We start from the raw sequence: 130,059 nt of genomic DNA, 5'->3' as shown, positions 1-130,059 counted from the left end.
AAGAGTGGTTCGATACAGTTGGGCAACACCCTTGTGGAAAGAATTTTTCACCTGTCAGCCTTTGCTTTATGATTATATATAGTTGTTTTCGAGTATAGAGTTCTAGACGTATGTTTTTTAATTTGATTCAATATATAATATAATCCAAGATATTTTTTTATTCTAGTACCAAGTAAAGACACTCTAGCAGCTCTTCGGACACATTTGCTGCTTATTGTCATTGAATTACATGTTTCTTAAAGTGCCTTTGACATGATTATTTTATTCACTCTAACATCGGACATGACTTTGTATGTGCGTTGGTCGGTTTCATTTCGTAAAATCTTTGAAATTTCGTAATATTGAACTTTATCAAGAAGAAGTTTGTGCTCTATTTCGTCAAACACTTTCTTTAGATCAACGAAGATTGACACAGTATATTTTACCCGGATTTATATCAGAGTGCTATCCCTAATGCTGAAGTCCGTTCTGAACAAAGAAAAGTGTTTGCTAGAGGTGAGATTACGTAGAAATTTCATAATGTTGTATTGAATTGACAAAAAGAAGTTTTAAGTGACCTTTGAAATGAATTAGTTAAACAAAATTTTGCTGAAAGAGATGTAGCAGATCAGACATAAACGCTGATTTCCAATTTTCCTGATCACAAGCAAATTTTCTAAATTATTCTTTTTGTAATCAAGAAGGGTAATTGTATTTCACTGCAGGTAGAAAACCTATCGATTGTAAAAAATGTATTCGAGATTAATTAAAAAAGTTTGTAAAAAAAGATTAAGTTGCTGTGATTAAAAACGTTGTGATCTCTTCAAAGTAGTTAAAGAAGCATTTGAAAGAAGAAGGAAAATGTTGGAAGAAAAATAAAAAATAAAAGGTGATTTCTATTGAATATCAAACATTTCGCTTCGGACTGTCAAGGAAACACTTACTTTATTTACACAAATCAACTATTCTAAAGACACTAGGCTTGATTAAAACACCTTGTCTAACGAAAATCGCAGCAAAAACTCGGTTGTGTTACAAAAACGCAAAATTGATACGTAGCTGTATTTTCATCTCATTGTTTCTTTTTACTTTCTGTTTTGAGCATTATATAAAACTCACTGCTGATCTACGGCTTACATAAATCAAAACAGTTTAAAAATGTTACTAACAAACTGATACTGTCAATAAGCATTTCTGATTTATGCTTTGAGACTCTTGCTCTGCCCGCCAAAGCTTTAGATACGCTACAAGAAATTACATTTAGTGTTTGGATCAAGGGAACAGCATTTTTGTTGACCCACTTTGCAAGTTTTAATTCAGGTCTATTACTGATCTGTATTACTGTCGATCGTTATAATCACACCTCTAAACAAAGACTATATCAACCCGATGTAAACGGGCGTCGTTTGGTTATCCTGCTCACGGCATGCATTGTAATTTCCTCCAGGTTGTCAACAGCGTACATTTTTATCAACAATCCTTTCGGCAGCAATTTGAAATTGCTATTTAGAATATGTCTGGATTAGCATCGGTAAAGGCGATTATGTATCGAGATCCGCAAAAGCAACGTCTTAATGCACAATTTCGATTGCATCCAATCACCAATACCCGTACCAAAAGCAAAAACAACACTCACAACAACATTTACAGCTACAACAACAACAACAATAACAGCAACAATAACAGCAACAACAACGGAAAATGCAAAATGGTGATTCCCGAACCGTGCAATTTTCTTACTTGCGATGAATTCGCTTGGTTTTGGTGGATAATTTTTAATTGTTATTTTCTGTATAATTAAAACTTGTAATTAGAATAAAAATTTTGAAAATATCAAATGAAATCACTCACCACCAGGTAAAAAAAGTGAATCCAGTTTATTCCGTGGTTCTTCATCTTTTTCTGTTATTTTTCCATTAAACGAACAGAAATATGAACCTTCTTCAATATGCAAATACATAGCACAAGTGCAAGCATATCTTTCTTGCAACTAGGCAGTGCTATTATCAGGCCAGCGTAGCATTCTAATGTTTGTTCCTTTTGGGTGGCAGCTCAAGTCCATGCAATCAATGCCTAAAACCCTCATGGGGATCATGCATTGCCTCATTTAGGAGTTTTCCTGTACGAGGAAATTTCTTTTATTATAATCATACCAGAGAATAAACAGGCCGCATTGAACTTATGCAACGCTCGATAAACATAAGCTCTTTCCTATCTATGTACTATGTAAAACCTAATTAACTTGTTTTGACAAAGAAGTAAAGCTGAGCTAATTAAAAGGTTTCAGGGGCGCTTCAAAATGAATTGACCAAACTGAGATTTTTAAATCTTTCTAAAACAGCGGTAGCAGGGTAAACAATAAATGCTGATTTTAAACAAATTACAAATTGTTGGTGACAAACAAATTAGAAGTTTAATATAAAATTTAAAATAAGTTTACCTCAACAAGAACGTTATTTTCACTCAAAGCGTAGCAGGGAAGGGAAGTTTTGTCATTTCCGACTGTCAAAAAGAAAATTATTGTTCTTAATAATTTTAAAATTGTGAACTTATAGACATATCCAGCAAGAAAATTTCATTCGATTAAAGAAATTCGAAAGAGCTTGATCAAAGAGAATTGCAGTATCAACTCAGCACTGGTACAAAAATGCAAAATTGGTACGTAGCTATATTTATCTCCGCTGCTTTTATAATCCTCTCTCTTCTGAACATCACATCAAACTCTTTGCTGATCTATGGACTACATAAATCTAACCAGCTCAAAAATGTTTCCAACAAACTTATAATGTCAATGAGCATCTCTGATTTATGCATTGGAGTTCTTGTTCTACCTGTCCAGGCTTTACATTCGCTGCCAGAAATTACACTGGATGCATGGATTATGAGAACAATTTACTTACTCACACATTTGTTGACCGTAAATTCAGGTCTGTTACTGATGTGTATAGCTGTCGATCGTTATATTCATATCACTAAACCAAGGCTATACCAATCAGATTTAAACGGACGTCGACTCGTTGTCCTGGTCATGGGCTGCTTCGTGATTTCTTCTGGATTGACAATAACGCATATACTTCTAGAATCCTTCTGGCAGTATGTAGCAGTTGCTAGTTTGAACATTTCCCTGATGCTCGGGCTGACCATTCTATACATAAAAATGTATAGAAATCTCCAACAGCACCAAATCAACGCCCGGACGCGATTGCAACAAATTAACCACAACGGCCTTAACAACAACAACAACAACAACAACAACAGCAACAGCAACAACAACAACAACAACAGCAACAGCAACAACAACAACAGAAGAGTGGTTAATGATAATTCTCAGACAGGACAACTTAATGCCGTGAGAACAATCCGTTTAGTGTTGGTGGCAATTTTTATTTGTTATTTGCCCTATAATATAATTGCAACTTTTGGCAAATTCTATACGTTCGAATTAAAATCACAATCAGGGGAAACTTTTCGAATTCTCTATGCTATATGTACCTTTTTAATAGAAGGATCAACTGTTGTCAATTCTGTTATAATAATTTACGGGAATACAAGATGCAAGCAAGCCATTTTGTCGCTGTTTCGTAGTACAGTGGTGCCCCGTGATTGAAAAAGAATTTTTATCACCAAACAATAGCATAGTATAATGCCTCAAGTTTTCAAACAATGGAAAGTATTGAACTAAATGAACATTGCTAGCCAAAGACATCAACAGAATGCAGTCATGGCTCAAAAATTTTGGAAGCTAATTGTAGGCATTTCAAATGAAAGAGAAAGATGCGGATCTCAATAGGCATGTTCCGGGTAGTAATGCAGAAGCATTGAGCAACAGAACTTCCTCCAATTGATTTTTCAAACAGAGAATCTTGAAATCTTTATGTAATAGAGGTAGCTCTTGATTCATTGAAAGAAGAATACAGTCTAATAATTTATCTTGTTTTTGCATTCAATTGTAAAATTCTCACTTCTACTGATTCTGGTGCAAGCAAAGAAAAGGAGAAGGCCATTTTCAGATTATTGCTCTGTGCAATGAGGAAAAAGTAATTATGTTTATTAGTTACAAGTAAATAGGTTCAAGAAACTTCTAATGCAATGTTTGACAACTTCCAGCCCATTCTAGAAATAATAATTGAGCTGTGACGCAACAAGTAAACAAGTTATGTGAAAGAAAGCAAAACATCAAAGTGCTTTCTATTGAATGCTATCAAGTCACAGTTTTACGTAGTTATTAACAATTTCATATCTTACATATCTAAAAAAGAGACGAAACTGGAAGAGGCTCCAAAAGCAGTGTCAAATGGAGTCAAATGCTTTAATTGGTAACAAAATGCAAGACTCTTACGAAGCTATATCTTTATCCGCTGCTTATTTTCTGATTTCCATTCTGAATGTCGTATCAAATTCACTGTTAATATACGGTTTACATCGATCAAAGCAGCTCAACAATTTTCAAACCAGCTGATACTGGCAATGAGTGGCTCTGATTCATGCTTGGGAGTTATTGTGTTGCCAGCCTTTGCTGTGGACTCGATACAAAGAATAGAATCTCAAGCCTTGAAAGCAGCACAATTCATGGCCAATGTCTCCACCTGCACATAAGGTGCGTTACTGATTTGTATAGCAGCAGATCGTTATATGCATATCACTAAACCAAGGCTATACCGATCGGATGTAAGCGGATCTCGTTTGGCTTTATTGGTCGTGTGCTGTGTTTTATTTGCCGCAGCTATAGCAGCATCGTACATGCTTCTAGCATCCTTTTGGCAGCATCTAGCTGTTGCCATTTGCAATACAATCGCTATTAGCGAGTCTACAATAGTATACTTTGTTTATATAAAGAAGTCTAAAAAAGCACCAACAAAACGTAGGTATGCGACAGCAGCAACTCAACAACAATAACAACAGCAACAACAGTGGAGAGTGTCATGGTGATTCCCCTGCTGGGCAGCTTTCTGCTGTAAGGACAATTCGTTTGGTATTTGTGGCAATTTTCTTGTGCTATGTTCCTCCAATAGTATTTTAACTGATTGGTCATTTTACTAGCTACAGTTAAAATACAAACCAGGATAAATTTACAAGTGCTGATAACTTTAAGTTCTTTCCTGGCATTCACTGCAAGTTCCATAAATTCTGTGATGATAATATTCGGCAATTTAAGATGTCGGCGAGCAATTACGTCATTGTTCCGTAACGTGTTACGTTGGAAGTGACCTTAGACTCGATCACGATTTAATCATTTCATTTTCATGTATTCGCTTGATGCTTGCTTTGCTGCTTGTTTGGTAATTTTTAACAGTTCCGTTGATCTTTGATCCTTGTCTTAATGTTCATTGGCTAATTTTATGTGTATCATCATTTTAGGACACTAGTTGGACATTAGCTTAATCCGTTCTGTATCTAGCGTGTCAGCTTTAGGGTGGTGTCAGTCTTGAGGGGCCAGCCGCTACGAGAGCAACTTTGATGGTGAAAGAGATTTGACGTTTTCGTCGAAGTAGAAGTCCAGAAACACTTGCCGTGCACAAGATTTAGACTTACGTCCAAGATTCTTCAAGCATCTGCTCTAAAGCTCGCAAAGATAATCACAAGGCCATGAGTTATGTTACTTGTTACAATTTAGTGATTTAGTGTTTTAATCTCTTCATGTTACTGGTTTTTACCGAAAAACTTGCAATTCTTTAATCTTTTTCTCTAGATTAAGCAAAAAGGTTAACATTTTGCTGTCGATAGCGATTTTGCTGTCACTGTTTGAAAAAAAGGGATTTGACAATATATTCAAAAAACAAAGAACGGACTCAATTTTTTTTAAGTAAACAAACCAACTAATGAACTTTCCTGTTGCTGCATTAAAAAAACCTTTAATTTCTGATCATTATAGAGCAATTGGCATAAACGAAGAAAGTGATGATGTCAGTTTATTTATCCAGAAAATTAGAGAAGACTTAATTTAAATTGGAATTTTTAGCAAATAAGCTGAAAAGATCCTTTGATTAATTATCGAGAGAGCCCGGCAATGTTTGGTGTAAATAGAAGCTTTGATTTTACAAAAAAATCAGGAACGAAAAACAAACATCAAGGTAATTTCTTTTTAATGCTCTCGAGCGACAGTTTTATCCGGATGATAATCACAGAGAGTGGACGCTCAATTCTTCTCGAGGCATTGACCATTGAGGAGTGTTTCTAAGATCTGACAACTTTGGCTTTTACCAAAGCAAGTGACCAGAAGCAGTGACCAAAAGAATTGAAGAAACTAGAAGCAGATTGATCGATATTTTTTACCGTCAAATGGTAAGAAAATGGTTGAAATATACAACAAAACAATTTTCTCCGTTGCTTTTGCTCTAATTTCTCTCTTTATCATCACATCAAACTCTCTGTTAATCTATGGTTTACACAAGTCAAAACAGCTTAACAATGTCTCTAATAGATTGATACTGGCGATGAGCATCTCTGATTTATGCCTTGGAGTATTTGTACTGCCTGTCTTTGCTTTTAATATGGTACAAAAAATAGAATCTCAAGCTTGGATGTTAACAGCAGCAATTTTCATGAGCAACGTTTTTGTCTATACTTCGTTTCAAATAATGATTTGCATAGCAATTGATCGCTATGTTCATATCACTAAGCCAAGTCTATACCAATCTTGCATGAATGGATCTCGTTTAGTTGTCCTGATCATGTCCTGTGTTGCAATTGCCTCTGGACTAGCAACAGCGTATATGCTGATAGCATCCTTCTGGCTGTTTCTAGCTATTGCTATTTGCAACACTTTTGCTGTATCTGGGTCAATTGTTCTATACACGATAATTTATAAAAAGTTGAGAAAACACCAAATCAACACAACCATGCGACTACAGCAAACCAATAATAATCACAATAACAACAGCAACAACAGAGGAGTGCTTAATGGTGATTCCCCCACAGGACAGCTTTCTGCTGTAAGAACAATTCGTTGGGTATTGGTGGCGTTTTTCTTGTGTTACGGGCCCCACAACATCATTTCAACCGTTTGGTCATTTGATGAGTTCCAATTACAACTTCAACAAAGCGAAATTTTGCAAATGCTGTTTACATCAAGTACTTTGCTGGCATTCTCTGCAAGCGGAATAAATTCCGTTATAATAATATTCGGCAATTCAAGATGCCGACTAGCAATTACGTCAATGTTTCGTAAAATGGTGGTGGCAGCTGCATAAAGGAAGATGCCAAACAGCTTTTTGTTGAAAAGTCGATTCACATTTTTGATCAAGCTAAAATAATCTCAACCATTCTCGATCAGTATTAGATTTGTTTTATCCATTCGCCGCAACACTGCGTGAAATATTGTTGAGAATTTTGTTGAGAACCCGAAAGAATTGCACTAGAGGCCGAGTGTTTTGCGTCACTTTATTTTAGCGAGTTTTCTTCGCTAAGTTAAAGTTAGACAAAAATACAAGTTTGCTTACTTTTGGGCTGGTCTATTAATTTTACTTCGTTAAAATTGATGGCATTAAAAGAAAGTTTTCTCCAGATAAGAAAAAAGAATACTATTAACATTAAGTTTTTGCTGAAGTGCTTCCACTGTCAGATTGATAAATAGGCCTTAGAGTTTTTAAAAGACTTAGTTAATTTTCAGACTTAAAGAATTATTATTTATGTTTGTTTAGTATTCAACTTTTTCGATTAGTGTGATTTTCAGAAAGACAAGAATTGAAAAAGATTTCAGGCAGAAATTTCTTAAGCAAACAAAGTGATATTCGTCACAGAAGAGACGCTTTGACACTGTCTATGACTGGTGACTTGCCTGGCTGTTTTCCTTGTTAGTGTTACTTCTGTTTCCCGAAATGGATGGTAACTTTGTTGAATTCACGATATTCCTTGCGAGAGGGCGACATTATAAGACACAGAGACATTTTTAGGGGACCGAGTTACTGCAGTTTTCTGTGCACCTAACTAAAGACTTTGGAGGATTGCTAAAAATGGTGGAAGCAACAGTGGGACTGAGTGAAAGAGTTGCTGAGAAGAAGAAACCGATCGAGAAATAGAGAGCACGATGGAGATAGAAGAATCGAAATCATTTTCGCACTTAAAGCTTTTTACCTAAGATTAAAACGCTTTTAATATCTGTTTTATATTTTTTTTCTGCGAAATAAAACAGGAATTAGCAACATCTTGTATCAACATTTCTTTAATATTATAAATTCTTGACTTTTAGTTTGACATAAGCTTGAATCCTCCTTTCAGCCTTTGCCTATGAATACATTTGAATGGTTGAAATGGCTCTGACAAAGGCTTAAAAACGAAACAGAATTTACGAAAACTATCTTGTTTACGGTGAAATCTCCAGTGCTGGCTTCGGAGATTCCTCGCTCATTTCATTGGGCCGTTGGGCTCAGTGGAATGAGCGTGGGTTTTTGAAGCAGCAAACTGAAGTTGGATTCCAACCAAGAGTGGTTCGATACAATTGGGCAGCACCTTTGTGGAAAGAATTTTTGCCCTGTCAGCCTTTGCTTTATGATTATATATAGTTGTTTTCGAGTATAGAGTTCTAGACGTATGTTCCAAGATATTTTTTAATTCTAGTACCAAGTAAAGACACTCTAGCAGCTCTTCGGACACATTTGCTGCTTATTGTCATTGAATTACATGTTTCTTAAAGTGCCTTTGACATGATTGTTTTATTCACTCTAACATCGGACATGACATTGTATGTGCGTTGGTCGGTTTCATTTCGTAAAATCTTTGAAATTTCGTAATACTGAACTTTATCAAGAAGAAGTTTGTGCTCTATTTCGTCAAACACTTTCTTTAGATCAACGAAGATTGACACAGTATATTTTACCCGGATTTATATCAGAGTGCTATCCCTAATGCTGAAGTCCGTTCTGATCAAAGAAAAGTGTTTGCTAGAGGTGAGATTACGTAGAAATTTCATAATGTTGTATTGAATTGACAAAAAGTTTTAAGTGACCTTTGAAATGAATTAGTTAAACAAAATTTTGCTGAAACAGATGTAGCAGATCAGACATAAACGCTGATTTCCAATTTTCCTGATCACAAGCAAATTTTCTAAATTATTCTTTTTTTAATCAAGAAGGGTAATTGTATTTCACTGCAGGTAGAAAACCTATCGATTGTAAAAAATGAATTCGAGATTAATTAAAAAAGTTTGTAAAAAAAGATTAAGTTGCTGTGATTAAAAACGTTGTGATCTCTTCAAAGTAGTTAAAGAAGCATTTGAAAGAAGAAGGAAAATGTTGGAAGAAAAATAAAAAATAAAAAGTGATTTCTATTGAATGTCAAACATTTCGCTTCGGACTGTCAAGGAAACACTTACTTTATTTACACAAATCAACTATTCTAAAGACACTAGGCATGATTAAAACAGCTTGTCCAACGAAAATCGCAGCAAAAACTCGGATGTGTTACAAAAACGCAAAATTGATACGTAGCTGTATTTTCATCTCATTGTTTCTTTTTACTTTCTGTTTTGAGCATTATATAAAACTCACTGCTGAACTACGGCTTACATAAATCAAAACAGTTTAAAAATGTTACTAACAAACTGATACTGTCAATAAGCATTTCTGATTTATGCTTTGAGACTCTTGCTCTGCCCGCCAAAGCTTTAGATATGCTACAAGAAATTACATTTAGTGTTTGGATCAAGGGAACAGCATTTTTGTTGACCCACTTTGCAAGTTTTAATTCTGGTCGTTTACTGATCTGTATTACTGTCGATCGTTATAATCACACCTCTAAACAAAGACTATATCAACCCGATGTAAACGGGCGTCGTTTGGTTATCCTGCTCACGGCATGCATTGTAATTTCCTCCAGGTTGTCAACAGCGTACATTTTTATCAACAAATCCTTTCGGCAGCAATTTGAAATTGCTATTTAGAATATGTCTGGATTAGCATCGGTATAGGCGATTATGTATCGAGATCCGCAAAAGCACCGTCTTAATGCACAATTTCGATTGCATCCAATCACCAATACCCGTACCAAAAGCAAAAACAACACTCACAACAACATTAACAGCTACAACAACAACAACAATAACAGCAACAATAACAGCAACAACAACGGAAAATGCAAAATGGTGATTCCCGAACCGTGCAATTTTCTTACTTGCGATGAATTCGCTTGGTTTTGGTGGAAATTTTTAATTGTTATTTTCTGTATAATTAAAACTTGTAATTAGAATAAAAATTTGGAAAATATCAAATGAAATCACTCACCACCAGGTGAAAAAAGTGAATCCAGTTTATTCCGTGGTTCTTCATCTTTTCGAGTATTTTTCCATCAAACGAACAGTAATATGTACCTCCTTCAATACGCAAATGCATAGCACAAGTGCAAGCATATCTTTCTTGCAACTAGGCAGTGCTATTATCAGGCCAGCGTAGCATTCTAATGTTTGTTCCTTTTGGGTGGCAGCTCAAGTCCATGCAATCAATGCTTATAACCCTCATGGGGATCCTGCATTGCCTCATTTAGGAGTTTTCCTGTACGAGGAAATTTCTTTTATTATAATCATACCCGAGAATAAATAGGCCGCATTGAACTTATGCAACGCTCGATAAACATAAGCTCTTTCCTATCTATGTACTATGTAAAACCTAATTAACTTGTTTTGACAAAGAAGTAAAGCTGAGCTAATTAAAAGGTTTCAGGGGCGCTTCAAAATGAATTGACCAAACTGAGATTTTTAAATCTTTCTAAAACAGCGGTAGCAGGGTAAACAATAAATGCTGATTTTAAACAAATTACAAATTGTTGGTGACAAACAAATTAGAAGTTTAATATAAAATTTAAAATGAGTTTACCTCAACAAGAACGTTATTTTCACTCAAAGCGTAGCAGGGAAGGGAAGTTTTGTCATTTCCGACTGTCAAAAAGAGAATTATTGTTCTTAATAATTTTAAAATTGTGAACTTATAGACATATCCAGCAAGACAATTTCATTCGATTAAAGAAACACGAAACAGCTTGATCAAAGAGAATTGCTGCATCAACTCAGCACTGGTACAAAAATGCAAAATTGGTACGTAGCTATATTTATCTCCGCTGCTTTTATAATCCTCTCTCTTTTGAATATCACATCAAACTCTTTGCTGATCTATGGACTACATAAATCCAACCAGCTCAAAAATGTTTCTAACAAGCTTATAATGTCAATGAGCATCTCTGATTTATGCATTGGAGTTCTTGTTCTACCTGTCCAGGCTTTACATTCGCTGCCAGAAATTACACTGGATGCATGGATTATGAGAACAATTTACTTACTCACACATTTGTTGACCGTAAATTCAGGTCTGTTACTGATGTGTATAGCTATCGATCGTTATATTCATATCACTAAACCAAGGCTATACCAATCAGATTTAAACGGACGTCGACTCGTTGTCCTGGTCATGGGCTGCTTCGTGATTTCTTCTGGATTGACAATAACGCATATACTTCTAGAATCCTTCTGGCAGTATGTAGCAGTTGCTAGTTTGAACATTTCCCTGATGCTCGGGCTGACCATTCTATACACAAAAATGTATAGAAATCTCCAACAGCACCAAATCAACACCCGGACGCGACTGCAACAAATTAACAACAACAACAACAACAACAACAACAACAACAACAACAACAACAACAACAGCAACAGCAACAACAACAACAACAACAACAACAACAACAACAGAAGAGTGGTTAATGATAATTCTCAGAGAGGACAACTTAATGCCGTGAGAACAATCCGTTTAGTGTTGGTGGCAATTTTTATTTGTTATTTGCCCTATAATATAATTGCAACTTTTGGCAAATTCTATACTTTCGAATTAAAATCACAATCAGGGGAAACTTTTCGAATTCTCTATGCTATATGTACCTTTTTAATAGAAGGATCAACTGTTGTCAATTCTGTTATAATAATTTACGGGAATACAAGATGCAAGCAAGCCATTTTGTCGCTGTTTCGTAATACAGTGGTGCCCGTGATTGAAAAAGAATTTGTATCACCAAACAATAGCATAGTATAATCCCTTAAGTATTCAACCAATGGAATGTCTTGAACTAACTGAACATCAACAAAATCAAAAAATTTGGAAGCTAATTGTAGGCATTTCAATTGAAAGAGAAAGATGCAGATCTCAAAAGGCATGTTCCGGGTAGAAATGCAGAAGCATTGAGCAAAAGAACTTCCTCCAATTGATTTTTCAAACAGAGATTATTGCTCTGTGCAATGAGGAAAAAATAATTATGTTTATTACAAGACAATAAGTTCAAGAAACTCTTAATGCAATGTTTCACAATTTGCAAACAATTTTAGAATATTATTATTGAGCTGTGACAGAACAAGTAAATAATTTGTATGAAAGAAAGCAAAACATAAATGTGCTTTCTATTGAATGCTTTCAAGTGACAGTTTTACGTAGTTATTAACAATTACATAAGGAACACGATCATAACGTCCGCTAGACTGATTCAAGGCATTAGATAAAGCAGTTGCTGTGCTATCGGACATTTCTGGAGAAGAGACGAAACTGGAAGAAGCTCCAAAAGCCGCGTCAAATGGAGTCAATGCTTGAATTGGTAACAAAATGCAAAACTCGTCCGCTGCTTATGCTCAAATTTCCCTTCTGAACATCATATCAAATTTACTGTTACTATATGGTTTACATCGATCAAAACAGCTCAACAGTTTTTCAAACAAGCTGATACTTGCGATGAGTGGCTCTGATTTATGCTTAGGAGCTATTGCGTTGCCAGTCTTTGCTGTGGACTCGATACAAAGAATAGAATCTCATTAGAATAGGATCATGTTTAACGCGGAGTTAAAATGTATTATTACACTGCAGTTCACAATAACGTTTATTTTGTTGATTTAAGTTAATGTGTGGAAATATCAACTTGAACAGTGTGAATAGTATGTCATTGATCAATGAATCAAAAAGGCATCTTTTGTGTACTACTGTGCTTGTTGAGAGCCGGGGGGAGGGGGGGGGGAGAGTAATGAAAATAAGAAAATCATTTCTCTGTGCTTTTATTCTAAAAAAAATCAAAATTCTTTATAAGCTAAATGATGAAATTGCTGTACTAGCCAATAATCAAAAGCCAGTCATTTTGTAAATTCTACTTTTTGTTGAATTTTGACATAACCATATGAAAATGAAATTTTTTTTCGGAGAGTTCTTTGACCATCGCTTACTGCTGGTAGCTCACAAAATGAACTTAATTTGTTGGAAAATTGTTCCAATGCCCTTGCTCCACCATGAATAATCCGTGAAAATTGTTCCACCATGAGTAAATTTTTACAAATTAGAAGTTTGGACGTGGGCAAAAAGGGCCTGACCGTCCAGCCAAACCTGACTTCGCCACTGAATGCAAGTTTGGTATTTTGGGCACCGAAAGTCGTGTAATAATGTTTTGATTATCGAAATCACTAATCAGCTGTTTCTTTTTTAGTTTTTTATTCTTCTGAATGATCCATAATCTATTTCTGAAAATTCCTTCGGCATTTTCAACGTTCAGTTTTAGAATGACTATAGTTGATCGCTTTTTTACATTGGTTCACGACAAATACGAATTTCAGTTTTTGCAAATATACCCACTTATGATTAGAGAAAAGTGTTTTAAGAAACGAAATTGGAAAAATATGAGATTTAGTTAAATACCTTCATTACTCGAAACGAAAATTCCAAACACTTAACTTTTGAAAAAGCTAGAATTCGGATCCCAGATTTGTTTAAATGCTATTGGCGGTTTGGCATGAAAATGTACATGGAACATTGCAAAAAAAATTTTTTTTGTGACGGAAAGGAGGCGCCGTTAGGTTGGATGTGGCCTTAGACTCGATCACATTTTAATCATTTCATTTTTATGTATTCGCTTGATGCTTGCTTTGCTGCTTATTCGGTAATTTTCAACAGCTCTGTTGATATTTGATCCTTGTCTTAATGCTCAATGGCTAATTTTATGTGTATCATAATTATAGGACACTAATTGGACATTAGCTTAATCCGTCCTGTATCTAGCGTGTCAGCTTTAGGGTGGTGTCAGTCTTGAGGGGCCAGCCGCTACGAGAGCAACTTTGATGGTGAAAGAGATTTGACGTTTTTGTCGAAGTAGAAGTCCAGAAACACTTGCCGTGCACAAGGTTCAGACTCAAGCCCAAGATCCTTCAAGCATCCGCCTTAAAGCTCGCAAAGATAATCACAAGGCTTTGAGTTATGTTACTTGTTATAATTTAGTTATTTAGCAATTTAATCTCTTCATGTTGCTGGCTTTTACCGAAAAACTCGCAATTCTTTAATCTTTTTCTCTAGATTAAGCAAAAAGGTTAACATTTTGCTGTCGATAGCGATTTTGCTGTCACTGTTTGAAAAAAAGAGATTTGACAATATATTCAAAAAACAAAAAACGGACTCAATTTTTTAAGTAAACATACCAACTGATGAACTTTCCTGTTGCTGCATTAAAAAAACCTTTAATTTCTGATGATTATAGAGCAATTGGAAAAACGAAGAAAGTGATTGTCAGTTTATTTATTCAGAAAATTAGAGAAGACTGAATTGAAATTGGAATAGTCAGTAAATATGCTGAAAAGATCCTTTGATTAATTATCGAAAGAGCCCGGCAATGTTTGATGTAAATAGAAGCTTTGATTTTACAAAAAAACAGGAACGAAAAACAAACATCAAGGTAATTTCTTTTTAATGCTTTCGAGGGACAGATTTATCCGGATGATAATCACAGAGGGTGGACGTTCAATTCTTCTCCAGGCATTAACCATTCAGGAGTGTTTCTAAGATTTGATAAATTTGGCTTTCACCAGAGCAAGTGACCACGAGCAGTGATCAAAAGAATTGAAGAAACTAGAAGCAGATTGATCGATATTTTTTACCGTTAAATGGTAAGAAAATGGTTGAAATATACAGCAAAACAATTTTCTCCGTTGCTTCTGCTCTAATTTCTCTCTTTATTATCACATCAAACTCTCTGTTAATCTATGGTTTACACAAGTCAAAACAGCTTAACAATGTTTCTAATAGATTGATACTGGCGATGAGCATCTCTGATTTATGCCTCGGAGTATTTGTACTGCCTGTCTTTGCTTTTAATTCTGTACAAAAGATAGAATCTCAAGCTTGGATGTTAACAGCAGCAATTTTCATGAGCAACGTTTTTGTCTATACTTCGTTTCAAATAATGATTTGCATAGCAATTAATCGCTATGTTCATATCACTAAGCCAAGTCTATACCAATCTTGCATGAATGGATCTCGTTTAGTTGTCCTGATCATGCCCTGTGTTGCAATTGCCTCTGGACTAGCGACAGCGTATATGCTGATAGCATCCTTCTGGCTGTTTCTACCTATTGCTATTTGCAACCATTTTGCTGTATCTGGGTCAATTGTCCTATACACGATAATTTATAAAAAGTTGAGAAAACACCAAATCAACACAACCATGCGACTACAGCAAACCAATAACAATCACAATAACAACAGCAACAACGGAGGAGTGCGTGATGGTGATTCCCCTATAGGACAGCTTTCTGCAGTAAGAACAATTCGTTGGGTATTGGTGGCGTTTTTCTTGTGTTACGGGCCCCACAACATCATTTCAACCGTTTGGTCATTTGATGAGTTCTAATTACAACTTCAACAAAGAGAAATTTTGCAAATGCTGTTTACATCAAGTACTTTGCTGGCATTCTCTGCAAGCGGAATAAATTCCGTTATAATAATATTCGGCAATTCAAGATGCCGACTAGCAATTACGTCAATGTTTCGTAAAATGGTGGTGGCAGCTGCATAAAGGAAAATGCCAAACAGCTTTATGTTGAAAAGTCGATTCACATTTTTGATCAAGCTAAAATAATCTTAAACATTCTAGATCAGTATGAGATTTGTTTTATCCATTCGCCGCAACACTGCGTGAAATATTGTTGAGGATTTTGTTGAGAACCCGAAAGAATTGCACTAGAGGCCGAGTGATTTGCGTCACTTTATTTTAGCGAGTTTTCTTCGCTAAGTTAAAGTTAGAAAAAAATACAAGTTTGCTTACTTTTGGGCTGGTCTATTAATTTTACTTCGTTAAAATTGATGGCATTAAAAGAAAGTTTTCTCCAGATAAGAAAAAAAGAATACTATTAACATCAAGTTTTTGCTGAAGTGCTTCCACTGTCAGATTGATAGATAGGCCTTAGAGTTTTTAAAAGACTTAGTTAATTTTCAGACTTAAAGAATTAATATCTATGTTTGCTTAGTATTCAACTTTTTTCGATTAGTGTGATTTTCAGAAAGACAAGAATTGAAAAAGATTTCAGGCAGAAATTTCTTAAGCAAACAAAGTGATATTCGTCACAGAAGAGACGCTTTGACACTGTCTATGACTGGTGACTTGCCTGGCTGTTTTCCTTGTTAGTGTTACTTCTGTTTCCCGAAATGGATGGTAACTTTGTTGAATTCACGATATTCCTTGCGAGAGGGCGACATTATAAGACACAGAGACATTTTTAGAGGACCGAGTTACTGCAGTTTTCTCTGCACCAAACTAAAGACTTTGGAGGATTGCTAAAAATGGTGGAAGCAACAGTGGGACTGAGTGAAAGAGTTGCTGAGAAGAAGAAACCGATCGAGAAATAGAGAGCACGATGGAGATAGAAGAATCGAAATCATTTTCGCACTTAAAGCTTTTTACCTAAGATTAAAACGCTTTTAATATCTGTTTTATATTTTTTTCGGCGAAATAAAACAGGAATTAGCAACATCTTTTATCAACATTTCTTTAATTTTATAAATTCTTGACTTTTAGTTTGACATAAGCTTGAATCCTCCTTTCAGCATTTGCTTATGAATACATTTGAATAGTTGAAATGGCTCTGACAAAGGCTTAAAAACGAAACAGAATTTACGAAAACTACCTTGTTTACGGTGAAATCTCCAGTGCTGGCTTCGGAGATTCCTCGCTCATTTCATTTGGCCGTTGGGCTCAGTGGAATGAGCGTGGGTTTTTGAAGCAGCAAACTGAAGTTGGATTCCAACCAAGAGTGGTTCGATACAATTGGGCAGCACCTTTGTGGAAAGAATTTTTCACCTGTCAGCCTTTGCTTTATGATTATATATAGTTGTTTTCGAGTATAGAGTTCTAGACGTATGTTCCAAGACATTTTTTTATTCTAGTACCAAGTAAAAACACTTTAGCAACTCTTCGGACACATTTGCTGCTTATTGTCATTGAATTACATGTTTCTTAAAGTGCCTTTGACATGATTGTTTTATTCACTCTAACATCGGACATGACATTGTATGTGCGTTGGTCGGTTTCATTTCGTAAAATTTTTGAAATTTCGTAATACTGAACTTTATCAAGAAGAAGTTTGTGCTCTATTTCGTCAAACACTTTCTTTAGATCAACGAAGATTGACACAGTATATTTTACCCGGATTTATATCAGAGTGCTATCCCTAATGCTGAAGTCCGTTCTGATCAAAGAAAAGTGTTTGCTAGAGGTGAGATTATGTAGAAATTTCATAATGTTGTATTGAATTGACAAAAAGTTTTAAGTGACCTTTGAAATGAATTAGTTAAACAAAATTTTGCTGAAAGAGATGTAGCAGATCAGACATAAACGCTGATTTCCAATTTTCCTGATCACAAGCAAATTTTTTAAATTATTCTTTTTGTAATCAAGAAGGGTAATTGTATTTCACTGCAGGTAGAAAACCTATCGATTGTAAAAAATGAATTCGAGATTAAGTAAAAAAGTGTGTAAAAAAGATTAAGTTGCTGTGATTAAAAGCGTTGTGATCTCTTCAAAGTAGTTAAAGAAGCATTTGAAAGAAGAAGGAAAATGTTGGAAGAAAAATAAAAAATAAAAGGTGATTTCTATTGAATGTCAAACATTTCGCTTCGGACTGTCAAGGAAACACGTACTTGATTTACACAAATCAACTCTTCTAAAGACACTAGGCTTGATTAGAACATCTTGTCCAACGAAAATCTTAGCAAAAACTCGGCTGTGATACAAAAACGCAAAATTGATACGTAGCTGTATTTTCATCTCATTGTTTCTTTTTACTTTCTGTTTTGAGCATTATATAAAACTCACTGCTGATCTACGGCTTACATAAATCAAAACAGTTTAAAAATGTTACTAACAAACTGATACTGTCAATAAGCATTTCTGATTTATGCTTTGAGACTCTTGCTCTGCCCGCCAAAGCTTTAGATACGCTACAAGAAATTACATTTAGTGTTTGGGTCAAGGGAACAGCATTTTTGTTGACCCACTTTGCAAGTTTTAATTCAGGTCTATTACTGATCTGTATTACTGTCGATCGTTATAATCACACCTCTAAACAAAGACTATATCAACCCGATGTAAACGGGCGTCGTTTGGTTATCCTGCTCATGGCATGCATTGTAATTTCCTCCAGGTTGTCAACAGCGTACAATTTTATCAACAAATCCTTTCGGCAGCAATTTGAAATTGCTATTTAGAATATGTCTCGATTAGCATCGGTATAGGCGATTATGTATCGAGATCCGCAAAAGCAACGTCTTAATGCACAATTTCGATTGCATCCAATCACCAATACCCGTACCAAAAGCAAAAACAACACTCACAACAACATTAACAGCTACAACAACAACAACAATAACAGCAACAATAACAGCAACAACAACGGAAAATGCAAAATGGTGATTCCCGAACCGTGCAATTTTCTTACTTGCGATGAATTCGCTTGGTTTTGGTGGAAATTTTTAATTGTTATTTTCTGTATAATTAAAACTTGTAATTAGAATAAAAATTTGGAAAATATCAAATGAAATCACTCACCACCAGGTGAAAAAAGTGAATCCAGTTTATTCCGTGGTTCTTCATCTTTTCTGTTATTTTTCCATCAAACGAACAGAAATATGTACCTCCTTCAATACGCAAATGCATAGCACAAGTGCAAGCATATCTTTCTTGAAACTAGGCAGTGCTATTATCAGGCCAGCGTAGCATTCTAATGTTTGTTCCTTTTGGGTGGCAGCTGAAGTCCATGCAATCAATGCTTATAACCCTCATGGGGATCCTGCATTGCCTCATTTAGGAGTTTTCCTGTACGAGGAAATTTCTTTAATTATAATCATACCAGAGAATAAACAGGCCGCATTGAACTTATGCAACGCTCGATAAACATAAGCTCTTTCCTATCTATGTACTATGTAAAACCTAATTAACTTGTTTTGACAAAGAAGTAAAGCTGAGCTAATTAAAAGGTTTCAGGGGCGCTTCAAAATGAATTGACCAAACTGAGATTTTTAAATCTTTCTAAAACAGCGGTAGTAGGGTAAACATTAAATGCTGATTTTAAACAAATCACAAATTGTTGGTGACAAACAAATTAGAAGTTTAATATGAAATTTAAAAGAAGTTTACCTCAACAAGAACGTTATTTTCACTTAAAGCGTAGCAGGGAAGGGAAGTTTTGTCATTTCCGACTGTCAAAAAGAAAATTATTGTTCTTAATAATTTTAAAATTGTGAACTTATAGACATATCCAGCAAGACAATTTCATTCGATTAAAGAAACTCGAAATAGCTTGATCAAAGAGAATTGCAGCATCAACTCAGCACTGGTACAAAAATGCAAAATTGGTACGTAGCTATATTTATCTCTGCTGCTTTTATAATCCTCTCTCTTCTAAACATCACATCAAACTCTTTGCTGATCTATGGACTACATAAATCCAACCAGCTCAAAAATGTTTCTAACAAGCTTATAATGTCAATGAGCATCTCTGATTTATGCATTGGAGTTCTTGTTCTACCTGTCCAGGCTTTACATGCGCTACCAGAAATTACACTGGATGCATGGATTATGAGAACAATTTACTTACTCACACATTTGTTGACCGTAAATTCAGGTCTGTTACTGATGTGTATAGCTGTCGATCGTTATATTCATATCACTAAACCAAGGCTATACCAATCAGATTTAAACGGACGTCGACTCGTTGTCCTGGTCATTGGCTGCTTCGTGATTTCTTCTGGATTGACAATAACGCATATATTTCTGGAATCCTTCTGGCAGTATGTAGCAGTTGCTAGTTTGAACATTTCCCTGATGCTCGGGCTGACCATTCTATACACAAAAATGTATAGAAATCTCCAACAGCACCAAATCAACACCCGGACGCGACTGCAACAAATTAACCACAAAGGCCTTAACAACAACAACAACAACAACAACAACAACAACAACAACAACAACAACAGCAACAACAAAAACAACAAAAACAACAACAACAACAGAAGAGTGGTTAATGATAATTCTCAGAGAGGACAACTTAATGCCGTGAGAACAATCCGTTTAGTGTTGGTGGCAATTTTTATTTGTTATTTGCCCTATAATATAATTGCAACTTTTGGCAAATTCTATACGTTCGAATTAAAATCACAAGCAGGGGAAACTTTTCGAATTCTCTATGCTACATGTACCTTTTTAATAGAAGGATCAACTGTTGTCAATTCTGTTATAATAATTTACGGGAATACAAGATGCAAGCAAGCCATTTTGTCGCTGTTTCGTAGTACAGTGGTGCCCCATGATTGAAAAAGAACTTGTATCACCAAACAATAGCATAGTATAATCCCTTAAGTATTCAACCAATGGAATGTCTTGAACTAACTGAACATCAACAAAATGCTGTCATGGCTCAAAAAATTTGGAAGCTAATTGTAGGCATTTCAAATGAAAGAGAAAGATGCAGATCTCAAAAGGCATGTTCCGGGTAGAAATGCAGAAGCATTGTGCAAAAGAACTTCCTCCAATTGATTTTTCAAACAGAGATTATTGCTCTGTGCAATGAGGAAAAAATAATTATGTTTATTACAAGACAATAAGTTCAAGAAACTCTTAATGCAATGTTTCACAATTTGCAAACAATTTTAGAATATTTTTATTGAGCTGTGACGGAACAAGTAAATAATTTGTATGAAAGAAAGCAAAACATAAATGTGCTTTCTATTGAATGCTTTCAAGTGACAGTTTTACGTAGTTATTAACAATTACATAAGGAACACGATCATAACGTTGGCTTTTAACGTCCGCTAGACTGATTCAAGGCATTAGATAAAGCAGTTGCTGTGCTGTCGGACATTTCTGGAGAAGAGACGAAACTGGAAGAAGCTCCAAAAGCCGCGTCAAATGGAGTCAATGCTTGAATTGGTAACAAAATGCAAAACTCGTCCGCTGCTTATGCTCAAATTTCCCTTCTGAACATCATATCAAATTTACTGTTACTATATGGTTTACATCGATCAAAACAGCTCAACAGTTTTTCAAACAAGCTGATACTTGCGATGAGTGGCTCTGATTTATGCTTAGGAGCTATTGCGTTGCCAGTCTTTGCTGTGGACTCGATACAAAGAATAGAATCTCATTAGAATAGGATCATGTTTAACGCGGAGTTAAAATGTATTATTACACTGCAGTTCACAATAACGTTTATTTTGTTGATTTAAGTTAATGTGTGGAAATATCAACTTGAACAGTGTGAATAGTATGTCATTGATCAATGAATCAAAAAGGCATCTTTTGTGTACTACTGTGCTTGTTGAGAGCCGGGGGGAGGGGTGGGGGAGAGTAATGAAAATAAGAAAATCATTTCTCTGTGAATTTCTTGCTTTTATTCTAAAAAAATTCAAAATTCTTTATAAGCTAAATGATGAAATTGCTGTACTAGCCAATAATCAAAAGCCAGTCATTTTGTAAATTCTACATACTTTTTGTTGACTTTTGACATAACCATATGAAAATGAAATTTTTTTTTCGGAGAGTTCTTTGACCATCGCTTACTGCTGGTAGCTCACAAAATGAACTTAATTTGTTGGAAAATTGTTCCAATGCCCTTGCTCCACCATGAATAATCCGTGAAAATTGTTCCACCATGAGTAAATTTTTACAAATTAGAAGTTTGGACGTGGGCAAAAAGGGCCTGACCGTCCAGCCAAACCTGACTTCGCCACTGAATTACTGAATGCAAGTTTGGTATTTTGGGCACCGAAAGTCGTGTAATAATGTTTTGATTATCGAAATTACTAACCAGCTGTTTCATTTTTATTTCTTCTATTCTTCTCAATTATCCATAATCTATTCTTGAAATATCTTTCGGCATTTTCAACGTTCAGTTTTAGAATGACTATAGTTGATCGCTTTTTTACATTGGTTCACGACAAATACGAATTTCAGTTTTTGCAAATATACCCACTTATGATTAGAGAAAAGTGTTTTAAGAAACGAAATTGGAAAAATATGAGATTTAGTTAAATACCTTCATTACTCGAAACGAAAATTCCAAACACTTAACTTTTGAAAAAGCTAGAATTCGGATCCCAGATTTGTTTAAATGCTATTGGCGGTTGGGCATGAAAATGTACATGGAACATTGCAAAAAAAATTTTTTTTGTGACGGAAAGGAGGCGCCGTTAGGTTGGATGTGTCCTTAGACTCGATCACATTTTAATCATTTCATTTTTATGTATTCGCTTGATGCTTGCTTTGCTGCTTATTCGGTAATTTTCAACAGCTCTCTTGATATTTGATCCTTGTCTTAATGCTCAATGGCTAATTTTATGTGTATCATAATTATAGGACACTAATTGGACATTAGCTTAATCCGTCCTGTATCTAGCGTGTCAGCTTTAGGGTGGTGTCAGTCTTGAGGGGCCAGCCGCTACGAGAGCAACTTTCATGGTGAAAGAGATTTGACGTTTTTGTCGAAGTAGAAGTCCAGAAACACTTGCCGTGCACAAGGTTCAGATTCAAGCCCAAGATCCTTCAAGCATCCGCCTTAAAGCTCGCAAAGATAATCACAAGGCCATGAGTTATGTTACTTGTTATAATTTAGTTATTTAGCAATTTAATCTCTTCATGTTGCTGGCTTTTACCGAAAAACTCGCAATTCTTTAATCTTTTTCTCTAGATTAAGCAAAAAGGTTAACATCTTGCTGTCGATAGCGATTTTGCTGTCACTGTTTGAGAAAAAAGGGATTTGACAATATATTCAAAAAACAAAAAACGGACTCAATTTTTTAAGTAAACATACCAACTAATGAACTTTCCTGTTGCTGCATTCAAATAAAAAACCTTTAATTTCTGATCATTATAGCGCAATTGGAAAAACGAAGAAAATGATTGTCAGTTTATTTATCCAGAAAATTAGAGAAGACTTAATTGAAATTGGAATAGTCAGTAAATATGCTGAAAAGATCCTTCGATTAATTATCGAAAGAGCCCGGCAATGTTTGATGTAAATAGAAGCTTTGATTTTACAAAAAAACAGGAACGAAAAACAAACATCAAGGTAATTTCTTTTTAATGCTTTCGAGGGACAGATTTATCCGGATGATAATCACAGAGGGTGGACGTTCAATTCTTCTCCAGGCATTAACCATTCAGGAGTGTTTCTAAGATTTGATAAATTTGGCTTTCACCAGAGCAAGTGACCACGAGCAGTGATCAAAAGAATTGAAGAAACTAGAAGCAGATTGATCGATATTGTTTACCGTTAAATGGTAAGAAAATGGTTGAAATATACAGCAAAACAATTTTCTCCGTTGCTTCTGCTCTAATTTCTCTCTTTATTATCACATCAAACTCTCTGTTAATCTATGGTTTACACAAGTCAAAACAGCTTAACAATGTTTCTAATAGATTGATACTGGCGATGAGCGTCTCTGATTTATGCCTTGGAGTATTTGTACTGCCTGTCTTTGCTTTTAATATGGTACAAAAAATAGAATCTCAAGCTTGGATGTTAACAGCAGCAATTTTCATGAGCAACGTTTTTGTCTATACTTCGTTTCAAATAATGATTTGCATAGCAATTGATCGCTATGTTCATATCACTAAGCCAAGTCTATACCAATCTTGCATGAATGGATCTCGTTTAGTTGTCCTGATCATGTCCTGTGTTGCAATTGCCTCTGGACTAGCGACAGCGTATATGCTGATAGCATCCTTCTGGCTGTTTCTAGCTATTGCTATTTGCAACACTTTTGCTGTATCTGGGTCAATTGTTCTATACACGATAATTTATAAAAAGTTGAGAAAACACCAAATCAACACAACCGTGCGACAACAGCAAACCAATAATAATCACAATAACAACAGCAACAACGGAGGAGTGCTTAATGGTGATTCCCCCACAGGACAGCTTTCTGCTGTAAGAACAATTCGTTGGGTATTGGTGGCGTTTTTCTTGTGTTACGGGCCCCACAACATCATTTCAACCGTTTGGTCATTTGATAAGTTCCAATTAAAACTTCAACAAAGAGAAATTTTGCAAATGCTGTTTACATCAAGTACTTTGCTGGCATTCTCTGCAAGCGGAATAAATTCCGTTATAATAATATTCGGCAATTCAAGATGCCGACTAGCAATTACGTCAATGTTTCGTAAAATGGTGGTAGCAACTGAATAAAGGAAGATGCCAAACAGCTTTTTGTTGGAAAGTCGATTCACATTTTTGATCAAGCTAAAATAATCTTAAACATTCTAAATCAGTATTAGATTTGTTTTATCCATTCGCCGCCACACTGCGTGAAATATTGTTGAGATACACGTCCTTTGTCTGAATTTAACAAAAACCAGTGGTTTTGAACCCGAAAGAATTGCCCTGGAGGCCGAGTGTTTTACCTCACTTTATTTTAGCAAATTTTCTTTGCTAAGTTTAAGTTAGAAAAAATTCAAATTTGCTTACTTTTGGTAAGGTCTGTTAATTAAACTTAGTTAAAATTGATGGCATTAGCTAAATTAAGAGAAAGTTTGCTCGAGATAAGAAAAAATAATACTATTAACATTGAATTTTTGCTGAAGTGCTTCCATTTTTAGATTGATGGATAGGCCTTAAAGTTGGTAACTTGCCTGGCTGCTTGCCTGGTTAATGCAGTTCTAATGATTGGATCAACTGTCATCAATTCTGTGATAAAAGTTTACGGCAACAAAAGAAAAAATCCTTGGCCCAAAAAGCCAGTGAACGAAAGCGTTTATTTCATCAATGAGTTAATTCCCACTTGTTTCTTGTCAGGACATAACCAAATTATATAACATGTCTCACGAGCGACTCGTAGACCAAAATGCCTGGAGGTTCATCCCTGAAACATCACCAAAACATATCAGAAAGTATCACGAATTCCCAGTTGTTGTTATGGCGTATGTTTGTGTGTAGCCAACAGACACAATCCAAAGTCGCAAATTTACTAAAGAATAAAAATATCAAAAGAATGCACTTACTATCAAGTAAAGCAAAGATCGATTACAGTTCACTCCGTGTTCTTTAATTTTTTTGGTTATTTTGTCGACCAAGCAAGAAGAAAAATGTATCTTTAACAACATGCGAAACAAAACAGTGTTAGAACATCTTTCCTTCGACTAGGCTCTGGCACTATCATGCCAGCATCGTATTCTCATGTACGGGCCTTTTCACGTCCGTACAATCCATCTTTAGTTTTGGGAATTAAGCATGCTCCAATATTCCCTTGTGAGAATTGAGCATGCCCAAATAATCTTGTGGGAATTAAGCATTGCCCAAATATTCAATGACCAAGGAGCATATTTCAGATTGAGGGAACTAAAACGCTTTCTTCGAGAGGGTAAACATTTTAACCCTATCCAGACTAGGGGGGGGGGGGGGGGGCACAAAGTGCCCCCCTAGTTGGTTTTTCTTTCATAACTTCAGGAGTTTGAAAGCAATTCCCCTCAGACCTCCTGACTTTTAGTTTTAACCTATCTGACACATGTTCATATAAAAAGATAATTTTTTATTATTAATCAGGGGGTTGTGTAGGGGCGTTTTCAAAACTAGTCAAGTAAAAAATAGTTCAATCTGCCACGGATTCGCAACAAAAGTAGATATATTGATGAGAATTAGTATCTAGGCATTAATTTGTGCTCTTTTCATGATTCTGACCAGAAAATTCAAATTCAACATCCTTTTCTATGATTTTTCTGCTGCGCATGCGCACACATCTGTTGACAGATTTATAGGTATTACATTAATAAAACTGCAAGTTTAGAATAATTTGTCTGCTAAGGCATTAAAAATGAACTCAAACATGACATTTGGTTGTATCGATCATTTAGTTATATAGAAAAATCTATAGCCAAATACAAAATATGTTGAGTTCTTTTGTTAGGAACGTTAATAATTTTGAGAAGTAACATTAAAATTGTGTCAATCTTCTTGTTTCTATTAGAAAATGCATCAAATTTGCTTATTTTAATATCTTAGCCCGATGCTTTGGAATTAATGAATATTTTAAGATTTTCAAAAATTTTCTAAATTTTTGCTTCACCCGGCCACCATTATGATGACGTCATCGTGAAACCACGTGACTTAAAAATTGAGCAATAATACTAAAATGTGGAAAAAAGATAAGAGTACCATCCAAACAAAGTTCATTGTCCTAGCTAGAGGAACAAAGAAGTTACGGAGGGGGGGCACTTTGTGCCCCCCCCTAGTCTCCCGAAAGTTTCAAAAAGCCTAGTCTGGATAAGGTTAAAAACAAGAGTCGGTTGATTTTGTGTATTGTTTTAAGTGCATTTTAGATACAGCCCCCACCCAGTGAGAGGTTCTTTTAATTACATTGTTTCGATGATAGAACAAAGAAAACACACTCTTTACATTTTCATATCTTGAATTATAATTGAACGAGGTTACAAATATAACTGACTAGGGAATTAGAGAACTGCGGATTATAAAGTGTCTGTCACGTGATTACAACGAGTCATGTGACATGGGGAGCGTCCTACAACACCAAGACCCTCCATCGCCAAACCTAAACCTCCCCGCCTCGGCGGTCTCTGCCAATATTGGAATTTTCTCTTAAAAGGGAATTCAGTCTTTTTAAGAGTGCAAAAGAATATAACAAGAAAAAATTCAAGACTTCACTCTCTCCCAACTATTCACCAACAATCTCGTCGTACGCCTTTGCCGAAGGCAGAGTTCTAATGAAGAGTATGCATAAACAAGATCCTTGGTCCCACTTATGATATTTTACAATAAAAAGGAATGTAGTTTCATTAAAATAAGTCAGGTTGTTAAGAGATACCCATTTCACTATCCAAGAACCGAGTACCTTTTCTTCACCAGATAGATAATAGAGGCTCTTTCCATTCCCTTTCAGGGTTTGTATCGTTGTAAAGCCTGCTACGTTTCAAAGAGATGTAGATAATGTATCATAAACTTATCTTATGGCAATGGCTTGTGGTATCTTGATTATACAGAGAAAACTAATCATTTCTCCAGTGGCATTTATTAGCATCGTGGGCAGTTTAACACTGTTAATTCTAGATTTGTCTCCGGAGATAAAAGTAGAAATTCTCACCTTCTAAAGCTTTTATTTTTAAAAAAGCAAAAATTTTATTGCCTAAAATGTATTGGCTAAAAGGGTTTGCGTCTGACGCTCCTTAGAGCATAAAAGGTCAGAATAAGGGTTCGAAAGAACACGACGGAAACATATACCCAGTTGTGGATCAAAATAGGCCAATCCAAAAACGCAAGTACAAGACCGGTAAAGTTGTCCAATCAGTGCCACGTGCCCAAAGAAAAATTACCACTGGAGTCCAAGATAGAAACCAAACTCCACAAAGAGAACAGCCTCCTCGATCTTGTAGGAACATTGTTAAAACAAGTGATTCTGCCATTGGTCAACATCTTTTAGATAAAACAGATTGTGCAAATCTCTATAATCACGACATGTTTCAGATAATTGGCAGAGCCCGGTCGTCTTTCCATCTAGCAGTATTGGAATCGATCTTCATACAGCCGAAAAGGCCGCTTGCGTTTTTCTGATTGGCATTTCGACCCATTTTTTCCATTGTGTTCTTTCGGATCCTTATTCTGACCTTTTTTGCTCTGCGGAGTGTCAGACAAAAATCTTTTAGCCAAAATGTTACAAAATGTTTGCTTTTAACAAAACCATTTTAAAGCTCTATAGCGCCAGAAAACTGCTCAAAACTCTTATCCTTGGACAAATAGTATCAAAATACACAAAACACACAGTTTAATCCAAAACTACATCTTTTCGAGAAGCAACATCATCGATTCAATCCCATTTAAAAGCATCTCTTCTTTTTCGCAATCATCAGCAAAGAGTATTTAAATGTAGTTAATGTAGTTTTTCATTCATGATCAACTCTGTCCTTTCTGAAGATGGACGACAATGTTCGACGAATCTTCTTATTTCCTTGAAATATTATCAAAGAATTGAGAAATGTCACGCTCAGCATGATTGGCTTTGTCCACTCATATAGAACCGTTAATGTGAATCCTGGCTTGATATGTAGGTTGAACTTAAAATAAGTCCAAGCAATAGTTGCGATGTTGACTGGAAGATAACAGGCTAAGACCGCTGCTAATACCAAGCGAATCGTCCTAACAGCACGGAGTTTCTCATTTGGGACAATTTGCATGCCATTAGCAATTTGGCTCCCATTTTGCAGTCGTAATACAGTTGTTCTTTGGTGACGTTCTAGGATTCTAAGAGTTCTTGTGTTGAAAATGATAAGGCATAAAACCTGAAGTAAGTTGAAAATAACCATCGCAACCACTAGATAGAATGAAGTTAAACTTATGGAGAGCATTGCCATTACAAATCCGACTCCTAAAAATGCTGGTACTATGAGGGAAAATCGGAAACGGTTCATCCAGGCTTGGTATCTGACTTGCTTTGTCACGTGGAAGTATCGATCGACTGAGATGCAAACGATCATCAATATCGACATATATGCAAAAAACATCATCAGAAATTCCATAATCTGGACTTCAAGACAACTTCGTTGCTCTCCAGCGATCTAAAATATTCCTAATCCTGGCATTACAAAGATTCCGGTGCACAGATCGGATATTGTCATTATAAGAAGAAATTTGTTTGAATGTGTCCTGATCTGCTTTGATTTGTACATTGCGAAAATTAACAGAGCATTTGATGCTATGTTTATAAATGCAAAGAGAACCGTGATGGATCCAACGAGAGTTGTGCTCATATTTCCATCACTGTTAGCGAATATCGTCAGGCACAGAGTCATTTCACTATTTTCACTAGGCATCTCACTCTTCAGTTTTTATATGGAATTCTCCAACCGTTTGCTCTACCGTCTCTTATGCCGAGAATGCCTTGTCTTGCAGAATCTCACTGTTTAATTTTATCTTATATAACAATACATTTCATAGGTCAAAGATTAATTACTTAGGCCTTTTTTAATGAATCTTTAGAGTCATGGAAACTTTTAGTTTATTGTTTTTTCTATTTAGTTACGAAGTGACGAAGTTTCGAATATGTTGATATTTAGAATGAACTTTTAAAAGTTTAATGACCTCTTGTATAACAAGTTGCTCTAGTTGAAACATTATTTTCAATATCAAGAAACATGAAATTTCCTTCTAGTACCTTTGTGGGACAATGGCGTCGCTCATATAGTGGACAAAACAAAGGGCGTGGTCGGCAATTTAGTTATGTCGTGATAAATAAACTCTTAAAAAACGTTGTTTATTGAAACTTCCCAAAGCGTTCATAATCTGGAGTAGTCAACGTTCATCTTTGTTTCTTATTAAGAGGGCCAACGAAATTGACTGTAACATCAATCAGTAATAGCTGTTTTTAGCCTTTTTATATATTACTTGAAGAGAATAAGAAGTCTAAAGATGCTTTAAGTTGAGTTTCATTTATTAACAGGAACAGAGACGTTAACCTATGTTTTGTGAAGATAGAGTTTTTAATATTTCTAACATCACAGTCTGGAGTTGAACAATCGCACTGACTTGAATTGAGTAGAAAAGAAAAATTGAAAACGATTGCGTGAATGTATGCTGAAACTATTAATTGGCGGTGTCTGCTTTTTAAACGGCTAGTGTTGTGTTACCAAATCCTGAAAAATGGTTTTATTAAATCAAATAGGGATATTTGGTAATTTTAAAAAAAAAGATAAAATACGGTTTGCAATTTCCAAAGATTTCTAAACAGATTCTTCTTATTGCTCCATGTTGAGAGTAAATAAAGATAATTTTATTTGGCCTTTTGGTCTAAACAACATGATATCTTTGTATTAAGAAAGAACACTGTTTGCAAAGGCTTCTAAAAAGGTAGCGAAATACACAACATTTCACGTGTTGATATAGGACACCTGGAAATGGAAAAATATTAATCTGGCAATTTTAATTGAAATCGGACAAACGTTGAAATGTTTACTTTGTGGATAGGTAAACGTATAAGAGACTGAATGGCCAAAAGAAATGAAAAAAAAACATTGGTTTGTTCAATACGTACAAGGAAAGAGCTTTGACAAACATGGTTGGTGAAAATGGTACGGTCCTGGAAATCTTAGCAGAACTCTTGTTGGTTGCTTTATGATTCTATTCGCAGTTGTCGACATAATGTCAAACGGTCTTTTGATATTCGCACTGTGCAAATCAAAACAGCTTCGAACATTCTCGAACCAACCCGTCTTCCTATTGACCGTATGCGACTTGTGCACGGGAATTTTACGACATTTTCACTAAATGTGTTGCGGTGAAGTAAAATTTTCTTGGCTACTGACTATCAAAGAGAGAATCATTGTTCTTAATAATTTAGAATTGTGAACTTACAGACATATCGAGCAATACATTTTCATTCGATTAAACAAATTCGAAAGAGCTTGATCAAAGAGAATTGCAGCATCAACTCAGCACTGGTACAAAAATGCAAAATTGGTACGTAGCTATATTTATCTCCGCTGCTTTTATAATCCTTTCTCTTCTAAACATGACATCAAACTCTTTGCTGATCTATGGGCTATATAAATCCAACCAGCTCAAAAATGTTTCCAACAAGCTTATAATGTCAATGAGCATCTCTGATTTATGCATTGGAGTTCTTGTTCTACCTGTCCAGGCTTTACATTCGCTGCCAGAAATTACACTGGATGCATGGATTATGAAAGCAATCTACATACTGGCACATTTTGTGACCTTAAATTCAGGTCTGTTATTGATCTGTATAGCTGTCGATCGTTATATTCACATCACTAAACCAAGGCTATACCAATCAGATTTAAACGGACGTCGACTCGTTGTCCTAGTCATGGGCTGTTTTGTGACTTCCTCTGTTTTTACAATAACGCATATACTTCTAGAGTCCTTTTGGCAGTATGTAGTAATTGCTTTTTTGAACATTTCTCTGATGTCCGGACTGACCATTCTATACACAAAAATGTATAGACAACTGCAAAAACACCAAATGAACGCCCAGACGCGATTGCAACAAAATAAACACAACGGTCTTACCAGTAACAGCAGAAGAGTGGTCAATGGTGATTCCCAGACAGGGCAACGTTCTGCCGTGAGAACCATCCGTTTAGTGTTGGTGGCCGTATTCATTTGCTATTTGCCCTATACTGTCATTGCAACTATTGGCAAATTCTATACGTTCGAATTGAAATCAAAACCAGGTGAAATTTTTCAAATTCTTTATGCTACATGTACCTTTTTAATAGAAGGATCAACTGTCATCAATTCTGTGATCATAATTTACGGCAACACAAGATGCAAGCGAGCCATTTTGTCGCTGTTTCGTGGCACAGTGGTGCCCCGTGATTGAGAAAGAATTTTTATCAGCATTAGTGCCAATGGAGGGAACCCTAACCAATCACTTAATTGAACTCTCATCAAAACTGTTTCATATTCTTCAGAACCAAGATGGCTAATGTTTCAATTCCACACTGCACAAATCAAAGAAACTACGAAAATTTTCGAGCAAACTTATTCTTATCACGACAGTGACAGATGTAAATGTATCTATTTCAGAACATCTTAAATCAAGCTTAATCTTCGAGTTTTTTTTCTGACAATCACTTTGAAAATAGCTTTCAAGAAAGCAAACATTTGAGTATACTAAAGCTTTTCGTCTGACACTCTTCAGAGTATAAAACATCCGAACATAAACTGATAACTGTACGCTAGGAAATGTATACATATCTAGTTGCGGATCGAAATAGGCCAGTCAGAAACACGAGCCCATGACTGTTTATGTTGCCCAATTGGCTTCCCAATAGCGGAATCGCATTTTTTACTAGTTTTTTTTATCTGCAAGACCGACGAGGCTGCTCTATTTGGGGAAGAGCTTTGTTACTAATGCTGAAAGAGACATGCTGTTGTATTCTATCCCCCAATCTTTGGGTGGTCCGTCCTAGGTAGCCAAAATCACGCTGGCACGTAAACTCATGGATAGCGGAACACTTTTGGACGGATGGAAGTATTAGAAACAGAATAGGAAACAGTCTATATCTACATAAACATGAAAAATCCACTCTTGTGTTAACAGAAGGAGACCGTGTTCCCTTAGGACTCCATTGGTAACATTTTCAATAGTCAAGCTGCATTGATTGGGCAACCTCAACAGTCATGTGGTCGCGTTTCTGATTTGCCTATTTCGATCCACAACTGGGTCGATATTTTTCCTAGCATAAAGTTCTTGATCTATGTTCTGACGTTTTATACTCTGAAAAGTGTCAGAAGGAAAATTCATATGATCCTTTGCATCTCAGTTGATTGTTGCAAAATCAAGTTTAGTGTAATTATATAGTGTAAATGTAGTATAAATAAACACGATCGATTATTTCATGCCAAAAATATCATACAATTAAGCTGTTATTACTCTGGAAGAAATGAAAAGTGCAAATCGTTGGACTGACAGTTGTTTTAAAATCTTCCTATTGGACCTATGATCAACTGAATGCGTTTGATAAAGCCATTTGATAGTTATTTGGAGGTCAGTGGAATATTGGGAGTTTGTTACAGCAGTGACATCACCACACAATATCATAGCAAAAGGACTACGAGAGTCTTGAAATAAATGAAAATTGGTAGCCAAAGACATCAACATAATGCAGTCATGACTCAAAAACTCTGGAAGCCAAAAGGCACATTCTGGGTAGAAATTTACAGTTATTGAGCAAGAGGGCTCAGGATTTCCTCCAATTGATTTCTCTGACAACGAATTATTGCATCTTCATGTAATAGAGGTAGCTCTTGCTTCCTTAAAACAAGAATACGGTCTAATAAATTATCCAGTTGATGCATTCAATTATAGTTTGCTCACTACCAACGACTCAAATGCAAAAAAAGAAAAAAAGAAGGCCATTTTAGAATATTGCGACGTGCAAGAAGGGACAAGTAATTCTGATTATTAACTATGAGTAAATAAGCTCAAAAAACTCTTAAAGCAATGTTTGAGAAGTTCCAATCCATTTACAAAATAACAAGTAAACAAGTTGTATAAAAAAAACCCGAAAATCAAGGTGCTTTCTACTTAATGTTTTCAAGTGACAGTTTTCGCTGTTGACAATGGTTGAGGTAGGACGTTAAATCTCTCACGAGACCATAACCTCCATTTTCTCCTATTTGAATTCATTAACTTAAGAAACTGAAAGCAACGAATCGATCGATAGCTGATTTATAGACAACCGTCAATTGCTCACACTGGTAGCGAAATTGAAAACATGTACGTAATAATCTTAAAAACTGCTGGATATGTTATGAATTCCCTTCTAAACATCATATCAAATTCACTATTAATATATGGTTTACATCGATCAAAGCAGCTAAACAATTTTTCAAACAAGCTGATACTGGCAATGAGTGGCTCTGATTTATGCTTGGGAGTTATTGTGTTGCCAGCCTTTGCTGTGGACTCAGTACAAAGAATAGAATCTCAAGCCTTGAAAACAGTACTTTTCATGGCCAATGTCTTCACCTACACATCAGGGGCGTTACTGATTTGTATAGCATATCTTTAAACGAAGGCTATACCGATCGGATGTAAGCGGATCTCGTTTGGCTTTATTGGTCGTGTGCTGTGTTTTATTTGCCGCAGCTATAGCAGCATCGTACATGCTTCTAGCATCCTTTTGGCAGCATCTAGCTGTTGCCATTTGCAATACAATCGCTATTTGCGGGTCTACAATTGCATACTTCGTCATTTATAGAAATCTAAAAAAGCACCAACTAAACGTAGGTATGCGACAGCAGCAAGCAAACAACAATAACAACAGCAACAACAATAGAGTTCGTGATGGCGATTCCCCTACAGGACAGCTTTCTGCTGTATATTTGACGAATAAATTCTCTTTGCTGTTTCTAATAAAAATATGCATTCGGTCTCAGTGTCCGTTACAATCAGTTTAGGCAGTTGCAAAAGATTATTATCAATCATTTATTCATCATAGATTATGTCAGTAAAAGTAAACTGAGTTCAATAATTTCGGATTCTTAAATACTGTTTAGATTACATTTGCAATACATTTGCATGATGTTTTGGTAATGCAGGTTTTAGTGTTTTGTGCACCGAATATCATGTAATAATGTTTTGATTACCAAAATTACTAATCAGTTGTTTCTTTTTTTTCTTCTATTCTTCTCAATCATCCATAATCTATTTTTGAAATATCTTTCGGCATTTTCAACGTTCAGTTTTAGAATGTTTATAGTTGATCGCTTTTTTACATTGAATCACGACAAATTCAAATTTCAGTTTTAGCATATGTACCCACTTTAATTAGATAAAGTTGTTTTAGGAAACGAAATTGGAAAAATATGAGAAATAGTTTAATACCTTCATTACTCAAAGCAAAAATTCCAAACATTTAACTTTTGAAAAAGCTACAACTCGGATCTCATTTTTTTAAACTCTATAAGCGGGTTGGCATGAAAATGTACATGCAGCAATACGAATGTGCTTCCCTGATCCTTTTAAAGCATTCAAACGAAAAAAAATCACTTGAAAAAACTATCACGAATATTTGAAGGATTAGATACATGCATAAGTCACTGTTTGCAGCTGCGGAATAACTCCTCAACAAGTCTCTGCTGGGTAACATACCTGCTGGAATTTTTGTATTTGTTTAAATGAAGATTTAATTTTTGTATTAAAAAATCTTTTTTGCTGTCGTTGTTGTAATTGTTGTTGCTGTTGTTGTGGATGATGCATTTATCTTTGTTATGTTCTACGTACATTTTGCTGGTTTTTTCTTTGTTTAAGATTAAAAAAATTGAGAGTCTGACTTGAACAGTCATCTATACATTATTTTAAATGTTTGCGGATAAATTTATTTTCTAGATTACAAGATTGAATACATATGACTCCAAATTTAGAAATAAATGTCAAGAAAGAAGCAAATATTTGATTTTTCAAAGCTTTTAGAATCTTGAATACTCAGTGTCAATCCCTAATTTTTATTATAAAAATAAAAAAAAATGATGAATAACTTTGAATTGAAAACAAAAACGGTTTTAATTCTTGTTGAAAATATAAAAGTGACATCCTCAATAAATTGGTTACAAAGTAAGAGAAAAAGGTAAAATCATTTGGCATCTTTCATTGCTTTTTATTTTCAATGATCATAATTTATTTGAATCATTGGATGAATTCCAACTTGTTGCACAATCAGAACATCAAAATATTTGTTTCTTATACTCAAGCATAGTGCATACGACACGTGGTTTAGCACAAGCTGTCGGCCAGCCAAGATTGCACTTTTCACATTTAGATGAGAAATGGCTTTGAAAAAAGCAAACATTTAGTAAACTAAAGCTTTTCGTCTGACACTCTTCTGACGTCTGACGTCTGAGTTTAAAACGTCAGAACATAGATCCAAAACTCTACGCTAGGAAAAATATATACCCTATAAAGATTGAAGGATAGAATAAAACAACATGTTCCGTCTAATATTAGAAACAAAACCCACCCGCAAAGAGAACAGCCACCTCGGTCTTGCAAATCTAAAATTACAACTAAAACCTGCGATTCTGCTATCGGGCAGCATTTACTAGAAAACCCAGATTGTGCAAAAAACTACAATTGCGACATGTTTCGGATTATTGGTAAAGCCCGATCGTCGTTCCACCTAGCAGTTTTGGGATCTATCTACATAAGCACGAAAAAACCGCTACTGTGTAGACAAAAGGAGTTCGTTTTCACCTTAGGACTCCATTGGTAACATTCTCAATAGGCAAGCGGCACTGATTGGTCAACCAATACAGTCATGTGCTCGTGTTTTCTGATTGGCCTATTTCGATCCACAAGTGGGTATATATTTTTCCTAGCGTAGAGTTTTCGATCTATGTTCTCACGTTTTAAACTCTGAAGAGTGTCAGACGAAAAGTTTTGGTTAACTAAATGTTTGCTTTTTTCAAAGCCATTTACAAGTTTTGTACCACCAAAAGATTGTTTGCATATTTAGATGATACCAGAAAACGAGCAAACAGACTAGTATATGAATCAAATTCCAAAAAATGCATCAACAATATTCACAGAACCTCAGCATATGAAGATAGAAAGGCGCTTTTTTAACATTTATTATTGAATATGCTTGTCTCATTGAAGTCGCAAGTCTCACAAAACTTTGAAAATATCAAATGAACTCACCATCAGGTGAAAAAAGTGAATCCAGTTAATTCCGTGGTTCTTCATCTCATGTGGATCCGGCATTGCCTCATTTTGGAGTTCTCCTGTACGAGGAAATGTCTTTTAATGTAATCATACAAGAGACTAAAACAGGCCGCATGGAATTTATGCAACGCTCTTTCCTAAACATAAGCCCTTTCCTATCTATGTATTCGTAAAAGGCCACGTGCCTTGACTTGATCCCTTTGGTCTTGAACGTGTCATTTTGTATGCCAATAGGACTTAGAGTAAGTTTGTATACTGTAAGTTTTGTCGTAAAACAAATATGAAGTGTTTTCTTTTCCAGTCTTCTTCGGCAGCATAAACGTAAGGACAAGATCTTAAATTAAAATACTACTTCAAAAGATAATATAATATAAGCAGTTAACCCAAAACGACCAGCCAGCAAGTTGTTGGAAAAAAACTCTAACAAACAGCTAAATCATTTTCATTTCACGTCGAGCATTAAAGGTAGGTTACCCTTTCACACGAAGTTGGGTGTTAGCAATGGATGAGAACAAGGATAGAAGGAGATAGGAGATTAATAGAGTTTGCACAACCACGATCCATCCTCGGCATTCAATGCCATGACAATAGAGAAAGAAGAACTCCTTTAAAAATGATGTTGTTTTGTAAGAAAGATTTCAATGCAGTCGTCAATTTTGCTTAAAAGCTAATATTTTATTCGCATATTCCTACCAATTATCACAAAAGCATCAGTATTAGCTAAAACCTTAATAAAATATAAAAATATAAAAAATGTTTAAATGTGCTTACATTGATCCAACGTTAACCGCCAAATGAGTGTCCAGCAGCTAGCAATTCTAAAAGTTAGGCTTTTTTCTCATTTAAAAAGTTTTCTTAGGCAATGTTATGTCAGTATGCATGTTTTGAAGTTATCGTTGGCCCAATTTGAATTTTGAAAGCGTGGAATTCTTTTATCGATAAAAGTTCCTTGTTTCTTGTTGTATCAAAGAGATCTTCACACGAATCTTTTCAGGTAAGAATTTCCAGTCCAGGTCTCCTCATGGAAAGGTGAAAATTTGTACTAGGCTCCATTTAATATCGTAAGTTTACTAGGTACTAAACCATTTGTTAGGTATTTTTACTTTATGTGCCCAAGTCCAAAAATGCTTTAGTAACACAGAGTTAAGTTTTGTCATATGCATATATGTTTATATAAATTAATATGTATGACTGTTTTTTTTATAATTAACTAGAATATTTTGGTGAGGATTTAAAATTAGCTAAGAAATTTGGTGAGTATTAAACTTGTTACTTTGTCCATTCGTCTTTGTTTCGAAAAATATATTTTTATGTTCCTTAGCTTATCTAGAATCGATGGCCATTTTGTTGAATTGGCGATATTTCCTGCCAAAGGACGATAGTTTTATCCGCTCATAGGACATTAGGGATCCCTTGCAGTAATTTACCCATTAGTTCATTGCCGAAGTCCACAGGTTTCTGTGCTGCAACCTTGAACACTGTGGAAGATTGCTGGGGGCAACAGCGCAAAGGTTGTTCTGGGTTACAAACGAGTTAAGTAATTTTCTGGCCGTTTCAAGTCAGTCAAATGGCACCATGACAACTGTGAGCCAATCAAATTGATAAATGGTAGTACTAAGTGGTAACAGGTGCTCAAAACAACAACATTTTAAAAAGAGCCATTTTGTAATATATTTTCCAAACAGTGAAAAAAATCGTTGATGAAAAGGCTGCTTCATTTTTGTTCTTTATTTGGGACTCCATTACAGCTACTGTTGAAAGAAAGTCAATTTAGCATTCGCTTTGATCTGGAAATAACATGAAAGCACGGCTTCAGTTGATTATATTAAAAGGGCTCAGTGCAACATTGTTTTCTTCTTCTTAAAGGCTCTTGCTCAACTGGCACTCTTAGCGGCAGCTGTCTTGAGAAATCGATTGTTGTTTTTGTATTTTCATGCAGTATGATATTAGGTCGGTTTTAAAAATATGTTCGCAAAGCATGCCGGTTGCGGAAGAGCCTTTGAAGCAGACAAGAGCAAGGGCGGATTAAACCCAAGATTATATCTGGGCACAAAATTCATCTCACAGACGAGTTACCTTCACACAGCCTTCAGTAAGCAGGTCAAAATATAACACAAAACCCGGAACAATAATTATGTCTGCCTTAGAACAGCTGAATGAAGTTTCTACACAAGTTTATTATATCATACTTTACAAAAATTGTAAGAATCATCTCAATTCTGAAAATTACAAATCAATTTAGTGGCTATCATTCCATATTTCGAACTGTTATACAGTTGATGCTTTTTCGTTACAGGCATCGTAAAGTAATATTGAAGAAAGTTGGCTCCAATAACATGAATATAGATTAATGTTGCTTACAAATCAAGAAAACATTTTCGGCCTATCGAAGGCTGTTACCAACAAAAATAACTGAGACTGTGAAAAGCAGATGAGTAGTTGAACTTAACTTCTCAAGATTTTAACGTTCAAGTTGATTCTGTTGGTATTAGATGGACGTTAAAATCAACGTGTCTTTTATTGTAAAAAAATGAAAGTGCTCTTGTTGTAAACCTGAATACAGCATTTTTAATATTTAAGTTTCTAGAAAGAGTCTTAACCTTAATTGTGATCATATCAGATTCGAAGATAAATTGTCTGCTATACGAGAATGAAGCATTGACAACACATTTCCGGCAAGGAAAAAAACCTTCAAATTTCTGGTCCTTCGATGCTACCTTGCAGTTAGTGGTAAAGGAAAGCAAGAAAACGCGATGTTTTGGTCTATTGCTAAGCATTTCCAAGAAAAAACTATAATGAATGAGACAAAAATAAATAAAACCTAATTAACTTGCTTGGACAAAGAAGTAGAGCTGAGCTAATTAAAAGGTTTCAGGGGTGCTTCAAAATGAATTGACCAAACTGAGATTTTCAAATCTTTCTAAAACAGCGGTAGCAGGGTAAACATTGAATGCTGGTTTTAAATGAATTACAAATTGATGACAAACAAATTAGAATTTCCGTATTTCTGCTTCTTGTAATTAAGAAAAAGTCGAAAAAATTATTGTTCACGGGAATTAAACATTCAAATGAATTAGTTAAACAAACCCAATGCTATATATAAACATCTAATCTCTTCAAATCTGATCTTTTCAAATCTGATCTTTAGAGGCATGTTGAGGAAATAGGAATCTAAAAGAAGTTTATCTCAACACAAACGATATTTTTACTCAAAGCGTTGCAGGGAAGGAGAGTTTTCTCATTTCCGACTGTCAAAGAGAGAATTATTGTTCTTAATAATTTTGAAGTTGTGAACTCATAGACATATCCAGCAAGACAATTTCATTCGATTACAGAAACTCGAAACAGCTTGATCAAAGAGAATTGCAGCATCAACTCAGCACTGGTACAAAAATGCAAAATTGGTACGTAGCTATATTTATCTCCGCTGCTTTTATAATCCTCTCTCTTCTGAACATCACATCAAACTCTTTGCTGATCTATGGACTACATAAATCCAACCAGCTCAAAAATGTTTCCAACAAACTTATAATGTCAATGAGCATCTCTGATTTATGCATTGGAGTTCTTGTTCTACCTGTCCAGGCTTTACATGCGCTGCCAGCAGAAATCACACTGGATGCATGGATTATGAAAGCAATCTACATACTGGCACATTTTGTGACCTTAAATTCAGGTCTGTTATTGATCTGTATAGCTGTCGATCGTTATATTCACATCACTAAACCAAGGCTATACCAATCGGATTTAAACGGACGTCGACTCGTTTTTCTAGTCATGGGCTGCTTCGTGATTTCCTCTGTTTTTACAATAACGCATATACTTCTAGATTCCTTCTGGCAGTATTTAGCAATTGCTTTTTTGAACATTTCTCTAATGTCCGGACTGACCATTCTGTACACAAAAATGTATAGAAAACTCCAACAGCACCAAATCAACGCACAGACACGATTGCAACAAATTAACAACAACGGTCTTAGCAACAATAACAGAAGAGTGGTGAATGGTGATTCCCAGACAGGGCAACTTTCTGCTGTGAGAACCATCCGTTTAGTGTTGGTGGCCATTTTCATTTGCTATTTGCCCTTTACTGCCATTGGACTTGTTGACAAACTTTATGAATTTGAATTAAGAGCTAAACCTGGTGAAACTTTTCGAATTCTCTATGCTACATGTACCTTTCTAATAGAAGGATCAACTGTTGTCAATTCTGTGATCATTATTTACGGCAACACAAGATGCAAGCAAGCCATTTTGTCACTGTTTCGGAGCACAGTGGTGCCCCATGATTAAAAAAAAATTTGTATCTCCAAACATTAGCATCGTATAATGCCTCAAGTTTTCAAACAATGGAAAGTATTGAAATAAATGAAAATTGGTAGCCAAAGACATCAACAGAATGCAGTCATGGTTCAAAAACTTTGGAAGCTAATCGTAGGCATTTCAGATGAAAGAGAAAGATGCAGATCTCAAAAGGCATGTTCCGGGTAGGAATGCAGAAGCATTGAGCAAGAGAACTTCCTCCAATTGATTTTTCAAACAGAGAATCTTGACATCTTTATGTAATAGAGGTAGCTCTTGATTCATTGAAAGAAGAATACAGTCTAATAATTTATCTTGTTTTTGCATTCAATTATAAAATTCTCACTTCCACTGATTCTGGTGCAAACCAAGAAAAAGAGAAGGCCATTTTCAGAATGTTGCTCTGTGCAATGAGAGAAAAGTAATTATGTTTATTACAAGTCAATAAATTCAAGAAACTCTTAATGCAATGTTTCTCAATTTGCAATCAATTCTAGAATAATATTATTGAGCTGTGACGGAACAAGTAAACAAGTTATGTGAAAGAAAGCAAAACATCAAAGTGCTTTATATTGAATGCTTTCAAGTGACAGTTTTACGTAGTTATTAACAATTACATAAGGAACGCGATCATAACGTTGGCTTTTAACGTCCGCTAGACTGATTCAAGGCATTAGATGAAGCAGTAATGGAAAGAGTAATGAGCGGCGGGGAAAGAGCGGGCGGGGGTGGGGGGGGGGGCTGGAGGGGGCATTTCTGTGTGATTTTCTTGCTTTTTTTCTAAAAAAATTCAAAATTCCTTCTAAGCTAAATGATGAAATTGCTGTACTAGCCAAAAATCAAAAGCCAGTCATTTTGTAGATTCTACATACTTTTGGTTGACATTACCATATGAAAATGAAATTTTTTTCCGGAGAGTTCTTTGACCATCGCTAACGGCTGGTTGCTCACAAATTGAACTGAATTTTTTGGAAAATTGTTCCAATGCCCTTGTTCCACCATGAATAATCCGTGAAAATTGTTCCACCATGAATAAATTTTTACAAATTAGAAGTTTGGACGTAGGCAAAAAGGGCCTGACCGTCCAGCCAAACCTGACTTCGCCACTGAATGCAAGTTTGGTATTTTGGGCACCGAAAGTCGTGTAATAATATTTTGATTATCAAAATCACTAATCAGCTGTTTCTTCTTTAGTTTTTTATTCTTCTGAATGATCCATAATCTATTTCTGAAAATTCCTTCGGCATTTTCAACGTTCAGTTTTAGAATGACTATAGTTGATCGCCTTTTTACATTGGTTCACGACAAATACGAATTTCAGTTTTTGCAAATATACCCACTTATAATTAGAGAAAATTGTTTTAAGAAACAAAATTGGAAAAATATGAGATTTAGTTAAATACCTTCATTACTCGAAACGAGAATTCCAAACACTTAACTTTTGAAAAAGCTAGAATTCGGATCCCTGATTTGTTTAAATTCTATTGGCGGCTTGGCATGAAAATGTACATGGAGCATTGCAAAAAATCTTTATTTGTAACGCAATGGAGGCGCCGTTAGGTTGGAAGTGACCTTTGACTCGATCACGTTCTAATCATTTCATTTTTATGTATTCGCTTGATGCTTGCTTTGCTGCTTATTTGATGATTTTAAACAGTTCTGTTGATCTTTGATCCTTGTCTTAATGTTCATTGGTTAATTTTATGTGTATCATAATTTTAGGACACTAATTGGACATTAGCTTAGGCTATGTTCACATTGCTCCGTATTCATTTTTATCCGTTTTCGTATCGATCCGTTTTAACTGTTCACACTGCTCCGGATACATTTGAAAACGGTATGAAAACGATGAAGCGTTCACATTGATCCGCTCTGGATAAAAAGGAAAACGCCACGAGCTGGTTTACAGCACTTGAACTGCCAATAAACTTTTCAAACAGCTCACTGCCACTTATATTCCTCCGAGTAGTATGCTAACTTCGAGTGAATCAGCCATGTTAAGAAAAGTTGTTCAAATTAGCGCGGTCAAAGTATCTTGCTGTGTTGTTGCTGTTGTTAGCGTTTTCAAATATATCCGTTTTCGGTGTTCACACTGTGTTTTTGCGCTTTCAAAAGCCTCCGTTTTCAAAAGTCTCCATTTTCAAAGTGCGTTTTCAAAAGTCTTCGTTTTCAAGGTGGAGCATTGTGAATGCAAGGCACAAACGGATACTTTTTTATCCGTTTTCATATGAATACGGAGCAGTGTGAACGGGGTCTTAATCCGTCCTGTATCTAGCGTGTCAGCTTCAAGGTGGTGTCAGTCTTGAGGGGCCAGCCGCTACGAGAGCAACTTTGTTGGTGAAAGAGATTTGACGTTTTTGTCGAAGTAGAAGTCCAGAAACACTTGTCTTGCACAAGGTTCAGACTCAAGCCCAAGATCCTTCAAGCATCTGCTCTAAAGCTCGCAAAGATAATCACAAGGCCATGAGTTATGTTACTTGTTACAATTTAGTGATTTAGTGTTTTAATCTCTTCATGTTACTGTTTTTTACCGAAAAACTCGCAATTCTTTAATCTTCTTCACTAGATTAAGCAAAAAGGTTAACATCTTGCTGTCGATAGCGATTTTGCTGTCACTGTTTGAAAAAAAGGGATTTGACAATATATTCAAAAAACAAAGAACGGACTCAATTTTTTTTAAGTAAACAAACCAACTAATAAACTTTCCTGTTGCTGCATTCAAATAAAAAACCTTAAATTTCTGATCATTATAGAGCAATTGGCATAAACGAAGAAAGTGATTGTCAGTTTATTTATCCAGAAAATAAGAGAAGACTTTATTGAATTTGGAATTGTCAGCAAATAAGCTGAAAAGATCCTTTGATTAATTATCGAGAGAGCCCGGCAATGTTTGGTGTAAATAGAAGCTATGATTTTACAAAAAAAACAGGAACGAAAAACAAACATCAAGGTAATTTCTTTTTAATGCTCTCGAGCGACAGTTTTATCCGGATGATAATCACAGAGAGTGGACGCTCAATTCTTCTCGAGGCATTGACCATTGAGGAGTGTTTCTAAGATTTGATAACTTTGGCTTTTATCAGAGCAAGTGACCACAAGCAGTGACCAAAAGAATTGAAGAAACTAGAAGCAATTTGATCGATATTTTTTACCGTCAAATGCACACACTGGTAAGAAAATGGATGAAATGTACAGCAAAACAATTTTCTCCGTTGCTTTTGCTCTAATTTCTCTCTTTATTATCACATCAAACTCTCTGTTAATCTATGGTTTACACAAGTCAAAACAGCTTAACAATGTCTCTAATAGATTGATACTGGCGATGAGCGTCTCTGATTTATGCCTCGGAGTATTTGTACTGCCTGTCTTTGCTTTTAGTTCGGTTCAAAAATTGGAATCTCAAGCTTGGATGTTAACAGCAGCAATTTTCATGAGCAACGTTTTTGTCTATTCTTCGTTTCAAATAATGATTTGCATAGCAATTAATCGCTATGTTCATATCACTAAGCCAAGTCTATACCAATCTTGCATGAATGGATCTCGTTTAGTTGTCCTGATCATGTCCTGTGTTGCAATTGCCTCTGGACTAGCGACAGCGTATATGCTCATAGCATCCTCTTGGCTGTTTCTAGCTATTGCTATTTGCAATATTCTTGCTATATCTGGGTCAATTGTTCTATACACGATAATTTATAAAAAGTTGAAAACACACCAAATCAACACAACCGTGCGACTACAGCAAACCAATAACAATCACAATAACAACAGCAACAACGGAGGAGTGCGTTATGGTGAACAATTCGTTGGGTATTGGTGGCGTTTTTCTTGTGTTACGGGCCCCACAACATCATTTCAACCGTTTGGTCATTTGATAAGTTCCAATTAAAACTTCAACAAAGAGAAATTTTGCAAATGCTGTTTAAAACTACTACTTTGCTGGCCTTCTCTACAGGTGCAATAAATTCTGTTATTATTATATTTGGCAATTTAAGATGCCGACTAGCAATTACATCAATGTTCCGTAAAATTGTGGTGGCAGCTGCATAAAGGAAGATGCCAAACAGCTTTTTATCTTATTGTTAAAAAATTCGATTCACATTTTAAATCAAACTTAAATAATCTAAACCATTCTAGATCAGTATTAGATTGTTTCATCCATTAGCCGCAACACTGCGTGAAATATTGTTGTGATACACGTCCTTCGTATGATTCTAATAAAGAACCAGTGGTTTTGAACACGAAAGAAAAGCCCTGAATTGCCCTGAGTGTATTGTGTCACTACATTTTAGTGAGTTTTTTTCGTTAAGTTAAAGTTACGACAAATTCAAATTTGCTTACTTTTGCTCACAAATTCGCTCTTCTTCAATAATGTATATGGAATTACTTAAATTAAGAGAAAGTTGGCTCGCGATAAGAAAAAAAAACTATTTACATTGAATTTTTGCTGAAGTGCTTCCATTTTTTAGATTGATGGATATGCCTTAAAGTTGGTAACTTGCCTGTCGGCTTTCCTGGTTAATGTAGTTCTAATAATTGGATCAACTGTCATCAGTTCTGTTATAACAATTTACGGCAACAAAAGATAAAATCCTTGACCCAAAAAGCCAGTGACCGAAAACGTTTATCTAATCAATGAGTTAATTCTCACTTGTTTCTTGTCAGGACATAACCAAGTTATATAAAATCTGTCAGGAGCTTATCGTCAAGTGAAAAGCCTAGAGAGTCATCCCTGAAGCATCACCAAAACATACGAGAAAGTTCCACGATTTCCCAATTGTTGTTATGGCGTATGTTTGTGTGTAGCCAACAGACACAATCCAAAGTCGCAAATTTACTAAAGAATAAAAATATCAAAAGAATGCACTCACCATCAAGTAAAGCAAAGATCGATTACATTTCACTCCGTGTTCTTTAATTTTTTTTTGGTTATTTTGTCGACCAAGCAAGAAGAAAAATGTATCTTTATCAACATGCGAAACAAAACAGTGTTAGAACATATTTCCTTCGACTAGACCCTGACACTATCATGCCAGCATCGTATTTTCATGTGTGTGCTTTTTCACGTCCGTACATTCCATCTTTAGTTTTGGGAATTAAGCATGCTCCAATATTCCCTTGTGAGAATTAAGCATGCCCCAATAATCTAGGGGGAATTTAGCGTTGCCCAAATATTCAATGAACGAGAAGCATATTTCAGATTGAGGGAGCTAAAACGCTTTCTTTGAGAGGGTAAACATTTTAAAAACAAGAACCTGTTGATTTTCTGTATGGTTTTAAGTACAGCCCCCCCACCCAGTTGGATACAGACCCCCCACCCAGTGAGAGGTGCTTTTAATTACATTGTTTCGATGGTAGAACAAAGAAAACAATCAGTGCCGCGTGCCTAAAAAAATTTGGTCCACTGGAGTCCAAGAGAGAAAACTGAGTTTACGCGAATCTTACCCAGTAAGGTCTAGCGGTCCCCACCCCTTCTTTGAAAAACTTAACTATTTATTAGGTATTGTTACTTTTTCTTTAAATCATTGGCGAGTCAATTTGGTCAGACGACAATTTCAAAATCATTTTGCTGGAAAAGTTTTCTTTTCATTTAGGAGTTTCGAAATCGGTTTCCACCGAAACAAAGGATGCCACTTGCGTAGATAGAAAAAAATCGCTTCCTTTATTGGGCTCTTCGACAAAGTAAGAGATTGCCGTACTTTTTTAAGTACCAGTTGAGTCTGTTTTTTTCGTAAATTAGATGTAAAAAGTTGACCTTCACTTCTACGCCAGAGACTTTCCTTGAGAAAATTAGCTTTGTATTCTTAAGTTTAGGTTACAAGAAATCAAGGCAAAAAATTATATTTGAACAAAAAGATTTCCGTTCGAATGACGTATGGGAAAGTGTAAACTGCGGTTTTAGAATCAATTTTTTTCTCTCGCCGGTGTCGTGAATTTTTGGTCAAAAATAAAATTTTAAATTGAAGCAGCAAAAGTTGTTTTGATTCGTAAATTTTCTCAGTAAAATATTCAGAGTGCGCAATTATTGAAGGCTAGTTTTGCGGTCAGCTTATACGCCATATCGACTTATACGCAGAGAAATAGGAAAGTGGCTGTACTAGGTCAAAATCATGGGGCCAATCCAATATGTCTGTCTCCCTCTCACGCTACTTTCGATCCACATGAGGTTATAAGCATTCTGCTTTCTTTTAGGCACTATCCGACTTTTATACATGGAGAAATTTTGTAGAAGAAATGCTTTAGCATGCAATGTTTCTGCTATTTCCCGCCATCTTTGCGGAAAGAAAAAAAATTATTTTAATTAATTTGTATATAGAATTTTAACATAAATTTTGCAATGCATGAGCAGTAAGGCTTAACGATTATGATGAAGGACCAGTCTAAATTTGTATCCAATTCGCATCGCATAGATGAAGATAAGAAGTTGAGCTTTTAAAGCCCGAACGAAGTCCAAAACCAGTAGAGATCGTAGTGAAATTAGAAAATCTACGTACGTAACATATGTTTTCATAGTAGATGTCGTTAGACCTAAGGCACTTTTAATGAAGATGGTTTTGCTGACATAAAATCAAAATCCAAAGAAGCAAAAATTTGAGCACAAGCAATATAAAGTGCATGAGAAAATATTTAAATGTTTAAATGAAAGGAATCATATTTGCCTTCAGAACTAGTCTTGTTATTTCATTGTGATTAGTTCTGATCGTTCAAAGTAGTACGTGTAGCCTAAAAAAGAATAGATAATGTAGTTTTTCATTCATGATCAACTCTGTCCTTTCTGAAAATGGACGACAATGTTCGACGAATCTTCTTATTTCCTTGAAATATTATCAAAGAATTGAGAAATGTCACGCTCAACATGATTGGCTTTGTCCATTCATATAGCACCGTTAATGTGAATCCTGGCTTGATATGTAGGTTGAACTTAAAATAAGTCCAAGCAATAGTTGCGATGTTGACTGGAAGATAACAGGCTAAAACTGCTGCTAATACCAAGCGAATCGTTCTAACAGCACGGAGTTTTTCATTTGGGACAATTTGCATGCCATTAGCAATTTGGTTCCCATTTTGCAGTCGTAATACAGTTGTTCTTTGGTGACGTTCTAGGACCCTAAGAGTTCTTGTGTTGAAAATGATAAGGCATAAAACCTGAAGTAAGTTGAAAATAACCATGGCAACCACTAGATAGAATGAAGTTAAACTTATGGAGAGCATCGCCATTACAAATCCGACTCCTAAAAATGCTGCTACTATGAGGGAAAATCGGAAACGGTTCATCCCGGATTGGTATCTGACTTTCTTTGTCACGTGGAAGTATCCATCGACCGAGATGCAAACGATCATCAAAATCGACATATATGCAAAAAACATCATCAGAAATTCCATAATCTGGACTTCAAGACAACTTCGTTGCTTTCCAGCGATCCAAAATATTCCTAATCCTGGCATTACAAAGATTCCGGTGCACAGATCGGATACTGTCATTATAAGAAGAAATTTGCTTGAATGTGTCCTGATCTGCTTTGATTTGTACATTGCGAAAATTAACAGAGCATTTGATGCTATATTTATCAGTGCAAAGAGAACCGTGATTGAACCAACGCTAGTTGTGCTCAGATTTCCATCACTGTTGGCGATTATTGTCAGGCACAAAGAAACTTTACTTTTTTCACTGGGCATCTCTCTCGTCAGTTTTTATATGGAATTCTCCAACCGTTTGATCTAACGTCTCTTATGCCGAGAATGCCTTGTCTTGCAGAATCTCACTGTTTAATTTTATCTTATATAACAATTCATTTAATAGGTCAAAGATTAATTACTTAGGCTTTTTTTAATGAATCTTTAGAGTCATGGAAACTTTTAGTTTATTGTTTTTTCTATTTAGTTACGAAGTAACGAAGTTTCGAATATGTTGATATTTAGAATGAACTTTCAAAAGTTTAATGACCTCTTGTATGACAAGTTGCTCTAGTTGAGACATTATTTTCAATATCAAGAAACATGAATTTTCTTCTAGTACCTTTGTGGGACAATGGCATCGCTCAGAAAGTAGGCAAAACAAAGGGAGTGGTCGGCAAGTTAGTTATGTCGTGATAAATAAACTTTTAAAAAACGTTGTTTATTGAAACTTCCCAAAGCGTTCATAATCTGGAAAAGTCAACGTTGATCTTTGTTTCTTAACAGGAACTGTAAAGTCTCTTAACAGGAACAGAGACTTTAACCTATGTTTTGTGAAGATAGAGTTTTTGATATTTCTAACATCACAGTCTGGAGCTGAAGAATTGCACTGACTTGAATTGAGTAGAAAAATAAATTGAAAAGGAGTGCGTGGATGTATGTTCAAACTATTAATTGGCGGTGTCTGCTTTTTAAACGGCAAGTGTTGTGTTACCAAATCCTGAAAAATGGTTTTATTAAATCAAATGGGGATATTTGGTAATTTTCAAAAAAAAGATAAAATACGGCTTGCAATTTCCAAAGATTTCTAAACAGATTCTTCTTATTGCTCCATGTTGAGAGTAAACAAAGAGAATTTTATTTGGCCTTTTGGTCTAAACAACATGATATCTTTGTATTAAGAAAGGACACTGTTTGCAAAGGCTTCTAGAAAGGTAGCAAAATACACAACATTTCACGTGTTGATATAGGACATCTGGAAATGGAAAAATATTAATCTGGCAATTTTAATTGAAATCGGACAGAGTGTGTTTACCTTGTGCATAGGTAAACGTATAAGAGGCTGATTGGCCCAAAGAAATGAATAAATATAAAATTGCTTTGTTCAATACGTACAAGGAAAGTGCTTTGACAAACATGGTTGGTGAAAATGGTACTGTCGTGGAGATCTTAGCAGAACTCTAGTTGGTTGCTTTATGATTCTATTTGCAGTTGTCGACATAATGTCAAACGGTCTTTTGATATTCGCACTGTGCAACATTCTCGAACCAACCCGTCTTCATATTGACCGTATGCGACTTGTCCACGGGAATTTTACGATATTTTCACTTAATGTGTTGCGGTGAAGTAAAATTTTCTTGGCTTCTGACTATCGAAGAGAGAACTATTGTTCTTAATTTTTTAAAATTGTGAGCTTGATCAAAGAGAATTGCAGCATCAACTCAGCACTGGTACAAAAATGCAAAATTGGTACGTAGCTATATTTATCTCCGCTGCTTTTATAATCCTCTCTCTTCTAAACATCACATCAAACTCTTTGCTGATCTATGGACTACATAAATCAAACCAGCTCAAAAATGTTTCCAACAAGCTTATAATGTCAATGAGCATCTCTGATTTATGCATTGGAGTTCTTGTTCTACCTGTCCAGGCTTTACATTCGCTACCAGAAATTACACTGGATGCATGGATTATAAGAACAATTTACTTACTCACACATTTGTTGACCGTAAATTCAGGTCTGTTACTGATGTGTATAGCTGTCGATCGTTATGTTCACATCACTAAACCAAGGCTATACCAATCAGATTTAAACGGACGTCGACTCGTTGTCCTGGTCATGGGCTGTTTTGTGACTTCCTCTGTGTTTACAATAACTCTAATACTTCTAGAATCCTTCTGGCAGTATGTAGCAGTTGCTAGTTTGAGCATTTCCCTAATGCTCGGACTTACCATTCTATACACTATAATGTATAGAAATCTCCAACAGCACCAAATCAACGCCCAGACGCGACTGCAACAAGTTAACAACAACAGCCTAAGCAACAGCAACAGAAGAGTTGTGAATGGTGATTCCCAGACAGGGCAACTTTCTTCCGTGAAAACCATCCGTTTAGTGTTGGTGGCCATTTTCATTTACTATTTACCCTATACTGTCATTGCAACTATTGGCAAATTCTATACGTTCGAATTAAAATCACAACCAGGTGAAATTTTTCGAATTCTCTTTGCTATATGTACTTTTTTAGTAGAAGGATCAACTGTCATCAATTCTGTGATAATTATTTACGGCAACACAAGATGCAAGCGAGCCATTTTGTCGCTATTTCGTAGCACAGTGGTGCCCCGTGATTGAAAAAGAATTTTTATCAGCATTAGTGCCAATGGAAGAGATTCCTAACCAATCACTTAATTGAATTCTCATCAAAACTGTTTCATATTCTTCAGAACCAAGATGGCTAATTCTTTATTTCCACACTGCACAAATCAAAGAAACTACGAAAATTTTCGAGCAAACTTACTCTTATCACGACAGAGAGAGATGTAAGCGTATCTATTTTAGAACATCTTAAATCAAGCATAATCTTTGAGTTTTATTTCTAACAATTACTTTGAAATTAGCTTTGAAAAAGCAAACATTTGAGGATACTGAAGCTTTTCGTCTGACACTCTTCAGAGTATAAAACATCCGAACATAAACTGATAACTGTACGCTACTAGCATAACGCTAGGAAATATATATATATCTAGTTGCGGATCGAAATAGGCCAGTCAGAAACACGAGCCCATGACTGTTTAGGTTGCCCAATTGGCTTCCCGATAGCGGAATCGCATTTTTTACTAGTTTTTTTTATCTGCAAGACCGAGGAGGCTGCTCTATTTGGGGAAGAGCTTTGTTACTAATGCTGGAAGGGACATGCTGTTTTATTCTATCCCCCAATCTTTGGGTGGTCCGTCCTAGGTAGCCAAGATCACGCTGGCACGTAAACTCATGGATAGCGGAACACTTTTGGACGGATGGAAGTATCAGAAACAGAATAAGAAACAGTCTATTTCTACATAAACATAAAACATCCACTCTTGTGTTAACAGAAGGAGACCGTGTTCCCCTTAGGACTCCATTGGTAACATTTTCAATAGTCAAGCTGCATTGATTGGGCAACCTCAACAGTCATGTGGTCGCGTTTCTGATTGGCCTATTTCGATCCACAACTGGGTCGATATTTTTCCTAGCATAAAGTTCTTGATCTATGTTCTGACGTTCTATACTCTGAAAAGTGTCAGAAGGAAAATTCTTATGATCCTTTGCATCTCAGTTGATTGTTGCAAAATCAAGTTTAGTGTAATTATACAGTGTAAATGTAACATAAATAAACACGATCGATCATTTCATGCCAAAAATATCATAAAATTAAGCTGTTATTACTCTGGAAGAAATGAAAAGTGCAAATCTTTGGACTGACAGTTGTTTTAAAATCTTCCTATTGGACCTATGATCAACTGAATGCGTTTGATAAAGCCATTTGATGGTTATTTGGAGGTCAGTGGAATATTGGGAGTTTGTTACAGCAGTGACATCACCACACAATATCATAGCATAAGGACTACGAGAGTCTTGAAATAAATGAAATTTGGTAGCCAAAGACATCAACATAATGCAGTCATGACTCAAAAACTCTGGAAGCTAATCGTAGGCATTTCAAATGAAAGAGAAGGACGCAGATCTAAAAAGGCACATTCTGGGTAGAAATTTAGAGTTGTTGAGCAAGAGGGCTCAGAAATTCCTCCAATTGATTTCTCAGACAACGAATTATTGCATCTTCATGTAATAGAGGTAGCTCTTGCTTCCTTAAAACAAGAATACGGTCTAATAAATTATCCTGTTGATGCATTCAATTATGATTTGCTCACCATCAACGACTCAAATGCAAACAAAGAAAAAAAGAAGGCCATTTTAGAATATTACGCTGTGCAATGAGGGAAAAGTAATTCTGATTGTTAACTATGAGTAAATGAGCTCAAAAAACTCTTAAAGCAATGTTTGAGAAGTTCCAATCCATTTACAAAATAACAAGTAAACAAGTTATATGAAAGAAACCCGAAAATCAAGGTGCTTTCTACTTAATGTTTTCAAGCGACAGTTTTCGCTGTTGACAATGATTGAGGTAGGACGTTAAATCTCTCACAAGACCATAACCTCTATTTTCTCCTATTTAAATTCATTAACTTAAGAAACTGAAAGCAACGAATCGATCGATAGCTGATTTATAGACAACCGTCAATTGCTCACACTGGTAGCGAAATTGAAAACATGTACGTAATAATCTTAAAAACTGCTGGATATGTTCTGATTTCCCTTCTGAACATCATATCAAATTCACTATTAATATATGGTTTACATCGATCAAAGCAGCTAAACAATTTTTCAAACAAGCTGATACTGGCAATGAGTGGCTCTGATTTATGCTTGGGAGTTGTTGTGTTTCCAGTCTTTGCTGTGGACTCGATACAAAGAATAGAATATCAAGCCTTGAAAGCAGCACAATTCATGGCCAATGTCTTCACCTACACATCAGGTGCGTTAGTGATTTGTATAGCAGCAGATCGTTATATGCATATCACTAAACCAAGGCTATACCGATCGGATGTAAGCGGATCTCGTTTGGCTTTATTGGTCGTGTGCTGTGTTTTATTTGCCGCAGCTATAGCAGCATCGTACATGCTTCTAGCATCCTTTTGGCAGCATCTAGCTGTTGCCATTTGCAATACAATCGCTATTAGCGAGTCTACAATAGTATACTTTGTTTATATAAAGAAGTCTAAAAAAGCACTAACAAAACGTAGGTATGCGACAGCAGCAACTCAACAACAATAACAACAGCAACAACAGTGGAGAGTGTCATGGTGATTCCCCTGCTGGGCAGCTTTCTGCTGTAAGGACAATTCGTTTGGTATTTGTGGCAATTTTCTTGTGCTATGTTCCTCCAATATTATTTTAATTGATTGGTCATTTTACTAGCTCCAGTTAAAATACAAACCAGGATAAATTTACAAGTGCTGATAACTTTAAGTTCTTTCCTGGCATTCACTGCAAGTTCCATAAATTCTGTGATTATAATATTCGGCAATTTAAGATGTCGGCGAGCAATTACGTCATTGTTCCGTAACGTGTTACGTCGGAAGTGACCTTAGACTCGATCACGATTTAATCATTTCATTTTCATGTATTCGCTTGATGCTTGCTTTGCTGCTTGTTTGGTAATTTTTAACAGTTCTGTTGATCTTTGATCCTTGTCTAAATGTTCATTGGTTAATTTTAAGTGTATCATCATTTTAGGACACTAGTTGCACATTAGCTTAATCCGATTTTACTGTCCTGCATCTAGCGTGTCAGCTTTAGGGTGGTGTCAGTCTTGAGGGGCCAGCCGCTACGAGAGCAACTTTGATGGTGAAAGAGATTTGACGTTTTCGTCGAAGTAGACGTCCAGAAACACTTGCCGTGCACAAGATTTAGACTTACGTCCAAGATCCTTCAAGCATCTGCTCTAAAGTTCGCAAAGATAATCACAAGGCTATGAGTTATGTTACTTGTTATAATTTAGTGATTTAGTGTTTTAATCTCTTCATGTTACTGGTTTTTACTTTTTCTCTAGATTAAGCAAAAAGGTTAACATTTTGCTGTCGATAGTGATTTTGCTGTCACTGTTTGAAAAAAAAGGAATTTGACAATATATTCAAAAAACAAAAAAACAAAAAATTTTTTAAGTAAACATACCAACTAATGAACTTTCCTGTTGCTGCATTCAAATAAAAAACCTTTAATTTCTGATCATTATAGAGTAATTGGAAAAACGAATAAAATGATTGTCAGTTTATTTATCCAGAAAATTAGAGAAGACTTAATTGAAATTGGAATAGCCAGTAAATATGCTGAAAAGATCCTTTGATTAATTATCGAAAGAGCCGGGCAATATTCGGTGTAAATAGAAGCTTTGATTTTACAAAAAAACAGGAACGAAAAACAAACATCAAGGTAATTTCTTTTAAATGCTCTCGAGCAACAGTTTTATCCGGGTGATAATCACATAGAGTGGACGTTCAATTCTTCTCCAGGCATTAACCATTGAGGAGTGTTTCTAAGTGTTGATAACATTGGCTTTAACCAGAGCAAGTGACAACTAGCAGTGACCAAAAGAATTGAAGAAACTAGAAGCAGATTGATCGATATTTTTTACCGTCAAATGCTCACACTGGTAAGAAAATGGATGAAATGTACAGCAAAACAATTTTCTCCGTTGCTTTTGCTCTAATTTCTCTCTTTATTATCACATCAAACTCTCTGTTAATCTATGGTTTACACAAGTCAAAACAGCTTAACAATGTCTCTAATAGATTGATACTGGCGATGAGCGTCTCTGATTTATGCCTTGGAGTATTTGTACTGCCTGTCTTTGCTTTTAATATGGTACAAAAAATAGAATCTCAAGCTTGGATGTTAACAGCAGCAATTTTCATGAGCAACGTTTTTGTCTATACTTCGTTTCAAATAATGATTTGCATAGCAATTGATCGATATGTTCATATCACTAAGCCAAGTCTATACCAATCTTGCATGAATGGATCTCGTTTAGTTGTCCTGATCATGTCCTGTGTTGCATTTGCCTCTGGACTAGCAACAGCGTATATGCTGATAGCATCCTTCTGGCTGTTTCTAGCTATTGCTATTTGCAACACTTTTGCTGTATCTGGGTCAATTGTTCTATACACGATAATTTATAAAAAGTTGAGAAAACACCAAATCAACACAACCATGCGACTACAGCAAACCAATAATAATCACAATAACAACAGCAACAACGGAGGAGTGCTTAATGGTGATTCCACCACAGGACAGCTTTCTGCTGTAAGAACAATTCGTTGGGTATTGGTGGCGTTTTTCTTGTGTTACGGGCCCCACAACATCATTTCAACCGTTTGGTCATTTGATAAGTTCCAATTAAAACTTCAACAAAGAGAAATTTTGCAAATGCTGTTTACATCAAGTACTTTGCTGGCATTCTCTGCAAGCGGAATAAATTCCGTTATAATAATATTAGGCAATTCAAGATGCCGACTAGCAATTACGTCAATGGTTCGTAAAATGGTGGTGGCAGCTGCATAAAGGAAGATGCCAAACAGCTTTATGTTGAAAAGTCGATTCACATTTTTGATCAAGCTAAAATAATCTTAAACATTCTAGATCAGTATGAGATTTGTTTTATCCATTCGCCGCAACACTGCGCGAAATATTGTTGAGAATTTTGTTGAGAACCCGAAAGAATTGCACTAGAGGCCGAGTGTTTTGCGTCACTTTATTTTAGCGAGTTTTCTTCGCTAAGTTAAAGTTAGAAAAAAATACAAATTTGCTTACTTTTGGGCTGGTCCATTAATTTTACTTCGTTAAAATTGATGGCATTAAAAGAAAGTTTTCTCCAGATAAGAAAAAAAGAATACTATTAACATCAAGTTTTTGCTGAAGTGCTTCCACTGTCAGATTGATAGATAGGCCTTAGAGTTTTTAAAAGACTTAGTTAATTTTCAGACTTAAAGAATTAATATCTATGTTTGTTCAGTATTCAACTTTTTTCGATTAGTGTGATTTTCAGAAAGACAAGAATTGAAAAAGATTTCAGGCAGAAATTTCTTAAACAAACAAAGTGATATTCGTCACAGAAGAGACGCTTTCACAATGTCTATGACTGGTGACTTGCCTGGCTGTTTTCCTTGTTAGTGTTACTTCTGTTTCCCGAAATGGATGGTAACTTTGTTGAATTCACGATATTCTATGCAAGAGGGCGACATTATAAGACACAGAGACATTTTTAGGGGACCGAGTTACTGCAGTTTTCTGTGCACCTAACTAAAGACTTTGGAGGTTTGCTAAAAATGGTGGAAGCAACAGTGGGACTGAGTGAAAGAGTTGCTGAGAAGAAGAAACCGATCGAGAAATAGAGAGCACGATGGAGATAGAAGAATCGAAATCATTTTCGCACTTAAATCTTTTTACCTAAGATTAAAACGCTTTTAACATCTGTTTTATACTTTTTTTCTGCGAAATAAAACAGGAATTAGCAACATTTTGTATCAACATTTCTTTAATATTATAAATTCTTGACTTTTAGTTTGACATAAGCTTGAATCCTCCTTTCAGCCTTTGCCTATGAATACATTCGAATGGTTGAAATGGTTCTGACGAAAGCTTAAAGAAGAAACAGAATATACGAAAACTACCTTGTTTACGGTGAAATCTCCAGTGCTGGCTTCGGAGATTCCTCGCTCATTTCATTGGGCCGTTGGGCTCAGTGGAATGAGCGTGGGTTTTTGAAGCAGCAAACTGAAGTTTGATTCCAACCAAGAGTGGTTCGATACAATTGGGCAGCACCTTTGTGGAAAGAATTTTTGCCCTGTCAGCCTTTGCTTTATGATTATATATAGTTGTTTTCGAGTATAGAGTTCTAGACGTATGTTCCAAGATATTTTTTAATTCTAGTACCAAGTAAAGACACTTTAGCAACTCTTCGGACACATTTGCTGCTTGTTGTCATTGAATTACATGTTTCTTAAAGTGCCTTTGACATGATTATTTTATTCACTCTAACATCAGACATGACATTGTAGGTGCGTTGGTCGGTTTCATTTCGTAAAATTTTTGAAATTTCGTAATATTGAACTTTATCAAGAAGAAGTTTGTGCTCTATTTCGTCAAACACTTTCTTTAGATCAACGAAGATTGACACAGTATATTTTACCCGGATTTATATCAGAGTGCTATCCCTAATGCTGAAGTCCGTTCTGAACAAAGAAAAGTGTTTGCTAGAGGTGAGATTATGTAGAAATTTCATAATGTTGTATTGAATTGACAAAAAGAAGTTTTAAGTGACCTTTGAAATGAATTAGTTAAACAAAATTTTGCTGAAAGAGATGTAGCAGATCAGACATAAACGCTGATTTCCAATTTTCCTGATCACAAGCAAATTTTCTAAATTATTCTTTTTGTAATCAAGAAGGGTAATTGTATTTCACTGCAGGTAGAAAACCTATCGATTGTAAAAAATGAATTCGAGATTAAGTAAAAAAGTGTGTAAAAAAGATTAAGTTGCTGTGCTTAAAAACGTTGTGATCTCTTCAAAGTAGTTAAAGAAGCATTTGAAAGAAGAAGGAAAATGTTGGAAGAAAAATAAAAAATAAAAGTTGATTTCTATTGAATGTCAAACATTTCGCTTCGGACTGTCAAGGAAACACTTACTTTATTTACACAAATCAACTATTCTAAAGACACTAGGCTTGATTAAAACAGCTTGTCCAACGAAAATTGCAGCAAAAACTCGGTTGTGTTACAAAAACGCAAAATTGATACGTAGCTGTATTTTCATCTCATTGTTTCTTTTTACTTTCTGTTTTGAGCATTATATAAAACTCACTGCTGATTTACGGCTTACATAAATCAAAACAGTTTAAAAATGTTACTAACAAACTGATACTGTCAATAAGCATTTCTGATTTATGCTTTGAGACTCTTGCTCTGCCCGCCAAAGCTTTAGATACGCTACAAGAAATTACATTTAGTGTTTGGGTCAAGGGAACAGCATTTTTGTTGACCCACTTTGCAAGTTTTATTTCAGGTCTATTACTGATCTGTATTACTGTCGATTGTTATAATCACACCTCTAAACAAAGACTATATCAACCCGATGTAAACGGGCGTCGTTTGGTTATCCTGCTCACGGCATGCATTGTAATTTCCTCCAGGTTGACAACAGCGTACATTCTTATCAACAAATCCTTTCGGCAGCAATTTGAAATTGCTATTTGGAATATTTCTGGATTAGCATTGGTATAGGCGATTATGTATCGAGATCCGCAAAAGCACCGTCTTAATGCACAATTTCGATTGCATCCAATCACCAATACCCGTACCAAAAGCAAAAACAACACTCACAACAACATTAACAGCTACAACAACAACAACAAAAATAACAGCAACAATAACAGCAACAACAACGGAAAATGCAAAATGGTGATTCCCGAACCGTGCAATTTTCCTACTTGCGATGAATTCGCTTGGTTTTGGTGGAAATTTTTAATTTTTATTTTCTGTATAATTAAAACTTGCAATTAAAATAAAAATTTGGAAAATATCAAATGAAATCACTCACCACCAGGTGAAAAAAGTGAATCCAGTTTATTCCGTGGTTCTTCATCTTTTTCTGTTATTTTTCCATTAAACGAACAGAAATATGAACCTTCTTCAATATGCAAAAACAAAGCACAAGTGCAAGCATATCTTTCTTGCAGCTAGGCAGTGCTATTATCAGGCCAGCGTAGCATTCTAATGTTTGTTCCTTTTGGGTGGCAGCTCAAGTCCATGCAATCAATGCTTATAACCCTCATGGGGATCCTGCATTGCCTCATTTAGAAGTTTTCCTGTACGAGGAAATTTCTTTTATTATAATCATACCAGAGAATAAACAGGCCGCATTGAACTTATGCAACGCTCGATAAATATAAGCTCTTTCCTATCTATGCACTATGTAAAACCTAATTAACTTGTTTTGAAAAAGAAGTAAAGCTGAGCTAATTAAAAGGTTTCAGGGGCGCTTCAAAATGAATTGACCAAACTGAGATTTTTAAATCTTTCTAAAACAGCGGTAGCAGGGTAAACAATAAATGCTGATTTTAAACAAATTACAAATTGTTGGTGACAAACAAACTAGAAGTTTAATATAAAATTTAAAATAAGTTTACCTCGACAAGAACGTTATTTTCACTCAAAGCGTAGCAGGGAAGGGAAGTTTTGTCATTTCCGACTGTCAAAAAGAGAATTATTGTTCTTAATAATTTTGAAATTGTGAACTTATAGACATATCCAGCAAGACAATTTCATTCGATTAAAGAAACTCGAAAGAGCTTGATCAAAGAGAATTGCAGCATCAACTCAGCACTGGTACAAAAATGCAAAATTGGTACGTAGCTATATTTATCTCCGCTGCTTTTATAATCCTCTCTCTTCTAAACATGACATCAAACTCTTTGCTGATCTATGGACTACATAAATCCAACCAGCTCAAAAATGTTTCTAACAAGCTTATAATGTCAATGAGCATCTCTGATTTATGCATTGGAGTTCTTGTTCTACCTGTCCAGGCTTTACATTCGCTGCCAGAAATTACACTGGATGCATGGATTATGAGAACAATTTACTTACTCACACATTTGTTGACCGTAAATTCAGGTCTGTTACTGATGTGTATAGCTGTCGATCGTTATATTCATATCACTAAACCAAGGCTATACCAATCAGATTTAAACGGACGTCGACTCGTTGTCCTGGTTATTGGCTGCTTCGTGATTTCCTATGGATTGACAATAACGCATATACTTCTAGAATACTTCTGGCAGTATGTAGCAATTGCTAGTTTGAACATTTCCCTGATGCTCGGGCTGACCATTCTATACACAAAAATGTATAGAAATCTCCAACAGCACCAAATCAACGCCCGGACGCGATTGCAACAAATTAACCACAACGGCCTTAACAACAACAACAACAACAACAACAACAACAACAACAGAAGAGTGGTTAATGATAATTCTCAGACAGGACAACTTAATGCCGTGAGAACAATCCGTTTAGTGTTGGTGGCAATTTTTATTTGTTATTTGCCCTATAATATAATTGCAACTTTTGGCAAATTCTATACGTTCGAATTAAAATCACAATCAGGGGAAACTTTTCGAATTCTCTATGCTACATGTACTTTTTTAATAGAAGGATCAACTGTTGCCAATTCTGTTATAATAATTTACGGGAATACAAGATGCAAGCAAGCCATTTTGTCGCTGTTTCGTAGTACAGTGGTGCCCCGTGATTGAAAAAGAATTTTTATCACCAAACAATAGCATAGTATAATGCCTCAAGTTTTCAAACAATGGAAAGAATTGAAATAAATGAACATTGCTAGCCAAAGACATCAACAGAATGCAGTCATGGTTCAAAAACTTTGGAAGCTAATCGTAGGCATTTCAAATGAAAGAGAAAGATGCAGATCTCAAAAGGCATGTTCCGGGTAGGAATGCAGAAGCATTGAGCAACAGAACTTCCTCCAATTGATTTTTAAAACAGAGAATCTTGACATCTTTATGTAATAGAGGTAGCTCTTGATTCATTGAAAGAAAAATACAGTCTAATAATTTATCTTGTTTTTGCATTCAATTATAAAATTCTCACTTCCACTGATTCTGGTGCAAACAAAGAAAAAGAGAAGGCCATATTCAGATTATTGCTCTGTGCAATGAGGAAAAAGTAATTATGTTTATTAGTTACAAGTCAATAAGTTCAAGAAACTCTTAATGCAATGTTTGACGACTTCCAATCCATTCTAGAAATAATAATTGAGTTGTGACGCAACAAGTAAACAAGTTATGTGGAAGAAAGCAAAACATCAAAGTGCTTTCTATTGAATGCTATCAAGTGACAGTTTTACGTAGTTATTATCAATTTCATATCTTACGTATCTAAAGAAGAGACGAAACTGGAAGAGGCTCCAAAAGCAGTGTCAAATGGAGTCAAATGCTTTAATTGGTAACAAAATGCAAAACTCTTACGAAGCTATATCTTTATCCGCTGCTTATTTTCTGATTTCCATTCTGAATGTCATATCAAATTCACTGTTAATATACGGTTTCATCGATCAAAGCAGCTCAACAATTTTCAAACCGGCTGATACTGGCAATGAGTGGCTCTGATTTATGCTTGGGAGTTATTGTGTTTCCAGTCTTTGCTGTGGACTCAGTACAAAGAATAGAATCTCAAGCCTTGAAAGCAGCACAATTCATGGCCAATGTCTTCACCTGCACATCAGGTGCGTTACTGATTTGTATAGCAGCAGATCGTTATATGCATATCACTAAACCAAGGCTATACCGATCGGATGTAAGCGGATCTCGTTTGGCTTTATTGTTCGTGTGCTGTGTTTTATTTGCCGCAGCTATAGCAGCATCGTACATGCTTCTAGCATCCTTTTGGCAGCATCTAGCTGTTGCCATTTGCAATGCAATCGCTATTAGCGAGTCTACAATAGTATACTTTGTTTATATAAAGAAGTTTAAAAAAGCACCAACAAAACGTAGGTATGCGACAGCAGCAACTCAACAACAATAACAACAGCAACAACAGTGGAGTGTGTCATGGTGATTCCCCTGCTGGGCAGCTTTCTGCTGTAAGGAAAATTCGTTTGGTATTTGTGGCAATTTTCTTGTGCTATGTTCCTCCAATAGTATTTTAACTGATTGGTCATTTTACTAGCTCCAGTTAAAATACAAACCAGGATAAATTTACAAGTGCTGATAACTTTAAGTTCTTTCCTGGCATTCACTGCAAGTTCCATAAATTCTGTGATTATAATATTCGGCAATTTAAGATGTCGGCGAGCAATTACGTCATTGTTCCGTAACGTGTTACGTTGGAAGTCACCTTAGACTCGATCACGATTTAATCATTTCATTTTCATGTATTCGCTTGATGCTTGCTTTGCTGCTTGTTTGGTAATTTTTAACAGTTCTGTTGATCTTTGATCCTTGTCTTGCTGTTCATTGGTTAATTTTAAGTGTATCATCATTTTAGGACACTAGTTGGACATTAGCTTAATGCGATTTTACTGTCCTGCATCTAGCGTGTCAGCTTTAGGGTGGTGTCAGTCTTGAGGGGCCAGCCGCTACGAGAGCAACTTTGATGGTGAAAGAGATTTGACGTTTTCGTCGAAGTAGAAGTCCAGAAACACTTGCCGTGCACAAGATTTAGACTTACGTCCAAGATCCTTCAAGCATCTGCTCTAAAGCTCGCAAAGATAATCACAAGGCCATGAGTTATGTTACTTGTTATAATTTAGTGATTTAGTGTTTTAATCTCTTCATGTTACTGGTTTTTACTTTTTCTCTAGATTAAGCAAAAAGGTTAACATTTTGCTGTCGATAGCGATTTTGCTGTCACTGTTTGAAAAAAAAGGAATTTGACAATATATTCAAAAAACAAAAAAACAAAAAATTTTTTTAAGTAAACAAACCAACTAATGAACTTTCCTGTTGCTGCATTCAAATAAAAAACCTTCAATTTCTGATCATTATAGAGCAATTGGCATAAACGAAGAAAGTGATTGTCAGTTTATTTATCCAGAAAATTAGAGAAGACTTAATTGAAATTGGAATAGCCAGTAAATATGCTGAAAAGATCCTTTGATTAATTATCGAAAGAGCCTGGCAATATTCGGTGTAAATAGAAGCTTTGATTTTACAAAAAAACAGGAACGAAAAACAAACATCAAGGTAATTTCTTTTAAATGCTCTCGAGCGACAGTTTTATCCGGGTGATAATCACAAAGAGTGGACGTTCAATTCTTCTCCAGGCATTAACCATTTAGGAGTGTTTCTAAGTGTTGATAACATTGGCTTTAACCAGAGCAAGTGACTACGAGCAGTGACCAAAAGAATTGAAGAAACTAGAAGCAGATTGATCGATATTTTTTATCGTCAATTGCTCATACTGGTAAGAAAATGGATGAAATATACAGCAAAACAATTTTCTCCGTTGCTTTTGCTCTAATTTCTCTCTTTATTATCACATCAAACTCTCTGTTAATCTATGGTTTACACAAGTCAAAACAGCTTAACAATGTCTCTAATAGATTGATACTGGCGATGAGCATCTCTGATTTATGCCTTGGAGTATTTGTACTGCCTGTCTATGCTTATAATTCTGTGCATAAAATAGAATCTCAAACTTGGATGTTAACAGCAGCAATTTTCATGAGTAACGTTTTTGTCTATACTTCGTTTCAAATAATGATTTACATAGCAATTGATCGCTATGTTCATATCACTAAGCCAAGTCTATACCAATCTTGCATGAATAGATCTCGTTTAGTTGTCCTGATCATGTGCTGTGTTGCAATTTCCTCTGGAGTAGCGACAGCAAATATGCTCATAGCATCCTTTTGGCTGTTTCTAGCTCTTGCTATTTGCAACACTTTTGCTGTATCTGGGTCAATTGTTATATACACGATAATTTATAAAAAGTTGAAAACACACCAAATCAACACAACCGTGCGACTACAGCAAACCAATAACAATCACAATAACAACAGCAACAACGGAGGAGTGCGTGATGGTGATTGCCCCACAGGACAGCTTTCTGCTGTAAGAACAATTCGTTGGGTATTGGTGGCGTTTTTCTTGTGTTACGAGCCCCACATCATCATTTCAACCGTTTGGTCATTTTATAAGTTCCAATTAAAACTTCAACAAAGGGCAATTTTGCAAATGCTGCTTAAAACTACTACTTTGCTGGCCTTCTCTACAGGTGCAATAAATTCTGTTATTATTATATTTGGCAATTTAAGATGCCGACGAGCAATTACGTCAATGTTCCGTAAAATTGTGGTGGCAGCTGCAGAAAGGAAGATGCTAAACAGCTTTTTATCTTATTGTTGAAAAATTTGATTTACATTTTAAATCAAACTTAAAGAATCTCAACCATTCTAGATTAGTAATGAATATGTTTTATCCATTCGCCGCAACACTGCGTGAAATATTGTTGTGATACACGTCCTTCGTATGATACTAATAAAGAACCAGTGGTTTTGAACACGAAAGAATTGCCCTGAGTGTTTTGCGTCACTATATTTTAGTGAGTTTTTTTCGTTAAGTAAAAGTTACGACAAATCCAAATTTGCTTACTTTTGCTCACAAATTCGCTCTTCTTCAATAATGTAGATGGCATTAGCTAAATTAAGAGAAAGTTGGCTCAAGATAAGAAAAAAGAATACTATTTACATTGAATTTTTGCTGAAGTACTTCCACAGTCAGATTGATGGATAGGCCTTAAAGTTGGTAACTTGCCTGGCTGCTTGCCTGGTTAATGCGCTTCTTATAATTGGATCAACTGTCATCAATTCTGTGATAAAAGTTTACGGCAACAAAAGAAAGAATCCTTGGCCCAAAAAGCCAGTGAACGAAAGCGTTTATTTCATCAATGAGTTAATTCCCATTTGTTTCTTGTCAGGACATAACCAAATTATATAACATGTCTCACGAGCGATTCGTAAAGCGAAAGGCCTGGAGAGTCATCCCTGAAGCATCACCAAAACATACGAGAAAGTACCACGATTTTCCAATTGTTGTTATGGCGTATGTTTGTGTGTAGCCAACAGGCACAATCCAAAGTCGCAAATTTACTAAAGAATAAAAATATCAAAAGAATGCACTCACCATCAAGTAAAGCAAAGATCGATTACAGTTCACTGCGTGTTCTTTAATTTTTTGGTTATTTTGTCGACCAAGCAAGAAGAAAAATGTATCTTCATCAACATGCGAAACAAAACAGTGTTAGAACATCTTTCCTTCAACTAGGCCCTGGCACTATCATGCCAGCATCGTATTCTCATGTACGCGCCTTTTCACGCCCGTACAATCCATCTTTAGTTTTGGGAATTAAGAATGCTCCAATATTCCCTTGTGAGAATTAAGCATGCCCAAATAATCAAGGACCGAGGTGCATATTTCAGATTATTTCAGAGGGAACTAAAACGCTTTCTTTGAGAGGGTAAACATTCTAAAAACAAGAGCCTGTTGATTTTGTGTATTGTTTTAAGTACATTTTAGATACAGCCCCCACCCAGTGAGAGTTTCTTTTAATTACATTGTTTCTATGATAGAACAAAGAAAACACACTCTTTACTTTTTCATATCTTGAATTATAATTGAACGAGGTTACAAAGATAACTGACTAGGGAATTAGAGAACTGCGGATTATAAAGTGTCTGTCACGTGATTACAACGAGTCATGTGACATGGGGAGCATCCTACAACACCAAGACCCTCCATCGCCAAACCTCCACCTCCCCGCCTCGGCGGTCTCTGCCAATATTGGAATTTTTTCTTAAAAGGGAATTCAGTCTTTTTAAGAGTGCAAAAGAATAAAGCAAGAAAAAAATTCAAGACTTCACTCTCTCCCAACTATTCACCAACAATCTCGTCGTACGCCTTTGCCCACAGACATGTGAAGGCAAAGTTCTAATGAAGACTATGCATAAACAAGATCCTTGGTCCCACTTATGATATTTTACAATAAAAAGGAATGTAGTTTCATTAAAATAAGTCACGTCGTTTCAAAGAGATGTAGATATTGTATCATAAACGCTATCTTATGGCAATGGCTTGTGGTATCTTGATTATACAGAGAAAATTAATCATTTCTCCAGTGGCATTTATTAGCATCGTGGGCAGTTTAACACTGTTAATTCTAGATTAATCTCCGGAGATAAAAGTAGAAATTCTCACCTTCTAAAGCTTTTGTTTTTAAAAAAGCAAAAATTTTATTGCCTAAAACATATTGGCTAAAAGGGTTTGCGTCTGACGCTCCTTAGAGCATAAAAGGTCAGAATAAGGGTTCGAAAGAACATGATGGAAAATATAAACCCAGTTGTGGATCGAAATATGCCAATCTAAAAACGCAAGTACAAGGCCGGTAAAGTTGTCCAATCAGTGCCACATGCCTAAAGAAAAATTACCACTGGAGTCCAAGAGAGAAACCGAGCTCCTTCGGTCTACACAATAGCGGATAGGACAGGTTCTTCCAACATAAGAAACCAAACTGCCCTACAAAGCGAACAGCCTCCTCGATCTTGTAGGAACGCCGTTAAAACAAGTGATTCTGCCATCGGTCAACATCTTTTGGATAGCCCAGATTGTGCCAATCTTTATAATGAAGACATGTTTCAGATACTTGGCCGAGCCCGGTCATCTTTCCATCTTGCAGTTTTGGAATCGATCTTCATACAGCCGAAAAAGCCGCTTTCGTTTTTCTGATTGGCCTTTCGATCCACAACTAGGTATACATTTTCCATCGTGCTCTTTCGGACCCTTATTCTGACCTTTTTTGCTCTGCGGAGTGTCAGACAAAAAAGCTTTTAGCCAAACACAACAATAGATATTGTTATGTTTCCTCTAAATCTTTGTTGAGTCAATCAGAACAAAGGATTCCGACTTGCGTAGACGGAAAAAGTGGCAGCTTTCTTTTTTAGGCTCTTCAACCCTTTGAGAGATTACCGATTTTCTTCAGTTTTTTAAAAAACTGACATCGTATTCATAAGTGAATATTACAAGAACGTAATGCAGAAAAATATTTTTATATGTACACAAATATCTTCATTGGAAAGCCTTGTCTCGTGAGAGTCGTGATTTTTGTTCCAAAACGCAAAATGAGAAGAATAATCTTTGAACTTTGAAAAAGAAAAATTGCTTAATTTCTTAATATTGTGTCTCAAATTGATGAAAGCCAGTTTTGTGTTTGGCTTTCTGCCAGGTTATTGCTAAAATTCAAGTATTGTCACTAATAAGAGTCAACTTATACACCCGATACGCTGTGAAATACGGTAGCGGATGTGATTGGCCAAAACAAGAGGCCAATCCAACATGTCTGTCTCCCTCTCACGTTACCATCGATTCACACTAGGGTATGTTTTTTCTGCATACTTTCAGTCACTATCCGATTTTTATACATAGAGGAATTTTGTAGAAGAAATGCTTTAGCATGCAATGTTTCTGCTATTTCCCGCCATCTTTGCGGAAAGAAAAAAAATTATTATAATTATTTTGTATATAGAATTTTAACATAAATTTTGCAATGCGTGAGCATTCAGGCTTAAAGATCATGATGAAGGACCAGTCTAAATTTGTATTCAATTCGCATCGCATAGATGAAGATAAGAAGTTGAGCTTTTAAAGCCCGAACGAAAACCAAAACCAGAAGAGATCGTTTTGTAATTAGAAAATCTACGTACGTTACATATGTTTTCATAGTAGATATCGTTAGACTTAAGGCACTTTTAATGAAGATGGTTTTGCTGACATAAAATCAAAATCCAAAGAAGCCAAAATTTAAGCACGAACAATAAAATGAAGGGAATCATATTCGCCTTCAGAACTAGTCTTGTTAATTGATTGTGATTTGTTCTGATCGTTAGTAGTGGTGCGTGTAGCCTAAAAAAAGAATAGATAATGTAGTTTTTCATTCATGATCAACTCTGTCCTTTCTGAAAATGGACGACAATGTTCGACGAATCTTCTTATTTCCTTGAAATATTATCAAAGAATTGAGAAATGTCACGCTCAACATGATTGGCTTTGTCCACTCATATAGCACCGTTAATGTGAAACCTGGCTTGATATGTAGGTTGAACTTAAAATAAGTCCAAGCAATAGTTGCGATGTTGACTGGAAGATAACAGGCCAAAACTGCTGCTAATACCAAGCGAATCGTCCTAATAGCCAGTGGCGAAGCTGACCAAGAACAGGTGGTCCTGCTCAAAGGGGGTCTGGGGGCTACGCCCCCAGAAAAATCGCGTGAAGCCACGCCCTAGAGACCCTCGGAAAGGGGGGAAACGCCCTTCTGGATATGTTGAAATCAAGATTGCAGTGAAACATTCTTCACTGCCACATTTTGGAAAAAAGGGGATGAAGGTTCGGATCCTTGTCAAAAGAGCATCACAAAAGTTCTTTCTAAAATAAGTAACATTAGAAAATGTTTTCATTGATTGAAAATTTTGAAATCATTGACTAAAAAGAAATTGCTTGTACAGATAGGCATATACAGTTTTAATACAAACTGGAAACATAATTGATTCAAATTATTTAAAAAAAGTAAAAATATTTTGTCACAACATGGATATGTCTGATGCACGGTAAATAGGGTCTTGAATCAATTTGTTTTGAATATCAAAGGAGACCCCTGACATTTTGCCAGTACAATACAATCTGAGTCACCGAGTACAAAAGCTCCCAGTAATTACCATGGTTTTCCTTTTCATCCTTTTCAAAGCGTCCTTTTCATCGGGACCTCTGAATTGTATGGTAGTTCCTGTTTAAGGCAGGAGGACGAACTGCTGAAATTAAATTTAAGCAAGCCTTTTTTCTGTCATGCACACTTCATCTCCCCTCGATCTCGACTTTCCTGGTATAAAAAAACGAAGATTCTCTCTCGGCAGCGGCTGCTAACTTTTTCTACTGTTTATAATAGGCCTTCGAATATGACTTCCTTTGCTCTCTGCAGTCTGAGAGAAAACTATTAAATGTCAGGTTTCTCGCGATGTCTGTGATATTCTTGACCTATAACAGTAAATAGGACCAACAGAACGACTCTAAACAATTTTATTTCCATAAGTACCACTCGTCTTGAAACGATTGATTCTTGTATAAATCAAGTGACGACGGCCGAAGCTTCTAGCAGCAAAACTTCTTCAACAGCAGAATCATGACGGTTACAGTTAGTTTTATCCATGATTTCAAAATAGTTAAGCCTGACTATGGCCTGAGTGAAAATTCTTTGTGACCTGTGACCACGGTGCAGAAAATCAACAAATTATACCGAAACATAGGGCTCCAAAGTCTAGGTCCTGCCTTCGTGAAAGAGCAGGACCTGAGGTCCTGCCATTTCTGAAGGGCAGGAGTGCCATTATTTTCTTCTATTGTGAGGCAGGACCAAAAACAGGGCTACAAGGCGTTTGCCCATTGTTGGGCAGGACCAAACATAGGGTTTAGTCCTGCCTACGAGTATTGGGCAGGACTGACCACAGGGCTAAATTTCAGACGATATCAATTTACGAACGGGATACTCGAAATTCCATTCCAGTCACCCTGTGTCTCAGAATTGAAAAAGGGCACAGCCACGAAGTATAAGTGTAGAATAAGACAAGAAATGCCTTTGAATCAGGCATATAATGATTTCATAAAATGAATAAATTTTTAATATTTTAAAAATTGTTATCTTTGGAAATTTGTGGTCCTGCCCGGCAGGACAAGCAGGACCTTTGGCTTCGCCACTGCTAATAGCACGGAGTTTCTCATTTGGGACAATTTGCATGCCATTAGCAATTTGGCTCCCATTTTGCAGTCGTAATACAGTTGTTCTTTGGTGACGTTCTAGGATTCTAAGAGTTCTTGTGTTTAAAATGATAAGGCATAAAACCTGAAGTAAGTTGAAAATAACCATCGCAACCACTAGATAGAATGAAGATAAACTTATGGAGAGCATCGCCATTACAAATCCGACTCCTAAAAATGCTGCTACTATGAGGGAAAATCGGAAACGGTTCATCCAGGCTTGGTATCTGACTTGCTTTGTCACGTGGAAGTATCGATCGACCGAGATGCAAACGATCATCAAAATCGACATATATGCAAAAAACATCATCAGAAATTTCATAATCTGGACTTCAAGACAACTTCGTTGCTTTCCAGCGATCCAAAATATTCCTAATCCTGGCATTACAAAGATTCCGGTGCACAGATCGGATATTGTCATTATAAGAAGAAATTTGTTTGAATGTGTCCTGATCTGCTTTGATTTGTACATTGCAAAAATTAACATAGCATTTGATGCTATGTTTATAAATGCAAAGAGAACCGTGATGGATCCAACGAGAGTTGTGCACAGATTTTCATCACTGTTAGCGAATATCGTCAGGCACAGAGTCATTTCACTGTTTTCACTAGGCATCTCACTCTTCAGTTTTTATATGGAATTCTCCAACCGTTTGCTCTACCGTCTCTTATGCCGAGAATGCCTTGTCTTGCAGAATCTCACTGTTTAATTTTATCTTATATAACAATACATTTCATAGGTCAAAGATTAATTACTTAGGCCCTTTTTAATGAATCTTCAGAGTCATGGAAACTTTTAGTTTATTGTTTTTTCTATTTAGTTACGAAGTAACGAAGTTTCGAATATGTTGATATTTTGAATAAACTTTTAAAAGTTTAATGACCTCTTGTATGACAAGTTGCTCTAGTTGAGACGTTATTTGCAATATCAAGAAAAATGAAATTGCCTTCTAGTGCGTTTGTGGGAAAATGGCGTCGCTCAAAAAGTAGGCAAAACAAAGGGAGTGGTCGGCAAGTTAGTTATGTCGTGATAAATAAACTCTTAAAAAACGTTGTTTATTGAAACTTCGCAAAGCGTTCATAATCTGGAGTAGTCAACGTTCATCTTTGTTTCTTATTAAGAGGGCCAACGAAATTGACTGTAACATCAATCAGGAATAGCTCTTTTAGCCTTTTCATATATTACTTGAAGAGAATAAGAAGTCTAAAGATGTTTTAATTTGAGTTTCATATATTAACAGGAACATTTATTGCACTGAATTGAATTGAGTAGAAAAGAAAAATTGAAAACGATTGCGTGAATGTATGTTGACACGATTGATTGGCGGTGTCTGCTGTTTAAACGGCAAATGTTGTGCCACCACAACCCCCGAAAATATTTTTTATTGATTCAAATGTGGAAATTTGCTTATTGTCATAAAAATGATAAAAGGCAGTTTGCAATGTCCAAAGATTTCTAAAAAGATTCTTCTTATTGCTGCATGTTGAGTGTAAATAAAGAACATTGAATTGGCTTTTTGGTCTAAAAATATGATATTTTTGTATTAAGAAAGGACACTGTTAGCAAAAGGCTTCTAGAAAGATAGCAAAAAGCACAAAATTTCACGTGTTGATATAGGACATCTGGAAATGGAAAAATATTAATTTGGCAAATTTAATTGAAATCGGACAAAGTGTGTTTACTTTGTGCAAAGGTAAACGTATAAGGGACTGATTGGCCAAAAAAATGAAAAAATATATCATTGGTTTGTTCAATACGTAAAAGGAAAGTGCTTTGACAAACATGGTTGGTGAAAATGGTACGGTCGTGGAAATCTTAGCAAAACTCTAGTTGGTTGCTTTATGATTCTATTCGCAGTTGTCGACATAAGGTCAAACGGTCTTTTGATATTCGCACTGTGCAAATCAAAACAGCTTCGAACATTCTCGAACCAACTCGTCTTCGTAATGACCGTATGCGATGTTAGCACGAGAATTTTACGACATTTTCACTAAATGTGTTGCGGGGAAGTAAAATTTCCTGGCTTCCGACTGTCAAGAGCGATTCATTTTTGATTTTTTTTTGAATAGTTTGGACTTATAAACAATTGCAGCAAGACAATATTATCAGATTGAGAAAATTCGAAACAGCTTGATCAAAGAGAATTCCAGTATCATCTCAACAGAGTTACGAAAATGCAAAATTGGTACGTAGCTATATTTGTCTCCGCTGCTTTTATAATCCTTTCTCTTCTAAACATCACATCAAACTCTTTGCTGATCTATGGACTACATAAATCCAACCAGCTCAAAAATGTTTCCAACAAGCTTATAATGTCAATGAGCATCTCTGATTTATGCATTGGAGTTCTTGTTCTACCTGTCCAGGCTTTACATTCGCTGCCAGAGATTACACTGGATGCATGGATTATGAAAGCAATCTACATACTGGCACATTTTGTGACCTTAAATTCAGGTCTGTTATTGATCTGTATAGCTGTCGATCGGTATGTTCATGTCACTAAACCAAGGCTTTATCAATCGGATTCAAACGGACGTCGACTCGCTGTCCTTGTCATGGGCTGTTTTGTGACTTCCTCTGCTTTTACAATCACGCATATACTTCTAGAGTCCTTCTGGCAGTATGTAGCAATTGCTTTTTTGAACATTTCTCTAATGTCCGGACTGACCATTCTATACATAAAAATGTATGGAAAACTCCAACAGCACCAAATCAACTCCCAGACGCGATTGCAACAAATTAGACACAACGGCCTTAACAACAATAACAGAAGAGTGGTTAATGGTGATTCCCAGATATGGCAACTTTCTGCCGTGAGAACCATCCGTTTAGTGTTGGTGGCCATTTTCATTTGCTATTTGCCCTATACTGTCATTGCAACTATTGGCAAATTCTATACGTTCGAATTGAAATCACAACCAGGTGAAATTTTTCGAATTCTCTATGCTACATGTATCTTGTTAATAGAAGGATCAACTGTCATCAATTCTGTGATCATAATTTACGGCAACACAAGATGCAAGCGAGCCATTTTGTTGCTGTTTCGCTGCACAGCAGTGTCCCGTGTTTGAAAGAGAATTTGGGTCATCAACATCAGTGCTGATGGGAGAGAATCCTAACAATCCATTTAAATATATAATGTAAATGGAGCATATATAGACACGGTTGATAACTTTATGCCTCAAATATCATTTGATTAAGCTGTTCTTACTCTGGAAGAAATGAAAAGTGCGAATCACCGGATGACGTTAGAATATCGTTATTTTGTCACAGCTGTGACGTCACCATACAATAGCTCAAAAGCCATTTGCAGGCATTTCAATTGAAAGAAAAGAATTTAAATCTCAAAAGGTATGTTCTGGGTAGAAATTCGGAATTGTTGAGCCACAGTGCTCAGAACTTCCTCCAATCGATTTCTCAAACAGAGAATCTTGACATCTTCACATAACAGAGGTACAATGCCTGCCAAAAGTCTTGGAACACTGACATCAATTTCCAAGGTTAAAACCAATCCTCCCCCTCTCCCCCACGGAACAATGTTGGTTTACTATCAAACGGATTAGGATTTTAGGAAGCACTTTCTTTTGCGCTTCTTTTATGATATTTCTCTAAATCATCAACATTGTTTGAGGGGGAAGGGGGCGGAAGTAGCAAATTTTTTTCATGAAAGGAATGAAAGATATCAAATGCAGCGTAAATTGGTGGGTGTTCCAAGTACTTTTGGCAGGCATTGTCTGAATTTCATTTTGAAGCTTATTAGATATACCACCAAAACCAATATCCTCCTATAGGTTTTTGATGGTGCTGATTCCATTTCTGCCATTTTCAACATCGTACGTGTTACCGATAAGGAGATATGGGGGTATTGTCTTTTTTCGGGGGTGGGGGTAAGCTACCCCCATAAAACTAAATGCCATATTTCAATTAAGGTGAAAATTGCTAAAATCAAAATCGATTTCCAATTAGTAGGATCAAGATTGTATTTTGAATCTTTTCAAAGGCTCGTAGCCAGATGGCTGTCTAAGAAATAATGGGATAGATGAAGGAGACAAATATGAGTGGCAGCTAGAAAATAATCTAAAAATGGAAAGGATGCAATTTTATAAAAGTGACATCGATTCCTCTGTTTCATGTTTCTAATTATAGATAAGGTCGTATTTGAGAATTATGTCGGGTAGTTGCTCTCCTTTTATCACGGATTTACAAGTTGTCATTCATATAGGCCCTTGTTGTGCAATTCAGTGCCCAAATGACAAATTTCAGAGTGTTTACCTAAATTGTAGAAAGGAACCCCGTGTTTCCCACATCAGAGTTCCCAACTGATTGATCTACTATTCCATGTTGGTTGGTAAGGGAACTGAAATAAAACTGACATCCACTCGCCTTCCTGCGCTCCTAAATGCTTGGCCCAGAAGCACTACAAAGAAAGCCCTCTTCCCTACTGTTACTGCATTGCCAAAATGGCCTTTAGGTTAGACTCTACCTGCTACTTTTATCTTCATAAAGCGCAAGGCAGATTATTTCATCGTTAATTGATTGCTGTATTTGTTTGCGTGACATTTGCCACAACAAAATATCTTATTTCATCGAATGTAGCGCGCGTCGATGTGAAGGACAAGGCCCCGCAAGGCAACTCTCACCCTCAGAAATGAACGCTTGTAGACCGTTGTGTAGACCGTGGCTGTTTCTTCGCAATTTTCTGACTTGTCAGGGGGAGGTTTGCCCCCAAAATCACCCAAAAGGTGTATAATAATACCCCTCAAAGATAAAATTAACCTTTGTATGAATTCCATGAAGAAAACGGCAAAATATGACGAAAATCCCACGGTCTACACTCAAAAGGAGAATAAGATCTAGAGTACTTCAAATTCAATTCTCAGAAAGTGTAGACCGTTGACACTTTCCTCAATTTCTTCAGTTTTACAACTTGTATCGATCTGAAAACCTACAATATTTCTTATACTAGCCATGCACACCTACTGACGAGGTTTCGTCTACTTTCTTCGAAAAATACGATTTTTATGAACATTTTAAATGTGTAGACCGTGGCTGTAGACCGTTGGTAACCATTGGCAATAGGCATTTTCATACTTCATCACGTGCCCATTAGGAAAGGAGCGTTCTTTCAATTCCTAGCATACTTTAACAATGGAAAACGAACAATTATAATTGGCACAAACCATTTTCCAATTACTGGGACAAGGGAAGATAGAAAATAATAGGGAATTGGGTGTCTATGAGCGCTACCATGTTGCCACATGTGAATGCGAAGGAGCATAGCCTAAGCAAATTTATTAAATTCGTAGATGGTTTTGGGAGGGTTACGGTGGATAAAATTGAGCCATTTGAACAGTTTCTCACCAGCATGTTGTTCGCAATTATTTAGATCATGCATGGTTTGTAGACATACTCATTAATTCTTTTGTTTTTTCATCAATAATTAAACCATAAATAAGGGGACTTTTCAGAAAAAAACACTTTTTCAAAAGCACTAAACTGTACTGTTTTTCCTTCGAAAATTGATAGTTTTCTTAAACCGATGATCGAATTCTGCACAAAATACTTGTATTCAATAATGATTTAAATGATATTGACGGAAAAAATCAGTAGAATGTTTTTTGTAACAAATAACAATACTCGGATATCTACTATATCAATCGTTCAGAGTCCCAACCACCTCGCCCCCCTTTTAACTGGGTAAAGAGTGAAAATTTCGAATTTTGATTAGTAGCAGTGAGATCAGCACCATCGAAAACCCTAGGGTAGCACAATGTTTTGATATCGCAGATTGCTGTTTTCGAGAAAATTTTCAGACAATGCCTGCCAAAAGTCTTGGAACACTGACATCAATTTCCAAGGTTAAAACCAATCCTCCCCCTCTCCCCCACGGAACAATGTTGGTTTACTATCAAACGGATTAGGATTTTAGGAAGCACTTTCTTTTGCGCTTCTTTTATGATATTTCTCTAAATCATCAACATTGTTTGAGGGGGAAGGGGGCGGAAGTAGCAAATTTTTTTCATGAAAGGAATGAAAGATATCAAATGCAGCGTAAATTGGTGGGTGTTCCAAGTACTTTTGGCAGGCATTGTCTGAATTTCATTTTGAAGCTTATTAGATATACCACCAAAACCAATATCCTCCTATAGGTTTTTGATGGTGCTGATTCCATTTCTGCCATTTTCAACATCGTACGTGTTACCGATAAGGAGATATGGGGGTATTGTCTTTTTTCGGGGGTGGGGGTAAGCTACCCCCATAAAACTAAATGCCATATTTCAATTAAGGTGAAAATTGCTAAAATCAAAATCGATTTCCAATTAGTAGGATCAAGATTGTATTTTGAATCTTTTCAAAGGCTCGTAGCCAGATGGCTGTCTAAGAAATAATGGGATAGATGAAGGAGACAAATATGAGTGGCAGCTAGAAAATAATCTAAAAATGGAAAGGATGCAATTTTATAAAAGTGACATCGATTCCTCTGTTTCATGTTTCTAATTATAGATAAGGTCGTATTTGAGAATTATGTCGGGTAGTTGCTCTCCTTTTATCACGGATTTACAAGTTGTCATTCATATAGGCCCTTGTTGTGCAATTCAGTGCCCAAATGACAAATTTCAGAGTGTTTACCTAAATTGTAGAAAGGAACCCCGTGTTTCCCACATCAGAGTTCCCAACTGATTGATCTACTATTCCATGTTGGTTGGTAAGGGAACTGAAATAAAACTGACATCCACTCGCCTTCCTGCGCTCCTAAATGCTTGGCCCAGAAGCACTACAAAGAAAGCCCTCTTCCCTACTGTTACTGCATTGCCAAAATGGCCTTTAGGTTAGACTCTACCTGCTACTTTTATCTTCATAAAGCGCAAGGCAGATTATTTCATCGTTAATTGATTGCTGTATTTGTTTGCGTGACATTTGCCACAACAAAATATCTTATTTCATCGAATGTAGCGCGCGTCGATGTGAAGGACAAGGCCCCGCAAGGCAACTCTCACCCTCAGAAATGAACGCTTGTAGACCGTTGTGTAGACCGTGGCTGTTTCTTCGCAATTTTCTGACTTGTCAGGGGGAGGTTTGCCCCCAAAATCACCCAAAAGGTGTATAATAATACCCCTCAAAGATAAAATTAACCTTTGTATGAATTCCATGAAGAAAACGGCAAAATATGACGAAAATCCCACGGTCTACACTCAAAAGGAGAATAAGATCTAGAGTACTTCAAATTCAATTCTCAGAAAGTGTAGACCGTTGACACTTTCCTCAATTTCTTCAGTTTTACAACTTGTATCGATCTGAAAACCTACAATATTTCTTATACTAGCCATGCACACCTACTGACGAGGTTTCGTCTACTTTCTTCGAAAAATACGATTTTTATGAACATTTTAAATGTGTAGACCGTGGCTGTAGACCGTTGGTAACCATTGGCAATAGGCATTTTCATACTTCATCACGTGCCCATTAGGAAAGGAGCGTTCTTTCAATTCCTAGCATACTTTAACAATGGAAAACGAACAATTATAATTGGCACAAACCATTTTCCAATTACTGGGACAAGGGAAGATAGAAAATAATAGGGAATTGGGTGTCTATGAGCGCTACCATGTTGCCACATGTGAATGCGAAGGAGCATAGCCTAAGCAAATTTATTAAATTCGTAGATGGTTTTGGGAGGGTTACGGTGGATAAAATTGAGCCATTTGAACAGTTTCTCACCAGCATGTTGTTCGCAATTATTTAGATCATGCATGGTTTGTAGACATACTCATTAATTCTTTTGTTTTTTCATCAATAATTAAACCATAAATAAGGGGACTTTTCAGAAAAAAACACTTTTTCAAAAGCACTAAACTGTACTGTTTTTCCTTCGAAAATTGATAGTTTTCTTAAACCGATGATCGAATTCTGCACAAAATACTTGTATTCAATAATGATTTAAATGATATTGACGGAAAAAATCAGTAGAATGTTTTTTGTAACAAATAACAATACTCGGATATCTACTATATCAATCGTTCAGAGTCCCAACCACCTCGCCCCCCTTTTAACTGGGTAAAGAGTGAAAATTTCGAATTTTGATTAGTAGCAGTGAGATCAGCACCATCGAAAACCCTAGGGTAGCACAATGTTTTGATATCGCAGATTGCTGTTTTCGAGAAAATTTTCAGACAATGCCTGCCAAAAGTCTTGGAACACTGACATCAATTTCCAAGGTTAAAACCAATCCTCCCCCTCTCCCCCACGGAACAATGTTGGTTTACTATCAAACGGATTAGGATTTTAGGAAGCACTTTCTTTTGCGCTTCTTTTATGATATTTCTCTAAATCATCAACATTGTTTGAGGGGGAAGGGGGCGGAAGTAGCAAATTTTTTTCATGAAAGGAATGAAAGATATCAAATGCAGCGTAAATTGGTGGGTGTTCCAAGTACTTTTGGCAGGCATTGTCTGAATTTCATTTTGAAGCTTATTAGATATACCACCAAAACCAATATCCTCCTATAGGTTTTTGATGGTGCTGATTCCATTTCTGCCATTTTCAACATCGTACGTGTTACCGATAAGGAGATATGGGGGTATTGTCTTTTTTCGGGGGTGGGGGTAAGCTACCCCCATAAAACTAAATGCCATATTTCAATTAAGGTGAAAATTGCTAAAATCAAAATCGATTTCCAATTAGTAGGATCAAGATTGTATTTTGAATCTTTTCAAAGGCTCGTAGCCAGATGGCTGTCTAAGAAATAATGGGATAGATGAAGGAGACAAATATGAGTGGCAGCTAGAAAATAATCTAAAAATGGAAAGGATGCAATTTTATAAAAGTGACATCGATTCCTCTGTTTCATGTTTCTAATTATAGATAAGGTCGTATTTGAGAATTATGTCGGGTAGTTGCTCTCCTTTTATCACGGATTTACAAGTTGTCATTCATATAGGCCCTTGTTGTGCAATTCAGTGCCCAAATGACAAATTTCAGAGTGTTTACCTAAATTGTAGAAAGGAACCCCGTGTTTCCCACATCAGAGTTCCCAACTGATTGATCTACTATTCCATGTTGGTTGGTAAGGGAACTGAAATAAAACTGACATCCACTCGCCTTCCTGCGCTCCTAAATGCTTGGCCCAGAAGCACTACAAAGAAAGCCCTCTTCCCTACTGTTACTGCATTGCCAAAATGGCCTTTAGGTTAGACTCTACCTGCTACTTTTATCTTCATAAAGCGCAAGGCAGATTATTTCATCGTTAATTGATTGCTGTATTTGTTTGCGTGACATTTGCCACAACAAAATATCTTATTTCATCGAATGTAGCGCGCGTCGATGTGAAGGACAAGGCCCCGCAAGGCAACTCTCACCCTCAGAAATGAACGCTTGTAGACCGTTGTGTAGACCGTGGCTGTTTCTTCGCAATTTTCTGACTTGTCAGGGGGAGGTTTGCCCCCAAAATCACCCAAAAGGTGTATAATAATACCCCTCAAAGATAAAATTAACCTTTGTATGAATTCCATGAAGAAAACGGCAAAATATGACGAAAATCCCACGGTCTACACTCAAAAGGAGAATAAGATCTAGAGTACTTCAAATTCAATTCTCAGAAAGTGTAGACCGTTGACACTTTCCTCAATGTCTTCAGTTTTACAACTTGTATCGATCTGAAAACCTACAATATTTCTTATACTAGCCATGCACACCTACTGACGAGGTTTCGTCTACTTTCTTCGAAAAATACGATTTTTATGAACATTTTAAATGTGTAGACCGTGGCTGTAGACCGTTGGTAACCATTGGCAATAGGCATTTTCATACTTCATCACGTGCCCATTAGGAAAGGAGCGTTCTTTCAATTCCTAGCATACTTTAACAATGGAAAACGAACAATTATAATTGGCACAAACCATTTTCCAATTACTGGGACAAGGGAAGATAGAAAATAATAGGGAATTGGGTGTCTATGAGCGCTACCATGTTGCCACATGTGAATGCGAAGGAGCATAGCCTAAGCAAATTTATTAAATTCGTAGATGGTTTTGGGAGGGTTACGGTGGATAAAATTGAGCCATTTGAACAGTTTCTCACCAGCATGTTGTTCGCAATTATTTAGATCATGCATGGTTTGTAGACATACTCATTAATTCTTTTGTTTTTTCATCAATAATTAAACCATAAATAAGGGGACTTTTCAGAAAAAAACACTTTTTCAAAAGCACTAAACTGTACTGTTTTTCCTTCGAAAATTGATAGTTTTCTTAAACCGATGATCGAATTCTGCACAAAATACTTGTATTCAATAATGATTTAAATGATATTGACGGAAAAAATCAGTAGAATGTTTTTTGTAACAAATAACAATACTCGGATATCTACTATATCAATCGTTCAGAGTCCCAACCACCTCGCCCCCCTTTTAACTGGGTAAAGAGTGAAAATTTCGAATTTTCATTAGTAGCAGTGAGATCAGCACCATCGAAAACCCTAGGGTAGCACAATGTTTTGATATCGCAGATTGCTGTTTTCGAGAAAATTTTCAGACATCTGAATTTCATTTTGAAGCTTATTAGATATACCACCAAAACCAATATCCTCCTATAGGTTTTTGATGGTGCTGATTCCATTTCTGCCATTTTCAACATCGTACGTGTTACCGATAAGGAGATATGGGGGTATTGTCTTTTTTCGGGGGTGGGGGTAAGCTACCCCCATAAAACTAAATGCCATATTTCAATTAAGGTGAAAATTGCTAAAATCAAAATCGATTTCCAATTAGTAGGATCAAGATTGTATTTTGAATCTTTTCAAAGGCTCGTAGCCAGATGGCTGTCTAAGAAATAATGGGATAGATGAAGGAGACAAATATGAGTGGCAGCTAGAAAATAATCTAAAAATGGAAAGGATGCAATTTTATAAAAGTGACATCGATTCCTCTGTTTCATGTTTCTAATTATAGATAAGGTCGTATTTGAGAATTATGTCGGGTAGTTGCTCTCCTTTTATCACGGATTTACAAGTTGTCATTCATATAGGCCCTTGTTGTGCAATTCAGTGCCCAAATGACAAATTTCAGAGTGTTTACCTAAATTGTAGAAAGGAACCCCGTGTTTCCCACATCAGAGTTCCCAACTGATTGATCTACTATTCCATGTTGGTTGGTAAGGGAACTGAAATAAAACTGACATCCACTCGCCTTCCTGCGCTCCTAAATGCTTGGCCCAGAAGCACTACAAAGAAAGCCCTCTTCCCTACTGTTACTGCATTGCCAAAATGGCCTTTAGGTTAGACTCTACCTGCTACTTTTATCTTCATAAAGCGCAAGGCAGATTATTTCATCGTTAATTGATTGCTGTATTTGTTTGCGTGACATTTGCCACAACAAAATATCTTATTTCATCGAATGTAGCGCGCGTCGATGTGAAGGACAAGGCCCCGCAAGGCAACTCTCACCCTCAGAAATGAACGCTTGTAGACCGTTGTGTAGACCGTGGCTGTTTCTTCGCAATTTTCTGACTTGTCAGGGGGAGGTTTGCCCCCAAAATCACCCAAAAGGTGTATAATAATACCCCTCAAAGATAAAATTAACCTTTGTATGAATTCCATGAAGAAAACGGCAAAATATGACGAAAATCCCACGGTCTACACTCAAAAGGAGAATAAGATCTAGAGTACTTCAAATTCAATTCTCAGAAAGTGTAGACCGTTGACACTTTCCTCAATGTCTTCAGTTTTACAACTTGTATCGATCTGAAAACCTACAATATTTCTTATACTAGCCATGCACACCTACTGACGAGGTTTCGTCTACTTTCTTCGAAAAATACGATTTTTATGAACATTTTAAATGTGTAGACCGTGGCTGTAGACCGTTGGTAACCATTGGCAATAGGCATTTTCATACTTCATCACGTGCCCATTAGGAAAGGAGCGTTCTTTCAATTCCTAGCATACTTTAACAATGGAAAACGAACAATTATAATTGGCACAAACCATTTTCCAATTACTGGGACAAGGGAAGATAGAAAATAATAGGGAATTGGGTGTCTATGAGCGCTACCATGTTGCCACATGTGAATGCGAAGGAGCATAGCCTAAGCAAATTTATTAAATTCGTAGATGGTTTTGGGAGGGTTACGGTGGATAAAATTGAGCCATTTGAACAGTTTCTCACCAGCATGTTGTTCGCAATTATTTAGATCATGCATGGTTTGTAGACATACTCATTAATTCTTTTGTTTTTTCATCAATAATTAAACCATAAATAAGGGGACTTTTCAGAAAAAAACACTTTTTCAAAAGCACTAAACTGTACTGTTTTTCCTTCGAAAATTGATAGTTTTCTTAAACCGATGATCGAATTCTGCACAAAATACTTGTATTCAATAATGATTTAAATGATATTGACGGAAAAAATCAGTAGAATGTTTTTTGTAACAAATAACAATACTCGGATATCTACTATATCAATCGTTCAGAGTCCCAACCACCTCGCCCCCCTTTTAACTGGGTAAAGAGTGAAAATTTCGAATTTTCATTAGTAGCAGTGAGATCAGCACCATCGAAAACCCTAGGGTAGCACAATGTTTTGATATCGCAGATTGCTGTTTTCGAGAAAATTTTCAGACGTCTGAATTTCATTTTGAAGCTTATTAGATATACCACCAAAACCAATATCCTCCTATAGGTTTTTGATGGTGCTGATTCCATTTCTGCCATTTTCAACATCGTACGTGTTACCGATAAGGAGATATGGGGGTATTGTCTTTTTTCGGGGGTGGGGGTAAGCTACCCCCATAAAACTAAATGCCATATTTCAATTAAGGTGAAAATTGCTAAAATCAAAATCGATTTCCAATTAGTAGGATCAAGATTGTATTTTGAATCTTTTCAAAGGCTCGTAGCCAGATGGCTGTCTAAGAAATAATGGGATAGATGAAGGAGACAAATATGAGTGGCAGCTAGAAAATAATCTAAAAATGGAAAGGATGCAATTTTATAAAAGTGACATCGATTCCTCTGTTTCATGTTTCTAATTATAGATAAGGTCGTATTTGAGAATTATGTCGGGTAGTTGCTCTCCTTTTATCACGGATTTACAAGTTGTCATTCATATAGGCCCTTGTTGTGCAATTCAGTGCCCAAATGACAAATTTCAGAGTGTTTACCTAAATTGTAGAAAGGAACCCCGTGTTTCCCACATCAGAGTTCCCAACTGATTGATCTACTATTCCATGTTGGTTGGTAAGGGAACTGAAATAAAACTGACATCCACTCGCCTTCCTGCGCTCCTAAATGCTTGGCCCAGAAGCACTACAAAGAAAGCCCTCTTCCCTACTGTTACTGCATTGCCAAAATGGCCTTTAGGTTAGACTCTACCTGCTACTTTTATCTTCATAAAGCGCAAGGCAGATTATTTCATCGTTAATTGATTGCTGTATTTGTTTGCGTGACATTTGCCACAACAAAATATCTTATTTCATCGAATGTAGCGCGCGTCGATGTGAAGGACAAGGCCCCGCAAGGCAACTCTCACCCTCAGAAATGAACGCTTGTAGACCGTTGTGTAGACCGTGGCTGTTTCTTCGCAATTTTCTGACTTGTCAGGGGGAGGTTTGCCCCCAAAATCACCCAAAAGGTGTATAATAATACCCCTCAAAGATAAAATTAACCTTTGTATGAATTCCATGAAGAAAACGGCAAAATATGACGAAAATCCCACGGTCTACACTCAAAAGGAGAATAAGATCTAGAGTACTTCAAATTCAATTCTCAGAAAGTGTAGACCGTTGACACTTTCCTCAATTTCTTCAGTTTTACAACTTGTATCGATCTGAAAACCTACAATATTTCTTATACTAGCCATGCACACCTACTGACGAGGTTTCGTCTACTTTCTTCGAAAAATACGATTTTTATGAACATTTTAAATGTGTAGACCGTGGCTGTAGACCGTTGGTAACCATTGGCAATAGGCATTTTCATACTTCATCACGTGCCCATTAGGAAAGGAGCGTTCTTTCAATTCCTAGCATACTTTAACAATGGAAAACGAACAATTATAATTGGCACAAACCATTTTCCAATTACTGGGACAAGGGAAGATAGAAAATAATAGGGAATTGGGTGTCTATGAGCGCTACCATGTTGCCACATGTGAATGCGAAGGAGCATAGCCTAAGCAAATTTATTAAATTCGTAGATGGTTTTGGGAGGGTTACGGTGGATAAAATTGAGCCATTTGAACAGTTTCTCACCAGCATGTTGTTCGCAATTATTTAGATCATGCATGGTTTGTAGACATTCTCATTAATTCTTTTGTTTTTTCATCAATAATTAAACCATAAATAAGGGGACTTTTCAGAAAAAAACACTTTTTCAAAAGCACTAAACTGTACTGTTTTTCCTTCGAAAATTGATAGTTTTCTTAAACCGATGATCGAATTCTGCACAAAATACTTGTATTCAATAATGATTTAAATGATATTGACGGAAAAAATCAGTAGAATGTTTTTTGTAACAAATAACAATACTCGGATATCTACTATATCAATCGTTCAGAGTCCCAACCACCTCGCCCCCCTTTTAACTGGGTAAAGAGTGAAAATTTCGAATTTTCATTAGTAGCAGTGAGATCAGCACCATCGAAAACCCTAGGGTAGCACAATGTTTTGATATCGCAGATTGCTGTTTTCGAGAAAATTTTCAGACAATGCCTGCCAAAAGTCTTGGAACACTGACATCAATTTCCAAGGTTAAAACCAATCCTCCCCCTCTCCCCCACGGAACAATGTTGGTTTACTATCAAACGGATTAGGATTTTAGGAAGCACTTTCTTTTGCGCTTCTTTTATGATATTTCTCTAAATCATCAACATTGTTTGAGGGGGAAGGGGGCGGAAGTAGCAAATTTTTTTCATGAAAGGAATGAAAGATATCAAATGCAGCGTAAATTGGTGGGTGTTCCAAGTACTTTTGGCAGGCATTGTCTGAATTTCATTTTGAAGCTTATTAGATATACCACCAAAACCAATATCCTCCTATAGGTTTTTGATGGTGCTGATTCCATTTCTGCCATTTTCAACATCGTACGTGTTACCGATAAGGAGATATGGGGGTATTGTCTTTTTTCGGGGGTGGGGGTAAGCTACCCCCATAAAACTAAATGCCATATTTCAATTAAGGTGAAAATTGCTAAAATCAAAATCGATTTCCAATTAGTAGGATCAAGATTGTATTTTGAATCTTTTCAAAGGCTCGTAGCCAGATGGCTGTCTAAGAAATAATGGGATAGATGAAGGAGACAAATATGAGTGGCAGCTAGAAAATAATCTAAAAATGGAAAGGATGCAATTTTATAAAAGTGACATCGATTCCTCTGTTTCATGTTTCTAATTATAGATAAGGTCGTATTTGAGAATTATGTCGGGTAGTTGCTCTCCTTTTATCACGGATTTACAAGTTGTCATTCATATAGGCCCTTGTTGTGCAATTCAGTGCCCAAATGACAAATTTCAGAGTGTTTACCTAAATTGTAGAAAGGAACCCCGTGTTTCCCACATCAGAGTTCCCAACTGATTGATCTACTATTCCATGTTGGTTGGTAAGGGAACTGAAATAAAACTGACATCCACTCGCCTTCCTGCGCTCCTAAATGCTTGGCCCAGAAGCACTACAAAGAAAGCCCTCTTCCCTACTGTTACTGCATTGCCAAAATGGCCTTTAGGTTAGACTCTACCTGCTACTTTTATCTTCATAAAGCGCAAGGCAGATTATTTCATCGTTAATTGATTGCTGTATTTGTTTGCGTGACATTTGCCACAACAAAATATCTTATTTCATCGAATGTAGCGCGCGTCGATGTGAAGGACAAGGCCCCGCAAGGCAACTCTCACCCTCAGAAATGAACGCTTGTAGACCGTTGTGTAGACCGTGGCTGTTTCTTCGCAATTTTCTGACTTGTCAGGGGGAGGTTTGCCCCCAAAATCACCCAAAAGGTGTATAATAATACCCCTCAAAGATAAAATTAACCTTTGTATGAATTCCATGAAGAAAACGGCAAAATATGACGAAAATCCCACGGTCTACACTCAAAAGGAGAATAAGATCTAGAGTACTTCAAATTCAATTCTCAGAAAGTGTAGACCGTTGACACTTTCCTCAATTTCTTCAGTTTTACAACTTGTATCGATCTGAAAACCTACAATATTTCTTATACTAGCCATGCACACCTACTGACGAGGTTTCGTCTACTTTCTTCGAAAAATACGATTTTTATGAACATTTTAAATGTGTAGACCGTGGCTGTAGACCGTTGGTAACCATTGGCAATAGGCATTTTCATACTTCATCACGTGCCCATTAGGAAAGGAGCGTTCTTTCAATTCCTAGCATACTTTAACAATGGAAAACGAACAATTATAATTGGCACAAACCATTTTCCAATTACTGGGACAAGGGAAGATAGAAAATAATAGGGAATTGGGTGTCTATGAGCGCTACCATGTTGCCACATGTGAATGCGAAGGAGCATAGCCTAAGCAAATTTATTAAATTCGTAGATGGTTTTGGGAGGGTTACGGTGGATAAAATTGAGCCATTTGAACAGTTTCTCACCAGCATGTTGTTCGCAATTATTTAGATCATGCATGGTTTGTAGACATTCTCATTAATTCTTTTGTTTTTTCATCAATAATTAAACCATAAATAAGGGGACTTTTCAGAAAAAAACACTTTTTCAAAAGCACTAAACTGTACTGTTTTTCCTTCGAAAATTGATAGTTTTCTTAAACCGATGATCGAATTCTGCACAAAATACTTGTATTCAATAATGATTTAAATGATATTGACGGAAAAAATCAGTAGAATGTTTTTTGTAACAAATAACAATACTCGGATATCTACTATATCAATCGTTCAGAGTCCCAACCACCTCGCCCCCCTTTTAACTGGGTAAAGAGTGAAAATTTCGAATTTTCATTAGTAGCAGTGAGATCAGCACCATCGAAAACCCTAGGGTAGCACAATGTTTTGATATCGCAGATTGCTGTTTTCGAGAAAATTTTCAGACAATGCCTGCCAAAAGTCTTGGAACACTGACATCAATTTCCAAGGTTAAAACCAATCCTCCCCCTCTCCCCCACGGAACAATGTTGGTTTACTATCAAACGGATTAGGATTTTAGGAAGCACTTTCTTTTGCGCTTCTTTTATGATATTTCTCTAAATCATCAACATTGTTTGAGGGGGAAGGGGGCGGAAGTAGCAAATTTTTTTCATGAAAGGAATGAAAGATATCAAATGCAGCGTAAATTGGTGGGTGTTCCAAGTACTTTTGGCAGGCATTGTCTGAATTTCATTTTGAAGCTTATTAGATATACCACCAAAACCAATATCCTCCTATAGGTTTTTGATGGTGCTGATTCCATTTCTGCCATTTTCAACATCGTACGTGTTACCGATAAGGAGATATGGGGGTATTGTCTTTTTTCGGGGGTGGGGGTAAGCTACCCCCATAAAACTAAATGCCATATTTCAATTAAGGTGAAAATTGCTAAAATCAAAATCGATTTCCAATTAGTAGGATCAAGATTGTATTTTGAATCTTTTCAAAGGCTCGTAGCCAGATGGCTGTCTAAGAAATAATGGGATAGATGAAGGAGACAAATATGAGTGGCAGCTAGAAAATAATCTAAAAATGGAAAGGATGCAATTTTATAAAAGTGACATCGATTCCTCTGTTTCATGTTTCTAATTATAGATAAGGTCGTATTTGAGAATTATGTCGGGTAGTTGCTCTCCTTTTATCACGGATTTACAAGTTGTCATTCATATAGGCCCTTGTTGTGCAATTCAGTGCCCAAATGACAAATTTCAGAGTGTTTACCTAAATTGTAGAAAGGAACCCCGTGTTTCCCACATCAGAGTTCCCAACTGATTGATCTACTATTCCATGTTGGTTGGTAAGGGAACTGAAATAAAACTGACATCCACTCGCCTTCCTGCGCTCCTAAATGCTTGGCCCAGAAGCACTACAAAGAAAGCCCTCTTCCCTACTGTTACTGCATTGCCAAAATGGCCTTTAGGTTAGACTCTACCTGCTACTTTTATCTTCATAAAGCGCAAGGCAGATTATTTCATCGTTAATTGATTGCTGTATTTGTTTGCGTGACATTTGCCACAACAAAATATCTTATTTCATCGAATGTAGCGCGCGTCGATGTGAAGGACAAGGCCCCGCAAGGCAACTCTCACCCTCAGAAATGAACGCTTGTAGACCGTTGTGTAGACCGTGGCTGTTTCTTCGCAATTTTCTGACTTGTCAGGGGGAGGTTTGCCCCCAAAATCACCCAAAAGGTGTATAATAATACCCCTCAAAGATAAAATTAACCTTTGTATGAATTCCATGAAGAAAACGGCAAAATATGACGAAAATCCCACGGTCTACACTCAAAAGGAGAATAAGATCTAGAGTACTTCAAATTCAATTCTCAGAAAGTGTAGACCGTTGACACTTTCCTCAATTTCTTCAGTTTTACAACTTGTATCGATCTGAAAACCTACAATATTTCTTATACTAGCCATGCACACCTACTGACGAGGTTTCGTCTACTTTCTTCGAAAAATACGATTTTTATGAACATTTTAAATGTGTAGACCGTGGCTGTAGACCGTTGGTAACCATTGGCAATAGGCATTTTCATACTTCATCACGTGCCCATTAGGAAAGGAGCGTTCTTTCAATTCCTAGCATACTTTAACAATGGAAAACGAACAATTATAATTGGCACAAACCATTTTCCAATTACTGGGACAAGGGAAGATAGAAAATAATAGGGAATTGGGTGTCTATGAGCGCTACCATGTTGCCACATGTGAATGCGAAGGAGCATAGCCTAAGCAAATTTATTAAATTCGTAGATGGTTTTGGGAGGGTTACGGTGGATAAAATTGAGCCATTTGAACAGTTTCTCACCAGCATGTTGTTCGCAATTATTTAGATCATGCATGGTTTGTAGACATTCTCATTAATTCTTTTGTTTTTTCATCAATAATTAAACCATAAATAAGGGGACTTTTCAGAAAAAAACACTTTTTCAAAAGCACTAAACTGTACTGTTTTTCCTTCGAAAATTGATAGTTTTCTTAAACCGATGATCGAATTCTGCACAAAATACTTGTATTCAATAATGATTTAAATGATATTGACGGAAAAAATCAGTAGAATGTTTTTTGTAACAAATAACAATACTCGGATATCTACTATATCAATCGTTCAGAGTCCCAACCACCTCGCCCCCCTTTTAACTGGGTAAAGAGTGAAAATTTCGAATTTTCATTAGTAGCAGTGAGATCAGCACCATCGAAAACCCTAGGGTAGCACAATGTTTTGATATCGCAGATTGCTGTTTTCGAGAAAATTTTCAGACAATGCCTGCCAAAAGTCTTGGAACACTGACATCAATTTCCAAGGTTAAAACCAATCCTCCCCCTCTCCCCCACGGAACAATGTTGGTTTACTATCAAACGGATTAGGATTTTAGGAAGCACTTTCTTTTGCGCTTCTTTTATGATATTTCTCTAAATCATCAACATTGTTTGAGGGGGAAGGGGGCGGAAGTAGCAAATTTTTTTCATGAAAGGAATGAAAGATATCAAATGCAGCGTAAATTGGTGGGTGTTCCAAGTACTTTTGGCAGGCATTGTCTGAATTTCATTTTGAAGCTTATTAGATATACCACCAAAACCAATATCCTCCTATAGGTTTTTGATGGTGCTGATTCCATTTCTGCCATTTTCAACATCGTACGTGTTACCGATAAGGAGATATGGGGGTATTGTCTTTTTTCGGGGGTGGGGGTAAGCTACCCCCATAAAACTAAATGCCATATTTCAATTAAGGTGAAAATTGCTAAAATCAAAATCGATTTCCAATTAGTAGGATCAAGATTGTATTTTGAATCTTTTCAAAGGCTCGTAGCCAGATGGCTGTCTAAGAAATAATGGGATAGATGAAGGAGACAAATATGAGTGGCAGCTAGAAAATAATCTAAAAATGGAAAGGATGCAATTTTATAAAAGTGACATCGATTCCTCTGTTTCATGTTTCTAATTATAGATAAGGTCGTATTTGAGAATTATGTCGGGTAGTTGCTCTCCTTTTATCACGGATTTACAAGTTGTCATTCATATAGGCCCTTGTTGTGCAATTCAGTGCCCAAATGACAAATTTCAGAGTGTTTACCTAAATTGTAGAAAGGAACCCCGTGTTTCCCACATCAGAGTTCCCAACTGATTGATCTACTATTCCATGTTGGTTGGTAAGGGAACTGAAATAAAACTGACATCCACTCGCCTTCCTGCGCTCCTAAATGCTTGGCCCAGAAGCACTACAAAGAAAGCCCTCTTCCCTACTGTTACTGCATTGCCAAAATGGCCTTTAGGTTAGACTCTACCTGCTACTTTTATCTTCATAAAGCGCAAGGCAGATTATTTCATCGTTAATTGATTGCTGTATTTGTTTGCGTGACATTTGCCACAACAAAATATCTTATTTCATCGAATGTAGCGCGCGTCGATGTGAAGGACAAGGCCCCGCAAGGCAACTCTCACCCTCAGAAATGAACGCTTGTAGACCGTTGTGTAGACCGTGGCTGTTTCTTCGCAATTTTCTGACTTGTCAGGGGGAGGTTTGCCCCCAAAATCACCCAAAAGGTGTATAATAATACCCCTCAAAGATAAAATTAACCTTTGTATGAATTCCATGAAGAAAACGGCAAAATATGACGAAAATCCCACGGTCTACACTCAAAAGGAGAATAAGATCTAGAGTACTTCAAATTCAATTCTCAGAAAGTGTAGACCGTTGACACTTTCCTCAATTTCTTCAGTTTTACAACTTGTATCGATCTGAAAACCTACAATATTTCTTATACTAGCCATGCACACCTACTGACGAGGTTTCGTCTACTTTCTTCGAAAAATACGATTTTTATGAACATTTTAAATGTGTAGACCGTGGCTGTAGACCGTTGGTAACCATTGGCAATAGGCATTTTCATACTTCATCACGTGCCCATTAGGAAAGGAGCGTTCTTTCAATTCCTAGCATACTTTAACAATGGAAAACGAACAATTATAATTGGCACAAACCATTTTCCAATTACTGGGACAAGGGAAGATAGAAAATAATAGGGAATTGGGTGTCTATGAGCGCTACCATGTTGCCACATGTGAATGCGAAGGAGCATAGCCTAAGCAAATTTATTAAATTCGTAGATGGTTTTGGGAGGGTTACGGTGGATAAAATTGAGCCATTTGAACAGTTTCTCACCAGCATGTTGTTCGCAATTATTTAGATCATGCATGGTTTGTAGACATTCTCATTAATTCTTTTGTTTTTTCATCAATAATTAAACCATAAATAAGGGGACTTTTCAGAAAAAAACACTTTTTCAAAAGCACTAAACTGTACTGTTTTTCCTTCGAAAATTGATAGTTTTCTTAAACCGATGATCGAATTCTGCACAAAATACTTGTATTCAATAATGATTTAAATGATATTGACGGAAAAAATCAGTAGAATGTTTTTTGTAACAAATAACAATACTCGGATATCTACTATATCAATCGTTCAGAGTCCCAACCACCTCGCCCCCCTTTTAACTGGGTAAAGAGTGAAAATTTCGAATTTTCATTAGTAGCAGTGAGATCAGCACCATCGAAAACCCTAGGGTAGCACAATGTTTTGATATCGCAGATTGCTGTTTTCGAGAAAATTTTCAGACAATGCCTGCCAAAAGTCTTGGAACACTGACATCAATTTCCAAGGTTAAAACCAATCCTCCCCCTCTCCCCCACGGAACAATGTTGGTTTACTATCAAACGGATTAGGATTTTAGGAAGCACTTTCTTTTGCGCTTCTTTTATGATATTTCTCTAAATCATCAACATTGTTTGAGGGGGAAGGGGGCGGAAGTAGCAAATTTTTTTCATGAAAGGAATGAAAGATATCAAATGCAGCGTAAATTGGTGGGTGTTCCAAGTACTTTTGGCAGGCATTGTCTGAATTTCATTTTGAAGCTTATTAGATATACCACCAAAACCAATATCCTCCTATAGGTTTTTGATGGTGCTGATTCCATTTCTGCCATTTTCAACATCGTACGTGTTACCGATAAGGAGATATGGGGGTATTGTCTTTTTTCGGGGGTGGGGGTAAGCTACCCCCATAAAACTAAATGCCATATTTCAATTAAGGTGAAAATTGCTAAAATCAAAATCGATTTCCAATTAGTAGGATCAAGATTGTATTTTGAATCTTTTCAAAGGCTCGTAGCCAGATGGCTGTCTAAGAAATAATGGGATAGATGAAGGAGACAAATATGAGTGGCAGCTAGAAAATAATCTAAAAATGGAAAGGATGCAATTTTATAAAAGTGACATCGATTCCTCTGTTTCATGTTTCTAATTATAGATAAGGTCGTATTTGAGAATTATGTCGGGTAGTTGCTCTCCTTTTATCACGGATTTACAAGTTGTCATTCATATAGGCCCTTGTTGTGCAATTCAGTGCCCAAATGACAAATTTCAGAGTGTTTACCTAAATTGTAGAAAGGAACCCCGTGTTTCCCACATCAGAGTTCCCAACTGATTGATCTACTATTCCATGTTGGTTGGTAAGGGAACTGAAATAAAACTGACATCCACTCGCCTTCCTGCGCTCCTAAATGCTTGGCCCAGAAGCACTACAAAGAAAGCCCTCTTCCCTACTGTTACTGCATTGCCAAAATGGCCTTTAGGTTAGACTCTACCTGCTACTTTTATCTTCATAAAGCGCAAGGCAGATTATTTCATCGTTAATTGATTGCTGTATTTGTTTGCGTGACATTTGCCACAACAAAATATCTTATTTCATCGAATGTAGCGCGCGTCGATGTGAAGGACAAGGCCCCGCAAGGCAACTCTCACCCTCAGAAATGAACGCTTGTAGACCGTTGTGTAGACCGTGGCTGTTTCTTCGCAATTTTCTGACTTGTCAGGGGGAGGTTTGCCCCCAAAATCACCCAAAAGGTGTATAATAATACCCCTCAAAGATAAAATTAACCTTTGTATGAATTCCATGAAGAAAACGGCAAAATATGACGAAAATCCCACGGTCTACACTCAAAAGGAGAATAAGATCTAGAGTACTTCAAATTCAATTCTCAGAAAGTGTAGACCGTTGACACTTTCCTCAATTTCTTCAGTTTTACAACTTGTATCGATCTGAAAACCTACAATATTTCTTATACTAGCCATGCACACCTACTGACGAGGTTTCGTCTACTTTCTTCGAAAAATACGATTTTTATGAACATTTTAAATGTGTAGACCGTGGCTGTAGACCGTTGGTAACCATTGGCAATAGGCATTTTCATACTTCATCACGTGCCCATTAGGAAAGGAGCGTTCTTTCAATTCCTAGCATACTTTAACAATGGAAAACGAACAATTATAATTGGCACAAACCATTTTCCAATTACTGGGACAAGGGAAGATAGAAAATAATAGGGAATTGGGTGTCTATGAGCGCTACCATGTTGCCACATGTGAATGCGAAGGAGCATAGCCTAAGCAAATTTATTAAATTCGTAGATGGTTTTGGGAGGGTTACGGTGGATAAAATTGAGCCATTTGAACAGTTTCTCACCAGCATGTTGTTCGCAATTATTTAGATCATGCATGGTTTGTAGACATTCTCATTAATTCTTTTGTTTTTTCATCAATAATTAAACCATAAATAAGGGGACTTTTCAGAAAAAAACACTTTTTCAAAAGCACTAAACTGTACTGTTTTTCCTTCGAAAATTGATAGTTTTCTTAAACCGATGATCGAATTCTGCACAAAATACTTGTATTCAATAATGATTTAAATGATATTGACGGAAAAAATCAGTAGAATGTTTTTTGTAACAAATAACAATACTCGGATATCTACTATATCAATCGTTCAGAGTCCCAACCACCTCGCCCCCCTTTTAACTGGGTAAAGAGTGAAAATTTCGAATTTTCATTAGTAGCAGTGAGATCAGCACCATCGAAAACCCTAGGGTAGCACAATGTTTTGATATCGCAGATTGCTGTTTTCGAGAAAATTTTCAGACAATGCCTGCCAAAAGTCTTGGAACACTGACATCAATTTCCAAGGTTAAAACCAATCCTCCCCCTCTCCCCCACGGAACAATGTTGGTTTACTATCAAACGGATTAGGATTTTAGGAAGCACTTTCTTTTGCGCTTCTTTTATGATATTTCTCTAAATCATCAACATTGTTTGAGGGGGAAGGGGGCGGAAGTAGCAAATTTTTTTCATGAAAGGAATGAAAGATATCAAATGCAGCGTAAATTGGTGGGTGTTCCAAGTACTTTTGGCAGGCATTGTCTGAATTTCATTTTGAAGCTTATTAGATATACCACCAAAACCAATATCCTCCTATAGGTTTTTGATGGTGCTGATTCCATTTCTGCCATTTTCAACATCGTACGTGTTACCGATAAGGAGATATGGGGGTATTGTCTTTTTTCGGGGGTGGGGGTAAGCTACCCCCATAAAACTAAATGCCATATTTCAATTAAGGTGAAAATTGCTAAAATCAAAATCGATTTCCAATTAGTAGGATCAAGATTGTATTTTGAATCTTTTCAAAGGCTCGTAGCCAGATGGCTGTCTAAGAAATAATGGGATAGATGAAGGAGACAAATATGAGTGGCAGCTAGAAAATAATCTAAAAATGGAAAGGATGCAATTTTATAAAAGTGACATCGATTCCTCTGTTTCATGTTTCTAATTATAGATAAGGTCGTATTTGAGAATTATGTCGGGTAGTTGCTCTCCTTTTATCACGGATTTACAAGTTGTCATTCATATAGGCCCTTGTTGTGCAATTCAGTGCCCAAATGACAAATTTCAGAGTGTTTACCTAAATTGTAGAAAGGAACCCCGTGTTTCCCACATCAGAGTTCCCAACTGATTGATCTACTATTCCATGTTGGTTGGTAAGGGAACTGAAATAAAACTGACATCCACTCGCCTTCCTGCGCTCCTAAATGCTTGGCCCAGAAGCACTACAAAGAAAGCCCTCTTCCCTACTGTTACTGCATTGCCAAAATGGCCTTTAGGTTAGACTCTACCTGCTACTTTTATCTTCATAAAGCGCAAGGCAGATTATTTCATCGTTAATTGATTGCTGTATTTGTTTGCGTGACATTTGCCACAACAAAATATCTTATTTCATCGAATGTAGCGCGCGTCGATGTGAAGGACAAGGCCCCGCAAGGCAACTCTCACCCTCAGAAATGAACGCTTGTAGACCGTTGTGTAGACCGTGGCTGTTTCTTCGCAATTTTCTGACTTGTCAGGGGGAGGTTTGCCCCCAAAATCACCCAAAAGGTGTATAATAATACCCCTCAAAGATAAAATTAACCTTTGTATGAATTCCATGAAGAAAACGGCAAAATATGACGAAAATCCCACGGTCTACACTCAAAAGGAGAATAAGATCTAGAGTACTTCAAATTCAATTCTCAGAAAGTGTAGACCGTTGACACTTTCCTCAATTTCTTCAGTTTTACAACTTGTATCGATCTGAAAACCTACAATATTTCTTATACTAGCCATGCACACCTACTGACGAGGTTTCGTCTACTTTCTTCGAAAAATACGATTTTTATGAACATTTTAAATGTGTAGACCGTGGCTGTAGACCGTTGGTAACCATTGGCAATAGGCATTTTCATACTTCATCACGTGCCCATTAGGAAAGGAGCGTTCTTTCAATTCCTAGCATACTTTAACAATGGAAAACGAACAATTATAATTGGCACAAACCATTTTCCAATTACTGGGACAAGGGAAGATAGAAAATAATAGGGAATTGGGTGTCTATGAGCGCTACCATGTTGCCACATGTGAATGCGAAGGAGCATAGCCTAAGCAAATTTATTAAATTCGTAGATGGTTTTGGGAGGGTTACGGTGGATAAAATTGAGCCATTTGAACAGTTTCTCACCAGCATGTTGTTCGCAATTATTTAGATCATGCATGGTTTGTAGACATTCTCATTAATTCTTTTGTTTTTTCATCAATAATTAAACCATAAATAAGGGGACTTTTCAGAAAAAAACACTTTTTCAAAAGCACTAAACTGTACTGTTTTTCCTTCGAAAATTGATAGTTTTCTTAAACCGATGATCGAATTCTGCACAAAATACTTGTATTCAATAATGATTTAAATGATATTGACGGAAAAAATCAGTAGAATGTTTTTTGTAACAAATAACAATACTCGGATATCTACTATATCAATCGTTCAGAGTCCCAACCACCTCGCCCCCCTTTTAACTGGGTAAAGAGTGAAAATTTCGAATTTTCATTAGTAGCAGTGAGATCAGCACCATCGAAAACCCTAGGGTAGCACAATGTTTTGATATCGCAGATTGCTGTTTTCGAGAAAATTTTCAGACAATGCCTGCCAAAAGTCTTGGAACACTGACATCAATTTCCAAGGTTAAAACCAATCCTCCCCCTCTCCCCCACGGAACAATGTTGGTTTACTATCAAACGGATTAGGATTTTAGGAAGCACTTTCTTTTGCGCTTCTTTTATGATATTTCTCTAAATCATCAACATTGTTTGAGGGGGAAGGGGGCGGAAGTAGCAAATTTTTTTCATGAAAGGAATGAAAGATATCAAATGCAGCGTAAATTGGTGGGTGTTCCAAGTACTTTTGGCAGGCATTGTCTGAATTTCATTTTGAAGCTTATTAGATATACCACCAAAACCAATATCCTCCTATAGGTTTTTGATGGTGCTGATTCCATTTCTGCCATTTTCAACATCGTACGTGTTACCGATAAGGAGATATGGGGGTATTGTCTTTTTTCGGGGGTGGGGGTAAGCTACCCCCATAAAACTAAATGCCATATTTCAATTAAGGTGAAAATTGCTAAAATCAAAATCGATTTCCAATTAGTAGGATCAAGATTGTATTTTGAATCTTTTCAAAGGCTCGTAGCCAGATGGCTGTCTAAGAAATAATGGGATAGATGAAGGAGACAAATATGAGTGGCAGCTAGAAAATAATCTAAAAATGGAAAGGATGCAATTTTATAAAAGTGACATCGATTCCTCTGTTTCATGTTTCTAATTATAGATAAGGTCGTATTTGAGAATTATGTCGGGTAGTTGCTCTCCTTTTATCACGGATTTACAAGTTGTCATTCATATAGGCCCTTGTTGTGCAATTCAGTGCCCAAATGACAAATTTCAGAGTGTTTACCTAAATTGTAGAAAGGAACCCCGTGTTTCCCACATCAGAGTTCCCAACTGATTGATCTACTATTCCATGTTGGTTGGTAAGGGAACTGAAATAAAACTGACATCCACTCGCCTTCCTGCGCTCCTAAATGCTTGGCCCAGAAGCACTACAAAGAAAGCCCTCTTCCCTACTGTTACTGCATTGCCAAAATGGCCTTTAGGTTAGACTCTACCTGCTACTTTTATCTTCATAAAGCGCAAGGCAGATTATTTCATCGTTAATTGATTGCTGTATTTGTTTGCGTGACATTTGCCACAACAAAATATCTTATTTCATCGAATGTAGCGCGCGTCGATGTGAAGGACAAGGCCCCGCAAGGCAACTCTCACCCTCAGAAATGAACGCTTGTAGACCGTTGTGTAGACCGTGGCTGTTTCTTCGCAATTTTCTGACTTGTCAGGGGGAGGTTTGCCCCCAAAATCACCCAAAAGGTGTATAATAATACCCCTCAAAGATAAAATTAACCTTTGTATGAATTCCATGAAGAAAACGGCAAAATATGACGAAAATCCCACGGTCTACACTCAAAAGGAGAATAAGATCTAGAGTACTTCAAATTCAATTCTCAGAAAGTGTAGACCGTTGACACTTTCCTCAATTTCTTCAGTTTTACAACTTGTATCGATCTGAAAACCTACAATATTTCTTATACTAGCCATGCACACCTACTGACGAGGTTTCGTCTACTTTCTTCGAAAAATACGATTTTTATGAACATTTTAAATGTGTAGACCGTGGCTGTAGACCGTTGGTAACCATTGGCAATAGGCATTTTCATACTTCATCACGTGCCCATTAGGAAAGGAGCGTTCTTTCAATTCCTAGCATACTTTAACAATGGAAAACGAACAATTATAATTGGCACAAACCATTTTCCAATTACTGGGACAAGGGAAGATAGAAAATAATAGGGAATTGGGTGTCTATGAGCGCTACCATGTTGCCACATGTGAATGCGAAGGAGCATAGCCTAAGCAAATTTATTAAATTCGTAGATGGTTTTGGGAGGGTTACGGTGGATAAAATTGAGCCATTTGAACAGTTTCTCACCAGCATGTTGTTCGCAATTATTTAGATCATGCATGGTTTGTAGACATTCTCATTAATTCTTTTGTTTTTTCATCAATAATTAAACCATAAATAAGGGGACTTTTCAGAAAAAAACACTTTTTCAAAAGCACTAAACTGTACTGTTTTTCCTTCGAAAATTGATAGTTTTCTTAAACCGATGATCGAATTCTGCACAAAATACTTGTATTCAATAATGATTTAAATGATATTGACGGAAAAAATCAGTAGAATGTTTTTTGTAACAAATAACAATACTCGGATATCTACTATATCAATCGTTCAGAGTCCCAACCACCTCGCCCCCCTTTTAACTGGGTAAAGAGTGAAAATTTCGAATTTTCATTAGTAGCAGTGAGATCAGCACCATCGAAAACCCTAGGGTAGCACAATGTTTTGATATCGCAGATTGCTGTTTTCGAGAAAATTTTCAGACAATGCCTGCCAAAAGTCTTGGAACACTGACATCAATTTCCAAGGTTAAAACCAATCCTCCCCCTCTCCCCCACGGAACAATGTTGGTTTACTATCAAACGGATTAGGATTTTAGGAAGCACTTTCTTTTGCGCTTCTTTTATGATATTTCTCTAAATCATCAACATTGTTTGAGGGGGAAGGGGGCGGAAGTAGCAAATTTTTTTCATGAAAGGAATGAAAGATATCAAATGCAGCGTAAATTGGTGGGTGTTCCAAGTACTTTTGGCAGGCATTGTAGCTCTTGATTCCTTTAAACAAGAATATGGTCTAATAAATTATCCTGTTGATGCATTCAATTATGATTTGCTCACCATCAACGACTCAAATGCAAACAAAGAAAAAGAGAAGATCATTTTAGAATATTGCGCTGTGCAATGAGGGAAAAGTAATTCGGATTATTGATTACGAGTAAACAAGCTCAAAAAACTTTTAAAGCAATGTTTGAGAAGTTGCAATCAATTTACAAAATAACAAGTAAACAAGTTATATAAAAGAAACCCGAAAATCAAGGTGCGTTCTACTTAATGTCTTCAAGTGACAGTTTTCGCCGTTGACAATGATTGAGGTAGGACGTTAAATCTCTCACGAGACCATAACCTCGATTTTCTCCTATTTGAATTCATTAACTTAAGAAACTGAAAGCAACGAATCGATCGATAGCTGATTTATAGACAACCGTCAATTGCTCATACTGGTAGCGAAATGGAAAACATGTACGTAATAATCTTAAAAACTGCTGGATATGTTCTGATTTCCCTTCTGAACATCATATCAAACTCACTATTAATATACGGTTTACATCGATCAAAGCAGCTCAACAATTTTTCAAACAAGCTGATACTGGCAATGAGTGGCTCTGATTTATGCTTGGGAGTTGTTGTGTTTCCAGTCTTTGCTGTGGACTCAGTACAAAGAATAGAATCTCAAGCCTTGAAAACAGTACTTTTCATGGCTATTGTCTTCACCTACACATCAGGTGCGTTAGTGATTTGTATAGCAGCAGATTGTTATAAGCATATCACTAGGCCAAGGCTATACCGATCGGATGTAAGCGGATCTCGTTTGGCTTTATTGGTCGTGTGCTGTGTTTTATTTGCCGCAGCTATAGCAGCATCGTACATGCTTCTAGCATCCTTTTGGCAGCATCTAGCTGTTGCCATTTGCAATACAATTGCCATTTGCGGGTCTACAATTGCATACTTCGTCATTTATAGAAATCTAAAAAAGCACCAACTAAACGTAGGTATGCGACAGCAGCAAGCAAACAACAATAACAATAACAACAGCAACAACAATGGAGTTCGTGATGGTGATTCCCCTACAGGACAGCTTTCTGCTGTATATTTGACGAATAAATTCTCTTTGCTGTTTCTAATAAAAATATGTATTCGGTCTCAGTGTCCGTTACAATCAGTTTAGGCAGTTGCAAAAGATCATTATCAACCATTTATTCATCATAGATTATGTCAGTAAAAGTAAACTGAGTTCAATAATTTCAGATCCTCAAAAACTGTTTAGAATACATTTGCAATACATTTGTATGATGTATTGGTAATGCAGGTTTTAGTGTTTTGTGCACCGAATATCATGTAATAATGTTTTGATTACCAAAATTACTTATCAGTTGTTTCTTTCTTTTCTTCTATTCTTCTCAATCATCCATAATCTATTTTTGAAATATCTTTCGGCATTTTCAACGTTCAGTTTTGGAATGTTCATAGTTGATCGCTTTTTTACATTGAATCACGACAAATAAAAATTTCAGTTTTAGCATATGTACCCACTTATAATTAGATAAAGTTGTTTTAGGAAACGAAATTGGAAAAATATGAGAAATAGTTTAATACCTTCATTACTCAAAGCAAAAAATTCCAAACATTTAACTTTTGAAAAAGCTACAACTCGGATCTCATTTTTTTAAACTCTATAAGCGGGTTGGCATGAAAATGTACATGCAGCAATATAAATGTGCTTCTCTGATCCTTTTGAAGCATTCAAACGAAAGAAAATCACTTGACAAAACTATCACGAATATTTAAAGGATTAGATACATGCATAAGTCTCACTGTTTGCAGCTGCGGAATAACTTCTCAACAAGTTTCTGCTGGGTAACATACCTGCTGGAATTTTTGTATTTGTTTAAATGAAGATTTAATTTTTGTATTAAAAAATCTTTTTTGCAGTCGTTGCTGTAATTGTTGTTGCTGTTGTTGTGGATGATGCTCTAGTCTTTGTTATGTTCTACGTAAATGTTGCTGGTTTTTTTCTTTTTTTAAGATTCAAAAAATTGTGAGTCTGACTTGAATAGTCATCTATAGATTATTATAATTGTTTCCGGTTAAAATGATTTTCCCTAAATTACAAGATTGAACATATATTACCCCAAAATTTGGAAATTAATGGCATCAAAATTAGGAAACTCTTAAGAAGCAGACGAGAATTTGAATTTTCAGAAGCATTTAGAAACTTAAATACTCAGTGTCAATCCCTAATTCTTATTATAAAAATGAAAAAATATGATGAATAACTTTGAATTGAAAACAACAACGGTTTTAATTCTTGTTAAAAATATAAAAGTGACATCCTCAATAAATTGGTTACAAAGTAAGAGAAAAAGGTAAAATCATTTGGAATCTTTCATTGCATTTTATTTTCAATGATCATAATTTATTTGAATCATTGGATGAATTCCAACTTGTTGCACAATCAGAACATCAAAATATTTGTTTCTTATACTCAAGCATAGTGCATACGCCACGTGGTTTAGCACAAGCTGTCGGCCAGCCAAGATTGCACTTTTCACATTTAGATGAGAAATGGCTTTGAAAAAAGCAAACATTTAGTAAACTAAAGCTTTTCGTCTGACACTCTTCAGAGTTTAAAACGTCAGAACATAGATCGAAAACTCTACGCCAGGAAAAATATATACCCTTTAAAGATTGGAGGATAGAATAAAACAACATGTTCCGTCTAATATTAGAAACAAAACCCATCCGCAAAGAGAACAGCCACCTCGGTCTTGCAAATCTAAAATTGCAACTAAAACCTGCGATTCTGCTATCGGGCAGCATTTACTAGAAAACCCAGATTGTGCAAAAAACTACAATTGCGACATGTTTCGGATTATTGGTAAAGCCCGATCGTCGTTCCACCTAGCAGTTTTGGGATCTATCTACATAAGCACGAAAGAAACCGCTACTGTGTAGACAAAAGGAGTTCGTTTCCACCTTAGGACTCCATTGGTAACATTCTCAATAGGCAAGCGGCACTGATTGGTCAACCAATACAGTCATGTGCTCGTGTTTTCTGATTGGCCTATTTCGATCCACAAGTGGGTATATATTTTTTTAGCGTAGAGTTTTCGATCTATGTTCTCACGTTTTAAACTCTGAAGAGTGTCAGACGAAAAGCTTCAGTTTACTAAATGTTTGCTTTTTTCAAAGCCATTTACAAGTTTTGTACCACCAAAAGATTGTTTGCATATTTAGATGATACCAGAAAACGAGCAAACAGACTAGTATATGAATCAAATTCCAACAGATGCATCAACAATATTCACAGAACCTCAGCATATGAAGATAGAAAAGCCCTTTTTTAACATTTATTATTGAATATGCTTGTCTCATTAAACTCGCAAGTCTCACAAAACTTTGAAAATATCAAATGAACTCACCATCAGGTGAAAAAAGTGAATCCAGTTAATTCCGTGGTTCTTCTTCTCATGTGGATCCGGCATTGCCTCATTTTGGAGTTCTCCTGTACGAGGTAATGTCTTTTAATGTAATCATACAAGAGACTAAAACAGGCCAGATGGAATTTATGCAACGCTCTTTCCTAAACATAAGCCCTTTCCTATCTATGTATTTGTAAATGGCCACGTGCCTCGACTTGATCCCTTTGGTCTTGAACGTGTCATTTTGTATGCCAATAGGACTTTTTCTAAACTTAGAGTAAGTTTGTATACTGTAAGTTTTGTCGTAAAACAAATATGAAGTGTTTTCTTTTCCAGTCTTCTTCGGCAGCATAAACGTAAGGAGAAGATCTTAAATTAAAATACTACTTCAAAAGATAATATAATATAAGCAGCTAACCCAAAACGACCAGCCAGCAAGTTGTTGGAAAAAAACTCTAACAAACAGCTAAATCATTTTCATTTCACGTCGAGCATTAAAGGTGGGTTACCCTATCACACGAAGTTGGGTGTTAGCAATGGATGAGAACAAGGATAGAGTTTGCAAATCCACGATCCATCCTCGGCATTCAATGCCATGACACTAGAGAAAGAAGAACTCCTTCAAAAATGATGTTGTTTTGTAAGAAAGATTTCAATGCAGTCGTCAATTTTGCTTAAAAGTTAATATTTTATTCGCATATTCCTACCAATTATCACAAAAGCATCAGTATTAGCTAAAACCTTAATAAAATATAAAAATATAAAAAATGTTTAAATGTGCTTACACTGATCCAACGTTAACCGCCAAATGAGTGTCCAGCAGCTAGCAATTCTAAAAGTTAGGCTTTTTTCTCATTTAAAAAGTTTTCTTAGGCAATGTTATGTCAGTATCAAATTTTGAAGTTATCATTGCCCAATTTGAATTTTGAAAGCGTGGAATTTTTTATCGATAAAAGTTCCTTGTTTCTTGTTGTATCAAAGAGATCTTCAAACGAATCTTTTCAGGTAAGAATTTCCAGTCCAGGTCTCCTCATGGAAAGGTGAAAATTTGTACGAGGCTCCATTTAATGTCGTAAGTTTACTAGGTACTAAACCATTTGTTAGGTATTTTTACTTTATGTGCCCAAGTCCAAAAATGCTTTAGTAACACAGAGTTAAGTTTTGTCATATGCTTATATGTTTATATAAATTAATATCTATGACTTTTTTTTTATAATTAACTAGAATATCTTGGTGAGGATTTAAAATTAGCTAAGAAACTTGGTGAGTATTAAACTTGTTACTTTGTCCATTCGTCTTTGTTTCAAAAAATATATTTTTATGTTCCTTAGCTTATCTAGAATCGATGGCCATTTTGTTGAATTGGCGATATTTCCTGCCAAAGGACGATAGTTTTATCCGCTCATAGGACATTAGGGATCCCTTGCAGTAATTTACCCATTAGTTCATTGCCGAAGTCCACAGGTTTCTGTGCTGCAACCTTGAACACTGTGGAAGATTGCTGGGGGCAACAGCGCAAAGGTTGTTCTGGGTTACAAACGAGTTAAGTAATATTCTGTCCGTTTCAAGTCAGTCAAATGGCACCATGACAACTGTGAGCCAATCAAATTGATAAATGGTAGTACTAAGTGGTAACAGGTGCTCAAAATAACAACATTTTAAAAAGAGCCATTTTGTAATATATTGTCCAAAAAGTGAAAAAAATCGTTGATGAAAATGCTGCTTCATTTTTGTTCTTTATTTGGGACTCCATTACAGCTACTGTTGAAAGAAAGTCAATTTAGCATTCGCTTCGATCTGGAAATAACATGAAAGCACGGCTTCAGTTGATTATATTAAAAGGGCTCAGTGCAACATTGTTTTTTTCTTCTTAAAGGCTCTTGCTCAACTGGCACTCTTAGCGGCAGCTGTCTTGAGAAATCGATTGTTGTTTTTGTATTTTCATGCAGTATGATATTAGGCCGGTTTTAAAAATATGGTCGCAAAGCATGCCGGTTGCGGAAGAGCCTTTAAATCAGACAAGAGCAAGGGCGGATTAAACCCAAAATTATATCTGGGCACAAAATTCATCTCACAGACGAGTTACCTTCACACAGCCTTCAGTAAGCAGGTCAAAATATATCACGAAACCCGGAACAATAATTATGTCTGCCTTAGAACAGCTGAATGAAGTTTCTACACAAGTTTATTATATCATACTTTACAAAAATTGTAAGAATCATCTCAATTCTGAAAATTACAAATCAATTTAGTGGCTATCATTCCATATTTCGAATTGTTATACAGCTTGATGCTTTTTCGTTACAGGCATCGTAAAGTAATAATGAAGAAAGTTGGCTCCAATAACATGAATATAGATTAATGTTGCTTACAAATCAACAAAACATTTTCGGCCTATCGAAGGCCGTTACCAACAAAAATAACTGAGACTGTGAAAAGCAGATGAGTAGTTGAACTTAACTTCTCAAGATTTTAGCGTTCAAGTTGATTCTGTTGGTATTAGATGGACGTAAAATCAACGTGTCTTTTATTGTAAAAAAATGAAAGTGCTCTTGTTGTAAACCTGAATACAGCATTTTTAATATTTAAGTTTCTAGAAAGAGTCTTAACCTTAATTGTGATCATCCCAGATTCGAAGATAAATTGTCTGCTATCCGGGAATGAAGCATTGACTACACATTTCCGGCAAGGAAAAAAACCTTCAAATTTCTGGTCCTTCGATGCTACCTTGCAGTTAGTCGTAAAGGAAAGCAAGAAAACGCAATGTTTTGGTCTATTGCTAAGCATTTCCAAGAAAAAACTATAATGAATGAGACAAAGATAAACAAAACCTAATTAACTTGCTTGGACAAAGAAGTAGAGCTGAGCTAATTAAAAGGTTTCAGGGGCGCTTCAAAATGAATTGACCAAACTGAGATTTTCAAATCTTTCTAAAACAGCGGTAGCAGGGTAAACATTGAATGCTGGTTTTAAATGAATTACAAATTGATGACAAACAAATTAGAATTTCCGTATTTCTGCTTCTTGTAATTAAGAAAAAGTCGAAAAATTTATTGTTCACGGGAATTAAACATTCAAATGAATTAGTTAAACAAACCCAATGCTATATATAAACATCTAATCTCTTCAAATCTGATCTTTTCAAATCTGATCTTTAGAGGCATATTGAGGAAATAGAAATCTAAAAGAAGTTTATCTCAACACGAACGATAATTTTACTCAAAGCGTTGCAGGGAAGGAGAGTTTTCTCATTTCCGACTGTCAAAGAGAGAATTATTGTTCTTAATAATTTTGAAGTTGTGAACTTACAGACATATCCAGCAAGACAATTTCATTCGATTAAAGAAACTCGAAACAGCTTGATCAAAGAGAATTGCAGCATCAACTCAGCACTGGTACAAAAATGCAAAATTGGTACGTAGCTATATTTGTATCCGCTGCTTTTATAATCCTCTCTCTTCTGAACATCACATCAAACTCTTTGCTGATCTATGGGCTACATAAATCCAACCAGCTCAAAAATGTTTCCAACAAGCTTATAATGTCAATGAGCATCTCTGATTTATGCATTGGAGTTCTTGTTCTACCTGTCCAGGCTTTACATGCGCTGAAAGAGATTACACTGGATGCATGGATTATGAAAGCAATCTACATACTGGCACATTTTGTGACCTTAAATTCAGGTCTGTTATTGATCTGTATAGCTGTCGATCGTTATATTCACATCACCAAACCAAGGCTATACCAATCTGATTTAAACGGACGTCGACTCGTTGTCCTGGTCATGGGCTGCTTCGTGATTTCCTCTGTGTTTACAATAACGCATATACTTCTAGATTCCTTCTGGCAGTATGTAGCAATTGCTTTCTTGAACATTTCTCTGATGTCCGGACTGACCATTCTGTACACAAAAATGTATAGAAAACTCCAACAGCACCAAATCAATGCACAGACGCGATTGCAACAAATTAACAACAATGGTCTTAGCAACAATAACAGAAGAGTGGTGAATGGTGATTCCCAGGCAGGGCAACTTTCTGCTGTGAGAACCATCCGTTTAGTGTTGGTGGCCATTTTCATTTGCTATTTGCCCTTTACTGCCATTGCACTTGTTGACAAATTTTATGAATTTGAATTAAGAGCTAAACCTGGTGAAACTTTTGGAACTCTCTATGCTACATGTACGTTTCTAATAGAAGGATCCACTGTTGTCAATTCTGTGATCATAATTTACGGCAACACAAGATGCAAGCAAGCCATTTTGTCACTGTTTCGTAGTACAGTGGTGCCCCATGATTAAAAAAGAATTTTTATCTCCAAACAATAGCATAGTATAATGCCTCAAGTTTTCAAACAATTTTAAAGTATTGAAATAAATGAACATTGCTAGCCAAAGACATCAACAGAATGCAGTCATGGCTCAAAAACTTTGGAAGCTAATCGTAGGCATTTCAAATGAAAGAGAAAGATGCAGATCTCAAAAGGCATGTTCCGGGTAGGAATGCAGAAGCATTGAGCAACAGAACTTCCTCCAATCTTGACATCTTCATGTAATAGAGGTAGCTCTTGATTCATTGAAAGAAGAATACAGTCTAATAATTTATCTTGTTTTTGCATTCAATTATAAAATTCTCACTTCCACTGATTCTGGTGCAAACCAAGAAAAAGAGAAGGCCATTTTCAGATTATTGCTCTGTGCAATGAGGAAAAAGTAATTATGTTTATTAGCTACAAGTAAGTAAGTTCAAAAAACTCTTAATGCAATGTTTGACGACTTCCAATCCATTCTAGAAATAATAATTGAGTTGTGACGCAACAAGTAAACAAGTTATGTGAAAGAAAGCAAAACATCAAAGTGCTTTCTATTGAATGCTATCAAGTGACAGTTTTACGTAGTTATTAACAATTTCATATCTTACATATCTAAAGAAGAGACGAAACTGGAAGAGGCTCCAAAAGCAGTGTCAAATGGAGTCAAATGCTTTAATTGGTAACAAAATGCAAAACTCTTACGAAGCTATATCTTTATCCGCTGCTTATTTTCTGATTTCCATTCTGAATGTCATATCAAATTCACTGTTAATATACGGTTTACATCGATCAAAGCAGCTCAACAATTTTCAAACCAGCTGATACTGGCTATGAGTGGCTCTGATTTATGCTTGGGAGTTATTGTGTTGCCAGCCTTTGCTGTGGACTCGATACAAAGAATAGAATCTCAAGCCTTGAAAGCAGGACAATTCATGGCCAATGTCTCCACCTGCACATCAGGTGCGTTACTGATTTGTATAGCAGCAGATCGTTATATGCATATCACTAAACCAAGGCTATACCGATCGGATGTAAGCGGATCTCGTTTGGCTTTATTGGTCGTGTGCTGTGTTTTATTTGCCGCAGCTATAGCAGCATCGTACATGCTTCTAGCATCCTTTTGGCAGCATCTAGCTGTTGCCATTTGCAATGCAATCGCTATTAGCGAGTCTACAATAGTATACTTTGTTTATATAAAGAAGTTTAAAAAAGCACCAACAAAACGTAGGTATGCGACAGCAGCAACTCAACAACAATAACAACAGCAACAACACTGGAGTGTGTCATGGTGATTCCCCTGCTGGGCAGCTTTCTGCTGTAAGGACAATTCGTTTGGTGTTTGTGGCAATTTTCTTGTGCTATGTTCCTCCAATAGTATTTTAACTGATTGGTCATTTTACTAGCTCCAGTTAAAATACAAACCAGGATAAATTTACAAGTGCTGATAACTTTAAGTTCTTTCCTGGCATTCACTGCAAGTTCCATAAATTCTGTGATTATAATATTCGGCAATTTAAGATGTCGGCGAGCAATTACGTCATTGTTCCGTAACGTGTTACGTTGGAAGTGACCTTAGACTCGATCACGATTTAATCATTTTATTTTCATGTATTCGCTTGATGCTTGCTTTGCTGCTTGTTTGGTAATTTTCAACAGTTCTGTTGATCTTTGATCCTTGTCTTAATGTTCATTGGTTAATTTTAAGTGTATCATCATTTTAGGACACTAGTTGGACATTAGCTTAATCCGATTTTACTGTCCTGCATCTAGCGTGTCAGCTTTAGGGTGGTGTCAGTCTTGAGGGGCCAGCCGCTACGAGAACAACTTTGATGGTGAAAGAGATTTGACGTTTTCGTCGAAGTAGAAGTCCAGAAACACTTGCCGTGCACAAGATTTAGACTTACGTCCAAGATCCTTCAAGCATCTGCTCTAAAGCTCGCAAAGATAATCACAAGGCCATGAGTTATGTTACTTGTTATAATTTAGTGATTTAATCTCTTGATGTTACTGGTTTTTACTTTTTCTCTAGATTAAGCAAAAAGGTTAACATTTTGCTGTCGTTAGCGATTTTGCTGTCACTGTTTGAAAAAAAGGGATTTGACAATATATTCAAAAAACAAAGAACGGACTCATTTTTTTTAAGTAAACAAACCAACTAATGAACTTTCCTGTTGCTGCATTCAAATAAAAAACCTTTAATTTCTGATCATTATAGAGTAATTGGAAAAACGAAGAAAATGATTGTCAGTTTATTTATCCAGAAAATTAGAGAAGACTTAATTGAAATTGGAATAGCCAGTAAATATGCTGAAAAGATCCTTTGATTAATTATCGAAAGAGCCCGGCAATGTTTTGTGTAAATAGAAGCTATGATTTTACAAAAAAAACAGGAACGAAAAACAAACATCAAGGTAATTTCTTTTTAATGCTCTCGAGCGACAGTTTTATCCGGATGATAATCACAGAGAGTGGACGCTCAATTCCTCTCGAGGCATTGACCATTGAGGAGTGTTTCTAAGATTTGATAACTTTGGCTTTTACCAGAGCAAGTGACCACAAGCAGTGACCAAAAGAATTGAAGAAACTAGAAGCAATTTGATCGATATTTTTTACCGTCAAATGCACACACTGGTAAGAAAATGGTTGAAATGTACAGCAAAACAATTTTCTCCGTTGCTTCTGCTCTAATTTCTCTCTTTATTATCACATCAAACTCTCTGTCAATCTATGGTTTACACAAGTCAAAACAGCTTAACAATGTTTCTAATAGATTGATACTGGCGATGAGCGTCTCTGATTTATGCCTCGGAGTATTTGTACTGCCTGTCTTTGCTTTTAATTCGGTACAAAAAATAGAATCTCAAGCTTGGATGTTAACAGCAGCAATTTTCATGAGCAACGTTTTTGTCTATACTTCGTTTCAAATAATGATTTGCATAGCAATTGATCGATATGTTCATATCACTAAGCCAAGTCTATACCAATCTTGCATGAATGGATCTCGTTTAGTTGTCCTGATCATGTGCTGTGTTGCAATTGCCTCTGGACTAGCGACAGCGTATATGCTGATAGCATCCTTCTGGCTGTTTCTTGCTATTGCTATTTGCAACACTTTTGCTGTATCTGGGTCAATTGTTCTATACACGATAATTTATAAAAAGTTGAGAAAACACCAAATCAACACAACCATGCGACTACAGCAAACCAATAATAATCACAATAACAGCAGCAACAACGGAGGAGTGCTTAATGGTGATTCCCCCACAGGACAGCTTTCTGCTGTAAGAACAATTCGTTGGGTATTGGTGGCGTTTTTCTTGTGTTACGGGCCCCACAACATCATTTCAACCGTTTGGTCATTTGATGAGTTCCAATTACAACTTCAACAAAGCGAAATTTTGCAAATGCTGTTTACATCAAGTACTTTGCTGGCATTCTCTGCAAGCGGAATAAATTCCGTTATAATAATATTCGGCAATTCAAGATGCCGACTAGCAATTACGTCAATGTTTCGTAAAATGGTGGTGGCAGCTGCATAAAGGAAGATGCCAAACAGCTTTATGTTGAAAAGTCGATTCACATTTTTGATCAAGCTAAAATAATCTTAAACATTCTAGATCAGTCTGAGATTTGTTTTATCCATTCGCCGCAACACTGCGCGAAATATTGTTGAGAATTTTGTTGAGAACCCGAAAGAATTGCACTAGAGGCCGAGTGTTTTGCGTCACTTTATTTTAGCGAGTTTTCTTCGCTAAGTTAAAGTTAGAAAAAAATACAAATTTGCTTACTTTTGGGCTGGTCCATTAATTTTACTTCGTTAAAATTGATGGCATTAAAAGAAAGTTTTCTCCAGATAAGAAAAAAAGAATACTATTAACATCAAGTTTTTGCTGAAGTGCTTCCACTGTCAGATTGATAGATAGGCCTTAGAGTTTTTAAAAGACTTAGTTAATTTTCAGACTTAAAGAATTAATATCTATGTTTGTTTAGTATTCAACTTTTTTCGATTAGTGTGATTTTCAGAAAGACAAGAATTGAAAAAGATTTCAGGCAGAAATTTCTTAAACAAACAAAGTGATATTCGTCACAGAAGAGACGCTTTCACAATGTCTATGACTGGTGACTTGCCTGGCTGTTTTCCTTGTTAGTGTTACTTCTGTTTCCCGAAATGGATGGTAACTTTGTTGAATTCACGATATTCTATGCAAGAGGGCGACATTATAAGACACAGAGACATTTTTAGGGGACCGAGTTACTGCAGTTTTCTGTGCACCTAACTAAAGACTTTGGAGGATTGCTAAAAATGGTGGAAGCAACAGTGGGACTGAGTGAAAGAGTTGCTGAGAAGAAAAAACCGATCGAGAAATAGAGAGCACGATGGAGATAGAAGAATCGAAATCATTTTCGCACTTAAAGCTTTTTACCTAAGATTAAAACGCTTTTAACATCTGTTTTATACTTTTTTTCTGCGAAATAAAACAGGAATTAGCAACATCTTTTATCAACATTTCTTTAATATTATAAATTCTTGACTTTTAGTTTGACATAAGCTTGAATCCTCCTTTCAGCCTTTGCCTATGAATACATTTGAATGGTTGAAATGGTTCTGACGAAAGCTTAAAGACAAAACAGAATATACGAAAACTACCTTGTTTACGGTGAAATCTCCAGTGCTGGCTTCGGAGATTCCTCGCTCATTTCATTTGGCCGTTGGGCTCAGTGGAATGAGCGTGGGTTTTTGAAGCAGCAAACTGAAGTTTGATTCCAACCAAGAGTGGTTCGATACAATTGGGCAGCACCCTTGTGGAAAGAATTTTTCACCTGTCAGCCTTTGCTTTATGATTATATATAGTTGTTTTCGAGTATAGAGTTCTAGACGTATGTTCCAAGATATTTTTTTATTCTAGTACCAAGTAAAGACACTCTGGCAGCTCTTCGAACACATTTGCTGCTTATTGTCATTGAATTACATGTTTCTTAAAGTGCCTTTGACATGATTGTTTTATTCACTCTAACATCAGACATGACATTGTAGGTGCGTTGGTCGGTTTCATTTCGTAAAATTTTTGAAATTTCGTAATATTGAACTTTATCAAGAAGAAGTTTGTGCTCTATTTCGTCAAACACTTTCTTTACATCAACGAAGATTGACACAGTATATTTTACCCGGATTTATATCAGAGTGCTATCCCTAATGCTGAAGTCCGTTCTGAACAAAGAAAAGTGTTTGCTAGAGGTGAGATTACGTAGAAATTTCATAATGTTGTATTGAATTGACAAAAAGAAGTTTTAAGTGACCTTTGAAATGAATTAGTTAAACAAAATTTTGCTGAAAGAGATGTAGCAGATCAGACATAAACGCTGATTTCCAGTTTTCCTGATCACAAGCAAATTTTCTAAATTATTCTTTTTGTAATCAAGAAGGGTAATTGTATTTCACTGCAGGTAGAAAACCTATCGATTGTAAAAAATGAATTCGAGATTAAGTAAAAAAGTGTGTAAAAAAGAATTAGTTGCTGTGATTAAAAACGTTGTGATCTCTTCAAAGTAGTTAAAGAAGCATTTGAAAGAAGAAGGAAAATGTTGGAAGAAAAATAAAAAATAAAAGGTGATTTCTATTGAATGTCAAACATTTCGCTTCGGACTGTCAAGGAAACACTTACTTTATTTACACAAATCAACTATTCTAAAGACACTAGGCTTGATTAAAACCTGTCCTACGAAAATCGCAGCAAAAACTCGGATGTGTTACAAAATTGGTACGTAGCTGTATTTTCATCTCACTGTTTCTTTTTACTTTCTGTTTTGAGCATTATATAAAACTCACTGCTGAACTACGGCTTACATAAATCAAAACAGTTTAAAAATGTTACTAACAAACTGATGCTGTCAATAAGCAGAGACTCTTGCTCTGCCCGCCAAAGCTTTAGATACGCTACAAGAAATTACATTTAGTGTTTGGATCAAGGGAACAGCATTTTTGTTGACCCACTTTGCAAGTTTTAATTCTGGTCGTTTACTGATCTGTATTACTGTCGATCGTTATAATCACACCTCTAAACAAAGACTATATCAACCCGATGTAAACGGGCGTCGTTTGGTTATCCTGCTCACGGCATGCATTGTAATTTCCTCCAGGTTGTCAACAGCGTACATTTTTATCAACAAATCCTTTCGGCAGCAATTTGAAATTGCTATTTAGAATATGTCTGGATTAGCATCGGTATAGGCGATTATGTATCGAGATCCGCAAAAGCACCGTCTTAATGCACAATTTCGATTGCATCCAATCACCAATACCCGTACCAAAAGCAAAAACAACACTCACAACAACATTAACAGCTACAACAACAACAACAATAACAGCAACAATAACAGCAACAACAACGGAAAATGCAAAATGGTGATTCCCGAACCGTGCAATTTTCTTACTTGCGATGAATTCGCTTGGTTTTGGTGGAAATTTTTAATTGTTATTTTCTGTATAATTAAAACTTGCAATTAAAATAAAAATTTGGAAAATATCAAATGAAATCACTCACCACCAGGTGAAAAAAGTGAATCCAGTTTATTCCGTGGTTCTTCATTTTTTTCTGTTATTTTTCCATTAAACGAACAGAAATATGAACCTTCTTCAATATGCAAAAACAAAGCACAAGTGCAAGCATATCTTTCTTGCAACTAGGCAGTGCTATTATCAGGCCAGCGTAGCATTCTAATGTTTGTTCCTTTTGGGTGGCAGCTCAAGTCCATGCAATCAATGCTTATAACCCTCATGGGGATCCTGCATTGCCTCATTTAGAAGTTTTCCTGTACGAGGAAATTTCTTTTATTATAATCATACCAGAGAATAAACAGGCCGCATTGAACTTATGCAACGCTCGATAAATATAAGCTCTTTCCTATCTATGCACTATGTAAAACCTAATTAACTTGTTTTGAAAAAGAAGTAAAGCTGAGCTAATTAAAAGGATTCAGGGGCGCTTCAAAATGAATTGACCAAACTGAGATTTTTAAATCTTTCTAAAACAGCGGTAGCAGGGTAAACATTAAATGCTGATTTTAAACAAATCACAAATTGTTGGTGACAAACAAATTAGAAGTTTAATATGAAATTTAAAAGAAGTTTACCTCAACAAGAACGTTATTTTCACTTAAAGCGTAGCAGGGAAGGGAAGTTTTGTCATTTCCGACTGTCAAAAAGAAAATTATTGTTCTTAATAATTTTAAAATTGTGAACTTATAGACATATCCAGCAAGACAATTTCATTCGATTAAAGAAATTCGAAAGAGCTTGATCAAAGAGAATTGCAGCATCAACTCAGCACTGGTACAAAAATGCAAAATTGGTACGTAGCTATATTTATCTCTGCTGCTTTTATAATCCTCTCTCTTCTAAACATCACATCAAACTCTTTGCTGATCTATGGACTACATAAATCCAACCAGCTCAAAAATGTTTCTAACAAGCTTATAATGTCAATGAGCATCTCTGATTTATGCATTGGAGTTCTTGTTCTACCTGTCCAGGCTTTACATGCGCTGCCAGAAATTACACTGGATGCATGGATTATGAGAACAATTTACTTACTCACACATTTGTTGACCGTAAATTCAGGTCTGTTACTGATGTGTATAGCTGTCGATCGTTATATTCATATCACTAAACCAAGGCTATACCAATCAGATTTAAACGGACGTCGACTCGTTGTCCTGGTCATTGGCTGCTTCGTGATTTCTTCTGGATTGACAATAACGCATATATTTCTGGAATCCTTCTGGCAGTATGTAGCAGTTGCTAGTTTGAACATTTCCCTGATGCTCGGGCTGACCATTCTATACACAAAAATGTATAGAAATCTCCAACAGCACCAAATCAACGCCCGGACGCGATTGCAACAAATTAAAGGACAAGTGACACACTTTTCACCCTATCTTTTCTTTTCATTAACTTATAGATCATCTTTTAGAAGTAAGTTTTTCCTGGTTTGGAACAAAAAATTCTAATCAGGGGGCGCAGGGGGCGCGATTTTGCTTTTTATCACGAGACCCTATGACGTACATTGTGATAACTCAGAATTTTCCTGTAATTGATAGAGAGTTTACGAAACACGACGCGACAGGTCCAGACGAACTGTATTCGTTAACAAGCGTGTTGTAAACGTTAATATTGCAATCTATACCAGTAGCAGCAATAACAAATTATCACAATCTACGTCACGGTGTCACGTGATTCATTTCCCGCCATAATTTCAAATGGGTTTTTAAGTGGGAAAATGAAATCAGAAAGAAAAAATATTTCAACAACACTCTCATACAGCATTTTACTTTAAGTTAAAAGAAGAAAAAAATTTGGCGCCAAAAGCGTGTCACTTGTCCTTTAACCACAACGGCCTTAACAACAACAACAACAACAACAACAACAACAACAACAACAACAACAACAACAACAACAACAACAACAACAACAGAAGAGTGGTTAATGATAATTCTCAGACAGGACAACTTAATGCCGTGAGAACAATCCGTTTAGTGTTGGTGGCAATTTTTATTTGTTATTTGCCCTATAATATAATTGCAACTTTTGGCAAATTCTATACGCTCGAATTAAAATCACAATCAGGGGAAACTTTTCGAATTCTCTATGCTACATGTACCTTTTTAATAGAAGGATCAACTGTTGCCAATTCTGTTATAATAATTTACGGGAATACAAGATGCAAGCAAGCCATTTTGTCGCTGTTTCGTAGTACAGTGGTGCCCCGTGATTGAAAAAGAATTTTTATCACCAAACAATAGCATAGTATAATGCCTCAAGTTTTCAAACAATGGAAAGTATTGAAATAAATGAACATTGCTAGCCAAAGAAATCAACAAAATGCAGTCATGGTTCAAAAATTTTGGAAGCTAATTGTAGGCATTTCAAATGAAAGAGAAAGATGCAGATCTCAAAAGGCATGTTCCGGGCAGGAATGCAAAAGCATTGAGCAACAGAACTTCCTCCAATTGATTTTTCAAACAGAGAATCTTGACAACTTTATGTAATAGAGGTCGCTCTTGATTCATTGAAAGAAGAATACAGTCTAATAATTTATCTTGTTTTTGCATTCAATTATAAAATTCTCACTTCCACTGATTCTGGTGCAAACAAAGAAAAAGAGAAGGCCATTTTCAGAATGTTGCTCTGTGCAATGAGAGAAAAGTAATTATGTTTATTACAAGTCAATAAATTCAAGAAACTCTTAATGCAATGTTTGACGACTTCCAATCCATTCTAGAAATAATAATTGAGTTGTGACGCAACAAGTAAACAAGTTATGTGAAAGAAAGCAAAACATCAAAGTGCTTTCTAAAGAATGCTATCAAGTCACAGTTTTACGTAGTTATTAACAATTTCATATCTTACATATCTAAAGAAGAGACGAAACTGGAAGAGGCTCCAAAAGCAGTGTCAATGGAGTCAAATGCTTTAATTGGTAACAAAATGCAAAACTCTTACGAAGCTATATCTTTATCCGCTGCTTATTTTCTGATTTCCATTCTGAATGTCATATCAAATTCACTGTTAATATACGGTTTACATCGATCAAAGCAGCTCAACAATTTTCAAACCAGCTGATACTGGCAATGAGTGGCTCTGATTTATGCTTGGGAGTTATTGTGTTGCCAGCCTTTGCTGTGGACTCGATACAAAGAATAGAATCTCAAGCCTTGAAAGCAGCACAATTCATGGCCAATGTCTCCACCCGCACATCAGGTGCGTTACTGATTTGTATAGCAGCAGATCGTTATATGCATATCACTAAACCAAGGCTATACCGATCGGATGTAAGCGGATCTCGTTTGGCTTTATTGGTCGTGTGCTGTGTTTTATTTGCCGCAGCTATAGCAGCATCGTACATGCTTCTAGCATCCTTTTGGCAGCATCTAGCTGTTTCCATTTGCAATACGATTGCCATTTGCGGGTCTACAATTGTATACTTCGTCATTTATAGAAATCTAAAAAAGCACCAACTAAACGTAGGTATGCGACAGCAGCAAGCAAACAACAATAACAATAACAACAGCAACAACAATGGAGTTCGTGATGGTGATTCCCCTACAGGACAGCTTTCTGCTGTAAGAACAATTCGTTTGGTATTGGTGGCTATTTTCTTGTGTTACGTTCCTCAAAATATCATTTTAACTGTTTGGTTATTTTACCAGTACCAATTAAAAGAAAAACCAGGAGAAATTTTGCAATTGCTGATAACTTTAAGTTCGTTCCTGGCATTCACTGCAAGTTCCATAAATTTTGTGATTATAATATTCGGCAATTTAATATGTCGGCGAGCAATTACGTCATTGTTCCGTAACGTGTTACGTTGGAAGTGACCTTAGACTCGATCACGATTTAATCATTTCATTTGCATGTATTCGCTTGATGCTTGCTTTGCTGCTTGTTTGGTAATTTTTAACAGTTCTGTTGATCTTTGATCCTTGTCTTAATGTTCATTGGTTAATTTTATGTTTGTCATCATTTTAGGACAATAGTTGGACATTACCTTAATCCGATTTTACTGTCTTGCATCTAGCGTGTCAGCTTTAGGGTGGTGTCAGTCTTGAGGGGCCAGCCGCTACGAGAGCAACTTTGATGGTGAAAGAGATTTGACGTTTTCGTCGAAGTAGACGTCCAGAAACACTTGCCGTGCACAAGATTTAGACTTACGTCCAAGATCCTTCAAGCATCTGCTCTAAAGTTCGCAAAGATAATCACAAGGCTATGAGTTATGTTACTTGTTATAATTTAGTGATTTAGTGATTTAATCTCTTCATGTTACTGGTTTTTACTTTTTCTCTAGATTAAGCAAAGAGGTTAACTCTTTGCTGTCGATAGCGATTTTGCTGTCACTGTTTGAAAAAAAGGGATTTGACAATATATTTAAAAAACAAAGAACGGACTCAATTTTTTTTTAAGTACAAAAACCAACTAATGAACTTTCCTGTTGCTGCATTCAAATAAAAAACCTTCAATTTCTGATTATTATAGAGTAATTGGAAAAATGAAGAAAGTGACTGTAAGTTTATTGCTCAAGAAAATTAGGGAAGACTTAATTGAAATTGGAATTGTCAGTAAATATGCTAAAAAGATCCTTTGATTAATTATCGAAAGAGCCGGCAATATTCGGTGTAAATAGAAGCTATGATTTTACAAAAAACAGGAACGAAAAACAAACATCAAGGTAATTTCTTTTTAATGCTCTCGAGCGACAGTTTTATCCGGATGATAATTACAGAGGGTGAACGTTCAATTCTTCTCCAGGCATTGACCATTGAGGAGTGTTTCTAAGATTTGATAACTTTGGCTTTAACCAGAGCAAGTGACCACAAGCAGTGACCAAAAGAATTGAAGAAACTAGAAGCAGATTGATCGATATTTTTTACCTTCAAATGCTCATACTGGTAAGAAAATGGATGAAATGTACAGCAAAACAATTTTCTCCGTTGCTTTTGCTCTAATTTCTCTCTTTATCATCACATCAAACTCTCTGTTAATCTATGGTTTACACAAGTCAAAACAGCTTAACAATGTCTCTAATAGATTGATACTGGCGATGAGCGTCTCTGATTTATGCCTTGGAGTATTTGTACTGCCTGTCTATACTTATAATTTTGTGCAAAAAATAGAATCTCAAGCTTGGGTATTAACAGCAGCAATTTTCATGAGTAACGTTTTTGTCTATACTTCGTTTCAAATAATGATTTGCATAGCAATTGATCGCTATGTTCATATCACTAAGCCAAGTCTATATCAATCTTGCATGAATGGATCTCGTTTAGTTGTCCTGATCATTTGCTGTGCTGTAATTGCCTCTGGACTAGCGACAGCGTATATGCTCATAGCATCCTTTTGGCTGTTTCTAGCTATTGCTATTTGCAACACTTTTGCTGTATCTGGGTCAATTGTTTTATACACGATAATTTATAAAAAGTTGAGAAAACACCAAATCAACACAACCATGCGACTACAGCAAACCAATAACAATCACAACAACAACAGCAACAACGGAGGAGTGCGTTATGGTGATTCCCCCACAGGACAGCTTTCTGCTGTAAGAACAATTCGTTGGGTATTGGTGGCGTTTTTCTTGTGTTACGAGCCCCACATCATCATTTCAACCGTTTGGTCATTTGATAAGTTCCAATTAAAACTCCAACAAAGGGCAATTTTGCAAATGCTGTTTAAAACTACTACTTTGCTGGCCTTCTCTACAGGTGCAATAAATTCTGTTACTATTATATTTGGCAATTTAAGATGCCGACTAGCAATTACGTCAATGTTTCGTAAAATGGTGGTAGCAGCTGCATAAAGGAAGATGCCAAACAGCTTTTTATCTTATTGTTGCATAAGTCGATTCACATTTTCGATCAAACTTAAATAATCTAAACCATTCTAGATCAGTATTAGATTTGTTTTATCCATTCGCTGCAACACTGCGTGAAATATTGTTGTGATACACGTCCTTCATCTGATTCTAATAAATAACCAGTGGTTTTGAACGCGAAAGAATTGCCCTGAATTGCCCTGAGTGTTGTGCGTCACTTTATTTTAGTGAGTTTTTTTCGTTAAGTTAAAGTTACGACAAATTCAAATTTGCTTACTTTTGCTCACAAATTCGCTCTTCTTCAATAATGTATATGGAATTACTTAAATTAAGAGAAAGTTGGCTCGAGATAAGAAACAAGAATACTATTTACATTAAATTTTTGCCAAAGTGCTTCCTCTGTCAGATTGATGGATAGGCCCTAAAGTTGGTAACTTGCCTGGCTGCTTGCCTGGTTAATGCGCTTCTTATAATTGGATCAACTGTCATCAGCTCTGTAATAATAATTAACGGCAACAAAAGGTAAAATCCTAGGCCCAAAAAGCCAGTGACCGAAAACGTTTATTAATCAATGAGTCAATTCCCACTTGTTTCTTGTCAGGACATAACTCAATTATAGAACATCTCTCACCAGCGTATCGCACAGCGAAAAGCCCGGAGATTCATCCCTGAAGCATCACCAAAATATACGAGACAGTACCACCATTTTCAATAGTTGATATGGCGTGTGTTTGTGTGTAGCCAACAGACACAATCCAAAGTCGCAAGTTTAATAAAGACTGAAAATATCAAATGAATGCACTCACCATCAAGTAAAGCAAAGATCGATTACATTTCACTCCGTGTTCTTTAATTTTTTTTGGCTATTTTGTCGACCAAGCAAGAAGAAAAATGTATCCTTATCAACATGCAAAACAAAACAGTGTTAGAACATATTTCCTTCGACTAGACCCTGACACTATCATGCCAGCATCGTATTTTCATGTGTGTGCTTTTTCACGTCCGTACAATCCATCTTTAGTTTTGGGAATTAAGCATGCTCCAATATTCCCTTGTGAGAATTAAGCACGCCCCAATAATCTAGGGGGAATTTAGCGTTGCCCAAATATTCAATGAACAAGAAGCATATTTCAGATTGAGGGAGCTAAAACGCTTTCTTTGAGAGGGTAAACATTTTAAAAACAAGAACCTGTTGATTTTGTGTATGGTTTTAAGTACAGCCCTCCACCCAGTTATCGAAATCAGTTTCCACCGAAACAAAGGATGCCACTTGCATAGATAGAAAAAAATCGCTTCCTTTATTGGGCTCCTCGACAAAGTAAGAGATTGCCGTACTTTTTTAAGTACCAGTTGAGTCTGTTTTTTTCGCAAAATAGATGTAAAAAGTTGACCTTCACTTCTACGCCAGAGACTTTCCTTGAGAAAATTAGCTTTGTATTCTTAAGTGTAGGTTGCAAGAAATCAAGGCAAAAAATTCTGTTTGAACAAAACGATTTCCGTTCGAATGACGTATGGGAAAGTGCAAACTGCCGTTTTAGAATTTATTTTTTTCTCTCGCCGGTGTCGTAAATTTTTGGTCAAAAATAAAATTTTAAATTGAAGCAGCAAAAGTTGTTTTTGATTCATAAATTTTCTCAGTGAAATATTCAGAGTGCGCAATTATAGAAAGCTAGTTTTGCAGTCAGCTTATACGCCAGATCGACTTATACGCCGAGAAATAGGAAAGTGGCTGTACTAGTGTAAAATCATGGGGCCAATCCAATATGTCTGTCTCCCTCTCACGCTACTTTCGATCCACACGAGGTTATAAGCATTCTGCTTTCTTTTAGGCACTATCCGACTTTTATACATAGAGGAATTTCGAAGAAGAAATGCTTTAGCATGCAATGTTTCTGCTATTTCCCGCCATCTTTGCGGAAAGAAAAAAAATTATTATAATTATTTTGTATATAGAATTTTAACATAAATTTTGCAATGCGTGAGCATTAAGGCTTAAAGATTATGATGAAGGACCAGTCTAAATTTGTATCCAATTCGCATCGCATAGATGAAGATAAGAAGTTGAGCTTTTAAAGTCCCAATGAAATCCAAAGCAAGTAGAGGTCGTAGTGAAATTAGAAAATCTACGTACGTTACATATGTTTTCATAGTAGATGTCGTTAGACTTAAGGCACTTTCAATGAAGATGGTTTCGCTGACATAAAATCAAAATCCAAAGAAGCCAAAACTTAAGAACGAGCAATATAAAGTGCATGAGAAAATATTTAAATGTTTAAATGAAGGGAATCATATTTGCCTTCAGAACTAGTCTTGTTATTTCATTGTGATTAGTTCTGATCGTTCAAAGTAGTACGTGTAGCCTAAAAAAGAATAGATAATGTAGTTTTTCATTCATGATCAACTCTGTCCTTTCTGAAAATGGACGACAATGTTCGACGAATCTTCTTATTTCCTTGAAATATTATCAAAGAATTGAGAAATGTCACGCTCAACATGATTGGCTTTGTCCATTCATATAGCACCGTTAATGTGAATCCTGGCTTGATATGTAGGTTGAACTTAAAATAAGTCCAAGCAATAGTTGCGATGTTGACTGGAAGATAACAGGCTAAAACTGCTGCTAATACCAAGCGAATCGTTCTAACAGCACGGAGTTTTTCATTTGGGACAATTTGCATGCCATTAGCAATTTGGTTCCCATTTTGCAGTCGTAATACAGTTGTTCTTTGGTGACGTTCTAGGATTCTAAGAGTTCTTGTGTTAAAAATGATAAGGCATAAAACCTGAAGTAAGTTGAAAATAACCATCGTAACCACTAGATAAAATGAAGTTAAACTTATGGAGAGTATCGCCATTAAAAATCCGACTCCTAAAAATGCTGCTACTATGAGGGAAAATCGGAAACGGTTCATCCAGGCTTGGTATCTGACTTGCTTTGTCACGTGGAAGTATCGATCGACCGAGATGCAAACGATCATCAAAATCGACATATATGCAAAAAACATCATCAGAAATTCCATAACCTGGACATCAAGACAACTTCGTTGCTTTCCAGCGATCCAAAATATTCCTAATCCTGGCATTACAAAGATTCCGGTGCACAGATCGGATATTGTCATTATAAGAAGAAATTTGCTTGAATGTGTCCTGATCTGCTTTGATTTGTACATTGCAAAAATTAACAGAGCATTTGATGCTATGTTTATAAATGCAAAGAGAACCGTGATGGATCCAACGAGAGTTGTGCTCAGATTTCCATCACTGTTGGCGAATATCGTCAGGCACAGAGTCATTTCACTGTTTTCACTAGGCATCTCACTCTTCAGTTTTTATATGGAATTCTCCAACCGTTTGCTCTACCGTCTCTTATGCCGAGAATGCCTTGTCTTGCAGAATCTCACTGTTTAATTTTATCTTATATAACAATACATTTCACAGGTCAAAGATTAATTACTTAGGCCTTTTTTAATGAATCTTTAGAGTCATGGACCAAATAGCGGTGTTATTTGTTTATATATATGGCAGTTTATTTATTACACTAGTCAACGAAAAGGCCTAGTTAGACCCTCTGTGTTAACACCCATATTCCCAAAAATTTAATAAGACGTGGAAAAATCATTAAGAAATATTTACTCATTGTCAGCAGTATTTTCCTAAAATTTTCCCATCAAATTTAATTTCTGACAGGTACTTTATTCAAATGCTAGCTTCTCTTTTCTTTCTTTGTTGCTGCCTCTTCTCAATCTTCGAGTTCCAAACGCACGTTTGTTCTTTTGGCAACACTCTTAAGTGCAAAAAATGATGATATGAAAGCAATAGAGAATCGATTTCAATTCCTCTTTTTACGCTGCAACCCTGTAACTTAAAACAGAAATTAAAAAAAGTATTTGTTAGTTTCTTTGAAATTGTGAACTTTTAACTTAATTTCGACATTGGGCTAGAATCTGAACTATTTCTAAGCTTCAAAACAATGTTTTTAGGCCAGAAAAATTGGTGTTACTTGAGACCCCATTTTGAATATCAATTAATCTAAAGAAAAGAATTGGTTTAACGGGGCCTTTCAAAAACTGTTACATCGTGGTAGATGCGCTTGATATTTTTCATATATACCTGCCTTGTGTCAAGCAAGTCTATTCTCTGCAAGACACGGGCAGCGATGATCCAAAAGGGCCGCTCTCGTTAATTTCTGCAACTCCATTCTGCCATTCTTGCAATGTGCCTTAAGTATTACGACCATAGCACTGTCGAGCAACAGAGCAGCTCCTCAAGTCGAGTTTAGCGATTTTGAGAAATATGCTCTACAAAGCAATTTTTGGTGCAAAATTTTTGAACATTTTTGAAACCCCAAAGGTTGGAGATATTCCTGTCATTCAATAAATTTCATACTAAACACATGAGCTGCTTTACTCCCGTCAACTTGAAAACAAGAAATGATTTCTGATGTTTTGTATATGGGTCCCAGTTTTTGGCTTAACAAATTATCGTTGCTTATGCTTTGAAACCGTTCAAATAACTCCTTTTACCCCGCAACCATTTCTCACGGTAGCGTTGAAGAAGTTTTGCAGTCGAAGGATTACTGAGAAGTTTGACAAGGATTTTCAACTTAACTGATGTGTCACCTTTGTTTTGAAGGAATTTTTATAATTGTGGAGTTAAGGACAAAACCTTACATGTTCTAGATTCTAGGCAATCACTCCCACATTGGTGCATTTATGAAGAATAAACTGATGCTCTACTCTGTCAAGTGCCTTTTTAGTTCTGGTAAGATCATCGCAGTATATTTGCCCTAGTCTATACTAGAGTACAGATCATAGGGTTGTTCCCTCTGATTGCATTCGTTTATTTGTTTTATATCTAGCTTTGATATTGCTTTTATGTGTCACTTTTATTGTAGTTATCCCAAGAATAACTTTATAAATCCAAAATGATATGCTGTTGTAGTTTTTTGTGCTGGTTGGTTGGTTGACAAATTGCTGTTCTGTTGAGTTGTTTTAAAATCAAGTTCGTCTAAACTTTAAATTTGCGTTGTCTTATTGAACCCTTCGCATGAGGTTTGAATACCAAGGGCTACCCTGAAGGTTAAACAAAAAAAAACCAACCCAATGTTATGCCAAAATCTGTATGAATTGGAACAAGCGATCTTCGAGTTGAGGTACTTGAGAAATCGATGGAATATTGTATTCTATTGACAAAAAAATAGACGCGCAAGGCAGTTGAATTTCAGGGGCTATTTAAAATGAATTGAGCAAATACCGATTCGCTTAATCTGAGGTAATTGAGTAAACATAAAACGCCGATTTTTTATTTTTCTGGTCAAAATTAAACTCCAATTTTCTAATCTCTATACCTTTGATTAAGTGAGAGTCTGAAAATTGCTTTGAAAAAGCAAACATTTCACAACATACTACTAAAAGCTTTTTCGTCTGACATTCCTCAAAGTATAAATCGTCAGAATAAGGGTCCGGAAGAACACGATGGAAATATATACCTAGTTGTGAATCGGGATAGGCCAATCAGAAAAACGCAAGCACAAGACCGGTAAACTTGTCCAATCAGTGCCGGGTGTCGCGTGTGTAAACTGACTCCTTCTGTCTACACAATAGCGGCTTTTCGTTTGTGTGCAGATCGATTCCAAAACTGCTAGATGGAAAGACGACCGGGTTCTGCCAATTATCTGAAACATGATGTTGGGCGAAATGTTGGATCGTTTGACCACCTTGTTGGGTCACCCAACATCGTAAATTTCGATGTTGGACGAAATTTGACTGAGGTAAAAAATGCTGGCTGCCGACGTCCAACAATTCTATTGTTTTGAAGTGTTAGCCCTCTTACCCCTCTAGTTCTAATTGTAGTCAAAGTTAGCTGATGCTGTTTCACTTACGTGTTTTGGTTCAATGTAGTTGTTGTAACCTAAATTTTATCTTTATACATGATCTGGGCCGATTTTATTTACCTATTTAACGAGAAAGTGGGGAGGCAATGCCCCCCTGCCTCTCTCTCTCTCCGGCGCGGGCCCTGTATAGATGAAAATAAGCAGTTGAGCTTTAAAAGCCCTGACAATGAATTTGAAGACGATTGGATTTGCAACGTACTGCATATTCAAACTGAAATGCAATTTAGTACATATATGCTTTTACTTTTTAAACGATAATGCATCTGTTAACATCAATATCACAATCAAGATAAGCTCATGTTTAATCAGAAGAAACTCTATTTAATCGCATAAGAAAATATTCAATTATTTACGGGAAAGAAATTCCATTTGCCTTCAAAAATGAACCTTCAATACACTTTCTCTGGTTAACTTGATTTATCTTATACTTTTTATACTGTACTGTGTTTTCTTCCAATCATTAAAAATGGTGCAGTTAACTAAATGGCCACTCAGACCCCTTTTACACGGGATCGATCCAGGCCGGGATCGATCCCAAACTGGATCAGAATTCCGTTTACACGGCCTAAGGTCCTGTTCAAACGATACCGGATTCATTTCGTATCGGATCGCGTTTCATATCGGATAGGCCTTCTGTTCACACGATAACGCTTGAATCCGATACGCGCGTTTTCGTGGGGTCAAACCATTCCGCTGTGAATGTGGAATGGAATCATTTCGGATCACTTCTGAGCTCAAGTGAATGCATAAATCCGATACGGTTACGATATTTTTAAAAAAAAGTTTGGCACTCTTTTAAAGACAGGAAATGCAGTGGATTCCAGTTTACAAAAATTTGCTCCTTGCAATAATTACGAGCTTCTTTGGGATGATCACAAGATCAATGCAAAGGAGAATTAGAATCCGGTATCGTGTGAACAGGGCCTTAACCTAAATGCAGTAATTTCAACCATGATCAACTCTGTCCTTTCTGAAAATGGATGACAATGCTCGGCGAATTTTCTTGTTGCCTTGAACTATGATTAAGGAATTGAGAAAGGTCACGCTGAACATAATAAGCATTGTCCATTCATACACCGTGGTTAACGTAATTCCTGGCTTGGTGTGTAAGTTGAAATTGAAATACGTCCAAGCAGTAGCTGCAATGTTGACTGGAAGATGACAGGCTAAAACTGCTGCTAAAACCAAGCGAATCGTTCTAACAGCACTGAGTTTTTCATTTGGGACCATTTGCATGCCATTAATAATTTGGCTTCCATTTTGAAGTCGTAATACAGTTGTTCTTTGGTGATGTTCTAGGATTCTAAGAGTTCTTGTGTTGAAAATGATAAGGCATGAAACATGGAGTAAGTTGAAAATAACCATCGCAACCACTAGATAGAATGAACGGAAAATTATGGAGATTATTGCCATTAAAAAACCAATTCCAAAACATGCTGCTAATACTAGGGAAAAACGATTCGTGCAGGCTTGGTATCTGACTTGCTTCACATGGATGTATCGATCGATTGAGATGCAAACGACCATCAAAATTGAAATGTTTGTAAAGAATACCACCACAAATTCATATACCTGGAGCTCAAGACAATTCCGCTCTTTTCCAATGATCCAAAACACTCCTAATCCTGGCATTACAAAGATTCCGGTGCATAGATCAGAGACAGTCATTACTAAAAGAAATTTGCTTGAATGTGACCTGGTCTGCTTTGATTTGTACATTGCCAAAATCAAAAGTGCATTTGACGCTATGTTTATCAGTGCAAAGAGAAGCGTGAATGATCCAACGAGAGTTGTGCTCAGATTTCCATCACTGTTGGCGATTATTGTCAGGCACAAAGAAACTTTACTTTTTTCACTGGGCATCTCTCTCGTCAGTTTTTAGATCCAATTCGCCAACCGTTTGATCTAGCGTCTCATTTGCAGAAACTGACGTTGCTTGCAGAATCTCACTTTTTAATTATACCTTATATAACGTTTTATCACATAGGTCAAAGATTAATTAGGTAAGCTTCTTTTTTAATGGATCAATATAAAAATGGGTCAAATAGCGGTGGGTTTTGATGACATATATGGCAAATTTTTCATTAAGCAAGTCAACAAAAGGTCCTAGTTCGATCCCTTTTTGTTGACATCCATAACCCCGATCATGTAATAAAACTGAAAAAAGGTCGTTAAGAAATATTTGCTCATCGTCAACAGCATATTCCTAAACATTTTCTATTATTAAGTCAGGCAGGGTTTCTATTCGAATGCTAATTCCGTTTTGGTCCTTTGCTGTATCTTGTCAATCTCATTTTACAAAAACTCGCTTTTCTTTTGGCACTATTATGGTCTTAGTTAACAGAAATTAGAATACTTACATTTTGCTTGTTAGTTCGGTTCTTCGTTTGCCAACTTCACATGAATTCAGTCATAAAAGGGCTTTGTGTCAAATAAACTTGCATACAATTTCTGAAAGTTGGAAATTTTATTCTACTTCATTCACGCCAGGCACTAATTAAACGTGCGTTGATAACCAATTTATGCAGTGACTTTTGTTACATATATGCGTCAAACACAGTTATTACTTAAAAATAGCATTTATGTTGTCCACTTTCAATATCCTCTGAATCTCGATCTAGTGTATCATTACGAAACACTTTATCAAACCATCCCTGTTTGTCTGCTCTTGGGATATCCACTTGGCGACGATTTTTTCCAAAAATAAGTCACCAAATGCAGGCCTTGGATCATACAAGCTGAATACAAAAATGATCGTGTTTACATATCGGCAAGATAGGGTTTGTGTACCAAAGTATATCCTACGACTTTAGCTTTTTCTAGGTAAAGTTCTTTTCCTTCCTGGTTGACGTTTATCTGATGCATGCCACTGTGCCTTAAATAATCATATTGATCAGAAAGGCCTGCTAAATTTAAATCAGGTATAATACAGGCATTAACATATCTGATGTCTCTGTCGTTGGCAGTAAAAATGGCGAACTTTCCAAAACTCTGGCGCAAAACATTGGCAAATCTACGTGCGAAACAGGTCTACAAGCTAAGAAATGTCTCAGACATTCCAACTCTTCTACTCGAATCGCTACAAAGTTTCTACTTTCAGTAACAAATTGATTTGCCTTATCCACGCCGTTTTTTGCTAGATTTATGTGCCATTGAATGTTATCAAACAAATTTAACGTCTATTTTGTGTAAAAAGAATTTACATGGTTGATTAACATAGGTGCAGAAAACACACAACAAAGGTAGGACTATGTTCCAGAAATGTTGTTAGCATGTTCGTTTGGGAAAGATACACCTTGTTTACACCTTCGCACCAAGAAAACTTCTCTTCCTACTAGCTTAAGTGAGATATTAGGTAGCTGTTGTACATGCAAAAACATAGTAATCGTATGTTAAATATCAACATCTGATCAATGAGAAGTGAAACTAAAGACTGAATTATCTTTGGTTTAATGTTTAGGATTGAAATATTCAGCTTGTTTCAGGGCCGTAAAGCTGTCATGTCAATTGGGAGGGGGGGGGGGTGTCAGCAGAGCGAATGAATATAAAGTGTGCAGTGGGTGATGGCACCAAAAAGCAATTTATAGAGTGGGTTAAGAAAATAGTTTGAGTGACAAAGGAATTAATAAACAAAAAAGATTTTTAGATATACTAAGGTTTTTTCAGCCCTATAGAAGGTATTTAAAGATATTTCTTAGCACGTTGACTTTTTTATAGTTGAGTTGATAACATTTTTCAGAGACAGCTTGAAAAAATTGAACCTGGGGGCCAGAGAATCACGTTTAGTGATGTAGGAGGACCTACCATGGTTAGGGACGACGTGAAAGGAAATTTTTAAAATCACACCTTCTAAATAGCTATGAAAGCATCTCCCTGACCAAGTTTAACAAAATACTATACCGTTCAGGATAGACAAATCGACGTTTCTCGGAAGAACACAGATTATTGTTTTTGGGAGAAATTGGGAAGGGGAAGAGTCTAGTGACAGATGTTGGGAAAATGCTTAAACTCTAGTGACAGACGTTGGTGAAAAGAAAGAAAAGGCGTTTTTTATTCGAGATCAAGCGTTTTTCTTCTTGAAACCATATCGGATTCGAAAATTATTAGGATGTATCTAAGAACGTATTTGGGCTCCAAATGAAAATTTTCTTTAAAAAGTCAAGGATGGCACAATTTATTGCATTCTAATAATAAAGAGTTTAGTCATTGCTTCTCTCTATATTAAATGCAAAAGTACTTCTTTGTTGACGTGGTACTTTTACGCAGATTAAAAATTAGCGTAAGATACGCAAATAAATTTTACTCCTTGCCCTCTTTGTCTTTTGGGCTTTTTCCTTGTTCCTGTGCAGTTAAAATTAAGGAGCTATCATGGAGGTCTTGGTACCGTAATTTGACTAATAGAGGTTCAGAAATTAGGAACTTTTTACGACCTAGGTTTTGAGTTAGGATTTTTATAAAAAGGCGTGCATGAATATATGTGTAATATGGGTTTGTCGAAATTAATGGCGACTTAAACGATTCTTTTCTAACATGCTTTTTAAGATTTATTGAAGGGGAGACCGGTGGATAAGATATTTGGCATCGTCACCGACTCGACACCACTCTGCAAACATAAATAACAGCCATCTACAATAGTCAACTTGCGCTTGACACCATGACATAGTGGCTGAGGTATGCTGCAATAATTCAGCAAAACTTTGTTAGGTTCAAATCCAGCTACCGGGGATTCCTTTTTTTAAAAGCAAATAACGATAGTTTGTAAAAAAATCGTTTAGCTCCAGATTTTTTTTCTTTTGGGGGGTGGGGGGGGGGGGGTCATACAAACCAACCTGATGAGTCATAAGCTGAAAATGCCGATGAATACAATATCATGAACAGTCTTCAGATGAATACAATAGCATGAAGGCTGATTTCCACTCAGTGCTTTTTGTCACGCGCGCGACTTAGTGCGATCGACTTATTGCGCGATTGCATGTTAGTTTCAAATCGTAATTCAATTCGCGCGCTCGTTTTACAAACAAAGGTGGCTGTGGCGGTGGCGGTGGCGGTGGCGGTGGCGGTGGCGGTGGTGGTGGTGGCGGTGGCGGTAGCGGTGGCGGTGGCGGTAGCGGTAGCGGTGGCGGTGATCAACAGCAGGCTCATGATTCTCAAGCTCAGTAGTAGACTTCAGTAGAAAAAGTTTTAATCACACTGGTCTAAAAACCTGGAATTCTATCCTAAAACACATTAGAGAGTCCAATATAATAACCCTATTTAAGAATGGGCTAAAAAGTCATTTCCTAAGCCGAAGAAAAATATTTCCGCACGAATCTATGGAAGAATTTAAATCTGTTTATTGAATTTATCAACTGTATTAATTAACAAAAAAATTAATAAAAAAGCATTTGCTTCTGTTTCGTCTGCGTTTGAGATGGAATCAAATTAATGCGAAAAATACTCTTATTGTGAAATAGCTGTAAACAAAATGTTAAAGTTAAAACCTTTTCACTTTAGAACCAAAGTTAAAACCAAAATTAAATTTTGAGCATACCTATATGCACAACAACA

At 36.2% G+C, this 130,059-nt stretch overlaps 1 long non-coding RNA gene across 1 annotated transcript; it reads right to left on the bottom strand.

Annotated features, from left to right (window-relative positions):
- Positions 1–17,802: 17,802 nt before the first annotated feature.
- Positions 17,803–59,899, bottom strand: LOC148958601 (uncharacterized). Its single transcript, XR_016144534.1, has 4 exons — positions 59,830–59,899; positions 58,607–58,696; positions 36,414–36,496; positions 17,803–19,065 (listed from the first exon to the last, which is right to left on the bottom strand). It is a non-coding gene; the product is annotated as an uncharacterized LOC148958601 (long non-coding RNA).
- Between the last annotated feature and the right edge of the window lie 70,160 nt (positions 59,900–130,059).

The sequence above is a fragment of the Rhopilema esculentum genome, chromosome 13, assembly GCF_057945365.1.
Source record: "Rhopilema esculentum isolate cy_ngs chromosome 13, ASM5794536v1, whole genome shotgun sequence".
In the NCBI taxonomy this organism is placed as follows: Eukaryota; Metazoa; Cnidaria; class Scyphozoa; order Rhizostomeae; family Rhizostomatidae; genus Rhopilema; species Rhopilema esculentum.
This window is presented reverse-complemented; position numbering and strand designations above follow the sequence as displayed.